The following is a 128,525-nucleotide window of genomic DNA, read 5'->3' on the forward strand; positions in this document are numbered from 1 at the left end:
CTGACTTGTTAACTGTACATGTACTTTGTGCCAAGCCCTGGTCAGTAAATTACATGTGTTATTTCATTTAACCCTTAAAACAACCTTCGAAGGCAAATACTTTTATTTCTATGTTACAAATGAGGAAAATGAGCCACAGAGAGTTTAAGTAAATTTCCTAGTCTTACTTATTAACCACAGAGGCTAAAGCCAGATCCGACTGACTCCAAAATGCCTGCTTTTAATCATCGTGCTATATGTCTTTCCTCAATCCCCTGTCATACCCAACAAATGATTATATTTGAAAATTCCCATGACTTTTGTGTGTTAAACAAATAATAGCATAAATTGGAATGCTGGCAAATCTACTGCTTATGACCTTCTGAATAGATTTCTTATTTCAATTAACATTTTTTTTTTTTTTTTTGGCTTTTCATAAAACACCACGAAGTACTTTTAAGGACAAAAGGAACAAACATTTTCATGTCGTCTTACGTAATGATGGGCAATTTAGACCTAATCCTTTTAGCCCAGAGATGGAAGACTGACACTCTAAACAAAGCTCATTGTGTTCTTTTGTGCTGCCATAACAAGGTATTTAAAGGATGAAGTTCTGCCTGGCAGATGGACTTCTTGGCATAACTATACATGCATCACAGAAATTGTTTTGTTTCAGAGGATTCAAACAGTGTGCCTGACATTTCTCAGAAGATATTTGTACTTGTAAATATGGTAACTTGTTAGGTAGGGGTGTTAAGGAACAATAACGGAGGCTTTAAAATCTCCTGTTTGGCCTGTTTTTATTGTCCTGTTTATAACTTTGCATGATATGTAAAAAGTGCATTTACTGAAACTGATTCAACCTAACCAAACACTCACACTCGAGGTCCTGAGTTGCTGTGTTAAAATTCCAACCACCCAAAGCTTGGGAGATGTGCGGAAACTAAGCAGATGTAGGGGCCACATGTGTGTGCACGGGGGGACAGGTGGGCTGAGCTCTCAGTGGACAGTGAGCATCAACAGCCAGCCACGAGAGTGACCTTTTTGGACATTCAGCCCAACTGAGCCTTCAGAGAACTGCAGCCCTGGCCAACATTTGACAACAACTGCATGAGAGACTCCAAGCAGAATCTACCCAGCTGAGCCCTTCCGCAGATTCCTGTCAGACAAAATCATGAGCAAAATCAAATGAATGTTGTTTACATAAGTAGGTTTTAGGGAGCTGTACTATGTAGCAAAAGTTAGATTTTGTTACCTGGAAGTTGGGTGCTACCAGGACCAGTGAGCACTAAAGTGGCATCAGTGAAGGCCTTAAGGAGAGTGAGTGAAACGTTACTGGGGGCTGAAGATAGAAGGCCTTGGATATGCAGTGCTGGAAGCTTCTGTCACTGCAGAAGACAGAACTGCCCCTAGTGAACGGGTTGATCTGATGAGGATATTTCTAGGCTAAACGTTCAAAGTGACAGCTAAGGTCTTCTAGCTGCTATCATAAAAATAAAGAGATGAATGAAAATAGAAATTATTCCATTTTCAAGCAGTATGTAGAACAAATAAAAATTGTCCTTGCTTTGCTAGGTTTAAAAAGAAAACAAAAAAAATAAAATCAATTCTCATCCCTAGTCTCTCCCAAAGGAAGACTCTCAAAAGTTAAAAAAAAAAAGAGCCTCAGGGCAAAGAGCAAATTCAGGGTGCTGTCTGGAAACATGATCTTTTACGGTAAACATGAAGCAAGCTGTATAACTATAAAATCCTTTCTTCAGACGTAGAAAGATTTCAGGTGATATCTCAGAGAATCTTTCAAAAGCCTTGGATGGATTTTTAGGACATGCCTCACAGAACCTCTATTTCTAATTGAACAACAGCCCTTCTAAGAACCTTAAGCAGTCTCATAGGGAACCCAAAGTAGAAATCTGAGATCAAATTTTCAGTTCTTGTTCAGGGACACACTGCTCAAGACTGAATTTTAAGCAAAAGGCAAGGTATCATACTATTATATAAGCCAAAACCAAACCAAGTCTCAAATGAGGATTTTTTTTTTTAGGAGTTTATCTCAACAGACTCTAAAGTATAACATTCTGTCTGGAAGGGGAAGTGTGTTCATGGCCACTGTGACTTTGCCTGACCAAAGGCCCCTACCACGCTGCATTTGTTGACAGAGTGCCCCAGGGGCAGGACATCTACTGTTGAATCTGTTATCAGCAAGCTTTGGAACTACCATCAGAAGCTGCTAACCTCTTAACCATACAACTAGTTTACATTCTCAGGCAGTCCAATTTTAGGGAACAGACAGTGGGACTGTGAGTTCGAAAAGAGCATATTGTGTTGTGGTAGTGGCAGGTATCAGAGGCAGAGATGTGAAGGAGATTAAAAGAAAATTTATAAGCTTGACATTAGGAGGTACACATGATCTCAGTCCCGCCAGAGCTTCACCTGTGACGAAATACTTGACCGTGTTGACAAGTGTACTTGAAAATGTTGGAAGCTGCAGAGACTCGAACATCTGCTCCCCTACCATGCACCAACAAGACAGAGAAAAGTTCCCTGGAAATGTGTTAATACTAGAGTCTTTTGCAATCAGCTGTATGACAAAGTGCTATTGAAGAGTTTGAAAACTCAGGTTCAGTCAAAGCATGTTATTACAAGAGCAACATACAGTAAGGTGTTATTGGAGAAGCATTAGAATGGAAGATCTAAATTCTCCCTGTTAGCAAAGATTTACTCTGGAAGAAAGGTGATAGATGCTGTTTTTATGAAATCCAACCAAAGGGCAGACTTGAACTGGAGGCCTCACTGGAGACATGGGGAGTTACAGTTGATGATGCTGGTATAACAGCCTTCCCAGTAAAATCAACTTCCCTACAAGTAAGGTCCCAAGGAGTGGTCTCCAACTTCCAGTTCTGGTCTGATACTCAGAAAACCTAATGAGAGGCTGTGTCATTTAACTTAATGTATGAAGTCTGAGCTCAGAGAGAACAGCTGGGACCATCCACTTTTAACCCAGGAGTTACTCATTTACCTGGTGCATTTTTCAATGTCTAGAGTTGCCAGGTGAAAGTATCTTCCTCCATCCTTTAAAAAATTTGCTTACAGGAAAGATGGGTATTTCCAAGCAAACAACACTTGCTATAGGACTTTCCTTAAGCCATCCAGAAACTAACAGCAGGAAACAAGGAGAAAACTAATCCCTACAAGCAAAATTGCCCAGTAGATATTCTGGCTCCTCCTTCTTATAGGAGGCAGAGATTATGCATGTAAGGGCTGAAAAGAGCAGAAGCTGATGTTCCTTCCTTGTATGTAGGAATCATTAACCTGAAAGTCAGCCTTGATTCTGATAGTGGAAAAGATGACAGAGGGTGCTAGTGGGAATTTTTTTTTTTTTTTCAGACCCATATTCTCTAAAGCTGTGATCTTCAGGCTGCAGGGACAACTGTATGACGCCCAGAAAGCCACATGCCACAGAAATGTCTGCTGGTGCAGGAAGACTTCCTGGTTGGGCTGGGGCAGTGGTGGTGTTGGCGTGAGTGACTAGCACTGTGTAAGGTGAGTGTGAGAAACCTTCCTAGTATCCAAGTGGCAGGGCAGAGTCAAAGATAAATAGCTCAGGTGCCAACTCAAATCCTCAAAGGAGAAAAAAAGGAGTTATTTGGGCTCACAGAAGAGTCTGAATCTTGGGAGCCAAAAATGAATTCAGTCCTGTCTTTTCATCCATACCTCAGGATGCTGTATTTGATGCTGCTGTGCACCACCAATGTTCGCTTCTAGAACCAACTTCTCTACACTGATTGGAATTTGGATGCTGATAGTCCACAGCTGCATCCTTTAGGCATTGCCCCTGGCTCTAGAAAGCTGCCTTACCCACAATGCTGGCCTCTTCCTGGGCTGCAGCACACGTTCAGTGTCTGGGTCATGCAGAGTTCAAAGGCTTGTCTTGCTTACTTCATTTCAAGACATCTCTAAAGGGCCAGTCCACCTTCCCAAGTGGATTTGTGGAATCCACTGAGGCTGTACTTCTAATTCACAAATCACCTTCCCTTTTCACATGTCCTTGGTTAGTGATAATCCTCATAACCAATTAAATATTTTGCTGCTAAAACTCAGTGCAAAGACACTTTGCTACATGCTACAAAAAGCAAAATTATGAACTGGTCTCTGACTTCAAAGAGTGTAACTTACAGAAATGATAAATGACTACAAAGTATCTTACGAGGCTGTATGGCCTAAGTGTGAAGGTGCTGAGTCATTCAGTCATCAAACTTTAAACACCTGTAGGTACAACAGGCTGGTTCCAAATTGGAAAAGGGGTACATCAAGGCTGTATATTGTCACCCTGCTTATTTAACTTATATGCAGAGTACATCATGAGAAACACTGGACTGGAAGAAACACAAGCTGGAATCAAGATTGCTGGGAGAAATATCAATAACCTCAGATATGCAGATGACACCACCCTTATGGCAGAAAGTGAAGAGGAACTAAAAAGCCTCTTATGAAAGTGAAAGAGGAGAGTGAAAAAGTTGGCTTAAAGCTCAACATTCAGAAAACGAAGATCATGGCATCTGGTCCCATCACTTCATGGGAAATAGATGGGGAACAGTGGAAACAGTGTCAGACTTTATTTTTGGGGGCTCCAAAATCACTGCAGATGGTGACTGCAGCCATGAAATTCAAAGACACTTACTCCTTGGAAGGAAAGTTATGACCAACCTAGATAAGCATATTCAAAAGCAGAGACATTACTTTGCCAGCAAAGGTCTGTCTAGTCAAGGCTGTGGTTTTTCCTGTGGTCATGTATGGATGTGAGAGTTGGACTGTGAAGAAGGCTGAGTGCCGGAGAATTGATGCTTTTGAACTGTGGTGTTGGAGAAGACTCTTGAGAGTCCCTTGGACTGCAAGGAGATCCAACCAGTCCATTCTGAAGATCAGCCCTGGGATTTCTTTGAAGGGAATGATGCTGAAGCTGAAACTCCAGTACTTTGGCCACCTCATGCAAAGAGTTGACTCATTGGAAAAGACTCTGATACTGGGAGGCATTGAGGGCAGGAGGAGAAGGGGACGACAGAGGATGAGATGGCTGGATGGCATCACTGACTCGATGGACGTGAGTCTGAGTGAACTCCAGGAGTCTGTGATGGACAGGGAGGCCTGGCGTGCTGCAATTCATGGGGTCGCAAAGAGTCGGACACGACTGAGCGACTGAACTGAACTGAGGTACTTTGTACAGCCGCATGAAGGTCATTAAGCAGTGGGCCCTGCTGCTAAGGATTTCAGTGGGTTCAGGGGAAGAAAGTTTATTTATTGGCTGCACTGGATCCTTATTGCTGTGCGTGGACTTTCTCTAGTTGTGGAGAGCAGGGGCCACACTCTAGTTCTGGTGTGCAGGCTTCTCGTTGCACCGGCTTCTCTGTTGCGGGGGCTTTAGGGCATGCGGGCTTTAGTAGCTGCTGCACGTGTGCTCAGGAGTTGCGGCTCATGGGCTCCAGAGCGCAGGCGTACTTGCGGGGCACTGGCTTAGCTGTTCTGGTGGCATGTAGGATCTTCCCCAACCAGGGATGAAACGGTGTCCCTTGCATCGCAAGGCTAATTCTTAATCACTGGACCACCAGGCTGGTGCTTCCCTCCTGCCCCTTTATGCCCTAGCCCTTTGTGAAATAATTAATTACCTTTTCTGATCCAACTCAAGTTCTTTTTCTGCAGCGAGGATGTACATAAAAACAAATCGATACTCCATGAGGAAACTTCCCAGAGAAACTACATAAGGCTCCATTGTTGAAGGAGCAGCATAAAGGCAGGGAGTGGAAGGACGGTTCCTCACAATTGTTTCTAATAGGGTCTTTTAAAATTAGCAGCAAGAGAGAGTATTTAACAAGAAATCAGAGTCGAAAGTGAGAAGAAGCCTGAAGACAAAGGTAAGGAATTCTGGTTTTGTTTAGTAAGAAATATAAAGGCTGTTTCTAGTTTATCTCCTCTACTTATTTTAAGCTGTATTGTCTAGTTTCACGTCTCTATTTCATGTCCTGCCTTGTTTGTTGACAGTATCGTGATCGCATTCTAGACATCTTCATTTTATGACTCATCTTCATTCCACTTAATTTGTCTCTGTCCTTGGCCATGTTTGTCATCTCGTTTGAAGAAATAATAAGCTGCTGTTGTTTTAAACTACTTGGTTTTGGGGTGGAACTGATACATAATTTGGACTCTTGCCCAAAAGCTTCACTCAGGGTGACCTTGAAAGACAGCAGTGAGAGTCTCACCATTAGCAGAGGTTTGCATGTGTGGGTGATTATCTGTTTTGTGTCAGAAGAGAAGTAGATTGTAAGATTACTCATGGGCTCATTAGCAGTGACATGGTTTGGCTAGCTGTTCAGGGGCTTGGAAGGATAAAGAGTGAGAAAAAGAGGTTTGAAGAAGAGGCATGTGAATTGACATACAAACATGGGCATGAAGTATGAATATCTTTGTTTCGCATCCAAGTATCCACCAGAGGGGACTTCCATGGGATCCAGTGGCTAAGACCCCATGTTCCCAATGCAAGGGGCCCAGGTTCAATCCCTGGTCAGGGAACTAGATCCCATCTGTCACAACTAAGAATGCAACCAATTAAATATCCCACAAGCTGCAACTAAGACAGCTGAAACAGCAAATAATTAATACATATTTTTTAATGCCGACAGAGAGAAACCACTGCAGAAGGGACACTAAATAACCATGTAGGAGAACTTAGCCAGTCTTTGTTGAAAGTTACTGCAGTGTTGCACAGAGGGTTTATACAGGAGAAGCTATAGAGACAGGCTACATTGCATGAGCCCAGCAACGTGTACCGCCACTCACCAGGGCCGACCAATCATTTAACCAGCCAGCAGCAAGACTAATCCTTCCCTCTAGTATGGCCCCATGCCTTAAGGGGACCAACTAGACAAAGTTGGTTACACTGTGTCCATGAAATTTCGAGAGGAAGAAATTTTAGTTTGAGTTATGTTCTCTATGTGATTGCCTTTCCTGCTCATTAGGCTCATTGGCTGCACCATTATCCAAGAGCAAACAAAATGTTTGATCTACCAATATGTGATCCTACATAAATTGCATTGGACCAAGCTGTGCACTTTAAAGCAAATGAGGTGTGACAGTAGGCACCTAACCATGAGGTTCCCTGGTCTTTCGCATTTTACCACTTGGATTCTGCCAGCCTGATAGAGTGATAGAATGGCTTTTTGAAGGTATACACCAAAGGTGGGAAGTTGGAAGTTATACTGTGCGAGAATGTGGTGTATACCTTCATCCTCCAGAATAAAGAGCACACCCTGTATCATCAACTGTTATGTGATACTGTGTTCCCCAAGGGAACTACATGGGTCTGGGAACTACGGGTTACAAGGAGAAGGGTCTGTGCTTATTATCACTTCCAGTGACCCATTTGGGATATTTGTTCTTCCCATCCCCACAGTCCTGTAAAGGGTTAATGGACTTGATTCCCAGGGGAATTCCTGGGCCTTCCTCCACAGGAGTCCCATTAAACTTCAGCTATGACTGTCACATGGTTACTTTTGGTTCTTTGTGCCAGTAAGCAAAAAAAGGATCTATAGTTCCGACAGGGGTTATTGACTCTGACCAAGAGTCACACACAACGGAGCACCTGAACAACACCAATAATCAGAAGGTAGGACCACTGTTACATATTATATAATGTTGTTGTTTGGTTACTCAGTCGTGTCCAACTCTTGCAACACCATGGACTGGAGCCTGCCATGTGCCTCTGTCCATGGGATTTCCCAGGCAAGAATACTTCCTTCTCCAGGGGATCTTCCCAACCCAGGGATCAAACCCACATCTCCTGCATTGCAGGCAGGTTCTTTACCATCTGATCCACCAGGGAAGCCCTAAGTTACATAGTAGGATCAGGGAAAAGTGGGTTTGGCACCCAAGTGATCTGCTTAGGAAAGGAGGTGAAGGGAAGTGGGCTCTTGGTATTCCTCTAACCAATTTTAATGGTAAATGCACTTGTGCAGAAGCGATATCCTGAGAAGGGCACAGCAACTATGAGCCCACGTCCGCCTCAGGAAATGGGGACTGGGTCATCCCACCAGGTAAATGCTGGAGACCAGCTGACTACCCAGTGGCAGTCAAGGGTGGGTGGATTCTAGTATATGAAGTTAAGAGATGAGGGAGACTATAAATATCAGTTTATGGTCTTGAATATAGTTGTAGGGCTGAGGGCAGGGGAGGAGGGAGAAAGGAAGAAGAAGGCTGACACTGTAGCTTGTCCCACTAAATTTCTAAAAGTTTTCCCTGGAAAGGAGGTGAGTTGCATTCCTGGAGAAGTTGTTCCCTTGTTGAGGGAATATACGACATGAAGCAAGTGGAACTAAATGACGTAGGAAGGATTGTAGTGGATGCGTTTGGACACCTCCTAGATTCCCCTTCCTGGTTAAGGCTTCATGGTCCCCTGTGCTGTTGGATGCTGATTACTTACAGGTGCATCCAGCTCTGGGAATTGCCCTCAGCTGAAGGAAACTGCCTTGCTCAAGTCTCTGCTCTCCAGTTCCTGCTGCTGCTGCTGCTGCTGCTAAGTTGCTTCAGTCATGTCCGACTCTGTGCAACCCCAGAGATGGCAGCCCACCAGGCTCCCCCGTCCCTGGGATTCTCCAGGCAAGAACACTGGAGTGGGTTGCCATTTCCTTCTCCAATGCATGAAAGTGAAAAGTGAAAGTGAAGTCGCTCAGTTGTGTCTGACTCCTAGCGACCCCATGGACTGCAACCCACCAGGCCCCTCCATCCATGGGATTTTCCAGGCAAGAGTACTGGAGTGGGGTGCCATTGCCTTCTCTACCTCAGTTCCTGGTGTGGGGGCACAACAATCAGCAGCCATATATGATGACTGATTGTTGTGGGAGCACATTCCTTAATGTGGGACGTTCTAATTCTGTTGTAGGATCATCTTAGTCTTGAAGGATCGCTGTGGCAGTGGCTGAGGCTGCTGTTTTAACCATTTCAAATCCTACCTCTGCACAATTCACTTCCCTTGCAAAGAGCACTTCTGTTTTCAAGAGCACTTCTGCTAAACCTCCTGCATGCAAATTCTGGGGGAATTTTACCTAGGAGAGTACTGTATATTTATAAACCTAACCTTCTAAGAAAGGCAGATCCTGATACCTCCTTTATTCCGATAACCTCCCTAAGGGGTGTTTATGTATCGAGTGCTAAGGGCAGGAGATCCTTATATTTTACACAAAATAAGAATTCAAAATTCACAGAAAGCAGTTTCATAGAGAGGGAACAAAGACCACGTGAGAAAGTGAATGAAAGGTGAGGAGACCTGGTGAACACGGGAGGAGTAGATTTCTTGTTGAAACTAGTGAAGGAACATTTTGTTTTGTGAAGGGAAGATTGAGTTTTGCATCCAGGTTGACAAGAAGGGAAGAGTGTAGTATCTGTGGTCCCTCCTTGGGATTTCTACAGGCCTTTGAAACTAGAAGGATTCCGTGTTGGCTCAGAGGGTAAAGTGTCTACCTGCAATGCAGGAGACCTGGGCTCGACTCCTGGGCTGGCAAGATCCCCTGGAGAAGGAAATGGCCACCCACTCCAGTACTCTTGCCTCGAAAATTCCATGGATGGAGGAGCCTGGTGGGCTACAGTCCATGGGGTCACCAAGAGTAGGACATGACTGAGCGACTTCACTTCACTTTGAAACTGGAACTTTGAGGGGCAGAAAAATCCATGCCACTTATCAGATTATAAAATCATACACTAGGTGTATCAAGTCGTAGTCTTTAGAGTTGAATTTTTTTTTTCACCCTAGTATCTCTTCCTAAATGTATGCAAAAAATCATCTGGTGCTGTTATTGTGATTTATCAGCATTGGGGTCATACTGACTTTGCTTTCTCTCACAGGGTACATCTACTATGTCTAGAAGTCTCAGTGACTCTACCTTCAAAATATATACAAAATTCAGGAAGTTCCTCAGGCAAAAAGGAATTATGAGACCAACCATAAGCCTGTATCTACATCAAGAAGTGAAGAGTATGGGAAATAGACTAAGGCAAGGTAGTGTGCAGTTTTTCACATTTTAATTCCTCTAAGAGATAGCTGTCTGTTTTTTAACGGGGTATAGTTGCTTTACAATGCTGCGTTAGTTTCTACTATACAATAACATGAATCAGATATATGGATACATATATCCCCTCCTTGTTTCTTGAGTTAGGATTGTATTGCTGTAAACTTCCCTCTTAGAACCGCTTTTGTTGTATCCCATAGGTTTTGGGTCACTGTGTTTTCATTGTCATTTGTTTCTGTGTATTTTTTTTTTAATTTCCTCTTTGATTTCTTCAGTGATCTCTTGGTTATTTAGTACTGTATTTTTTTGTTTATGATTTTTACAGGTTTTTTTTTTTTTTTTTTTTTTGTAATTGATTCCTAATCTCATAGTGTTGTGGTTGGAAAAGATGCTTGATTCAATTTCAAATTTCTTAAATTTGCCAAGGCTTGATTTGTGACTCAAGATGTGATCTGTCCTGGAGAATGTTCTTGTGCACTTGAAAAGTATATTCTGCTGTTTTCAGATGGAATGTCCTATAAATATCAGTTAAGTTTATCTGGTTTAGTGTGTCATGTTAAAGCTTATGTTTCTTTATTAATGTTCTCTCTAGATGATCTGTCCATTGGTATAAGTAGGGTATTAAAGTCCCCCACTATTACTGTGTTACTGTTGATTTATGCTTTCATGGCTATTAGCACTTGCTTTATGTATTGAGGTGCTGCTATGTTGGTTACATAAATATTTTAAATTGTTGTATCTTCTTCATGGATTGATCCCTTGATCATTATGTAGTGTCCTTCCTTGTCTCTTGTGATAGTCCTTGTTCTGAGGTCTATTTTTATCTGATATGAGTGTTGCTACTCTAGCTTTCATTTGATTTCCATTTGCAAGGAATACCTTTTTCCATCCCCTCAGTCTGTGGGTGTCCCAAGGTCTGAGGTGGCTCTCTTATAGACAGCATATACGAGGCTCTTGTTTTTGCATGCATTCTGTGTCTTTTGGCTTCCATTACCTCTCTGACCTCATCTCTTGGTTCTAGCCCCTCACTCATTCCGTTCAGCTACACAGCCTCCTTCCTTGCTTTCAGCTCATCAAACAGACTCCTGCTTTGTGCCTATCCACTGACTGACCCTCTGGCTATAACAATCTCTCCTCTGAAAGTCACCTGGTTAATGCCTTCGCCTCCTTTAAAGCTTTGCTTAAATATGCTTTTCTCAATGAGGGCTATCCTGACCATCCCCTGACCAATAACCACTTGCCTCTGTCATTCCCATACCTCCAAACTTGCTGTATTTTTTTATATAGCATTTATCACTTTCTATTAGATCATTTTTACCATCTGTATCCTCCCACTAGAATAAAGGCTCCTGGAAGACAGTGATTTTTGTTTCATCCTGGTGTTCTGTGTTTTGTTTTTCCTGGTATATCACAAACAGCCAAAACAGGGCATAATGTGCCAGTCACTAAATAAGTACTCACAGTATTGAGGAAAGGAGATGAGGGGGAGGGATGAATACAGTGAGGTGGGAAGAGGAGGGGAGAAGATCAAAGGGAAGAGAAATTTTTGCAATATAATTTTGCTAATATTTAATGATAGATACTATATTTGAAGTTTTGTTGCAGTGGACACCAGACTTCTTATTATAGAATATATGATTACTTTCACATGGCACCCCACTCCAGTACTCCTGCCTGGAAAATCCCATGGACGGAGGAGCCTGGTGGGCTGCAGTCCATGGGGTCGCTAAGAGTCAGACACGACTGAGCAACTTCACTTTCACTTTTCACTTTCATGCATTGGAGAAGGAAATGGCAACCCACTCCAGTGTTCTTGCCTGGAGAATCCCAGGGACTGGGGAGCCTGGTGGGCTGCCATCTTTGGGGTCGCACAGAGTCGGACACGACTGAAGCGACTTAGCAGCAGCAGCATATATGTGATAGAAGTTTCTATTGCAATTTTCATATTTCTCCCTAATTTTCTATAGTATTTCATAAATTTTCTGACCTAGGTCTAGCATTTATATGGGGATGGGGGTTGCCCCATGTATGTCTCCATGTTCTAGAAGTTACCTGTCAATGTATACATGCATATTTAGTCTTAGGAAGGGATCTATATTCTGAAAGGGGTTTGTGTCTCAAAGTTTACAATGTTCATTAGCTGTTCATAAGAAAATTTAGAGATTAAGATGGTATGCCTTAGAATCACACTGATTGTGACTCCTGGTTCTGCCTTTTACTAGCTGTGTAGTTTTGAGCGTGTGATTTAACATTCTGAGCCTTTGTTCCCTTTAGAAAATGGGTTGCTAAAACTAACCTTGTTGGTTCTTTGTAAGCACAAAAGAGATGATACATGTACAAGGCATGGCAGAGTACTAAAGTGACAGTTATTACAATGACTAATATTTATAAAATCCCATTTAAAATTGATTATTTAAAACTCAAAATGGCATTTCATTTCAAAATGTTATCCATACTGGATGAATTAATTCCCAGACTATATTAGAAAACAGAAAGTTAATATAAATTACATTCTATACCTAGATTGACTGTATAAAATTGTTTTCATAAAATATAATTGATCTCCATGGAGGTTGGGGAAGTATCTTTCTTCATTTACTTACTCATTCACTGAACTTACTCATTCACAATTTTCCATCATCTTCTTTTTGGCAGGTACTAGGTGTGTATAGCGGAGAAGGCAATGACACCCCACTCCAGTACTCTTGCCTGGAAAATCCCATGGATGGGGGAGCCTGGTGGGTTGCAGTCCATGGGGTCGCTAAGAGTCGGACATGACTGAGTGACTTCACTTTCACTTTTCACTTTCATGCATTGGAGAAGGAAATGGCAACCCACTCTAGTGTTCTTGCCTGGAGAATCCCAGGGACGGGGGAGCCTGGTGGGCTGCCGTCTATGGGGTCGCACAGAGTCGGACACGACTGAAGCGACTTAGCAGCAGCAGCAGCAGGTGTGTATAGGGGGCTTCCAGATGGTGCTGGTAGTAAAGAACCCACCTGCCAAAGCAGGCAGACGTAAAAGACGCAGGTTGGATTCCTGGATAAGGAAGATCCTCTGAGGAAATGGCAATCCACTCCAGTGTTCTTGCCTGGAGAATCCCATGGACAGAGGGGCCTGGCAGGCTTCAGCCCATAGGCCACAAAGAGTCGAACATGACTAAAGCAACTTAGCATGTATGCACTATGGAATCTAGGTTCTGAAGTTCATGGTTCTTCTTAGATTTTAATTGGAGCTACACTTTATTCTTGAAACTCCTCCAGAGTTTTCCATTTCTTAAGGTTTGCCCACAAATTGGTTTAGTTATTAAACCTAGCAAAAACGATTGACTTTGAGACAAGATTAGGTTTTGATTAGGTTCTGATTTCCTTAAAAGGGCCAAATTGGCAGTTTTTCATTGGCTTCGCTTTCCAGACAATAATAAACTAGCATACTATTTAAGTCTGCCTCAAAAATGGAATGCCATATACAAGTATGTGTTTATCAGTGTGGGAAGGGATTTTGCTTATTCTTACAGTCTCAATCCAGTTGAAACTGTATTAGAATGCTGTTGGGATGCCCATCAGCATTTCATAATCTCTCAGCCACCTCATGTTTTTCTGTCTAAAGCATAGCACTCTTTCTTCTTTCAGATTTTGAAAATTTAATTCTGAATCACTTCACTGGCTCCATGAAGAAGTTAAACAAAGCTGTATTCAGCTTTTCATTATCTTTCAATTAATTATGATACTCCAAACATGTTAAGCGTGAGAATTTAAACTGTCAAATTTGCCTTCTGGGATGCTTTTCTTTCACAAATTAGTGTTTCTCTGAAGCTTCCCATAAAAATAATGATACTGACATTCTCAACAAACAAAGCAGCTGCTGTTCTTTCAACAGGAGTTGAAAATAGCTCTGCTGTTCTTTGAGCTAGGAGATATAATTTTATATCCATAATTACATCACAGGCTGTATTTAAAAAAATATTTAAAAACTGGCATCTGTGTCCTGCAGATGATGAAACTTAGGCTCCCTTGTTGAAGTGTATATACTTTGTCAATGATTTTTTTTTCTTTTTAATTCACAGAAACTTAGTTGGCCAGATATAAATAATGAATTTTTAGGCAGTTACTAATTTTTTTTCCAAGCAATTCTTTGGAAATGGAAGCCGTACCCCTCTGTACCACTTGTCCAGTCTCTTACTGTCTGCTGACACAGCTGCCATTGATACCGTGTGGACAGAGCTTCATCTCCATACAACAGTTGCAAAATCAACAGATAATGTTCACTAGAGGTTTTTGGTCTGTGTATGCAAAGCTCTATGCTGTGTATTACACAGATAGAAAACATAGACATGGCATCTATCCTCAAGGAGTTTGTAAGCAAATAAGGGAGAAGAGACATTGATATAAATATCTAAGTTGTTAAGGAAGAAATGTCCCCTTAAAGATCCATTGTAACATAGAAAACGGAAGTACAATCCAAGGTGATGTTTAAGAGGCTCACAAAAGAAGAATCCTCCATATTTTTTGCTACTATTTTATTTCATTTAGTCCTGTTCCCATTTCCTGCACTCCTCCCCCCTCTCCTGCATCTCCCATGAATAAATGTAGGCGCCAAGCCTCAAGATTTACTTTTCTCATGGAATATGCTTCACATAGGTTCCTTGTCTGAGGCTCTTTCTATGCTTATCATAAAATAAGTTATCCAGCTCAAATACAGATATATGCCTTATTCCTCTCAAAGTGTCATGCATGCTTGATCTCATTTAGTATTAACAGCAGGGCATCAGTAGAGATTGATGTATTTACTACAAGAGGCAATTGAGACACACAGAGACTCTTATCTAGTATTTCACACATTCCATTACTTTTGAGGCTGACATTAGAATATGGTTTCTGGAAGCTCTGCCCAAAGGAATTCTTTATTAGGTTTTGATGTAGTTTACAATGATAATTAGCAATTTGTAGTAATCCTAGGAGAGCTAACCTTACCACAGAGATCGCCCCTCCACCCTACCAGAGGCCAAAAAGTTTAGGGATACAAGGTATCGTGACCCAGTTATTCAGGGTGAGGAAGTAATGGTTGGATGCCCTCAGGACCCTGTTCCCAGCCATGAGCTAGGAACACAGAACTGATATTGGAAAAGCCAATGGTGTATACAATTTGGATCCTTTTATCTAGGTTCCAGTTCTTTCTTTATATCTTTTTTTTTTTTTTTTTTTTTTTTTTTCGGTCTCACAGATTATGTGACTTTCCCCAAGTAGTTAACTGACAAAGTACACTTTGGCTTCCAATTCTGAGCCTCACTTCCACTTCAGATCTCATCTTTCTTTTCTGTTTTCCCATGCTCAGACAGTCCATTATTCCCTCCTGATGCCTCACCACACTGTAGGCCCTTAGAAAAACAAGCTGGGTCAGTGCTGACAGAGAAAGAATATTAAATGCTACAGCACAAGCGCTCTTTCAGACTTTGTTTACTTTTCACATCCTGTGTTCACCTCTGACTGTGAAGGGCAACCATGTCATCAACCAAAAATAATATGTCAAGCTCTAGCCCTGTTCCAGGAACTGTCTAATACATCATCTCTTTCATGTCTAGAGAAAATACCTACTGAATCACTGGGACATCCTTCTGCCTTGATATGTTTCTCCAATCTGTGTAGCTTTGTACTTTTCAATAGAGAAATCTCTACTTAAGATAATAAAATGGAAAAAATAAACTTCAAACAACCTTGCATATTCATAAAACATAAGTATTCATAAAACAGCCAAGATATTAGATGTTAATACCTTTAATGGATTCATACAGTGAAATTTTCTTCAAAGCACCCTAAAGAACAATAGTGAACAAGATCCTAAACTCTCAACTAAGCATTAAATGAATACACATATTCAAAGCAAGAGTAGGTAAAAGAGTGTTTTCATAAAATCCCAAGTCCCAGTCAATTATATTAATACCAAAGCTTTCATAATAAAGGAGTTCTTAGTCAACGTAAGTTTTCATTAAAAAAAAAAAAAAAGGATAACAAAACAAGCAATAACATCACGCCTTATTTACCTCTAAAGTTATAGTTGAAGATGACTCCATTAGCCAGTAAGTTATTTCCAAATCAAGTTTGTTCTTGTAGATGTCACTACAGCAGATGATTCTTCATTACAGTGAATCCAGAAGAAATCCAAAATTCTACATTAAACAACAAAACAAAAAGTCACAGTTGAGAGGAGCGGCTTTGTTTCTTAAACTTTTTCAGTTTGTGCTACGAGGCTAATTTTTTTTTTTTTTTAAATTAAGAGTAGATTCGTCTACATGGCATTGTTGGCAATAACTTCTCAGAGAAAAAGGTCAAAATTCCCTGAGTCCTTTAGTTTTTATTCTTTTGAAATATTCCCTCTAACCAATTGAGTTAGTCCATATTGAATAATCTGGTTCTTTTGTAATATAAATGCCATTGGCATTTATCTGTGAAATGTTTCCAAGAATAGAGTTGGCCTTTCCTCCTTAAAGTAGTATCTCTTCAGGATTCCAGTAGGCCAAACTCAAGATTTCCCACATCCCTAAATGCCACTCTGTTACCACCTCTTAGATATAGCTTGCTAAACTTTCTGCCAAGATTCGCTCAGGAAGTTTGCAAAGAGATAAAAACTTTGAGAATGGCAAAAGACAAAGAAAAAGTCACTGAAAACACAAATGTTTCAGCCACTCCTTTTCAGTTATAACAAAAATGTGCTGATGTTATTCCCATTATCAGTGTTTCCTTTGATTACAATTTAATAGTGTGATGATCCACAGGGCAAGAACAGTGTTGATGGGTTTCTATTAATTCAGTCCTTAATGCTATGCCAGCATTGGCACTTAATATATACTTTTAGATAATACCCACTATAATTGAATGGAGTCAAACACATTGTAAATTAAGAGAGAAATAAGCAAGTTCCATTTAATTTGCTTTTCCAAATGTAGAAATTGAATTACAGAGTATGTATGAGTCATGATTACACATGGATTCCAAGTCTCCCTTCTAAGATGTCCCCAACTCAGAGCCACTTTGTGCGGAAAATATTTTTGCCTGGTCTTTTCAGAACTGCTTCCGCACAACGCCTCAATCAGTGGAGCATGCTGCCAGTACCTTGCTATTTCCTTCTGTGACCACTCTCCTTACTCTTCACTCTCTTTCGTCTCTTTAATTCATCCTTATCATCTCTAGAGAATGCAGTTAATAATCTTAAAGTATTTAATGTGTCCCATCTTTGAGCACTAACAGTCGTGTCTATACAACATAATATAGTAATTGTATACCATGTTCTACTTCACTTGTGTGGACTTAATCTCCCCTTTAGATGAAGTGTTTTAAGGCAGAGTCTACATCTTATCATTTTTATTATCCCCTCAGTGCTTGTCCCAGTGATGGACACATAGGGAAACAAATACATCTCCCAAGTTCCCATACCCTGCAGTGCTCTGGACCTCCTCTGGACGGCCCTGCTTCTCTAAACTGTGCTGAACAAGGATCATGGCAAATCAATGTTCAAAAGATCTGGAGACATGCAGAGGTTTTGAAATCCCTAAAATTACATAAAAGTTAACTAAAATTACATAAAGTAGGTAGCCGAATATTCCAGCTGGGCATCTAGCTAGAATTAGTCCCCACTTTGAGCATTCAGCATGTTGTCTATACTAGTTCCTTTGCTTCAGGGGTAGCTGTTATAGCAAGTGTTGATCAGAAAATAGAAGATCATGCTGCTTTTCAGAAGTATAAAGTGCTCTGGAGAAAAGAGAACAGGTGAAATCTTATTATTATTTTTAAATGTTTGACTGACTTAAGGATAAAGAACAGAACTCTGGAAATAATGCAGAAGACACATAGGGGAAAAAAGTGTTTTAAAGAACTCATGAATTGAGTGAATCAGAAGTAACTAAAAATGAATTGACAATGCTGGAGAAAACTTTGAACTTTTTGGGAAGCACTGTAACTCAAACATTAGTAGAACTACATATTGATCTTAACCTTTTCACAAATGGAAATGATGTTCAGCGGAGAAGGCAATGGCACCCCACTCTAGTACTCTTGCCTGGAAAATCCCATGGACGGAGGAGCCTGGTGGGCTGCAGTCCGTGGGATTGCTAAGAGTCGGACATGACTGAGCGACTTCACTTTCACTTTTCACTTTCATGCATTGGAGAAGGAAATGGCAACCCACTCCAGTGTTCTTGCCTGGAGAATCCCAGGGACGGGGGAGCCTGGTGGGCTGCCATCTATGGGGTCGCACAGAGTCGGACACGACTGAAGCAACTTAGCAGCAACTGGAAATGATGTTCAGATGTGTGAGTAGTGAAGCAGGGAGAGAGTGAGGGAAATAAATTTGTAAAAGATGATTTTTTTATGTAGTATTTGATTTATAGTAAAATTATAATCTTCAAGGATCTCTGGAAGAAGACTGGTTGATTTATAAAATTGTATTTATTTTAATATTGAATTAGAGAATTGTATTTATTCAAAAGCTTCACATTGCATCCAAGAGCATAGTTAGGACCAGGCTGTCCACAAATAGCTTTTTAAAGGAGTAGGACTGATTTGTGATTTGCAATTATTAGTCTATCATGAAGACTACTGAACTGTTTTATTGTTGGAGTAAAAAGTCTAGTTTCTTTATTTTAGTCTTTCATCTTACCATATTCATATACTTGGTAAATCCAACTATAGATTTATGGCAGTAGAACTAGAATTTAATTAAGCAGGGTTTGCTGGTCATCAGACTCTAGTTCACTTGAGTCTATTAGATCTTGAATCTGTTAGTTTAGTGTGTGTAAACTTGGATAACTTCTCAATACATCATTTTCTCATCAGTAAACTGAGTTGCTAATAATTTGTACCACACAGGATTGTTGTAAAGATTAAGTAAATGAAAACATGCAAAACACTAAGTGTGAGTCAGCTAAAAAGCAGATATTAGATTAATATTAGTTGCTTTTATTCCTGTGGTAGTACAGGTACCAAATCTTAAACTATGCTTTTAGAAAATGTCTTAGGGAAATGTTTCAAAATCTGACAATCAGCACTAGAGAACCATTGTTTCAAAGATTCTGTGACATACACATTATAGAAATTTACTTTGAGCTTTTTTGAAAAAACAGTAGTGGATTTCCAGGAATTAAAGTAGACATACTACAATGTTGATCATTATTGGGTAGTTTTCAAACTTTATAATGTTTTGCTCATAATGTATTTCGAGCAAATTATTTTTTTCTGTGTGTTAGAGCTTGCCATGATTTCGGCCACTCTTCTAAAATAACACTTTAATGCTGTATATATGGATCTGGAACCACGGGCTTTATTGCCTTTCTCACAATACTTTCAGTGTATTCACCAAACAAGTTGGTATAAAATTCCAGTTATTTCTCTTAGATTATATTATTTTTTAACATTATTTGTAAGTTAAATATGCAAAAAAATATAATACTGGTAGAACGGAGAGGTGAAAAGAACATTAGACTGAGTTTTTATAGCTCTAGATTCTAGTCCTGAGTTTGCCACTAATAAACCACATGTGTTTGGGACTTCCCTGGTGGTCCAGTGGTTAAGAGTGCATGCTCCCATTGCAGGAAGCATGAGTTCCATCCCTGGTTGGAAAACAGATCCTATAAAACAGATCCTATTGGCTAAAAAAGAGGGGAAAAAAAACACAATACATACATTTGGCAAATATATTTATAAAATAACATTAACAACTAACATTTACTCAGTTTTTAGTCTTTATGTGCCAGATACTCTATTATGCTCTTTGCTTTATTCACTTTTACAACTTCTTACTGTTGTTAAGAAGGGTCTGAGGTTTTACCCAACTTCGAAGCTAATGACTGTGCCTGCCACAATTGCATCATTGTTTGTGAAAGATGAGACTCCTTGGTCAGAGACCAAGGTCCTTCTTTGGAGTTCTTTGAGGGCCAGGTAATGCCAACACATGCCATAGGTTATGTTAAAGGAGAGGAATCCTGAGATTAGGAAACCCAAATCTTTATCCTGAAGAGTAAGCATAACTCACCATTGCTCCACAGGGAGACATTAGCTTCATTTGCTGGACAGTAAGCAAACCTGTCCTTTGCTCTGGAGGCAGATGCTATCTCTGTCTTGCAAGGCTGTGATCCACATAAACAGCTTGGAAAAACTATTCAGAGCAAAAGCAGTTAGCATTTCTGCCTGAAACAATAGGCAGAAACATGAGAAACCTATGGAGAATTTACCAACACTCATAATATACTATAGATATATGGAAGATACTATAATTAAGAAGCTAAGGAAGTGAGAGGCTAAGTAAATTTCCCCAAGACTTGTGCAAAACTGGATTCAAACCCAGTCAATTCCAAGAGCCTGGGATCTTCACCAGTATAATCAATTGATATTCTCTTGAATGTAAACACTTCTTTAAATAAATAGCAACATGCAAGTGTAAGTTCTTAGTGCCCTCATCCTGCACCTCACTTTACTCATCTATAAAGTGGGCGGTGGAGAGAGGCCTTGGGTTAGAGGTTCTCTTTGAGAGACTTTTAGATTTACTATGTCATGATTCTAACGTTTCTCTCTTAAAACGAAAAGACAGCATGTGTAAGTGGATGTGATGCAGACTGGAAACACAGAAAAGAAAACAAGAGCATCTGTTTCATTGTTGGTGTACCTTTATAAATCTTTATCAGGATCTTTGCATTCCTTAATTAAGTTTTATGAGATTCGTTAGAAAAATGAGTGTTCAATTACTACTTAGGGTATTTCTGGCCTTTCTAATTATAGCTTATGGCTGGAGTAAGCAGATACTTTATTTTCCAACTACCCCATCATAAAACTTCCTTTTTCTATAATATGAGTGAGAATATTATCTAAGAATAAAGTGAGGGCGGTCTTCAAGTTGCTCATGCCTGGCATGTTACCAGGGAAGCATGTCCTGGACAGTGCATTACCAAAGAAGGGAAGGAAAAGGAAAGAAACTGTAATAACATTAGTGAGATAGTCAGGCTGAGAGCACTCTTCACATCCAGAGAAGCTAAAGAGATGTTTTTCTTGAGTTGGAATCTGGCTTGAAAACTATATTTAGATATCAACTGACAGAGCATCATATCAGACACTTTATCTTATCATCATGAGCTAGATTGTGGTCACATGCTGCCCATTTCCTGAAGTCTGTTGAAACCTCATTTTCTTGCTAGAGAAATCCCTCTGGCAACCTTCACAAGATGATGCTTCTTAGGACTCTATCCTTGACCCCTATCTTCTGTCATTCTAGCAAATTTCTTTAGTGTGCCTCATCCCTGGGCTTCAAGGACCATTTATATGCTAATGAACCAAATATCTCTAAATATGGTTCACCATGCTCTCTCCTGAGCTCCTGATTCATGCAATCAACTTTTTATTTGACATCTCTACTTGAGTATATCAAGGGTATTTCAAGCTCTGCTTGTCCAAAATGGAACACTGCAAATCCCCTTTTTCTACTTAAATAGTCTCCATACTACTTTAGGGCATCATCATCCACTCAGTTCAGAGAAGGCAATGGCACCGCACTCCAGTACTCTTGCCTGGAAAATCCCATGGACGGAGGGGCCTAGTGGGCTGCAGTCCATAGGGTCGCTAAGAGTCAGACACGACTGAGCGACTTCACTTTCACTTTTCACTTTCATGCGTTGGAGAAGGAAATGGCAACCCACTCTAGTGTTCTTGCCTGGAGAATCCCAGGGACGGGGGAGCCTGATGGGCTGCCATCTATGGGGTCGCACAGAGTCGGACACGACTGAAGCAACTTAGCAGCATCCACTCAGTTTCCTAAGCCAAAAACCTAGGCATCTTTTACTTTACTCCTGATATCCAATTAATTACCATGTCCTATTAATACTCAGAGAAGGAAATGGCGACCCATTCCAGGTTTCCTGCCTGGGAAATCCCATCCACAGAGGAACTTGGCGGGCTGCAGTCCATGGGGTTGCAGAGTCAGACATGACTTCGTGACTAAACAACAATTAATACTCATTCCTAAAGTTCTACATGTCCACCAACAATATCTTTGTAGAAACATGTATAATATCATGTATGAAACGAGTTGCCAGTCCAGGTTCTTTGTAGAAACATGTATAATATCATGTATGAAACGAGTTGCCAGTCCAGGTTCAATGCACAATACTGGATGCTTGGGGCTGGTGCACTGGGACGACCCAGAGGGATGGTATGGGGAGGGAGGAGGGAGGAGGGTTCAGGATGGGGAACACATGTATACCTGTGGTGGATTCATTTCGATATTTGGCAAAACTAATACAGTATTGTAAAGTTTAAAAATAAAATAAAATTAAAAAAAAAAGAAATTACTATTAATTTTAATCTTGACCATTATATCATTCCTTAACTGGTCTCCTGTAGCCAGAATTATCTCTATAAAATGCATACCAGATCATGCAAACCTTCTGCATAAAACCTCTCAGGGGTTTCCTAGCTACCTCTTGGAAAAAGTCTGAATTCCTAATATGATTTACAAAGCCTCCATAATATTGACTAATTATCTTTATTTAGCATTAGTAGTCTATTTTCAGACCATGACTCCACAGACTCCAGGCTCTGTCTTCCTGTCCTTCACAGATTGTTCCTCTTACCTTGGACATCATTTCCGTTGCCTTTCCTACGCACCCTACTCAGCTTAAACTGTATACTGGAGCGTCTTCTCTGACCCCTAGATCACTATAGGTTCCCATAGGGCCTTGAGTTTCCTGTATCATTATTGCGTGCTTAGTCGTGTCTGACTCTTAGTGACCCCATGGGCTGTAGCCTGCCAGGCTCCTCTGTCTGTGGGATTTTTAAGGCAAGAATACTGGAATGGGTTTCCATTTCCTCTTCCAGGGGATCTTCCTGACCCAGGGATCGAACCCATGTCTCCTGCATTGCAAGTGGATTCTTTACGCTGAGCCATTTGGGGAAGCCCTCTATCATTAATACTTTTTTCAATTTATAATAATTGTGTATAGCAGTGCTTCTGTCTCACTGGACTTGAAGCCTGAGCCGACAGTGACAATGCTTGAACCCCAAACATCCGGCCTTGAACATGGCACTTATTAAGAACCTAATAAATCCTTATGAATAAATAAAGAATCTGCCCAGATGCTTCGAGCAGGAAACTTGCCAGTTATCAGTGAAGCAGCATTCAGCTCTTTGTCATTGAAGTTCTGGGGTTAATTCCTGGATCTCTTTCCCAATATACACATGGTAGAGCCGAGACAATTTCTTGGATCAGGGTTCAAAGTGCCTGCTTTGATTTCTTAGAAAAGTCCAGATTTAACAGCAAACATTAAGACAGTTCAGAATTAGTCTTCAGAATAAAAAAAATAGGCAATGTCAGACTTTTCGTGTGTATATTATATATTACATGTCTTTCACATTTGAAAATTGGAATTTTATAAAGCATTTAAATGTAAGAGCAATTAAAATTGTCTCATCTTTCCTTTTTATCCTCTGTTTAAAAAGTATCTCTCCTTAGGTGAATAGCAGGACTATTATTTGTTCCTTATCAACTAGGAATTTATAGCAGGGTGTATAAGTACATTCCACAACCTCCAAGTATAGTCAGTGTCTTGAATGCCATCAAGTGTATATCATCAAAGCATATTTTGGGTTAAAGAGCAATAGAAAAAAAGGATATTCTTCCAAAATCACAGCAAATTTAAATTATAGAACTCCAAAACAAAACTTATGAAAAGTCTCCTCCCTATTCTTAACCCATTTACCCCAGGGACACCTCTGTGATGTGTAGGGTGGGTGCTATTCTTGTGGGTTCTAAGCATTGCAGTGGGTTGCTAGGGAAAGAAATAGTCTTTGATTTCCTTCTGCAAATTGGAAAATGTAGGTAGAATAGGGGAAGAAAACTGGGTCATACAGTTTCTTTTCTCTACTCTACCACTGACCACAGACTATGTTTTATGTGCTTGCTTCAGTGATAAATAACCATGAAGTGGCTGAGAGGAACCTTGGTCTTTCATGCCACAATAATAAAAAATTTAAATGATTGCAAAATTGATATCAATATCAATACATAAGGAATTATGACTCCTTCCTTGAACTCCATCAACAAAGTAACATGATTATAACTCGAATGAGTATACTTTCAGATTTGCTTAGGACAGTCCTTATTTGGCTTGCTGTCCTGGGCTAATTATTAATGACACTTTCACTCTCAAAAAAATGTCTTTGCAATATAAATTGTTATGTGGTTTTCCTAAAAATTATGGGCATTTAGCAACACACGAACTTCCTAAGTTTTTTTTTTTTAATTCTTTTTTTTTTTCTTTTTGAAAGCCTACTATGTGCCAGTTGTGGTGGCTGTTTTTCATTTGCAACCTATTTTTCACAACAAATTTACAGATAGATAATGTTGCTCTTTTAAAAGATAGGAAATTATAGTGTAGAAATATTAAGGCATTGCTTATGGCTTCTCAGGTGGCTCAGACGGTAAACAATCGCCTGCAGTGCGGGAGACCCAGGTTTGATCCCTAGGTTGGGAAGATCCCCTGAAGAAGGGAATGGCACCCCATTCCAGTTTTCTTGCCTGGAGAATTACATGGACAGAGATGCTTGATGGGATATAGTCCCTGGATCGCAGAGTCACACATGACTGAGTGACTAACACTTTCACTTAACACTGTGGCCACACAGCTAATACATGACAGCTACAATTTCAACTTCTTCCAGGCTATTAAAAAACCCTTCTCTTTAAATCACATTATATGCAGCTTCAGAATTGAGCCTTAAAAACATACACCCCTCCACCCACAATAAATAGATAAAACATACAGACTGAAGCAGCAAGCAGTTCAGAGTGGCAAAATCAAGATAGAGTTTAGTTTGCTCTTGGGTGGGTGATGAAGTGTGACCAACTCAACCACAGACACTGGCCTAGATCATAAATTCTAACACAGTTCCATTGTCCCAGATATATTTTCAGACCCCTGTATATACACCTTGGAGGCACTATTGATTGAGAAAACACTACTCCAGGCAAACTTTGACTTTTGGTTTCTCACATGGCGCTGAAACAGAACGGAACTCCTCCCCTGCCTACTGCCCACTGCTACCAGTCTTTCCCACACCCTAGATAAGCAGAAAGATAATAAAGCCCTCAAATAGAAGTTTCCCGATTATGAGTCATGACTTACTCAGCCTTTGTTACAGAGAACCTGAAAGCCTCTGAAACACAGTGTTGGTTTTGGCAGTCTTAACTCCCTGTGCTATTATCAAGAAATGAATTACTTGACTAATTTGCTTGAAATTACCTCTGTAATAAGTATATTAAGAGCAGCGTATGTTAAAGAGGTTGGTATTTAATACTATATGTGCGAGTATATACTCATTTCTTTGAACAATGTTTCACAACTAATAGTTCCTAAATAAAGATCTGTTATATTAAGTTTAGCTAAAAGTACTAATAAAAAGTAAGATCATTATAGAGTTCTTACTATGAACCAAACATTATATTCAGAACTTTATGGGCATTATCTTTGTTTCTCTGTCTCTGTTATATATGCAGATAGACACAGATATCTAAATATATATAAATTTATATATATTTATATGTATATATCTGTATTTTTTGCATGATTTGTTATAAAAATAAACATTTAATTTATCCTTAAATTAAGTAAAACATGAAAATAACCACATACATCACCATGGCTTCCTTAACAATTAGTTATTACTTTTGATAAATACCTTGTAGAAATAATTTCTGGGACAGATAAGTAGCATATATTATACAGGAGTATGTATTATAGAGATCAAAAATATATTATTATACTCATTTAAACTGGATTAAGCAACATACGTTATTTACAGCTGTAGTATAGATGCTGTTTTTATCTGCAAAGCATAGATAATAATATTACCTAATTATTAGGGTTGCCAAGTAGATAAGGCATGTGAAAGCTTTTGCCATATCTCAGGCATTTTATAAATTAATTCCATCATGTTTATAATTACAATGAGACTTTTATTTAGGAGAAAAACCTTGTCCAGTATTATGTGTTAAAGGCAGTGTTTAAAAATACATACACTTATTTTCTTTGTGAATATTGTTAAAGTGTTATTAATATGTAAACTTAAAGTATTAGCTATAAGATTAAGTTGGGAAGGTAAAATTGTATAGTCTACAATTTTCCAAAGATAAATTATGAAGATTTCTCTTGAAAGAAGGCTTTTTGATGTCTGTTTTTTGTGCTTTGAACCAAAACGATGGGAAGGAAGGTAAAATACAAAATCCTCTTCCTCCTCTTTTTTTGATACAAAGATCCTGTATTTTATTATGTTATTCTTTCAAAGAGAACTCAATTCAAAATCAGCATAGAAAGAAAATAGATTTAAACCTTTCTTCACCTTGCTGGGAATGCAGACACCAAAGTAAAATTCTCTTCCTGCATCTAGAGACTACAGTTCCAGCAGTTTCAGGGTAATCCTTGATTAATCTTAGAGGTATGCTTCTTCCTTTTAAAAAAAAAACAACTTTTTATTTTGTATTGAAGTATAGCCAATTAACAATGTTCTGGTAGTTTCAGGTGAACAGCAAAAGGACTCAGCCATACATATACATGTATCCATCCTCCCCCAAACTCCCCTCCCATCCAGGCTGCCTCATGTGCTATACAGTTGGCCCTTGTTGGTTATCCAATTTAAATATAGCAAGGTACACATATCCATCCCAAACTCCCTAACTATCTCTTCTCCCCATCCTTCCCCTGGGAACCATAAGTTCGTTCTCTGGAAGCCTGCTTCTTGATTATGACTGGTTCAGGAGCATAAGTGTGTTAGTTGATCAGTCATGTCCAACTTTTTGCCACCTCACAGACTGTAGCCTGCCAGGCTTCTCTGTCCATAATTTTATTATAAATTTATATCTCATTAGGAGGATGAGGTGAAGTTTAGTGAAAGTCACTCAGTCGTGTCCGACTCTTTGCAACCCCATGGACTATACAGTCCATGGAATTCTCCAGGCCAGAATACTGGGTAGCCTTTCCCTTCTCCAGGGGATCTTCCCAACCCAGGGATCGAACCCAGGTCTCCCACATTGCAGGTGGATTCTTTACCAACTGAGCCACAAGGGAAGCCCCATTAGGAGGATAACACTATAATTGATCATTTAGAAAGTCCTCTGAAAAAATAGCTCTCAGAAACAATGTTATTTTTAAATGTACTCAACAAGTATTTATTAATATTATTTATTTTTGATGCAAATATTAATTTTTTATGTAAAACACATGAACACACCTACCATTCTCTAGTAAAACTAGAAAAAAATTGGATAGTAATAGATTTGTTGCAGTATTTATCCTTTGGATAAGGGAACTATGGTTTGTGTTTTTCATTCTGTATTTTAAAAGCATATATTTATGTTATTATCTAATAAAATTGTACTTCTTTTATTATTTTTTAAGCTGAAGTATAGTTGATTTACAATGTTTTAGCAAAGCGATCCATATATATATATATATATATATATGCAGATGTATGTATATATATGTGGATATATATTTTTTCTTTTTCAAATACTTTTCCATTATAGATTATCACAATGTACTGAATATAGTACTATGCTATACAGTAGGTCCTTGTTTATCTATTTCATATACATTAGTGTGTATCTGTTAATCCCTAATTCCCAGTTTATCCCTTTCCCATTTCCCCTTTGGTAACCATAAATTTGTTTGCTATGTCTGTGGGTCTCTTTCTGTTTTGTAAATAAACTCATTTGTATAATGTTTTTAGATTCCACATATACGTGGAAGTATATGCAGACTCCACAAATATCATATGGTATTTGTCTTTCTCTGACTTACTTCACTCAGTATGACAATCTCTAGGTGCATTCATGTTGCTGCAAATGGCATTATTTCATATTTTCTTGTGGCTGAGTAATATGCCATTGTGTGTGTCTGTGTGTGTATGTGTGTGTCTGTGTGTATACCACATCTTCTGTTTCCATTCATCTATCAATGGACATTTAGGCTGCTTCCATGTCTTGGCTATTGCAAATAGTGCTTCAGTGAACATTGGTGTGCATGTATCTTTTCAAGTTAGAGTTTTCTCTGGATATATGCCCAGAAGTGGGATTGCAGGATCATATGGTAACACTATTTTTAATTTTTTAAGGCACATCCAAACTGTGCTCCATAGTAGCTGTACCAATTTACATTCCTAAAAGTAGTGTAGGAGAGTTCCGTTTCCTCCACACCCTCTCCAGCATTTACTATTTGTAGACTTTTTACTGATGGCCATTCTGATGAGTGTGAGGTGGTACCTCATTGCAGTTTTGATTTGCATTTCTCTAATAATTAGTTTCAACCCTGAATATTCATTGAAAAGACTATTCCTGAAGCTCCAATACTTTGGCCACCTGATGCAAAGAGCCAACTCATTGGAAAAGATTCTGGTGCTAGGAAAGATTGAAGGCAAAAGGAGAAGGAAGCGGCAGAGGATAGATGGTTAGATAGCATCAATGTCTCAATGGACATGAATTTTTTTAGCAAACTCCAGGAGATAGTGGAGGACAGAGGAGCCTGGCATGCTCTGGTCCATGGAATCACAAAGAGTCTGACACAACTTAGTGACTGAACAACAGCAAATATAATAATTAGCAATATTGAGTATCTTTTCATGTGCCTGATGGCCATCTGTATATATTCTTGGGAAAAATGTTCTATTTTGATCTTCCCATTTTTTTATTGAGTTGTTTGTTGTTTTGATATTGAGCTGTATAAGCCGTTCATATATTTTAGAAATTAAGCCATTTTCAATTGTATCTTTCAAAAATATTTTCTCCCATTCCACAGGTTGTCTTTTTGTTTGGTTTATGGTTTCCTTTGTTGTGCAACAGCTTTTAAGTTTTATTAGGTCCCATTTGTTTATTTTTGTTTTTATTTTCATTATTCTAGGAGACAGATCCAAAATGCCTGCCTGTATTTTCCTCTAGGAGTTTTATAGTATCTGACATTAAATTTAGGTATTTAATCCATTTTGAATTTATTTTTATATATGGTGTTAGAGAATGTTCTAATATTATTCTTTAACATATAGCTGTCCAGTCTTCCCAGCACCACTTATTGAAGACACTGTCTTTTCTCCATTGTATATTCTTTCCTCCTTTGTCATAGATTAATAAACCTTAAGTACATGGGTTTATTTCTGGGCTTTTTATCCCATTCCATTGATCTATATGTCTGCTTTTGTGCCATGCTGTTTTGATTACTGTAGCTTTGTGGTACAGCCTGAAATCAGGGAGCATGAGTCTTTTCTCTCTGTCCTTCTTTCTCAAGATTGTTCTGGCTATTTGGCATCTTTTGTGTTTACATGCAAATTTTAAAAAATTGTTCTATTTCTCTGAAAAATGCCACTGGTAATTTGATAGTGATTGCATTAAATCTGTACATTGCCTTGGGTAGCATGGTCATTTTAACAATCTTGATTCTTCCAATCCAAGAACATGGCGTATTTTTCTATCTGTTTATGTAGTCTTCAGTTTCTTTCATCAGCATATTATAGCTTTCAGAGTACAGGTCTTTTGCTTCCTTGCTGTTGTTCAGTTGCTAAGTCATGTCCAACTATTTGTGAGCCCATGGACTGCACCACACCAGGCTTCCCTGTCCTTCACTATCTCCATGAGTTTGCTTAAACTCATGTCCATTGAGTCAGTGATGCCATCCAACCATCTCATTCTCTGTCACTCCCTTCTCCTCTTGCCCTCAATCTTTCCCACCATCAGGGTCTTTTCCAATGAGTCAGCTCTTTGCATCAGGTGGCCAAAGTTTTGGAGCTTCAGTTTCAGCATCAGTCCTTCCAAAATCAGGATTGATTTCCTTTAGGATTGACTGGTTTGATTTCCTTGCAGTTCAAGGGACTCTGAAGAGTCCTTTCTAGCACTGTGGTTCAAAAGCATCAGTTCTTTGGTGCTCAGCCTTCTTTATGGTCCGATGCTTGCATCCATACATGACTATTGGAAAAACCATATCTTTGACTATTCAGACCTTTGGCAAGAAAGTGATGTCTCTGCTTTTTATACACTGTCTAGGTTTATCATAGCTTTTCTTCCAAGGAGCAAGTGTCTTTTAATTTTGTGGATGCAGTGATTTTGGAGCCCAAGAAAATGAAATCTGTCACTCTTTCCACATTTGTCCCATCTATTTGCCATGAAGTGATGGGACCAGATGCCATGATCTTAGTTTTTTGAATGTTGAGTTTTAAGCCAGCTTTTTTTTTTCCCACTCTCCTCTTTCACCTTCATCAAGAGCCTCTTTAGTTCCTCTTCTCTTTCTGCAATTAGGGTGGTGTCATCTGCATATCTGAGGTTTTTGATATTTCTCCTGGCAATCTTGATTCTAGCTTGAGCCTCATCCATCCCAGCATTTTGCGTGATGTATTCTGAAACTTATATAAGCAGGGTGACAAAATACAGCCTTTAAGTACTCATTTCCCAATTTTGAACCAGTCCATTGTTCCATGTCTGGTTCTAACTATTGCTTCTTGACCTGCATACAGGTTTCTCAGGAGGCAGATAAGGTGGTCTGGTATTTCCACCTCTTTCAGAATTTTCCAGTTTGTTGTGATCCACACAGCCAAAGGCTTTAGCGTAGTCAATGAAGCAGATTTTTTTTTTTTTCGGGGGGGGGAATTCCCTTGCTTTTTCTATGATCAACCAGATGTTGGCAATTTAATCTCTGTTTCCTCTGCCTTTTCTAAATCTAGCTTGTACATCTGGAAGTTCTCAGTTCACATATTGTTGAAGCCTAGGTTGAAAGCTTTTGAACATTGCCTTGCTAGCATGTGAAATGAGTGCAATTGTGTGGTAGTTTGAACATTCTTTGGCATTACTCTTCTTTGGGTTTAGAATGAAAACTGACCTTTTCCAGTCCTGTGGTCACTGCTGAGTTTTCCAAATTGGCTGGCATATTGAGTTTAGCACTTTAACAGCATCCTATTTTAGGATTAGAAATAGCTAGAATTCCATCACCTCCACTAGCTTTGGTCATAGTAGTACTTCCTAAGGCCCACTTGACTTCACTCCTTATGTAGGTTTATTCCTGGGTGTTTTATTTTTTTTGATACAGTGGTACAAATTGTACTTCCAAAAAGGACATGGACTTCCCTGGTGGCTTTAGAAGGTAAAGAATCCACCTGCAATGAAGGAGACCTGGGTTCGATCCCTTGGTTGGAAAGATTCCTTGGAGAAGAAAATGGCAACCCACTCCTGTTTTCTTGCCTGGGAAATCCCACGGACAGAGGAACCAGGCGGGCTACAGTCCATGGGGTCTCAAAAGAGTTGGACACGACCTAACAACTAAACAACAATAACAAAAAAGCACATATACAAAGCCCTTCTCTTTTGAGGCAATGCAGAGTTCCAGATAATCTCAGAGAGTCCACGTTTCATTTTCCACTTGTAATGTAGTGGCTAATCAATCCTATATTGCATAACACTCAGTTCCCCTATTGTAAATTTCTTTTTGTCCTTATAACCAGATTGGGTCACAGTTCAAATTTTCAGGACTCTAGGCTTCAAGGTAGAAAATCAGTTGTGGATGCTATAGGGCAGATCATAAGGACTCAAACCTACATCCAGTGAACAGATGCTAATATGAACCAGTCCATCCTGCACAGGAGTCCTTTTGGCTTTAGTCTGGAAATGCACAGGAGGGAAGCCGACTAAGTATTTGAGGTTCCATATCTCAGGAAGAGTCTTAACCCAGGAAACCAGTCTAAAGTCTCTCTCTCACATATTTTCACTCATCAAAAACTGCATTCTCTAGGCTAGATTTACTAGTGTTAAGAGTTACACACTCATGAACCATGATGGTGAGCAGTCATAAACCAAAAGTGTAGTAGACAGCACATTGCAGCTAATAAGCAGAAGGTACATACATTCTAACCACTTTTTAACTGCCTTGATGGTTTGCCATCATTCATTTTCTTCCTGTATTTCTATTTCCATTGTAAACTGAAGAAAGGAGGTGAAGTATGCTGCTGCTGCTGCTGCTGCTGCTAAGTCGCTTCAGTGTTGTCTGACTCTTAGCAACCCCATGGACTGTAGCCTACCAGGCTCCTCCATCCATGGGATTTTCCAGGCAAGAGTACTGGAGTGGGTTGCCATTGCTTTTTCCAGGTGAAGTATGACAGGCAGTTTATTTAGCACAGTTCTCATGAGCTTGACTTGTAATTAAACAGTCATAGGTCTGAATCCCATTTACCACTACAGAAACATATGACCTTACAGACACATAACCCTCAAATCTACCTCCCCAGGCTATTGTAAAGGGTAACTAAAATAATAGCTGTACAATGCTTAACTCAATGTCTGATACAGAGGAAACCTTCAGGAAAGGCCAATACCTAATAATATTGTTGTTCTCTTTCTTGATACTTCCTTCATTTGTCTATAGTCTCTGTTTTTACTACACAATGGACTCTAAGCTGCAAATGCCATTGAGGTAAAACCCTGCAACTATACTTGCTTTCTTATGGTTGTAATGAAGGAACAAGCAAAATAAAAGAGCATGTAATAGTTTCTAGATTGTGAAGTTTTAGTGTTTTCAGAAATGCCAGGCTCCTAGAGAATAAATTGTTCAGTCAGTGAGTCCATGTCCAATTCTTTGCAATCCCATGGACTGTAGCATGCCAGGCTTCCCTGTCCTTCACTATCTCCTGGAGTTTGCTCAAACTCAACCACTGAATCAGTGATGCCATCCAACCATCTTATCTGCTATTGCCCCCTTCTCCTCCTGACCTAAACCCCGTGAACAGAACAAAAAGGCAGAGAATAAATAGCTGAAAGGTAATTGGTGTATTTGGCAAACTGTTACTTAGTGGTCTGCAGCTCCTTGGGCAAGTTGGCCACAGGAGACAAGAGGGCTTAGTTCTGATTGTCAATAGTAAGGCACTGAGCTTAATAGTTCCCTTATAGTAACAATGAAACTCCTAAGAGCCACCAAATCCTTGCTTTCCCTCTGACACCCGCTGTGATTCAAGTTGACTTGAAGCTCCATTTATCTCATCTCAGAATGCAAGGGAAACATTCTGCGCAAATGCCCTGGCCAAATTCAAGCCCTCCTCTTTCCATGCCTCAAGTCTATATCAGAGGCAGCTAGATGCCAGACTCCCCTTGGACTGGGAACTGACTAGGTTCCACAAGGACACTGCAAACTTTGGGCAGCCAGGATCAGGCCAAACTTAACCACCCCTCTCCAGGCCTTACTGTACTTTATCACCATCCTTCCTTTTTTTAAACTCTCAGCTTCTCAACTGTGCAAAAACTAGGAAAGCGAAAGCCCAGGCCACGTGGTTAGATACCATCTTACTCCATATAGTCACTCCATATCCAGAACCTCTGAAAGGAAGTATGGCATTGAAGGACAGTGCTTCAGTATGTATCACTGAAAGAAAAAAAAAAAAACATAGATACTAAGTATAGTCAACCCCTTAGTTGAATCCTTGGATATGGAATTTGCAGATTTGGAGGGCCAACTGTACTGCATCATTTTATATAAGAAACTTAAAAATCCTTGGATGTTTGTGTCCCTAGGGGACCCTGGAATCAAACTGCCCTGGATATGGAGGGGCGATCATCAGTTCATTTCAATCTCTCAGTGGTGTCCAACTCTGCAACCCCATGGACTGCAGCACACCAGGCTTCCCTGTCCATCTCCAAATCCTGGAGCTTATACAAACTCATGTCCATAGAGTCTGTGACCCATCCAGCCATCTCATCCTCTGTCATCCGCTTCTCTTCCTGCCTTCAATCTTTCCCAGCATCAGGGTCTTTTCCAATAAGTCAGTTCTTCACATCAGGTGGCCAAAGAATTGGAGTTTCAGCTTTAGCATCAGTCCTTCCAATGACAATTCAGAAATGATTTCCTTTAGGATTGGCTGGTTGGATCTCCTTGCAGTCCAAGGGACTCTAAAAGAGTCTTCTCCAACACCACATTTCAAAAGCATCAATTCTTCATTGCTCAGCTTTCTTTATAGTCCATAATATGCTGTCTAGATTGGTCATAGCTTTTCTTCCAAGGAGCAAGCATCTTTTAATTTCATGTCTGCAGTCACCATCTGCAGAGATTTTGGAGACCAAAAAAAAAATGAAGTCTCTCACTGTTTCCATTGTTTTCCCATTTATTTGCCAGGAAAGGATGGGACCAGATGCTATGATCTTAGTTTTCTGAATGTTGAGCTTTAAGCCAACTTTTTCCCTCTGCTCTTTCACTTTCATCAAGGGCTCTTTAGTTCTTCTTCACTTTCTGCCATAAGGGTCGTGTCATCTGCATATCTGAGATTATTGATATTTCTCCCAGCAATCTTGATTCCAGCTTGTGCTTCATTCAGCCCAGCATTTCACATGATGTACTCTTCATATAAGTTAAATAAGCAGGGTGACAATATATAGCCTTGACGTACTCCTTTCCCAATTTGGAACCAGTCTGTTGTTCCATGACCAGTTCTAACTGTTGCTTCTTGACATGCATGCAGATTTCTCAGGAGGCAGGTCAGGTGGTCCGGTATTCCAATCTCTTTAATAATTTTCCATAGTTTGTTGTGATCCACACAGTCAAAGGCTTTGAGTAGTCAATAGAGCAGAAGTAGATGTTTTTCTGGAATTCTCTTGCTTTTTGGTAATCTAGTGGATGTTGGCAATTTTATGTCTGGTTCCTCTGCCTTTTCTAAAACCAGCTTGAACGTCTGGAAGTTCATGGTTCACATACTGTTGAAGTCTGGCTTGGAGGATTTTCCGCATTACTTTGCTAGCGTGTGAGATGAGTGCAATTGTGCGCTAGTTTGAGCATTCTTTGGTGTTGCCTTTCTTTGGGATTGAAATGAAAGCTGACCTTTTCCAGTCCTGTGGCCACTGCTGAGTTTTCCAAATTTGCTGGCATATTGAGAGCAGCACTTTCACAGCATCATCTTTCAGGATTTGGAATAGCTCAACTGAAATTCCATCACCTCCACTAGCTTTGTTCATAGTGAATGCTTTCTAAGGCCCACTTGACTTCACATTCCAGGATGTCTGGCTCTAGGTCAGTGATCACACCATCGTGATTATCTGGGTCATGAAGATCTTTTTTGTACAGTTCTTCTGTGTATTCTTGCCATCTCTTCTTAATATCTTGTGCTTCTGTTAGGTCGATACCATTTCTGGGTGCAGCAGACCTGGTCTGCATAAACCCTCTTGGAGGAGGTCACCATTAACTCCACCATACAGCAACCAGAACTTAACACAGAACTGGGGAAACAGACTCTTGGAGGGCACAAACAAAACCTTGTGTGCACCAGGACCTGGGAGAAAGGAACAGTAACCCCACAAGAGACTGACTCAGACTTTCCCATGAGTGTCCAGGAATCTTGGGCAGAGGCAAGGGTCAGTGGTGGCCTGCTGCAGGGTTGGGGACACTGAGTGCAGCAGTGTGCACAGGACCTTTTGAAGGAGGTTGTCATTATCTTCATTACCTCCACCATAGTTTGGCATCAGGTCCAACAACAGGGAGGGAACGCAACCCTGCCCATCAACAGGAAATTGGATTAAAGATTTACTGAGCATGGCTCTGCCCAACAGAACAAGACCCTGTTTCCCCCTCAGTCAGTCTCTCCCATCAGCAAGCTTCCATAAGCTTCTTATCCTTAGCCATCAGAGGGACAATCATAGTTTGTTACAGAAAAGGGGCACAGAAGAGGTTTGCAAACAACAGACTTTCCATAACGCAGTTATATTTCTTCTCTGCTAGGCTTATTTGCAATATCAATAAGGCCTTGAAGGCAGTTTTGGAAATAGATCAAGTCATAGAGCTGAAATGATCTAAACAACTGATGCATCTATTTAAAAAACTTCACGGGATCCAAAAGGACAATACTTGCAAGGTTAACAAGGATACTTTGCTAATTAGGGTCTTCTCTCCTCTGCCAGAATACCTTGTCATAAAACCTCAACTATGCCAATTGTCTAAGGCTTAGAATTATCACTTCATCTGTTATGTGATCTGTAGAATATCAAGGTTTTCAGACCCCTTTTGTCAGTGAGGTTAAGTACAGAATCCTCAGTTTTCCTGTGAGGTTTAAAAATTAAAAAGCATTATTCACTTCCTGTTCAGGCGCTATTAAAAAAATAACATCTGAATGCTTTCCCCAGCCCTTACTTTTCCTTTTTGTGTGCTACATTCTGTTGTTAATTAACAATAAGAATGATCACTAGGGGAAATCTTTGATGGATTCATTTTTTGATAAAAATAACTTGGTACTATTAAAACTTGTACAGAATCAGAGATTTGGAGTTTATTAGATGTAGTAGCAGGTCTTAAGCTTCTAATTCAATCCAAGATTAATCCTAAAACACTCTGTATTATATCATACAACTAAAATTATTATTTTTATTCAGGTTTTTAAAAATACAAGGATTCAGCAGAGGTAAAAAGCATCAATAAAGGATTAATTTAATTATAAATACCTTTACTGATTATAAAATTACCATATACCTAGTCTCTTCCATTGACCATCCCTCAAGGATTTCACTAGGTTAGAGGGGAAATTAGGATGGAGAATTATAGGGAAAGCATTCTGGAAATATGCTAAAGGAAACAGCAGACACACTAAAATAAGATGAGCATTTGATCAACAGATGACTTATTTCTGAAAAGACAGTTTGCCTTTGAAAATATTTATAATGAATGCAGTCCAAATCCTTGCCATTGTTAATGATTTCAACATGTTCTAGGCTGGAAGACCAGTTTAATTATTTCACAAATCAAAGAAGGGAGGCTTCCAGCACAGGACCCATCAAGAATAGCTCTTCATAACAATTGCCAAATCCTTGTATACCCAAGTTCCATGTTGTTATGAGTCGAATTGTATTCTTTCCCCAAATTCATACATTGGAGTCCTGATCACTATATTTCAGAACGTGACCTTATTTGGAGATAAAGATGTTGCAGGTGTAATTAGTTAAGATGAAGTCACGCTGGAGTAGGTTGGGGCCCTGAAATGACTGGCATCTTTACAAAAATTCAGTATGACTGGTGCCCTTATAAAAAGAAGAAAGTTGACCTCAGAGACAGGCATGCAGCGGAATAGCATGTGAAGACTGGAGGTATACAGCCATAAGCTAAGGAACTGCTTGAAGGTAGGAGAAAGGGCTGCAACAGATTATTCCCTAGCCCCATAGCAGGAGCATGGTCCTGCTGACACTTCGATTTCAGACATCTGGTCTCCAGAACTGTGAGGCAGTAAACTTCCCTTGTTCTAAGCCACCTCATTTGTGATGCTTTGTTACAGCAGCCCTAGGTATTGATTTTTTTTTAACTCCTCTAAATTTTGCTTCCCTTCTCAAACAACACAAAAATGTCCAACAGGGTAAGGAAAGAATCATGAAGCAGAAGCACCGTGACCATGACCAGATACACTTCTCATTCACTCCACTATCTTACCTCTAATCCTCCAACGTACCCAGACTCCATGCCATTGTGGCACGGTGGTGACTTCCACAAGAATACTACTTTCTGCCTTTCTTAGCTCAGGCTCTCAAAAGAGGGAAAGCACAGCCAGCCTTCCAGGCAAGCCCCATTGGCTACCTGCCTCTAATAAGTCAGGCCCTCATCATAACTTTTCCTGTCTTAGTTGGAAGGTTATGTTTCTCCTTTTAGATGGGACTGAGTCCCTTACCCTAGTGACTGCCCCTACCTTTTAAGCAAAAAGGCTTACATTCTCTCAACAAAAATAAAAGACTTTCTTTATGTTGACTTATGAAATAAACTGCGCTCCCTCGATACATATATATACTCCCACACAAACACTATAGCAAACTTTCTAGTGCTTTGGAGTCTGATTGGTGGTCTAGAAGATGTTGAAAAAGTGGTATGTGAATGGGCTAGCACAAATTTTTGAAGAATAATGTATTTGAAAAGACTGACATATAGCATATGCATAGTAAATACAGAGAGAAGAACAGAAAGTAAAAGATAATTTTCTTTTTTGTGCACTCAGCAGGAACTCCGTTCCTTGTTGAGTGAGAGTATTGAAACTACAGCATAATTAGTATGTGTGCCGTCTAGTTTAGATGTGCTGGAATGTGACCAGAACTGCAGTTACAGATTGGGCCAGCTTTTGTAAAAACCTCTTTGTTTCTCTTGCTCTCAAACACATTGTAAATTCATTAAATGGCCCAAGGCTTTGCTGCTGATTCTCACACTTTTGTAAGAGCTTATAAAGGGAGTGTTTGGGGCCAAGGCTTCTAAGTAGGACTCAGGTGTGGGAGCAAATGGTACTGATGATTAATCCTCCTCTAAAGTGATAAAATCCCTTATTGGACACAGCAACCCGATGACCGGGTCACACTGGAAATCAGCCTAGGCTCTAAGCACACAGCTAACATGGATCTTTGGGGATGTTGACAAACTCAAGGCCAAGAGCAAGCCTGTGACTCAGTCAAAAAGAAACCCAGGGCAGGAGACATCTGACCGTGCCCAGTATGCTTGCCAAGACTGCTTTCTGCTGATGATCAGTTCCTCTCAGCTCTGGGCATCTGGAAATGTGTAATGTGGTTGAGTGATACTGCATTAAGTAGAAGACAAAAAATCATATAAAAGTCAAATCTACAGATAATCAAAAGGGTACATTTTGGACAATACTTTTGATATTCTCTACTTTTACTTTATATCCTGTAAAAAAGTTTTTTTTCATCCAATGAGAGATTGGCAGAGAGGAGTGAAGGGGAGAGAAGCAAAAGAAATGAAGAATTTGCAAACTGGCTGAGTTGATGTTGAACTATTAAATGCATTGAAAATATATACATTTCAGGAAGAGTTTTACTGTGGAAAAACCCTAAATATAGAAACCTTATCTTTAGTATTTAGCATTTTAGAAATGCTACTTTAGCATCTTCTGCTTTAAGTATAATTAACACAGCATTATAATTCAACTATAATTCCATAAAAAATAAATTTTAAAAAAGTTTTTTAAAAGCTCTAATCTATTGTATATTGTCACCCTGCTTATTTAACTTATATGCAGAGTACATCATGAGAAACACTGGACTGGAAGAAACACAAGATAGAATCAAGATTGCCAGGAGAAATATCAATAACCTCAGATATGCAGATGACACCACCCTTATGGCAGAATGCAGAAGGCAATGGCACCCCACTCCAGTACTCTTGCCTGGAAAATCCCATGGACGGAGGAGCCTAGTAGGCTGCAGTCCATGGGGTCGCTAAGAGTCCGACACGACTGAGCGACTTCACTTTCACTTTTCTCTTTCATGCACTGGAGAAGGAAATGGCAACCCACTCCAGTGTTCTTGCCTGGAGAATCCCAGGGATGGCAGAGCCTGGTGGGCTGCCATCTATGGGGTCGCACAGAGTTTGACATGACTGAAGTGACTTAACTTAGCTTAGCTTAGCTTATGGCAGAAAGTGAAGAGGAACTAAAAAGCCTCTTGATGAAAGTGAAAGTGGAGAGTGAAAAAGTTGGCTTAAAGCTCAACATTCAGAAAACAAAGATCATGGCATCCGGTCCTATCACTTCATGGGAAATAGATGGGGAAACAGTGGAAACAGTGTCAAACTTTATTTTTCTGGGCTCCAAAATCGCTGCAGATGGTGACTACAGCCATGAAATTAAAAGATGCTTACTCCTTGGAAGGAAAGTTATGACCAACCTAGATAGCATATTCAAAAGCAGAGACATTACTTTGCCAACAAGGGTCCTTCTAGTCAAGGTTATGGTTTTTCCTGTGGTCATGTATGGATGTGAGAGTTGCACTGTGAAGAAGGCTGAGTGCCGAAGAATTGATGCTTTTGAACTGTGGTTTTGGAGAAGACTCTTGAGAGTCCCTTGGACTGCAAGGAGATCCAACCAGTCCATTCTGAAGGAGATCAGCCCTGGGATTTCTTTGGAGGGAATGAAGCTAAAGCTGAAACTTCAGTACTTTGGCCACCTCATGTGAAGAGCTGACTCATTGGAAAAGACCCTGATGCTGGGAGGGATTGGGGTCAGGAGGAGAAGGGGACGACAGAGGATGAGATGGCTGGATGGCATCACTGACTCAACGGACGTGAGTCTGAGTGAACTCCGGGAGTTTGTGATGGACAGGGAGGCCTGGTGTGCTGCGATTCATGGGGTGGCAAAGAGTCGGACCTGACTGAGTGACTGAACTGAACTGAACTGAATCTGCTCCCTGGTTGCCAGCTAGTTAGTTAATAATGTGAAGGAAACCTGAAAAAATTTCAAGTGTGTGATAAAAGTGTTGTTTTTATGATATAAATATCTTCTAAAATTAAAGTAATAGAGTTTCCCAATTCATTCCATTTAAAAAGGAAAACAGTGGCGTGTTCCTATTGAAACAATTCCTATACTTTCACATCTAAAAATAATTATTTAAAAACTTTTGGTAAGATCTAGATGATCATTGATATTGATCAATGATCAGTGTCATTGTGAACATTGTGGAACACTTATCTCATTATTTCTCCTAAAAACATTAGAAATTCACTACCATTCTGAAACTCTGTTCAACACATTTTTAAAATACTTTGTTTTAAAATGGTTTTAAAGAAAAATTGCAAAAATGGTACAGAATGTTCCCATATACTCCATTATTCAGTTTCCCCTATTATTAACGTCTAACATTAATATGGTACATTTGTTACAATTAATGAACCAATATGGACACATTATTATTACCTAGTAAAGTCCATACCTTATTCAGATTTCTTTAGTTTTTACCTGATGTCTTTTTTTCTGTTTTAAGGTCCCATCCGAAATACCATGTTTTAATTAGTCATTCTATTTCTTTAGGCTCCTCTTGTCTGTGACAGTTTCTCAGACTTTCCTTGTTTTGATGACCTTGACAGTTTTGAGGAATACTAGTCAGATATTGTGTAGAATGTCCTCAACTAGGGTTTGACTGGTGTTTGTCTCATGAGTGCTGTTGCTGCTAAGCTGCTTAGTCACTTCAATCATGTCCGACTCTGTGCAACCCCATAGACAGCAGCCCACCAGGCTCCGCCGTCCCTGGGATTCTCCAGGCAAGAACACTGGAGTGGGTTGCCATTTCCTTCTCCAATACATGAAAGTGAAAAGTGAAAGTGAAGTCGCTCAGTCGTGTCCGACCCTCAGCGACCCCATGGACTGCAGCCTACCAGGCTCCTCCATCCATGGGATTTTCCAGGTAGACTGGGCTTATAATTGTGGGGAGGAAGACCACCAAGATAAAGTGCCATTTTCATCATATCACATCAAGAATGTATACTATCAACATCGTAGTCTGCTGAAATCACTCTTGATGTTGGCCTGGGTCACTGGCTGAGATGGTGTTCGTCAGGTGTCTCTCCCTGCTTTCTTTCTGTCATGTACTCTTTGGAAATATTCTATTTTTTTATATTACTTCAACTTTTGAGGGATATTTGGTTGGTTCCAGTTTGGGGCAATTATGAGTAAAGCTTCTCCAAATAGTTGCATGTGGATTTTTAGGTGGATGTACATTTTCAGATCAGCTGAATAAATATCTTGGAGCATAATTGCTGGAATGTATGGTAAACTGTTTAACTTTGTAAGAATTTGCCTTCCAAAATGACTGAGTCATTTTGTATTTCTACCAACCATCAATGAGAACTCCTTTTTCATTGATTTCAGTATCAATTAGTATTGTTAGTTTTTTGGATCTTTAATCATTCTAGTACATTGGTAGTAGAATCTTGTTACTGTTTCCTTTTTAATTACCTAGTGAAAAATGATGTTGAGTATCCTTTCATATGCTTGTCTGCCATTATATGTTTTCTTGGGTCCCCCAACATATTTTTAAATACTTAATTTTATTGTTGAAGTTGGATCAAAATATTATATAGTTTTTCTATTTACATATTAGATATTCTCACCCAAGAAAGTTTCCTAAAATTTCTGGTGTTGAATTACATAGAGAATATCCCCCATACATTACCAATCGTGACATTATTTGTAGAAGGGGTCTATTTTGTTTAGTAAGTTATTTTATCTGCATCCTATATAATAATCTTCAATGTTTGTGCAGTTAAAAACTTCCTCTTTCCACAAGCAAGAAGAAAGAGCCCAATAGCATATATTACCTAACAGTGAAGGAGAGGACCAGCACACACCCTCAGTAGCCACATTGTCGTGTCTGTGTCCTTGGACAAGTCACTGTGCTGTGTGAGGCCTCTGCATCCTCACCTGTGAATAATGGGGTGATTGTAGATGACCAAGGGTTTCTGCTAACAGTCTAGTTTTGTCCTGTATTTTCCTCTAAAGTCTCAGGCACTGAGCAGAGTCTCATTAACACAGTATTCTTTTCTTTGGCTGCCTTCCTCCTAATATTGCCACATTAAAGCTCCTTTGTTTAGTTGTTAGTACCTTTTTCAGGCCACTCCTTTAAGTACAACATGTAATTTTGTTGGCCTTTATTATCTGGAGATTACTTTGTTAATTTGCTGTGTTTTAATTTTTTCATATCTAATTAGGAAGAACTCTCTTTGTTTGAGAGTAATTAAATTTTATCAAGGCAAATTAAGGACAAGCTTATGGCCTTATAGCTTATGTAAAAATCATCCTAGACTGCTTACTAAAATCTAAATTAAATCCCTTTTTATTTCTTCACTGGGAAGACTTTGTGAACAGAATTTGTGTTCTTGATTAATTTTAGCTTTTAGCTTTTTTACTCTCTTTATAAGGGACAGATTTTAGAAGTCAAAATATTAAGCCTGAAATATAACAAATCTCCAAAAGGTCTTACTCAGGATATATTTGATAAACTCTCTTCCTTGTTGCTGAATGTATCCTGTTGCCTTGAAAGAAAGAAATACACCTACCTCTATAGGGAGCAATTTTCTCTTCAGGGAGTATTTTACTCATTCAAGTTCACCATGGGTCAGGTTAAGAGCAGCACTAGTATAATTCATATTTCTACCCACAGACATCCTTAACTGCTTCAGGAAGTGGGATGAATTAGAAAGAATATACACATTAGGCACAGTATATGCCACACAGCAACCACCTGCATGGGTTGCCATTGTGTTTAAGCCACACAGATTGGCCTGTGAGTCATCAGATCGAAGTACCAGCAGAGGCTTGCACTCAAAGTCTGCACAGTTTACTAGCAGAGGATATATCTGAGAGCTTTTGAAAGTTCAAGTAACTCAAGTGATAGGTAATAGGAAAGCAGCATTTTTTCCTCCAAGAATAATATATTCCAAATCAGAAAAATAAAACTTTCCCTAATGAGCAACTGTATTTGTTTTTCACTCTTACACTGATCTCAAAGCACAGGTCTCAATCCAGGGGCTTGAAGGTGTTCATTGCTTCCCCTAACACATTTGTCATTTATCAGTAGAAAATTGACCTCACTCTGGATGGCCAGACTTATATTCATGGCCTTGTGGAGCTATGAAATTAGATGCATGTTTATCATTGAATTAGGAAAAAGAAGCATCCATGGGTTTTGCATAAAGGCTTAGGAGGTCTTATCCCCAAATGAAATGCACGAGTGATGCCACAAGCATGTCCCAACAAACATCTCAAGGTGGCTTTACGAGGTGGAATGCTGTCTCATCTGCCTACTCTGGGTGGGCCCTAAAACTCCAACAGTTGTAGCAGATCCAGATACTGTCAGATGTCATGATACCTGGAACAGTTTTAGATTGGAACTTTATGAATATGACAAATTTAAAACTAAGAAATAACTATGTATGTAGATTACTACAGAGTTAACTTACACGAGAGCAACTGCAAAAGGTCTTGAATAGGATTATGAGTTCCCTTATTTAGTAAGGAATTAATTTTTTTAACAAATATAACATCCTTATATACTTTTTGGGTCTAAATTTCTAAGTTGTTTTATACATTTTAAAACTATCTAGATTCTACTGATTCTCTTTTGTGTGTTTAAGTTGTTCTTTTCCTGGAAAAAATAATATAACTTTCTTTAAGGACCTACCATATTTGCAGGACTGTTCTAAATTCTTTATGTGTACTAACTCAGGTTTCTTTCTTCTCTCAGGGCCTCTATTTTCCAGGACATTTTCTGAGTTAGTCTATAACTGATTGGTGTCAGACTGTAGAAGCTGTCTTATCAAGAAAGAGTTTGGTTTCCCACAGTCTTCCTTACTGAAGTGGGTTGTGAGTTAGCGATTGTCCAGGAATGGCTACTCTGCTTGTGTGGCTTTGAAATCAGGGTATTTCTTTGATTATATACTGCATGCTGACCTCAGAAATGAACTTCTAAAAGGTAACTTCTAGAATAGGATAAAATTGGAATAGCTTTGCCCACTGCCCACAAACATGGAAAAAAATATATACCCCCTCTATGAAAGGTCAATAATAGATTAATAGAGCTCTGTGAGAAAAATCAAGATTGCCACTGCAGAATATTACAATTGTAATCTGTTGCCAGCTACTCATGGTTTATTTTGTGCTCATTATTGTACAGGGTATATATGTACTTTGATACCTGATTTAGCTATGATATCTAACTGGTTCGTTTTTCACTTCCCATTTCTCAGATGCATTTTGCATAGACAGGATTCTGGATAATAGTTTCGCCCAGTCTCTTACTGTAAACCACACTATTGATGTGTAGTAGTTTACTGTCTTTGGAAGGATTCTGTGCTTGACAATAGGGCTCTCAATTTATAATCTGTGTATCCTCTGTAGCACCTAGTTCAGAAATAATGTAATTATTATTTTTAAATTATTAACATTTGAGTCTACTAGTCTAAATGCTTTATATCCTTTATCTTCTTAATCCTCACAGCACTCCTGTGAGGTAGGTACTGTTCTTAATCCAATTTGACATATGATCAAAGTCTGATTTGATCATGTTAAATAATTCAACCATTTAGAGTTTAAAAGCAGGTCTGCTGATTCTGGAATCTGGTCTTCACCGTCATCATCGTGTCTTACACATAGTGTTCATGCTAACAAAACAAAACATGATGATTCACTTGTTAGATGAAGGTAAATCTTAACATTCTCTCTCATGGTCATGTAAAATGATTAAGGAGGAAAATGGAGAAAAGCAAAAGAAATCCTTGGTCTTCAGCCCTGGGGGAGCTCTTACAGGTTTTCCAGGGTGGATATAAACACAGCTGAGCAGTTGAAAGTACTGCTTTTAGCCGAGAGAATGTGGTTTGAGTTTCAGCACCTATCATACTGGCTTATATTAAGAAGACACTCGGTAAGACATTGACCTAAATCCAAATGTGTTCACCAGAACAGCTAGCCTTGGTTTGAAGGGAAATGTAACAGAATTACCTAACCTTAGTATTATCATTTTATGGTTTGCAATCTACTTTTGGAACCCCAATAAATATTGCTTGTGGAATAGCTAACGGTAATGCCACCAAGCCACTCATACCCCATGGTTTTAGAGGTGCTACTGTGTTACCAAATAGCTCACCATCCTTTTACTTCTGCAGTCTTCACTATAGTCCATCCTATAGATAAGACAGGTATTATTATTCAGTTTAGGAACAAACACTAATCTGTTTAGTAGTTTAGAAATTGATTCTAATAGTTTTGAAAATTGCCAAGTAAGAGGGGCATCAACTAGTTTGCACTGCACTTTGTTCTGGGAGAATTAACTTCAGTGAGCCTTTTAAATCTTGCAGATGCAGATATAGATGCAGATAGATTTTCAGAAAGCTCTGGGCTATAAAAATCTACCCCAAATGCTGCTATTTCCAATGGATATGTTGAGCTCTATTTAATTTTATAATTTTATATTTGGGGATTCCATAATGCTATAAACCCAATTCTATCATTGGGATTTTTAGCAAAACTCTACCCCCTCCCCCACACACACACTCCCAGTCTTTATTTAGACCTCCTTAAAATCAAGAATACCGTATTCTTGGAAGGTTTGTGTCTTTTTTGTCTAGCTAGTTATTCACAGGATTCTGGGAGCTGAGGCAAGACTACGACAGCGGGAGTTACATGTCTCATACTTCCTCTCCCCTCTTCCCCCAGTGTGAATTAAGCTGTGACCGGAAACTGACCTGGGGTTTATGCTCTGCTGCCTGGACTGATAGGTTGGTAACCCGAATATGTGCTAGCTAAGACAGAAAAATCCGGATATTGAGAAATAGAGGGAAAAATTGTGATGATCTCTTCTAGGCTTTTGTGGTCAAATTACACACAAGTGGGGGCTGGATGGATAGGTGGGGTCTAATCTCAAGGAAACATTTAGTATTACTGACTATCATCCTGGCTTCAGTAAAACAAGTCTGACTTCACTTAAAACAGAAACAAGGAAGACTCCCAGTAGTTGGACTTAGGCTGGAGTTTGGAAGTGCTTGAGGATTCTTAGTTGTAGGGTTGAACTGGTCTCCATGAAGCCAGAAGCTGGGGGAGCTGGTCAGGGCCTCTGCAGTCCAGCTGGGTTTGTGGGTCCTAAAAGTAACCAGCACTGATCACAGCTATTGGTTACTCTGGATGAGACTGCAGGTCTTCAGAGTCCATCCTAAAGTCACTGACTGGTGTCAGTTGTGCTGAGAAGAATTAGTGAGGGCCGAGCCTTCCCTGGAGCAGGAGAAGGAGGTATCAGTGGGATCACCTCTCTCAGACCCAGTATCTTAGGAGCTGGCAGGATGAAAAAGGAGAGTCGCATACCCACACCTGAATAGTTAATCATTGCGAATCAAGCTGCCTAATTGTCTAGAATATGACCTGTCATCCTACCTTGCCAAGTCTATCGTTCTCTTCATAACAACCTGGAAGACCAGTTCAAATTTAGACTTCTCTTCCCTCTCCTCTGGCTGCTGCCCACAACCCATCCCCTTCTCTTCCCATGATGGCTCTGTCCCATATGAGGTGGGGTCTTACTCACCCATATGTGGATATCCCAAGCCAATCTCCAAACAGCCACCCTTAAATGTTCCTTGAGCCTGTAGGGTATGCCATCCTCTGTTCATGCTTCAGGACAAAGGGCCCAGGATGGAAGCCTGAAGTTATTCTGGGCAGGATATTCTGGCGTCTCTGGGACCCAGAGCATAGTCCAGAAAAGGGCAGGTAGGCCCAGTGGCAGAACACGGGGTAGGATGTGGCTGGAGGAAGATCAAAACAGGCACCCTGCCCAGTTCTAAGAGCAGGATGCCAGTAAAGGACAGTTTTCCAAAATGGCTACATTGTATGTGTAAGTAGCAGCAAATCAACAGTGGGATGGACAGAGAGCAAGAGAGCAAGAGAGAGGAGAGGGAGAGCAGAACAGAAGAAAGCTAAAAGGATCCTGCTAGAGATCACGAGACCCCTGAGTAACTCTCAGAAATAGGTGGAGTGGAGTGATACTGAGAGGTGCTCACTGTAAGCAAATCCGCCACAGGAAGCTTCAACTGTGGAATTATAATTTGGAAATAAAAGAGTGTATCAGCTGAGATAGATTGACTCGAAGGATTCGATTTGATCAACAGAGTGCCTGAACAACGATTGATGGAGGTTCATGACATTGTGGACTTCCCTGGTGGCTCAGATGGTAAAGCATCTGCCTGCAATGCAGGAGACCCAGGTTCGATCCCTGGGTTGGGAAGATCCTCTAGAGAAGGAAATGGCAACCCACTCCAGTACTCTTGCCTGGATAATCCCATGGACAGAGGAGCATTGTAGGCTACAGTCCATGGGGTCACAAAGAGTCGGACATGACTGAGCGACTTCATATAACATCGTACAGGAGGCCATCCCCAAGAAAAATAAATGTAAAATTGTTGTCTGAGGAGGCCTTACAGATAGCTGAAAAGAAGAGAAGTGAAAGGCAAAGAAGAGGAAGGATATACCCATCTGAATGGAGAGTTCCAAAGAATAGCAAGGAGAGATAAGAAAGCCTTCTTAAGTGATCAGTGCAAAGAAATAGAGAAAAACAATAGAATAGGAAAGACTAGAGATCTCGTCAAGAAAATCAGAGACAGCAACAGAATATTTCTTGCAAAAATGGGCACAATAAGGGACAGAAATTGTATACACCTAACAGAAGATATAAATCATTATTGATAGTTATTGTAACATGTGGTTGTCCTGGGACTGTTAGAGCTGAAAAAGGCATTAACATCTAGTCTGATACTCTCTTTTTATGGTCAGGAAATAGAAGTTCAGAGGCATTAAGTGACTTGCTGAATGCCTTGCAGTGAGTTGGACAGAACCCTAAACACTTGTTTTCCAAATTCTTATTCTGGTTTTTGTTTGCTCATTTGTTTTCACAAGCATTTTTAGGAGTTTATAATATGAATTCAATTTGCCAATTCTGAAAATTTTAATTTGTAATTTTCTCTGTATTATCATTTTTAACCTTCCTGTTCCAACAGTGAAACCCAACATTCACTAAACACTGAATTATAAGTTCTCAACTAAACATTCAGATACTGAAAAATTCTATATACAAATGGAATACCACTTTTCATAGGTAAATGAGAAGTAATTTTGCTATTATCAGAAGACTGATGAAATCAAGAATATTTTTAAATGAACAGTTTTTAGGCTTTAAAAGAAAATCTTTATTACTATTATATTTATAGCCATATAATTGTGCTATGAATACATTCGTGCTTCCCAGGTGGTGCTAATGGTAAAGAACCCACCTGCCAATACAGGAGACATAAGAGACAAGGGTTCGATCCCTGGGTCAGGAAGACCCCCTGGAGTAGGAAATGGCAACCCACTCCAGTATTCTTGCCTGAAAAATCCTGTGGACAGAGGAGCCCAGCAGGCTACAGTCCATGGGGTTGCAAAAGTCAGACAGGACTGAGAAACTAAGCATGTACGTAATCTGTAAAGCAAGGTATAAAGTGTGGCAAATTTTACTTAACCTCATTGAAGGAATGCCAGTTTCCCTACTTCCAACAGTAATACACTTGAATAGAATGGCCTATTGACCACAGAGTGGAAGACTAACATACAGTGACTAAACAATGCACTAGATTAAATAGTGAATTAATATCCATCAGTAGTTTAGCCTTGATTTCCAAGTATGCTGCACTTCTACCACACCATTATCAGGCAATAATTGCTGTGTCAGAGAAAGCAGTGGGGATGATCCATACTTCTTTCCATTCTCAAGGGTGAATATGCCATACGGAATTTAATAAGGGACAAAAGGGTTAAGTTCAGAAGAAAACAGTTCATCAAAAAAAAAAAAAAAAAAAAAAGGATATGCGAAGGACCACACACATTTTCAAAGTAGCATCTGGTTTATTAGTCAATGTTGCTCAGGCATGATATCAGAATTCTTTCATGCCAAGAGCCAGAAAACTCAAAGGTAACATTAAGAGCCAGCTGCTAAATTCAGGTTATTATATGCCTGATAGCAGGAGCAGTAGAATAATTAAGTGGTTTCACTGCCAACCCATCGACCAGACCACTTCTCTACATGTCTGTCTATCCACTTGCTGTATACTGTGTGTAATTGTGTACGCTTTTGTATGACAAATGTGTGACATTCAAGTATTTAGTCAGTTTTAACCTTGAAGATAATGACAAAACATCAGTTATGCGTACATCTTTAAAATTTTGGTTGAACCAATTGGGTAATATCCAAAGCAATTTTTCATGAAGTTGCCATATTTTTCTGTTTAGAAATGTTTGCAATTTGTCTCTGCTGGGAAAATAACACAACACTATATTTCTGTGGATATGTGTGCCATGTTCTGGAGATGTTAATATCCCAAAATAATTGCAAGACAGTATAAGAACAATACAGTGTCCTGACACTTTAGTCAGAAACAGTATAGAGATATGTGGTCTGAAGTTTTAGAGAAATCACAGTCCTAAAATACCACTTATTTGGCTTAATTGTAGGCATTGAAGAGGATCTCTGTGTAAAGTAGTGGACAGTTGGAATTAGAAAAAAACTTAAGCCAGAAGCCTTTTAACTTGCTGAGAAAAGACATATATTAGGTTGTTAACTCCCAACCTGAATTTCCCACCACAAAATCTATACCTGCCCACAGGTCCTCCCGTCTGCCTTCAACTTGGCTGCTGTCACAGTGGGAGAAAGACCACCCTTCCTATCTCCAGCCAGCTTCACCCATGTGCCCAGTGAACCCTGTTCCCAGTCTCCTCCTGCGAAACTTGGCAGTAGTGATCGTCTCCTCTCTCCACTCCAAATTCTCACACTCATTCCCTTCAAACAATTCTTCCCATCAGCTTTCCTTTTGACACATTGAAACGTGCCTAAGTCATGTTTATTTTCAAACACACAGCCGCACACACACACACACAGCACCCCCCCCACACACACACAGTCACACACACACACAGCATTCTCTTGTCTTAATCTCTTTCACAGCCAAACTTTGTGAACCCTGTTTTCTCAGTTTTTCTCATTCCCTGTTCACTGGCTTCCTTTTAGGAAATATATTAAAATATTTCAAATCTGTCCATGTTTCCCAAGCTGTTCCAGTCTGAATCCCACTCTGCCTAAATTACTCTTGCTGGGGCAACCAATGACCTTCGTGTTGCTAATACCAATGGCTGTGTTCAACCTGTATCTTATTTGCCATCTCACTGTTCCCAAAGAGTTGGACAGGACCGTGCGACTAAGCTGCACGCAATTCAGCACAACTGACTGGTAGCCTCCTCCCCAGATGAATGTCCCCCTCTTCTCCTGTTGCTTTTCCATCTTCTCCACCTTTCCTTCCCCGTCTCCTTTAGCCTCTGTTATCCTCCTCTACACATGTATAATTATTTTTAAAATTTTTATTGAAATAGAGTTGATTTACCATCAACTGTAGTTTCAGATGTACAGCAAAGTGACTCAGTTATACTTATCTATTCTTTCTTAGATTCTTTTCCATTATAGTTTACAAAATACTGAATATAGTTCTCTCTGTGCTATACAGGGTCTTTGCTGTTTATCACTTATATATATATATATATTTATTTATTTAATAATTTAGGTGCACTGGGTCTTTTTTTTTTTTTAGTTGTAGCATGTGGAGTATTTTTTTTAAAATTTTTTTTAGTGTAGCATCCAAAATGAACTCCTAATTGCAGCATGAGGGATCCGGTCCATGTTGTTGCAAATGGCATCGTTTCATTCTTTCTTATGGCTGAGTAATATCCCATCTTGTATAGATGCCACATCTCCTTCATCTGTTCTTCTGCTGATGGACACTTAGGTTATTTCTGTGTCTTGGCTCTTGCGAATAGTGCTGCAGTGAACACTTGGAGAAGGAAATGGCAACCCACTCCAGTATTCTTGCCCGGAGAATCCTGTGGATGGAGGAGCCTGGTGGGCTGCTGTCCATAGGGTCGCACAGAGTCGGAAACAACTGAAGCGACTTGGCATGCATGCATGCATGAACACTGGGATGCATGTATCTTTTCAAATTTTAGTTTTCTCTGGCTGTATGCCCAGAAATGGGATTGCAGAATCCTATAGTAACTCTACATTAGTTTTTTTAAGGAACCTCCATACTGTTCTCCATAGTGGCTATACCAATTTACATTCCCACCAACAGTGTAAGAGGGTTCCCTTTTCTCCACACCCTCTCCAGCATTCATTGTTTTCTACTCGTGTTTAAGCAGGGGAACTTCTCGGCAAACTGCATGAAGCATTCATTTTTTGTCTTTCATAGCTCCCACATCCTTGGCAATCTCAAGCTCTTCTATGAGTCACATACCCCTTGTGCACAGACAACTCCCAGCATATATACCAGCCCAAACCAACATTCTGAAATCCGGAACCTTATATCCAATTGACACTTCACCATCTCTACTTGGATATGGCACAGACAACTGAAACTCAACATGTCTAAGTCTGAACTCATTTTTCCACCCAACCCTTCTTTCTGCCAGTGTTTCCTTTTGAAAAGTGCATCACATACTCCTTGTTGCTTGTGCCAGAAATCGGGGAACAAGGTTGAACAAAAACACAGACAACAGCAAACCAATTGTTCAAGGTTTATTTAGTGGGTGTATTAGTCTTCTAGGGCCACCATAACAAATTACCACAAACTTGGTGGCTTAAAACAACAGAAATGTATATTCTCATAGATCTGGAAGTAAGATGTCTGAAATCAAGGTGTCAGCAAGGTCACGCTCCCTTTGAAAGCTTCAGGTGGTTAGGGATTGAGTTGCCTCTTCTGCCTCTTCCAGCTCCTGGTGGCCCCAGGCGTTCCTTGGCCGGTGGCTGTGTAACTAGTTCTACTTCTGTCTTCACATGGTCCTCCCCTTTGTCTCTTATAAGGACACCAGTCGTTGGATTTAGGGCCCACTCTAAATTCAGGGTGATTCACCTCCAGATCATTAACTAATTACATCTGCAAAAACCCTGTTTCCAAAGAAAGTCACATTCTGAAGTTTGGAGTGGACATGAATTTCTGGGGACACTATTAAACTTACTACCAGAGAAGTGGAGAGGAACAAATTTCATAACTCTAAAGATGTAGATAGGAACATATTCACTTATTAATTCACTTCCACTGGCCAAAGCAAGAAAATGTTTTAGGGGAAAATAACAAAATCTCTTCACTTTTCTCCAGTTTTCGTTCTCCTCAGCCATTTTTGTTTTCCCGTGCTCCAAAAACTTAATCATTTTTTATTTTGGTAAATGAGAAAATACTTAAATTCTTATAATAAACAGAAAAACCAATGTATTCCATTAAACAGTGTTAGGCCTAGTTGGTTTTAAGATTTTAACTGGATCAAAGGGTTAATTTTCAGCTGACTGCTCTGAAACAGGTTCCGAGTGTTGTTCAGTCACTAAGGAGGAGAAACCTGTGCTAATGCAGGATTTTTGTTTTTCCGTCTCCACTCATGGGCACTGGATACTTCAGCACTGAATAGTGGGCTGTGTTTGCACTTTGCTAAGTTACCCAGTGGAGTTGTAAAGCCTTTGAAAGACCAGCATTCTGACACCTGCCCTGCTGGTCCTTCCAGGAACCTTGTCTCTCTGAAGTTATCCTTTTGACACTGCCTTCCCCTCATTCTCTACATCCAATCAAGTCCACTGCTTCTGCCTTCTAAATACCTCTCCAATGCATCCACTCCTCTCCACTTTCACTGCTGCAACCCGAGTCCAGGCACCGTTTTTGTCTGCTTGAACCACCTCAATAGCTTCCTAACTGATCACTCCTGATACATCTTTCACAAAGAAACAGCAGAAACTTTTCTAAATGCGAGCTTGATCATTCCACTCATGTTTCAGTACCATCCCATTCCTTTATTTTAGAGGCTGAACTCTTTACCAAAACCCTCATGGCACACTGCTTCTGGACCCTACAACTCTGTAGCTTCATCTCTTAGTTCACATGTTCTACAGAACCATGTTCCTTGATGGAGTCAGTCTCTCTCTAACACACCTCAGGGCCTTCACACATGCTATTCCCTTTGCCTGGTATATTTCTTAAGAATTTAAAAGCATGGGCTTTGTACTGCATTAGAGATCCTATTCTATTTATGAGCTCTATGACCTTTTGTCAATCTTTGAAATTCTGTAAGCCTCACTTTCTGCATTTTAAAAAAAAAATGTGAATGAAAGTAACATTCTCAAAGTTGGTGTAGGGTTCAAATATGAAAATGAATTAAATTTTTCCAAGTTACATAGTACTATATAAATCCTAGTTATAATTAGTACCATTTTGCTAATAGCACTATCCAGTTGAAGACCTTGAATCTCACTTTAAAGTACGACTTAAGGACAATGTTAACTTGACAGATTTGTATCAATATGTAAGTGCTTGCTGAAGGCTTTTTAAAAAAAATTAAAATTGATTGTGTTCTACATATGTGCCTATTATAATGATTCGTCAAGCATGCATTTTTCAAGCCTTTTTGGGGACAAGTTCCAAATTAGCAGAACCCAAATTAAAGTTTTATGTCATATAAGGGAAAATGAGGTGATTTCCTATACAGTTTTTTGTGCAATAGGGTGACCGATTTATTTTATCTTGGTTGGCCTGAGATTTTGGAGTCTCAGCACCAAAAGTTTCACATTCCAAGGACTCCCACCCAGGTCTCCTGCATTGCAGGCAGACGCTTTACCATCTGAGCCACCAGGGAAGCCCAGTTAATCACCCCAGTGTACCACTAATGTTCTTGATGTTCCTTCCACCTGCAAGAAAATCCTTTCTGTGCCTCAGCCAAGACTCCCATTCCTTCCTGATTGTATATTCAGGGGTTGCCTAACACACGTGAAAATGGTAGAGTCAGGGGAGGGATAATACTGCCTGACTTGGTCTCTTTCAAAGCCCTGACAATGCGAGTGATGCTAGCGGCTGAAGAGTCTAACCTTGGAGAGTTGTGAGCAAATGATGTGATCTGATAGCAAACCCTAGGTTCTGTAGCAACTACAGGGGCCAAGATGGCATCCTATTCTGTGGAAGCAAATACTCAGGGTGAGGAATGGGGACTTCCCCACTCCTAGGGATACATGGGAATTCTCCCAGGGATTCTTGCAACTGAGCAGGCCAGGCTTGTCAGCTATAACTCTTTCAAGTCTTGGTTACCCCATAGATGTTAAGCAGTGCAAATTAAGGCTATGTTGTACTCACTCGTTCTGCTGGGTACTGCTATGCTACCCACTGGGGGAGAGAGAAATGGGCTTAAGAAAGGGGAAGGACCGCTCATGCCACAAAATCACCATCCTAAAGTTCGGCCCCAGAAGATGGCAAAAGGCAAGGTTCACTGTCCCAGTGGCCATCAGGAGAGCTGGGGCAGAAGCCTGCCATGGAGGTCCTTAGGGGAAAGACAGTCTCCCGCCAGTGCCACACTCATGCATGAGTCTTCATGCCCTGCCTGTCCAGAAAGCAAGACATCTATAACTCTAGTGCTCAGTCTTCTCAGTTCTCTTCACAGCCATCTACTAGGTACTTACTATCACTTTTGAAACCCAGAATCACCATTTTTCCAGCTCCTGCCCTTTCCCAATGGCTTCCCTCTCCTGGGTGGCATCTCCTCTTTGATAAAATGTTTTCTCCCCTTATAGGCTTCCCTGCTGGCTCAGATGGTAAAGAATCTGCCTACAATGCAGGAAACCCGGGTTTGATCCCTGGGTCAGGAAGATCCCCTGGAGAAGGGACCCCAGTATTCTTGCCTGGAGAGTCCCATGACACAGGAGTCTGGTGGGCTACAGTCCATGGGATCACAAAGAGTTGGACACGACTGAGTGACCAACACTTTCACTTTTTCACTCTTTTCTCCCTTTACATTTGCCCTTTTAAGAGAAGCCATCCATGTCAGTGATTGGCTTGTGATTTCCTGTCTCCATTCATATTATGACCACTTCATCTCCTAAAGAAAAGAAAGCGGCCTTCAGTGCACTCTCTGGCTAAGTGCCCCTTTGGGTAGGGCTCACATTATATCTTAAGTAAATTATTGATAGAAAAACTGGAAGCATGGCTATAACGAAAACATCAGAACAAATCCCAGGTTTTTGTAACAGAAGGACTGACGTATTATTTTTGTTTGTTTGTTTGTTTTGTAGTCAAAGAATGGGATTTTTTTGTTCTTTCTGATCATGAACACCCTGGGTTGAGATCCAAGTACTAATTTTCTTTACAGTGAAATACGCTAAGAGGATTCAGTAGTGTCCTAGAAAGGGCTGTGGAGCCATTGACTTAAACACTAGGACACCACTGTCCTGGAGTCTTATGCTTTGTCAGGACTTAGCAATTAGTCTGATGCTATCTGTGGCTGCTGGCTGCTTGTTTGCCTTAATCCACAGTTTAGGCCATCCTTTTGTTTATTTTGGTTCCTTTAAAAAGGCCCTCTTTGTGGTCTTGGGCACTGTAAGTAGATGGAGTGAAACCAGGAGTTAATGTGTAAAGTTTTTCATCTTGAGAGAGTTTTTTTTCAGACTAACTCTGGGTCACATGTGTGTGGAATTGAGTTTTTGTTTGGACAGAATGCTTCAGCTTGGAGAGGAAGAACAGGAAGTGGTACATTCCAGCCCCCAGGCAGCAGCTTCTGCTTGTCAAGCCTTTGTGGACAATAAGGTCACAGACATTTAGTAAGGGTGGCTCTGGGAAGTAATTTACAAATTATGCTAAGAACAACAACAACAAAAAGCTTTCTTATTAAACTAAGAATGATATGAGCACGCTGCAGAATCAAGGTTGTAAAATGAGTTTCCTCCAATCCAAGTATCAGGAGACTTCGCCAATTAAAGAGAGACACTTCAAGTGGGAGGGAAACCAAGGACAGAATTGAAATCATCCTCCAGGCAAATTAGTGTCTCCTGGGCAAGAACTTGGAGGAGGAGAAAGTGGGCTGTGAAAGTGGGCAGCCAGCAGACAGAAGCAGAACACCGCTTTTAAGTTTCAGCCATGAAGCAACCATGGCGGGCAAAAGTGGCTATCAGAAAGTTTGTGCTTTCTAAATAAGGAAGCAGACAAAGAAGCCAAAAGACACGGCTGCAGCTATTACAGATGTAACCTGACAAATACATTCAGGTTAGAGAAAACGACTGACACCCTCTGGACTTTCCTGAAGCCTGGGATTCACAATTTCTTGGTATTAAGAAATCGTTTCCTGTTTGTTTTAGTCCATCTCTGAGGAGTTCATTCTTCTACTGGCGGGGACACCCTAAATGGGCTAAATCATGGATTGCTGTTCTCATGAGCCCTGACCCCTTTCCTGAATTTAGAAAAGGCAGTGCCAGCACTGGAGAGGAGACTCAGATACCATCTAGTGTCATGATGATGAGTTTGTGGTTAATTTAGCATGGCCCAGTTTCTCACATGGGCCAGATTATATAACCAGATTGTCAGTATCTTCCAAGAAAAGGGATGGTAGATAATGTACTTTCTCACTGTAAGCATACTTCATCATTCTAAAGTTCCATAAAGAATCTGCATATAGCTGAATTGTACAACTAACCAGGCCAAAAAAATCTTTCACAGGGTAAAAATGGAAGCTGTCAAGTTTATTACAAAGCACAACTGCTTGGGAAATTAATGAACTCTTATTAATGTTCTTTAAAAAAAAAAAAGGAGAAGAAGAGATAAATCTGTCAAATGAGACTGTTTAAAGACTGAAAATTGCCCAGCTTGCCCTCATTGTGCTCAAAAGATGGTAGCCTGTTCTTTCAGGCACACAATCTCCATCTAGCCTCCCAGCACGTTGCTTTATTATTAGTAATGCCATTTGTGTTTGAGCTAGGAGGAAATCCAATGTCAAATGAAAGGGGTTTCTCCTTTTTATGAATTAGCCTTTCTTTTGCCATGCCATCAAAAAGTGAGTACACTACTAATTTCCCAAATCTTTTCCAGGCTGGCAGTGAATAATTCAAGTAAATCACTGGATGCCTTTATCTCCGAGTGACTCATGCTACTGAGAGCCAGCTTTATGAGTCTGAAACCCAGCTAAGTTCTCACTGCTCCTTTGTCTTCTTACATAGCACAGCTAGGTTTAAGTGAATTCAAAAGTTGTTCTTGAACTATACAACTTGTTATTATTATATCCTGTAAAATTTTATCTGCCTGCTTGGTTGGATCTAAGTATTTTGCTGATATGATATCTTCTTGACAATCTGAAATGTAATCTTGACACAATTCTGAAAAGTTGTGACATATTATGGTATGTCCCCGTACTAAAGAACATCTGTTTTATTTTTTAAAGGAAACAACAAAGCTCAGTTCTCATATTCTCTGATTTTTTTTAAAGATTATATATAATATTTAGGAGAGTGCAGTTAATCACATTTTAATCTAATATTTTAGAAGATAATCTTACATACTCAAAGATGAACTTGCAAAAATAGCAAAGAAGGGATTCAGCCGTATGTCTTAACTGAAGTAACAAAATCCAAAACACTTTCTCAAACATGGGAAAAACATCTCTGCCCTTATAAAAGAAAAAAAATAGAATTTCATATTGAAACTGTGTGTCTCCTTTTATTAGAAAGATTTAAGGATTTGGAACCTACAGGTTGAAATTCCTAATTAGCAATATTTGTCTCTGAATCAAGGCTTACTTCCTCTGAGTTACATTCTGAAGAGGTAAGGATCCTGCAGTCTTCAAAAATCTTACAGAATTTTCCAATGGTTTGAAGAGAAATGTCAGTTTTAAGTGGTTTTCCTCATGTTTGATAAAATCATATTTCGTGAGTAAGCAAGCAGTGTGAAGTTAGTACCCCTCCAATCCTTTCATTTTGAAGATCAAAATCAAGTTCAACTGAAGAGCCAAACGATAAGCACTATCAGCTTGTTAAGCTGTCATCACAAACTAAGGACTAACTAATCAAAATAGGCTATGTGACCCATGAAAGAAGAGTATTCCTGATCCTTCCTTCTGAATAAAGATACTGAGTAGCTTGTATCTTAAATAACAAGTAGCAAATACTGCTGCTACTGCTGCTAAGTCGCTTCAGTCGTGTCCGACTCTGTGCGACCCCATAGACGGCAGCCCACCAGGCTCCTCCGTCCCTGGGATTCTCCAGGCAAGAACACTGGAGTGGGTTGCCATTTCCTTCTCCAATGCATGGAAGTGAAAAGTGAAAGAGAAGTCCCTCTGTCGTGTCTGACTCCTAGCGACCCCATGGACTGCAGCCTACCAGCCTCCTCCGTCCATGGGATTTTTCAGGCAAGAGTATTGGAGTGGGGTGCCGTTGCCTTCTCCAGCAAATGCTAATACTTAATTACTGTTGGCATTTGTCAAGTTCTGGCATTTGAGACTCTGATAGTAATAAATGTACTCATCACTCAAGAATTTGAAATGACACATCCACCACTTTCAATACATAGCTTATTAAAGCTAAAAACATGCAAAATAGCTATAAGAGTCAAGTTAAAAAACTATATCTGAGCAAACAGAACAAGGAGTTTTAGAGAACTTAAGCTGAGACAAAAACAGACAGATGGTTCATCAAAGTGCAGGTACTTACCAATTGTAAAACCTCAAAATGGTTACTTATGCCCTCTGAGCTTGGTTTTCACATATTAAAAATTGGATAGTGGATCTTACTTCAGGATGTTATTGTACATGCTAAGTAAGAGAACATATTTAAAGCATTTACTACATTCTTGACATATAGCAGGCATTTAAGTTGCTAGAAGAACTCTCTTACATAACCCCTATATTGTTGTTAATGAGAACTTCATCGTCATGGTGAACATTTTCAAACTAAGTATCCTTATGAAAGAGAAGTAAATTGCCTCTGGTAATACAGTGATTCCGATAGGAGGGCTAATGAAAAGTCCTTGTGATTGGCATTACATCATTCAAAGATCTCCAGAAACAAGATGATGGTGCTTGTGAAATCTTTTGTGCTACTATTTCCTATTAGGGCTATAAAACCAGGAATTCACTGTCCTGCCTTTCTCTATCTTCTTTGTATATTCTCTTCTGCCTCTTCTCTGTCTTCTTTGTATAAACAAGATTTTAATGACCTACATTAACCGTATTAGTATTGGGGGCAGCACAAGATTAAACAGATGCACTAATGAGAAAGAAAAAAATAACATGAGATGACAACATTTTAGTCACTGAGGTTCTTCAAAACAGGATGTTCTTTCCACACCACCTCTTCCTCTCATTCACGGAGGATGACGAGTTACAGTACTTCGGTGCCTGGCAACTTATCATCCCAGAAGGAACTTGGCATCCCAGAGATGTGTGTCGCACTTGTTCTCCTTGTGATCCTCCTCCCTGCCAGGGGTTTCCAGGGTGCTGACAGAGAACATACAACTTTCTCCCAAAGTATAGCTTAAAGTCTCCATGAGAAGGAAGAGTCAAAACTTAGAAGAATTATTATTATAAAGTTTCATTAAAGGAGCTGTAATTGTTAAAGCATCTTAAGCAGACAGCACGTGGAAAGAAATCACAAAGCACTGAAAGCTCTAGCAACGGTAAATCAAGGGATACTGGTACCTAAGAGCCTTAGACAAGACAAACTTCAGTATCCAGTCAATACTTGGCCTTTAGTCGCTTTTCTTAGTAGCTATTATGTGCAAGGTATTAAAGAAGCCGCATGGAATACGTTAGTATGGAACTGTCTTTAGAGTCTATGGTGGTGGATACAGACTCAGTAAAGATTCCTGATTTTGTAATACAGTAAAACACAGTCACATTTGTGGACCTAGTGTTATAGGATCACCGAGGGAGAGGGGCATAACGTTACTTGGGAGGAATTAGAGAAGAATTCCTGGTAGTTGTAGCACTGAATCTGAGTCTTAAAGGAGTTAGCCACTGGTAACAAGGGAAGGAAAGGTCATTCTGAGAATGAAAGCCCATATGAAAAAGTCTTAGAGGTTCAGTGCATGTGCAGGAAACAAAAACTAGTAGATTTGGAAACTTAAAGAGTATGGCAGAGGGTGGGGAGCAGGATGCAGCTTGTGGAGGATATTATTTTCATATTAAGAATCTTTTTTCGAAATTGATGTATGGTTGATTTACAATGTCGTGTTAGTTTTAGGTGTGTGGCAAAGTGATTCTGTTTTGTAAATATGTGCTATGCTTAGTCTCTCAGTCGTGTCCAGCTCTTGAGATCCATTGGACTATAGCCTGCCATGTTTCTCTGCCCATGGGATGTTTCAGATAAGAGTATTAGAGTAGGTTGTCATTTCCTCCTCCAGGGGATCTTCCTGACCTAGGGTCAAACCCGTGTCTCCTGTGTCTTCTGCATTGCAGACAGATTCTTTTCCCTTATAGTTTATTATAAATATTGAGTATAGTTCTCTTTGCTATACAGTAGGTCCTTGTTGGTTATCTATTTTTTATATAGTAGTGTGTGTATGTTAATACCAAACTCCTAATTTATCCCTCCCTGCCCCTTTCCCCAGTGGTAATCAAAAGTTGGTTTTCTATGTCTGTGAATCTATCTCTGTGTTGTATATATGTCCATTTTTTATCATTTTTTTCTAGATTACACATATAAGTGATATCATATGGTATGTCTTTCTCTGTTGACTAACTTCACTTAGTTTAATAATCTCTAGGTCCATCCATGTTGCTGCAAATGGCATTATTTCCTTCTTATTTATGGCTAATGTTCCATTGTGTATATATATACATCACATCTTCTTTACCCATTCATTGCTGATGGACGCCTAGATTGATTCCATGTCTTGGCTATCATGAATAGTGGTGCAGTGAACACTGGGGTGCATGTACCTTATTGAACTATGGTTTTCTCTGGATATGTGCCCAGGAGTGGGATTGCTGGATCATATGGTAAGTCTATTTTTAGTTTTTTGAGGAAACTTCATACTGTTTTCCATAGTGACTGTACTGATTTACATTCCTACCAACAGTGTAGGAAGGTTCCCTTTTCTCCACACCCTCTCCAGCAGGTAATAGTATTTGTAGACTTTTGATCATGGCCATTCTGACTGGTGTGAAGTGGTACCTCATTGTAGTTTTGATTTGCATGTCTCTAATAATTAGCAATGTTGAGCATCTTTTCATGTTCTTATTGGACATCTGTATGTCTTTTTTGGAGAAATTTTCTGTTTAGATCTTCTGCCTATTTTTTGATTGGGTTGTTTTGTTTTAATATTGAGCTGTATAAGCTATTTGTATATTTTTCAAATTAAGCCTTGATGGTTGCATCATTTGCAAATATTTCCTCCCATTTCATAGGTTGTCTTTTTGTTTTATTTATGGTTTCCTTTGTTGTGCAAAAACTTTTAAGTTTAATTAGGACCCATGCATTTATTTTTGCTTTTGTTTCCATTACTCTAGTGGATAGATCCAAAAAAAATATTGATGGAAGTTATGTCAGAGTGTTCTGCCTATGTTTTCTTCTAGGAGTTTTACAGTGTCCAACCTTACATTTAGGTCTTTAGTCCATTTTAAATTTATTTTTGTATATGGTGTAGGAGAATGTTCTAATTTCATTCTTTTATATGTAGTTTTCCAGTCTTCCCAGCACCACTTATTAAGAGACAACTCTTCTCCATTGTATATTCTTGCTTCCTTTGTCACAGATGAATTGACTATTTGTTTATTTTTGTTTTTATTTCCTCTCCTAGAGGAAAACATGGGCACAACAGTCTTTGACATTAATCACAGCAATCCATCTCCCAGAGTAATGGAAGTGTTTTCACATTAAGAATCTTAAATGTTAACCTATGAGGCCTATAGAATAGTGTAGATGATGAAGAGTTGAGAGATTTAAGCAAGGGAATAACGTAGATCAAATTTGCATTTTACTTCAGATAAGATTTACTGTGCTTCAAATAGTATTGTGGATGATAGATTTGAGAAGGAGTAACAATTAGTGGAAGAAAGAACAAATAAAAAGCTGTTGCCTTAATCCAAGCAAGAGATGGTAAAGACCACAACTAAGGTCAAGATAGGAATGGAGAAAAGGGATTTATTCAAGAAATATTTGCATGCAAATCTAGCCAGTCTAAACATCTGAGAGGGTAAGGAATGTAAAGTGAAATTTTAGATTTCTAATTTGGATAAATGGTGAAGATACTAAAGGAAAGAGAATATGCGAAGAGGAGCCAATGCAAAAGAAAAAACAAAAATTCAACACAGTCAATTCTGTTTGAGAGGCCAATGAGCTATGTAGGTGGTAAGAACAAATAGGAAACTGCATGTGGAAATTCAAAACTTGAATGAGAGTTAAGACTGGAGATAGATACAGGAGTCATTAGCAGATAGGTACATGTTGGACTGTGAAGAAAGCTGAGCACTGAAGAATTGATGCTTTTGAACTGTGATGTTGGAGAAGACTCTTGAGAATCCCTTGGACTGCAAGGAGATCCAACCAGTCCATTCTAAAGGAGATCAGCCCTGGGATTTCTTTGGAAGGAATGATGCTAAAGCTGAAACTCCAGTACTTTGGCCATCTCATGTGAAGAGTTGACTCACTGGAAAAGACTCTGATGCTAGAAGGGATTGGGGGCAAAAGGAGAAGGGGACGACAGAGGATGAGATGGCTGGATGGCATCACCGACTCGATGGACGTGAGTTTGAGTGAACTCCGGGAGTTTGTGATGGACAGGGAGGCCTGGTGTACTGCGATTCATGGGGTCGCAAAGAGTCGGACACAACTGAGTGACTGAACTGAACGGAACATGTTCAATCAGAATGGGGAATTTTACTCAGGTGACTCTTATGAGAAAAGCAACTTGCAAAAGACATAACCCAGGGCTATGGCAACATTTATTGCGTGGGTGGAGGAAGATGTGCCAGAAAGAGGATGGTCAAAAAGATACAGGGATAGCTAGAACGATACAGCTTCATGGATCTTATAGAAGAGAGCTTCAACAAGTAAAGAATAACAGCACCAAATGTAGCAGGGGCTCAGCAAGATAAGGACTGACAGCATCCACTGGATTTAGTCATCAGTAAGATGTCAGGGACACTGAGGAGATGAGAGTATCAGAGTGATGGTAGAGCACGGCAGAATGGAGAGGCTGAGAAATCAATGGGAAGGAAGCAAGTGGAGAAATTTCATCACAGGACTATAAATCTATCATGGCACTGTAGGAAAACTGATAGGACAGTGAGTGCATATTTGACTACTGTTTGTTAGAAAAAAAACAAAGATTTACTTAATCACGTTCATAGATTGAAAGGAACACAGAAAGATCCATTTTCTTTGATAAATAACATTAAGTGTTAGTTGCTCAGTTATGTCCAACTCTTTGCAACCCCAGGGACTGTAGCCCACCAGGCTCCTCTGTCCATGGGATTCTCCAGGCAAGATGACTAGAGTGGGTTGCCATTCCCTTCTCCAGGAAATAACATCAAAGAGATCATAGGTTAATAAAAACTGAAAGAATTCAAAAATTCATTTAAAACTGTTATTTCTTCCCCACTAAATCTTTCATCTATATGCCTAGCAACCCTCAACTTGGCCTGATTGTACTTTTCCTGACTTTTGCAGCCAACATTTCTGCTGGCATTGCTAATAAGTCATGAATGCAAGTAACATAATGGAGAAGGAAATAGGAGGCGGGAAACAAGGCCCTGAAAAATTCAGCCTGGAAAATCACCTTCTGAAGGGGTCCAGGTTGGCTGGTCAGACACTGAGTAATGCCAAGTTGTCTTGACTGCTCTGAAATGTATCCAAAGTACAATCTCAAATGCTAAACACTGCAGAACCCCCCAAAAGCCATATGCTATAAAGTATGGGCTTGGTCCACTTAAAAAGGTTATTATTTTCCCGAGAGAGACTATGGTGTCTGTAAGTGGTGGCATGAAAGCAAAGCAATTACTTAATTATCTTACTTCCCAGCAGAAGATGACATCTAACCATTACTGTTTGACTGCATACCTTTCAGTATCATCCCTTCTCTGTGAACACCCAGGGGTGGTGAAATCAAAGGTGTTCTGAGAACACTCCTGGGCGTGTTGTACTGACTTTGGCAAGCCCGGGAGCTCTGCCTAGTTTCAGGTGGCAGACTTTCCGATTATTATTGTGATGGGAGTACCGGGGCAAAAGCAATGCCGAAAGGAAAACTCACTTTTGCTGCTTTTGGGTTATTTCACATGTTTTGCATAATAACTGGAAAATGAACCCCAAGAACTTCTTATATTTCTGACTCAGCCTTGAAGTGAAAAAAATTTTTATTGAATTTATTTTTTACAAGCTGACTTAAATTCTTTTGGGAGGAAAGGTAGAATATCCATAAACTTAAAAAAAAACAACAACAAGAATGCTCAGTTGTGGACACAGAAGTCAATCAGTGGCAAATTCAATGACAAATCAAAATACAATGAACAAACTGGGGCGAATATACAACATAAGGCTAGAAAGTTATGTTTTCCTGGTGGTTTCCAGCAGGGAGTGTCAGTACTTAGATCTCTTCTTTGATTTTGAAAGTTCAAAAGATTGAAAGTGGTGAAAATGAGGAGACCTATACCAAAACATATTCCTTGCCATCTATGGGGTCGCACAGAGTCAGCCATGACTGAAGCGACTTAGCAACAGCAGCAGCAGCATGAGCATCAATAATGAACCTTAATAGTTTCCTTACCTATTAAACTTCTACCCAAGTTTATCAATATTTAACCAGGTGTGCCAGCCTAATGCCTCCCCACAAAAGTCTGCTCAACTATTGCTTAGACACCCTAATATAGCCTAAAATTACTCATGATTTCTAGGAAATCATGATTTACATATAAATCAGCAACTTCTCTTCACTCAAAACCATTAAGGCAACTAAGAAAAGCCTCCAGCTGAACCTGCTGAGAAAGTTTTTTCCTAGACTCTGGTCTAAGTTAAGGTGGATACTCCATCTCTCCTGGCATCCACTTGTTTCACAGCTGACAGTGGTAGCTGAGATCCTGAATAGCTCAATGAAACATTGGACAATTGTTAAAGGTTTCAAAAGCTCAGCCCTGGGAATTTAATGTTTGCTGTTTCTAAGTTCTAGGAGGATGCTGCAGCTTCTAATGTTTAGCGTTAGACCTACTTTGTTAAAAGTCAAAGGAACTAAAACACTGAGTTTCACAAGTCACAGTCATCTTGGTTTATAGCTCAAAAAAAAAAAAAAAAAAAACTAATTGATAAAAGACTCTTACTCCTTGGAAGAAAAGTTATGACCAACCTAGATAGCATATTCAAAGGCAGAGACATTACTTTGCCAACAAAGGTCCGTCTAGTCAATGCTATGGTTTTTCCAGTGGTCATGTATGGATGTGAGAGTTGGACTGTGAAGAAAGCTGAGTGCCAAAGAATTGATGCTTTTGAACTGTGGTGTTGGAGAAGACTCTTGAGAGTCCCTTGGACTGCAAGGAGATCCAACCAGTCCATTCTAAAGGAGATCAGGCCTGGGTGTTCATTGGAAGGACTGATACTAAAGCTGAAACTCCAGTACTTTGGCCACCTCATGTGAAGAGTTGACTCATTGGAAAAGACTCTGATGCTGGGAGGGATTGGGGGCAGGAGGAGAAGGGCACGACAGAGGATGAGATGGCTGGATGGCATCACCAACTCGATGGACATGAGTCTGAGTGAACTCCGGGAGTTGGTGATGGACAGGGAGGCCTGGTGTGCTGTGATTCATGGGGTCACAAAGAGTCGGACATGACTGAGCAACTGAACTGAGGAAAAAATAATTACATATCAAAACTGTATTGCTTATTGACACAGTGAAAAATAGGAGTCCTGGATTCCTCATACCTCATTTATCTCTTTTCTAGAAAACTGTAAAATATGTCCAAGATAACAAAAGAATTAAGTCTAAAATTTATAGCACTTAAGCTTAAATTTTATATATGACTTGTAATATTAAAAAAACAAAAAACAAAAAAACCCTATCTTTTCCAGTACTGAGATGACAAGTTTTGGAAATCTGGGGACATTTTTCTCTGTTGGTACATGCTGCTGCTAAGTCACTTCAGTCGTGTCCGACTCTGTGCGATCCCATAGACGGCAGCCCACCAGGCTCTGCCGTCCCTGGGATTCTCCAGGCAAGAACACTGGAGTGGGTTGCCATTTCCTTCTCCAATGCATGAAAGTGAAAAGTGAAAGTGAAGTCGCTCAGTTGTGTCTGACCCTCAGCGACTCCATGAACTGCAGCCTTCCAGGCTCCTCTGTCCATGGGATTTTCCAGGCGAGAGTACTGGAGTGGGGTGCCATTGCCTAGATGCTAAATTAAAACATTTTAAAATTACAGAATTAAAATAGAAGTGTCCTTGCCTAAAGTCAGAGAGCACTAGAAAATAACAGACCATTATTCATGGAAGTTTTCGTTGGGAAGGTGAGAAGTGTGGAACATTCTTATGATCGCCCTTTCTTTGAAGTGAAGGAAAGAATACATCTTCAACTGACTACCTGGGGGAAAAAAGAGAAAATGCCATATTAGGAAAAAAAAAAATCTAAGTTGATATTCCTAACTTTTATTAAGGGTCTATATATTGTGCTAAATGCATTGCGTATACCAATGCACCAGTGCCGATAGCTTATATGTTAAAGAATTAATAGACCACGCCACACACATGCACACACACACACACACCCCTCATTGCAGCATGTAACAGTCCTGCCAAATCATTCTAATATCTATTTGCTCCCACTGTAATGAACACCCTTGTTCCTTCTCTCCTCCAAGCTACTAGCCCGTCCTTATTCCTCCACGGCTACAGTGACGCCTCTCCTCCCACTTCCAAGTCCTCAAATCAAACTCATGACTATAATTTCCCTGACCAAGAGACTGAAGTAGTATGGGAGAGAATATATAGTTGGCTGAATATGTAGGGGTTTTTTAAGCACTCAGAGCAAATTAAATGACACCTAACAGAAGGGAAAATCTGGTCTTTGTTCACACTATTATTTTCAAAAATGTAAAATTTCAGTAAGTTGCCAAATCATACAATGACTAACCAATGAGAAGCCAATAAAATATGACAGATCCTATGAGACTGGGTTGGAGAAGGCAATGGCACCCCCTCCAGTACTCTTGCCTGGAAAATCCCATGGACGGAGGAGCCTGGTGGGCTGCAGTCCATGGGGTCGCTAAGAGTTGGACATGACTGAGAGACTTCACTTTCACTTTTCACTTTCATGCATTGGAGAAGGAAATGGCAACCCACTCCAGTGTTCTTGCCTGGAGAATCCCAGGGACGGCAGAGCCTGGTGGGCTGCCGTCTATGGGGTTGCACAGAGTCGGACACGACTGAAGTGACTTAGCATAGCATATGAGACTGGGTAACAGTGAAAGCCTGAGGGACTTGTAGGTGTGTGCTTAAAGATCTCTTACCATCAACCACCTATGCCTATCATTAAAGATCACCTCAGATACTCACAACATTGAAGAGCTGTTTTTTTTTAACTTCTTTATTATTTGAAAAATACACTATATTCTTCCATACTGAAAAGTAGAAGGAGCTATAAAAGTAAAACCCAAAACGTTCAATGTCTTCCCTGAACATTCTATTTAATATTTGTATAAAGCCGTTTTTAATATAAGAAGGCCTATTGATGCCTTAGAGAAATAGGATGCCTACAACAATCTTAGGATTTTGATTTTGAGCACAAAATTTCACTGTCTCTAGAGAGATTAAAAAAAAAAAAAAAGCTTTTGACTTTGTGGATCACAATAAACTGGAAAATTCTGAAGAAGATGGTAATACCAGACCGCCTGACCTGCCTCTTGAGAAACCTGTATGCAGGTCAGGAAGCAACAGTTAGAACTGGACATGGAACAACAGACTGGTTCCAAATAGGAAAAGGAGTATGTCAAGACTGTATATTGTCACTCTGTTTATTTAACTTATATGCAGAGTACATCATAAGAAACATTGGGCTGGATGAAGCACAAGCTGGAATCAAGATTGATGGGAGAAATAGCAATAACTTCAGATATGCAGATGATACCACCCTTATGGCAGAAAGTGAAGAACTACTAACAAGCCTCTTGATGAAAGTGAAAGAGGAGAGTGAAAATGTTGGCATAAAGCTCAACATTCGGAAAATGAAGATTATGGCATATGGTCCCATCATTTTATGGGAAATAGATGGGGAAACAGTGGACACAGTGGCTGACTTTATTTTTTTGGGCTCCAAAATCACTGCAGATGGTGATTGCAGCCATGGAATTAAAAGACGCTTACTCCTTGGAAGGAAAGTTACAACCAACCTAGACAGCATATTAAAACGCAGAGACATTACTTTGTCCACAAAGGTCCATCTAGTCAAGGCTATGGTTTTTCCAGTGGTCATGTATGGTTGTGAGAATTGGACTATAAATAAAGCTGGGTGCCAAAGAATTGATGCTTTTGAACTGTGGTGTTGGAGAAGACTCTTGAGAGTCCCTTGGACTGCAAGGAGATCCAACTAGTCTATCCTAAAGGAGATCAGTCCTGGGTGTCCATTGGAAGGACTGATGTTGAAGCTGAAACTCCAATACTTTGGCCACCTGATGCGAAGAGCTGACTCATTGGAAAAGACCCTGATGTTGGGAAAGATTGAGGGCAGGAGGAGAAGGGGACAACAGAGGATGAGATAGTTGGATGGCATCACTGACTCGATGGATGTGAGTCTGAGTGAACTCTGGGAGTTGGTGATGGACAGGGAGGCCTGGTGTGCTGCGATTCATGGGGTCGCAAAGAGTCAGACACGACTGAGCGACTAAACAGAACTGAACTGAGCTAGTGGGTTTAAAAACAAGAAGATATTTTTATTTTCCTGCCTTAGAAACTATAGAGGGATAGATAATGACCTTGTTTATTCCTTCTCATAGAAAGTAAGAAATTTTATTTAATTCTATTAATCCTTAATTATCTCATCCTTAAATAGTGATATTTATATCTTCTCCCTCTGCTAAACACTTAGAATCAATTGATAACCAGTTGAAAATGTGTCATGATATATCTTTTAGAGACAGAAAGCCTATGGCTCATTTCTAAAAGATCATACCTCTTTATTTACCTCTTCTTCCTTTTGGGTGGGCCCAGCTTCCTTAAAAACATCAGAAGAAAGGCATTAGTTGAATAATCAAGGCAATATAAAAACACCTAATTCCTGCCCTTCCCATTAAGTTGTGACTCATTCTCCAAGTGTGGTTGCTGCCTCTGGAAGTTAAGTATCACGTGCAGATTGCTCCCTTAGGGAGCAAATCCAGTATCTTCAACACGAGTGTATAAATAGTATAATTACAGCATTCTTTATGTCACACCACAGACACTGCAAAGCTATTCACATTATTTATTGCAAAGCTATGGCATTATTAGCTACAATTAGAAAGTAAAACTAACACTAGTTTAAAATATCATTTCCTGGTAAATCCAGATTTTTCAATAGAAGAAAATGATAGAAGGGAGAAGGGATGAGTTTGAGAGGAAAACTAATAAAGTTATCACTTAGTGAAAGGCTTTGATTGTTTTTGTTGTTTAGTCACTCAATCGTGTCCAACTCTTTGTGACCCCATGGACTGTAGCCCACCAGGCTCTTCTGTCCCTGGGATTCTCCAGGCAAGAATACTGGAGTGGGTAGTCATTTCCTTCTCCAGGGAATTTTCCTGAACCAGGGACTGAACCCACATCTCCTGCATTGGAAGGTGATTCTTTACCACTGGCCACCAGGGAAGACCAAAAATGAAGTATAAAGATGCAAAAGGAAATGACAGAAACACTGAAAATGACAAGAAATGGGTCCTTGGGAATTCCCTGGTGGTCCAGTGGTAAGATTCTGTGTTTCCAATGCAACGTGGGTTTGACCCCTGATTGGGGAATTAAGATCCTGTATGCCCTTCAGTGAGGCCAAACATAAAATAAATTTAAAAATTGTTAAACAATTTTTTTTTTTAAGGAAAGAAATAGGTCTTTATGAAAGACACAGTGCTTGGCTTCCCAGGTGGCACTAGTGGTAAAGAACCTGCCTGCCAGTGCAGGAGACAGAAGAGTCATGGGTTTGATCCCTGAGTCGGGGAGATCCCCTGGAGAAGGGCATGGCAACCCACTCCAGTGTTCTTGCCTGGAGAATCCCATGGACAGAGGAGCCTGATGGGCTACAAGCCATGGGGTCACAGAGTCGGACACAACTGAGTGACTTTCACTTTCACTTTTTCAGGCAAAAATTCCACGCAGGCATTGACTTGACTTGTTGACATTTGGATGAACCATTTGCTGCCATGTCTGAGTGCCTTACTTGATTTCCTCCCCAGATCAGAACACTGTCTCCACGGGCCCTGTGTGGCATCACCAGTGAGACATATGGACCAGGCTGGTCGGTGTCCTGAGTTGGGGGTCGGTGCAGGGGTGGGGATCTGCATCTCTGCCCCACACAGGCTCACACCTTCCCTCTCCTGTGTGTGCTTGCTATGCCCCCTTAAAATTGATGACAGGCAGCGAATCCACAGGGCACCTCCTTTGCAGAGCAGCTCAGAGTAAAGCAAACAACTAGGGAAGATATGGGTTTCAAAGTGCGGAGGCCTGTCTCTGTCCTCGCCTCCCACAGGGAAGCTGAAACCAAACCCAGTGCCTTGACGTTCCTGGGGGACACAAGCCTTGTAGTGCACTGTTGCCCAGCTCACTGGCTTCGTGTGTGTATGTGTGTGGGGGGGGGGTTCCAGGCCAAGCCCCTGAGACCTCAACCCCTTTTCTGCAGGCCCCTGGCACGCTGTGACCCCAAAGCCAGGAGGCCTAGTCCTGGCAGACAGCAGAGGTCACTATTGAAAAGATCTTGCCTGTCGGTGACTCTAATCTTTAATAGCTTTTAAGGGGCTTGGCCCTCTCGTTCATCTCTGTCTCCCTGGCTTGAGGGGAAAATGCTGCAATTGTTTTCCTTACAATGTCAAGGCCCTGCTTGCTGTCTTCCCCTTTTGATCAGCCACACTCAGTACACACTGAACTTTCTCCTCTGCCCTCAAAGTCCCAAGTTGCCAAGCCAATGTCTGCAAAGTAGTAGTACAGGGCATGCAATTTTAGCCACCAAAGCCATAGGAATGGACTATCTCAAGTTCTGCATTCTATTTCACACATTCTACAGGGATGGGGGAGCCTGGTGGGCTGCCGTCTATGGGGTCACACAGAGTCGGACACAACTGAAGCAACTTAGCAGCAGCAGCACATTCTACTTAGACACAGACATATGATAGTCTCCTATGCATATTTTTCAGGATGCTCCCCACCCTATATAGTCCTCAGAAAATCCTGCCCATGTATTTAAAAATTCATTACTTAAACCAGTGACACTGCCCCCCACCCTTTAATCAGCCATCACCCTCAAGTTAGCGATTCTGTATCCAAAGCCAGACTTCTGATATGAAGAAAGCTGTTTAAAGACTTTGATTCACATATAATAAAAATTGTGGAGAAAAGATGAAAGACCCTTTAAAAATGTCATTCTGGAAGTTTCCTTAATAGTATCCTTCCCACCTCAATCTTGCCCAGTGTTGGTTTATAAACACCAAGTTAAAATCCTTGCTCGCATGAAAAAGCTTTTAATCCTCTTCATGATCTTCTGAAAGGCCATGCTGAAACCCTAACCGCTGTGGGCCCAATACTATGCCCTTGACCGTCCAACCCACGCAGAGTAGATCAGTCTTTGAGAGCACAAGCAAACAAAGCAGGGAAAAGAGATACAAGTGCCCCACCTCAATTAGGCAAACTAGATCTTGTAGCTCTTCGAATTTTTTTTCTTGATCATTTGCATAATTGCAGTTCTTTTCTGAGTCACCTTGCCAGTGGAGACTTGGCGGCCAGCCCTGTAAATTGCTTTCATATAAATCTAAAAATCAAGAAGTAAAACACGTTGTTCCAATTAGCCAAAATCCAAGCCAGTTCACTGTTGGACGCAAACAGGACTTTCTAAAGACAGATAAAATCAGCGCTGATCACTTTCATATTCAACCCCTAAAGATAAGTTTGGTTTACTGTCCTCCTTCCAGCCGAGAGGGAAATAAAGCCTTAATATTCTCATTCAGGGTCACCGGCTGGGTTGTCCTGTCGTGGAGGTTGCAAAATAGACTGAGGTTGGGGCAGGTGGTGAAAGATGAAGGGAACAAAGCTTCCTTACTGTTACCCAGTCAGTCCCTGCCCACCAATAGGAGGCCTGGAGAGGACAGAGACGCAAAACTCACCTCCATGAGGGTAAAGGACAGACGTGCTGGAGAGAGGTGTGTATGCTGGCTGGCAAAGCACACTCTGATGTATATGTTAGTGATTGCTCGACTTGTTTACACTCATTTATGCTGCTGCTCTTTGTTCTTGAGTGAAGATAGCTCATCCAGCAGAGCAAATCTTTGTTTCTTATGAGCTCATCTGCTGCTGCAGTCTGCGGCCACACCTGTAATGATAATTATGGCCCACTGCTTGAGATGCTGTAATCCTTTCTAGTGAAACCAATTGTGAGTTCACAAACAGAAGTTACTTAGCAAAGAGAGAATGCCTGAATTGATGGAATCAGCTTCATTAGTCCTTTTTATCAGTTACTCTGGCTGTTTTTAGCCTTCATTAAGATTCAGGTGATTAATATTTTTTAGTAACATGAAGGAATCTTTACATTTTTCAAGGGAACTTTGATGTTAACAAACTATAACTGGGACACTCTGGGCAAGCATAATGAAGCAGTGTTTTCTAAAGAAAATAGCCTGATACTGAGAGAGAAAAGAATTGGTAAATTTGCACCTCAGATATTAAATTAAAGGAAAGAGAATCCATGTAGAATCACTGGAAGTAAACGCCTAAGAGATGGTGTCAGTAAATCATTATGTGTTGACTGTTTTGATCTTTCTTATGAAATGGGTATATGTTTCAACACTAATAGACTCCAGTATGTTGCTAAAATAATTCTGCAGCATGAATAATAGTCCACCATTAAGTCAGAGCTGCCAGATGGTTTTTCAAATTCTCTGTAATTAAAATGAAAAAATTTTAACACAGAACTTTTTTGTTTCAATTATACTGATTCTTAAGGACATGCAGGCCTTGTTCTAAAGTAACAGAGTTCCTTTTTTTTTTTTTTTCCCTTTCTGAAGAGGCATTGTTTCTGCTTGATATAATGTTCTCTACTAGATACTCAATAAGAAAAGGAATTTGTGATTATGGGCCTGTTTGCAGTTAAAATCTCTCTTTTTTTTTTTTTCATACTCAAAATAAGAGGAGTGGGTTTTTTAATCCAAGTACAGCAGATAAAACTTTTTTTTTTTCCTTTACAAGGTTTCATTTCTAAAATCTGAGCCCAAATATTACAGCCTTCAATTGGTCTATTGTATTTTAGACAGACAAAGGATTTAGTCAACTGCAGTGGCATTTCAGCTTTTTAATCCTGTTGCAAATTACTGGATGTACCATGAGATTTTTCTCTGGTGTATCAAATAAAATTCAACTTGAGAAAATAGAAGAGATGAAATGGAAACAAGTAAGGACATGTCTAGGACAATGATAATGAATTCGTTTTATGAGGTCCGTATTCATCTATGAAAAAATGTTTTTGGATAGAATGAGTGTGTTTTACAAAATATATATTCGTGAAGGAAAAAACTGCTTTTAGTAAGAAGGAACCCCAGAGTTTTACAACTAGCAATCAGCGTTGCCTCAAACAGTGGTTCTCAAAGTGCGGTCCCTGGATGGGAAGCACCAGCATCACTTGGGAAAGTATAAGAAATGCACTTTTTCAGGACACACCAGTGACCTGCCTATTCAGAAACTCTGGGGCTGGAGCCCTGCCGTCTGTATTCTAACATGCCCTTCAAGTGATTCTGTTGCCCACTCAGGGTTGGGAACCACTGCCTTAGACAAGTGCAGCGGCTTCCTATTCAACCTACTTACCTCCAGACTTCCTTCCCCAAAATTATTCTCCATGCTGTTGCCAGGATGCCCCTCAAAACTACTCATCAATCCTGCCAGCCCCTTCTTTAAAACTCTTTCCCAGTTCCGCATTGCTCTTGGACAGATTATTCATGGTATTCAAAGTTCTTTACCCACTGGTTCTGGGTTAGCTCTGCAGCTCCATCTCTCCCCACTTCCCCTGATCACTCCACTCCTCCCACACCTGCCCATGTCCACACAGAGGCACACACCTCCACAACCTACCCACCCACAAAGTTTCAGTCATTCTGATCTCCTTCAGTTCTGCAGGTACACTACGGGCTCCTTGTCACCCGTGGGCTCTGGCCGTTGTTCCTTCCTCCTGAAATGCACCTTGCCCCTGCCTTGTCGCCCACTTTTTCCTGCCTTTCTATATCTAGATCACTTGTTTTCATCCTTCAAGGGCTTGTGTTGATTCTTACTTATCCCCTCCAGGAAGCTTTGCCTGAACACTCCCACCCATGCCTCAGCTGGGTTCCTTTAACAGGTGTTACCACAGAATGTTCTATATACTTCTATCATTGCACTCACCACCCAGAATTACTCATTTGTCTTTTTTCCCCCTGACTATAAACTTCTAGATGGGAAGGGTTCGGATATCCCAACATCTAGCACAGGACTTGGTTTATAATAAGCATTTAATAAATCTGTCTTGAATGAATGAATGTTTTCTTTGGTACAAAGATGAACAGAATTGGGTCCAGAGAGGTCAAGAGGCCTGACACATCTACTTCATTGGCATTAACACCCTGATCCCCATTAATAATGGCTCAGTGTTCTTGTCATTAAATCATACTGTTTTTCAGACCCTAAGAAAACTCACCCCAATTATTCTTTTTTAGCTGCTCTACTCTAGAGAGAGAACTGGGATTCAGCAGTCTTTGGGACTCAATTTGTAACAGTTTTACTCACTAGATTATGATTTTGTGGTAAGATATTCTAGGGAAGGTGATACCAGGAATCCTGACTAATCACTTAGTATTCAGTTCAGTTCAGTTCAGTCACTCAGTCCTGTCCGACTCTTTGCGACCCCTTGAATTGCATCACTTAGTATATTACCTCCAAATTCTCTAGCACACACAGGCCATCTATTGGCTGCAACACACAGGATTCCTCAGATCTTTGCAAGATTCCAGTGCTCTTCGACTTGAAAGATCCTATAAGATAGCTAAACCGGGAAAGTCACCTCATGTAGTGGGTGAGAATATGGGCTCTGGCTGAGACTGGTGACTCCGCTCTCGCCCCCACCCCATGCTAACTACTGTGACATGTGCGCTTCGGTTCCCTCATCTACAAAGTACAGGAGAAGCTGCTCTTAGCATATGGCACCGGTGTGGAGACTAAAGGAAGGTGATTAATTGAATGCATTTAGCACAGTGGAATGTAGAAAGTGTTTGAGAAATATGAGCAAAATTAAAATTGATAAGATGTTGGGAAATGTAGTGACTAGTTTCAGCAGAGACCAGACTTATGGAAAAGTAGAAATGCAAGTTAATATCGACTTTAGGCTAAAGTTTAACTAAAGGAGAGGGCATTGTTTCTTATATGTGTTATTTTGAAATTTTTTGTCTAGCAAAGGAGATACTATGATAAAAGTCAGATCCCTAAAGTTCAGCATTAACATAATGGCACCATTTTTTTTCCACTTTATTGAAGTATAATTGACATATAAAATAGTAAGATGCTTAAAGTGCACATTGTGCCAATTTGATATATATGTACGTTGTGAAAAGATTCCCACCACCGAGTTAATTAACACAGCCATCCCATATTTAACCTTTATTTGTTGAAGAACAATAACATTCTACCCTCTTAGGAAATTTCAATTATATGCAGTGTTATCAACTGTAGTTGCCATACTTTACATTAGATTCTTCGACTTTATTTGTCTTACAGGTAAACATCTGAATCTTTTTACCAACCTCTCCTTATTTCCCCCAGCGCCCTCCAGGTACCCTGGAAACCACTTTTCTGTTTCTGTGAGTTAGATTTTGTTTTAATTTAACATATTAGTGATACCATGCAGTCAGTATGTGTAAACTTTCCTTGTCTTTCATTTAGCATAATGTGTTTCACTTAGCATAATGCCCTCATAGTGGCACTTTAATGTAAATTGTTTGTTAAAGGCAAAATGTTTCAGCATTTAAAAATTTTCTCCCTTTTTTCATTTGCCAAGATTGAACACACTATTAAGATCATGGAATTAAGACAACCACAGTATTTTTGTTTTTCAGAGTACAAGTGCTGTGCACAGGTTTGAGTGTAAAAGAATATGGTAGACTAGTCCAATTAAGATTCTAATTCTTCCTGCTTTCAAATCATGGTCAGCTCATAATCTTACTCTGTACCTTTTAGAATAATCTAAGCATTAAAGCCTCTCTTGAATTCAGTGGGAACACTATGCCCAGCCAGGCTTCATGGAGTACAGTAAGAAAAGAGACAGTCCTACAGTGAAGAATGGAATTTTCAGTTGTTCTTAGATGATGGCATTAGGAAGGATTCAAAGAAGGGATTCAATGAATTAGGCCTGTAAGAATGAGTTGCAACTGGCCCTTGGATAGAGAGGCCCTTGTTAGAGCTGACACTCTGCTTTTATATTCTCCAGTGACTTCTGAAAGATAGTGTATACACTGCTTCAGAAGGATCAGGAAATTCACTGGTTTCATTAAGATGTTAATGTGTCAGTAGACATGCTCACTGCATAATTAAAAAGAATCCAAACCCCTTTCTATTAATGAACAGATGGCCAATTTAATTACAAAATTGTTAAGCATTTGTTGACTGTGCCTTAATTCTTGATGCAGTACTAGGGCTTAGATGATCAAATACATACTCTTTATCGAGTCTGTATTTTAAGATAGAAAAATCTGGCTTCAGCACTTACTAGCTGGGAAATGTTACTTAACCTCTCTAGCTTTCTGATGTGTTGAATGGAAATCTGTAAAACTGTACATTGTCCTTAGGTCTGAGAGTTAAATGAGATCATCTCTGTGAAGAGGGAAGCATAGTACCTGACTGATAGGGCTCAGCAAACATTAGCTATTATAATACAAACCCATTGTTTCAAATCTATCATTGGAGGTTAAAAATGTGGAACGAACACACACACACCCAACACACACACAACACACAACAGACACACAACACACACACAACAGACACACACACCCTGCCTGTCCCAATTAAAATTTCAGTGGAAGCTCAGAACAAGAGGCTGACATGATGGGGGCTATAGTTCCGTTTCTCCTGGAAGTTCCATGACACATTTTGCACCCCAATATGCTTGCACTCAGCTGAGATGGGGCAATAATATTCTGGAAGCTAATCAGCCCTTCAGAGAAGAATGATTGATCTTTGTGACTTTTCTGTCTTTCACTTGAGGGCCTCAAGAACACACCTTAGCCCCCCATCTCCTCACTCTCCTGGTCTGACCTACTCTACCTTTCTCTTTCCCTCTCACACCTGATCATGCTCAGCACTCTCTCCAGATCTGTGTTTTTGCTCTTCTCCCACCAGCTTTCCAAGTCCCCACCTCTTCTTCTCATGTTTTCCCTTCCATCTTCCTCCCCTTCCACTGCCAGCACCTCATTCTAAGAAGCAGTGCCTATAAAGTCTTTGAAGAAAGCTCAGCTATGTGTATTATGTCTCATGCACACAGAAAACTGGTTTGACTGATTAATTGGTCATTGGTGCAGTCATTGGCTGATGGAGAGCTAGAGAGGAGAAAAAAGAGGGTTTACTTCAGCTCTCCATGGAATAGGGGCCGTAAGATTAGTGACATGTCTGAAATTAATTCAGAAGGATAACAACAGATTGAAATAGACTTGTTCATTCTGTTCTGCAATTTGAGATAAATGAGTCTTCCTTGGTGCCCAAAGAGGATACTGTTCTACAACAAATTTGTACAGCAGATTCCCCTGCAGGGTTTTATAGACTGGAAATGAGAATCATTTAAGAAGGTATTGGATATGCTGTGACTGGTGAACGTGAACGTGAAGTCGCTCAGTCGTGTCTGACTCTTTGCGACCCACCAGGGTCCTCTGTCCATGGGATTTTCCAGGCAATAGTACTGGAGTGGATTGCCATTTCCTTCTCCAAGGACCTTCCCAACCCAGGGATCGAACCCGGGTCTCCCGCATCATAGACAGACGCTTTACCGTCTGAGCCACCAGGGAAGCTGTGACTGGTAGATCATATTAAATTCACCTTCTTTGACCAACCTCTATGCTGATCTCAGGGTGAAATGATAAATTACCTTTTCTTCAGAACCCTATTTTCTACTCTGGAAATACATGGAGCCCTGGATTTTTCATTTCATGCATCTATCCAAAAATGTAAAATATTGTGAGTCCAGAGTTATAGAATGAAAATGTGACTTCAGATAGACTAGTGAAAGGATAGAGGGTAAAGACTGAGATGTGTAATCTGTTATTGTTGTGATTACCCTGTAGAAATCATTTGACCTGTCTCATATCAAAATGCCGCAGGCTTCACTTCACCTCTGAAAGTCATGACTGATGGGTTGTTTGGTCACATTTTCTCAACTTCAGAAGAAAATTTCAAAATTTTCTTCATTCTGTTATATGAAAGTGAAAAGTGAAAGTGAAGTCGCTCAGTCGTGTCCGACTCTTCGCGACCCCATGGACTGCAGCCCACCAGGCTCCTCCATCCATGGGATTTGCCAGGCAAGAGTACTGGAGTGGGGTGCCGTTTCCTTGGATGACTGCAAAACAGCAGCGTGCACCAATGTAACCAGTGATGGCATGACCCCTAAGCTGCCAGCAGCCATGGCTGGCAGCATTTTCATGGCTGGCACACCCACAGGGAGGTGCCTCCTCACATGCTGTGCGGTGAAGGTTTCTCTTACCTGTGCATTCAAACACCTCGGGTCAGAGCAGGGTCTCACCATGCCTTTTACTTTTCAATCGTCACTTTTGAAGTCAGCCTTGCTAATGTACAGTCCTAAAGAAAACTCTAGAGTCAGTATTCAGGAAGCTAGTTGAGGTCTTGAGTTTTTGCTTTTGTTTTCTTCTTTAGACTCAGTTATGCTAGACAATTATGTTCATGGCATAGAGGAAAGAAGAATTAGGAATTTAGCCAATTACTAAAATTAGTTGCTGTTTTAATTGGATGCATGTATTTATTAGACATCAGAAATCTCTATCAATTGCAATTTCCCCCCATTAGAAAGTATCAAATTTGACATATTTTTTAAAATCACAAATGTCTTATTTAGATTCCTGGCTTTTTCTCCCATAATGAATTAACTATAGTTTTCGGATTTTTTTTTATGGGAGGGGGTTGATTTGTGAGTATAGAACAAACAGACCATCAGAAACTTTTAAAACTTTACAAACCATGCATAAAATAGACATGGGAAGGAACTTTAAGCTTTACTGGATTTATTCAGCGGCTTCCACGGCTTCCCCCAAGGAACTAAGATACAGGTGTGACTATGTTTATTTGAAAGAAGCAAAATTATGTTAAATAGATACTTTTTATCTTTTAGGAATCATAGAGTTAGACGTGATACTTTTTTCCTTATATGGATTTAATTGATACTGCTATAAAGTCCCTTTGTATAAAGATGCAAATAAAATCACAAAATGTAATGAGAGAAAACAAGATTTATAAGTGTGTCCAGAGAAAAAGGATCGTCCCTCCCTCTCAGGAAAAAACAACTCCTTCAAATGAAACATGAACCATGCCATGGTCAACTGATTAGAACTGAATCTAGGAAGGCAGTGAGGCAAGATAACGGACTCTGGAGGGCAACACCTCATTTTTGTCTCTACATTTTCCTGCCTATAGAGAAGTATAAACCACCCCAGAGATAGGGGAAGGCTTTGAAGAGCTGCAGCAACCTACTTTATAGACTTAGCATCTGAATTCAGAATCATGAAGTATAGCACACTGCTATGCCTGGCTTTGCAAATTTGATCAAACTTTTAAGTAAAAGTAGAGAGATAGGAAAAGACAAGTGGCTTAAAGATAGCTGTAATATTGGTAGATTCTTGATCAGAACCTAAATTCAGAATTAAAATATTTATTTTTCAAATGCCTGGGGCAGTGGGGCCAACAAAAAGCCTCCTCAGAAAAAAATGATGAGGTTCATTGTTCCCACAGTTATTCAACATCCAGCATATGAAGAGCTCAGAGAGGTGGCCGACCGTGGCAGTCGTTTCAACAGTAATACAAAGAAGCCAAATTTAGTGCTGTGTCTGAGGTCCCATAACCCAGTCTAGGAATGTGTTATTTCTTTTTCGATTCTTTTCCCCAAATGATTGTGGGGTTGATTTCAGTTGGCTTCTAGATCACCTTTCCAGCTCCTGTGTCCTCCTGGGCTTCCTTACAAGGGCACATCTGGGGTTCTCACCTGTGAATACCACGTATCTTCCTATTTTAAGATTGTGTGGTTGATGTTAGTGCTACCCTAAAGAAAAGTGGATCAAGTTTCGAAGCAGGAAGAACTAATCCATATCTGTTTTGTTACGTGTATTCTTTCCTGATTGCCAGGACGACAACTAGTGATTCTGATAAATTACGTATAAAACTAACACCAAACCAAATGAAACCAAAACCAGTACATTGATACTTTCTGATTATAAGTTTGATGTGAGAGAGCTAGGCCTGATGTCTTCTCCTCTATGAGTGTGCTTTAGTGGCAGTCTCTTAAGGGAACTTTGAGAGACTGTACCTGAACCCAAAGAAATGTTTAAAAGGCTGGGAATTCCAGGCTCTCTTTGGCATGTGATAAAGGTGTTTCAGAGCAGGTGAGTCTTTTATCCAATTTCATGTGTAAATATTTAGGTAGCTCCTTACCCATTCATAAATAAATTTATTATCTGACATTTTACAAAGCCATGTGAAAATCTCTAAACAAAGTTTTGATAAATATGCAAAGAGCTGATTTATCAAAGTTGAAATTAAAAGGTACCTCTGAGGTTCTATAGAGTTATGATCCCTAGTCAGTTTCTGAAGATGGCCTTGTCTGGAAGTTTTACACCCTTCTTACCCCTGCAGAGCTGTATAAGGAACAAATACATTAGGGCTGTTTCATTCCTATCATTTCAATAGGTGTATTGAAATTTCATTCCTATCATTTCAATAGGTATATTTGAAACTCAGTGGCCTGCCAAGACTGAGAACAATTAGTTCTCAGGTAATTTTATCTGATGTAACACATCATTAAAGAGAATGTATTCCATCCATTATCTTTGTTTTTGTATCAATTCTTTCTTCTTCCCAGCTCCCAAGGAGAAATAACATGGAGTCTTAAGTACTGAACATAATATTTGAGGTTCTCTTTACATCCAGTGAAGCATGGTCTTTGAGAATTCTCAACCCTGGTACTATACAAACTGTCTGAACTAAATGGATCTTGCCCCGTGTGATTTTTCACAATGCTTCCATTGATAAACTAAGATGTCAGCCACCAAAGCAAAGGTGGTGGTGACGTCATTGCTGATACAGTTCCACCAAATCACACACTCTAGGGAGGCAAGAAAAGTCAAAGTTGCAACATGCTGATGAAAGAAAGCATTGCAGCAGTGATAAGGAGACCAGAGAAAGCACTCGGATGCCAGCTGCTGAGCAGAAAGAGAAATCTATGCAACTACACTACTAGCCCTGTACAAATCCAAGCAAAAAATGTGACGGCGTGTTTTGGGAAGAAAGTGTTGCTTTAATAAAAGGCGAAAGTGCTAAGAAGTGAAATTTCAAATTCTACCACGTGACCTGGCAGGCAAAAGAAAGCTATTCTATTATAGTCATTCTGCAGTGCTCAAAATTTAAACTCAGGATATTGTCATCTTTATCAGCAATAAGGTATATGGCAGTAAACATATTAAAATTCCCCTAACTAAGGAACCTTCTGTCCTTCGCATCTGTCTGAATGGGTTTCAGAGTCTCAGAAAAGTGAGGAGATTTCCAGAAGCACACATCTCTGAATACAATAAGTTCTCTTTATTTTAACACTTAGATTCCTGAGCACAGGGGAGGGCAGTCTATGATAATTTGACCAGAAGTTGTCAGAAAATACAAAGAGCTTTAAGGAGTGGCAGATTCAGAGGGGCCAGTGAGTCCAGTATGGAAAGAGGGACACTCCCAAGCACATTGAGTACTTGAGGCTCCAGGACAGCTCTTCTTAACTTGGAAACGGGCGGTTATCATCACAGTGCTACCAGAGTGTATTAAAAAAATCCAAAGACTTTTAAAATTCATAAAATCCAACAAATATTAATTGGATGTCCCCTGTACCATGATAAGGAATACATAGCCTCTGCCCAGAAGTTGCTCATTTATAGCCGAGGAGACATACAAACAGGCAGCATAGCACAGACTGGAGCCATGACTAAACTTAGAACTTGGGGTGACAGAGAATAGGCGTCTTTGTTAGGAATGGCTTCCCCAAGGTGATGGAGCTTAAACCAGGGCTAGAAGGTGTGTCTAAGTTAGGTGAAGGAGGAAGCGGGTAGGAGGGCATACAAATAGAGGAGAAACAATCTGTATACGTGTGTAAAAGCAAAAAGGATATGACAACTTTGGGGAAAATGAAAGTTCAGAATTTGCAGGAATGTAGGGGACACCAGGGCTTCCCTGGGAGGTCAGCAGTAAAGGACCCGCCTGCCAATGCAGGAGACTAGGTTTCTGACCCTGGGTTGGGAAGATCTCCCAGAGAAAGAAATGGCAACCCACTCCAGTACTCTTGCCTGGGAAATCCTGTGGACAGAGGAGCTTGGTAGGCTACAGACCGTGAGGTCACAAAAAAGTCGAATGCAATGTAGTGACTAAACAATAGCAATAGGGGACACCAGGAAAGTGGCAAGTGAGATAAAGCTACAGATATAGGCAGGGACCAGTTCATGAATTCTTTTTCTATCTTCTTTTGTTTCTGTATAGAATTTGCTTGGCCTTGAAGGAACTAAATGTCTTAAAAATCAGACTTTGGTATATATAGTTTACTTTAACATAAAAATACCCCCAATTATAGAATTGATTGTAAATTTTCATAAAAATCATACTCAGTTCACTTCAGTCGCTCAGTCATGTCCAACTCTTTGTGACCCCAGGGACTGCAGAACAACAGGCTTCCCTGTCTATCCAACTCCCAGAGCTTTCTCAAACTCATGTCCATCAAGTTGGTGATGCCATCCAACCATCTCATCCTCTGTCATCCCCTTCTCCTCCTGCCTTCAATTTTTCCCAGCACCAGGGTCTTTTCCAGTGAGTCAGTTCTTCACATCAGGTGGCCAAAGTATTGGAGTTTTAGCTTCAGCATCAGTTCTTCCAATGAATATTCAGGACTGATTTCCTTTAGGACTGACTAGTTGGATCTCCTTGCAGTCCAAGGGACTCTCAAGAGTCTTCTCCAACACCACAGTTCAAAAGCATCAATTCTTCGGCACTCAGCTTTCTTTATGGTCCAACTCTCACATCCATACATGACAATTGGAAAAACCATAGCATTGACTAGACGGATCTTTGTTGGCAAAGTAATGTCTCTGCTTTTTAATATGCTGGCTAGTTTGGCCATAACTTTCCTTCCAAGGAGTAAGCATCTTTTAATTTCATGGCTGCAATCACCATCTGCAGTGATTTTGGAGCCCCCCAAAATAGAGTCTTTCACTGTTTCCATTGTTTCCCCATTTGCCATGAAGTGATGGGACTGGATGCCATGATCTTAGTTTTCTGAATGTTGAGATTTAAGCCAACTTTTTCACTCTCCTCTTTCACTTTCATCCAGAGCATCTTTAGTTCCTCTTTGCTTTCTGCCATAAGGGTGGTGCCATCTGCATATCTGAGGTTATTGATATTTCTCCCAACAGTCTTGTTTCCAGTTTGTGCTTTATCCTGCCCAGCGTTTCTCATGATGTTACTCTGCATATCATTTAAATAAGCATGTGACAATATACAGCCTTGACTTACTCCTTTCCCGATTTGGAACCAGTCTGTTGTTCCATGTCCAGTTCTGTTGCTTCTTGACCTGCATACAGGTTTCTCAAGAGGCAGATCAGGTGGTCTGGTATTCCCATCTCTTTCAGAATTTTTCACAATCTGTTGTGATCCACACAGTCTTCACCTATTTCTCAGTAATTTGTCATTAAAGATCAAAAACAATAACAAAAAATGGCAAAGCTTTCATCATGACTGATTCCAGGAGTAGGTACGTTTGAGGTTGTGTTAGAAAGGCCCCTTGTTCAGAAGTATATCGCATGGCATCTCATTGGTGTAGTGCCTGTCAGCAAAGCTCAGTTCCTCACCTTCTTCAGGTCAGTGCTCAAACGCCATCCTGATAGTGAAGGTTCCCGTGAAAACTAGCAATGCCTGCTCTCCCCAGACCTGCCCCCTTCGTACTTCCCTTCTCTGTTTCAGTTTCTCCACAGCGACTTATAAACTTTTATACACTTTGTTTGTGTATCTCTTTATCCTCTGTTTCCCATAAACTGTACAAAAGCAGAGATTTCTTGTTGTTTGCTGCTGCATCCCCAGGGTATACAGTGCTACCTGTTATATAGTAATTATTCAATATATTTTAATGTAATTGGATGCAATAGTTTTGAATATGCAGACAGAGCCTTATACATACAAGGACATCTAATCTATGACCAAGTTGGCAACACAGGTTAGCAGGGAAAGGATGAATGATGCAGTGAAGTCATTTTATTACCTTTGAAAGTGAAAATTGCTCAGTCATGTCTGACTCTTTGCAACCCCATGGACTATATAGTCCATGGAATTCTCTAGGCCAGAATACTGGAGTGGGTAGCCTTTCCCTCCTCCAGGAGATCTTCCCAACCCAGGGATTGAACCCAGGTCTCCCACATTGCAGGTGGATTCTTAACTAGCTGAGCCACCAGAGAAGCCCAAGAATACTGGAGTGGGTAGCTTATCCCTTCTCCAGAGAATCTTCCCAACCCAGGAATTGAACCAGGGTCTCCTGCACTTGCAGGCGGATTCTTTACCAACTGAACTATCAGGGAAGCCCTTACTCCCTTTACCCAGCTTCTCTTTTTCCTAAAGTAGCCTAGCATTGGAAGAGCTGAATCCCTACAAATTAAATTTTTTTTCGTCTCTGATCCTATAGATTATTCCCTTAATATCAATAAGACACAAAGCTATAGAACAAAGTGGGGCAATTATCCATACAAATTTTAAAATGTATTTCTTCCATGTGTGTGTGAGTCACTCAGTCATGTCCAACTCTTTGTGACCCCATGGACTATAGCCTGCCAGGCTCCTCTGTCCATGGGATTCTCCAGGCAAGAATACTGGAATGGGTTGCCATTCCCTTCTCCAGGGGATCTTTCTGACCCAGGGATCGAACCCTGGTCTCTCGAATTGCAGACAGATTCTCTTCCTTACATCATACCTAAAACTTAATTCGAAGTGGATTGAGGACTTGGAAGTGAAAATTTTAGAATTAAAACAAAATAATAGAATTTATTTTGAAATTCCAGATAAGGAAGAATTTCTTAAGCAAGACAGGAAAACTACAAATTATAAAGGATCAGATTAGTAACTTTGACTGTATTAAGATTAAGAGCATCTATCCATAATTTATTCAGTTCAGATCAGTTACTCAGTCATAGTCAACAAAAGGTCCAAAATGCAGTACTTGGGTGCAATCTCAAAAATGACAGGATGATCTTTGTTCATTTCCAAGGCAAACCATTTAATATCACAGTAACCCAAGTCTATGCCCCAACCACTAATGCCATAGAAGCTGAAGTTGAACGTTTCTATGAAGACCTACAAGACCTTCTAGAACTAATACCCCCCAAAAGATGTCTCTTCCATCATAGGGGACTGGAATGCAAAAGTAGGAAGTAAAGAGATACCTGGAATAAAAGGCAAATTTGGTCTTGGACTACAAAATAAAGCAGGGCAAAGGTTAACAGAGTTTTGCCAAGAGAATGCACTGGTCATAGCAAACACCCTCTTCCAACAACACAAGAGAAGACTCTACACATGGACATCACCAGATGGTCAATACCGAAATCAGATTGATTATATTCTTTGCAGCTGAAGATGGAGAAGTTCTATATGGTCAGCAAAAACAAGACTGGGAGCTGACTGTGGCTCAGATCATTAACTCCTTATTGCAAAATTCAGACTTAAAGAAAGTAGGGAAAACCACTAGACCATTCAGGTATGACCTAAATCAATTCCCTTATGATTATACAGTGGAAGTGACGAATAGATTCAAGGGATTAGATCTGATAGAGTGCCTGAAGAACTATGGACAGAGATTTATGACATTGTACAGGAGGCAGTGATCAAGATCATCCCCCAGAAAAAGAAATGCAAGAAGACAAAATGGTTTTCTAAGGAGCCTTATAGATAGCTGAGAAAAGAAGAGAAGTGAAAGGCAAAGGAGAAAAGGAAGGATATACCCATCTAAATGGAGAGCTCCAAAGAATAGCAAGGAGAGATAAGAAAGACTTCCTCAGTGATCAATGCAAAAAAAAAAAAACAAAAACAAAAAAAAAAAACAATAGAATAGGAAAGACTAGAGATCTCTTCAAGAAAATTAGAGATACCAAGGGAACATTTCATTCAAAGAGGGGCACAATAAAGGACAGAAACAGTATGGACCTAACAGAAGCAGAAGATGTTAAGAAGAGGTGGCAAGAAAACGCAGAAGAACTATACAAAAAAGATCTTCATGACCCAGAGATGGTGTGATCACTCACCTAGAGCCGGACATCCTGGAGTCCGAAGTCAAGTGCGCCTTAGGAAGCATCTCTATGAACAAAGCTAGTGGAGGTGATAGAATTCCATCTGAGCTATTTCAAGTCCCAAAAGATGATGCTGTTAAAGTGCTGCATTCATAATGTATACCTTTTTTTTTAAAAAGGAAAAGTTCAAGTCACAAACTGACAGAAGATATTTATATGCATATAACCAACAGAGGATTAAAATCAAGAATATTTAAAGAAAATCTACAGTGAATAGAAAAAGATGAATATGGCAATATGAAAGTGTACAAAAAAAAAATAAGTGAGTAACATTGTTATAAATCAAAGACATGCAAATTAAAACTACAAGAAAATAACCATGCTTTACTTTTCAGTTTGGCCACACTTTTTCAAAGTTGGAAAATATCAAGTCTTGGTGAGTTTGGAGTAACAGAGCTCTCATCCATTGTTTGTGGGTGGGTAATTGGTACAACTACTTAGGGAAAAAAAAAAAAAAGCCTTCTGACCCAGAAGTGTTCTTCTTGGCTAGATAACTTAGAAAAACTGTTGCACATGTATATCTAAAGACACATACAGGAATGCAGGATAGAAATTTTGCCTGCACCAACAAAATGCTGGAAGCAATTCAAACATACATTAATTATAGAATGGAGAAATGAATTTTACTAAAGTCACACACTGGAAAACTCTACCACAGTGCAAGGGAAGACCCACACTTCATATGTCAGCCTGCATGAACCTTAGAAACACAGCGCTGAATGAAGGAAGGAAATCACAGAAGAGAACATGTGACTCTGTTAAAATAATGTTCAAATCCAGGCACACTTAAGTAGTAATTTCTCTAGATATGTAGCAGAGTGATCCAAAAAAGCAATGAATTGTTAATGAGAATGAATTTAACGGTGTAATTGTTACCCCTGGCTGAGGGAAGCTGTATGGCCATAAGGGGGCAAGGGCTAACCTTTTTCTTTGAGGATTAAAACAAATTCTTAAATTCTCTTCCCTTGGCAAAACTTCTCTATATGAAATATTAAAACAAAGCAAAAAGATATGGCTTAGCTTGAGATTTCTGAGATTTTTGTAACGTGCCCTCCACCATGTAGCGTGCCCACCCTCTTCTCAATTCAACTTTCTAAACATGGTAGGCGTTACTGTTCTCCCCATGAGGGGGCTCAGTTAACTCATGGTTCCAGTGTGTTCAAAGTCAGAAATGACTTTGCTCCCCTTCAAAGTTGTAATTATGTAATACTTGCTTGTAAAGGAAATTGATGTGATCATGTCTGGCTAGCAGGAAATTAAGCAGATAAGTGGTCAGACCATTACACGCAAGCTCTAATGGACTGGCAGCTGGATACCTGGCTCCCTGTATCACAAGCCTCTGTTTTGCCGCACAGACTCTGGATTTTGTCTTAGTACTATTTTCATATCATCACCACATATCATTTTAATTACTGTAAAATATTTAAATTATGATAAAATATTAAAATAACTATTAAAAAGGAAAGAAAGCTTTTGCACAACTTCAAATGTGGAGCTTCTATTTATTGGCCAAAAGGTGCTAAATAACTGGAACAAAGAAATTTAAACCACAGCAACAACACCTAAAATGATTTTTAAAGTATTATTAGGAATATTCTATTAACTGCAGCCCAGATTTATAGCCATTAATTCTTGTAGAAGGAAGTATTGTCTCCCCTTTCTGTATTTGAAAAGGGAAAAAAATTCAGTCCATAAAAGCACTAGAATCGTCATTAAAGCTTCTTATGACTTAGGGAGTACAATTTTCATTTCTTCAAGTCATGGAAAATTTCAGTAGATAGTTTGTACTGCGATGAACATAAATACAAACATAAATCACTACTCTACTGTTATCCTTCAGATATCAAAAAATAAAAGACAACAACCTCCCCCTAACCACATGAATCTTAGCATACCGTTGCTGTATTTAGGTTTGGGGAGTTAAAATTCCTATTTTGGATTCACAAAAGAGATGCCTAAAAGGATTTTGAGAGGCAAACCCTACAATGAGATGAACTCCAAAAAAAATTGTTTTCAGCTTCTTTGCCAGTAATTGTGAGATCTTGAATACATATTTTTATATTGGGGGACTCTGTTTCCTTGTCTAGGCTCTCTCTCAAGGTTGCTTCTATTTTAATACTCTATGCTAAATTTCATAGTCTGTCTTTAAACTAAAAGACATACTATTTAAGGATGTAACACACGTATTTTGCAGGGGCAGGAATGGCTGTACGGTGAACCGTTAGAGGGTTCACCCTGCAATACTGGCTTTTTAGGATGTCTTATGCCCAGAAACTCATGTAGAGTAGGTGCTTCACAGCTGTGTTCAATAAATGAGTGAACGAATGGAGGAATAGTTTAAACTCAGTGAAGCTACCAAATCTTGTCATTTGACTGAAAATTCCGTGATTTTTTAAAATTCATTAAAATATTGTAGCAGATTCTATGCATGAGTTTTAAATTATGTGATTTTTCTTGGGAAATTTTTTTTAACTCTTTACCTATCCAGGCCTCCCGTGGCCTACCCACAAACCAGCAATCTAAAGAAATGGAGTTTCGAGACAGTTGAAAGAACGTGATTAGAAAGCAGATATTTACTTATCACATTAGCATTTTATTGGCCAACTGACATGCCTTCTACCCACTCACTAAACAATCGTGGGCATGTTAATTCTCCATCTTGGGTCTCTGACTCTTTGAAAACTGGAAATAATGATGTTGACCTATTTTTGAGGAGGAAACGGCTAACAAGGCATAAAGATCAAAATTCAACCCTGAGCCTCTGGAAGGCTAATCTGTAACGCCAATCAGTGAAAGTTATTTACTGGGTTGTTTTCCTTTGGGGAAAACGTCTGGAAATGAAACAGCACCCATTATGAAATTTGGGTTTTTTCCTTCCACAGTTGCCAAAGTTTGTTTGTTTGGATTGTTGTTTGTTGTGGGTTTTTTCCCCTTCTAATTTTCTGACAGAGTTTTGGAAGTCAGATCATTATTCTTGTGGGGTATCTTTTGGGTAGCAGGTCAAGATTTTGTTCATGATTCATCAAAAGAAGTAATGAGGAGGTGACTAGAAGTCCAGGGGCAGGTTCTTTGTGAAAAAAATCTAGTCCTGAATCTCCTTTTGTTTTTTTTTCCTGTCAGTTGAGACCGTGTATTTCTGGATGGTTGCTAAATTTTGGATAGGCACTTTTAAAAGACATTATCACAAAGTTATGAAAATATTTTATCAAAAAAGATCTGATCTTTATAGAAAGATCATACCTAGTTTTTATGAAACTAGTTTCTCCTTCCTTACAGGTTTTACTGACCATGGTAGTTAATCTGAACATCTGCTAAGGCCACTTGCCTTGTGCAATAATAACTTATCAAATAGCAGGGCTGTAAAAGAGTGACAATCACCCATACACAGTACGCCATATGGCCCAATTCAGTACTAATACAGGGGACGCCACAAGCTTGGTAAACAGCAGGCATGATGTGGCCTGTGTTAACAAGAGTGGGTTTTCTATCTGTCTAGCCATGGAAATACAGTCATATAATGATAAATTTTGGCCCCACAGAGATGAAGCTAATATCATTAGCCATTTATTGCAAAGGAACTTAAATCTTTTCAGATTAAACTCATGATGGATTTTAATCATTCAGTTAATGTTGGTAAGTGATTATGCCTCAAGCCATTATGGTAATGATCATTATTAGCGAGAGTCTGTTTTTACAATGTTCCTAATGTTTAAAATTAATCTAGAAGCCAAAAGCCATTAAATCATTTCACCTGCAGCAGGGTTTAAAAGACATTTTTCACATAACTGCGATTTAAAAAAACAAAGCTAAGAAGGCAATGGAAAAATACACAAGAAAATCAACGTATTAACTACAGCGCCACCGTGTGACCAAACTCTAAATTTCCATATAGAAGTAAAAGCAAACACACCAAGGAAAAGAAGTATGTGTAAAACAAACCATGGAGAAAAAACCTCAGATGGATGCTGGTTGTTGACCTGTAATGTAAGAAGAAAAAGTACACTTGAGGGATGTAAAAAAGTTGACCATTACATATAAGATGGTGTCAGCTCCCAGCATGAAGAATTAAGTGTGAATGAAAATTACTGTACAAAATGTTTAAAGCAAGTCTTCTATAATTTGAGAAATCTGTTATCCTCTCTGGGTGTCAGTTTTCACACCTACAAAGTTTTAAGAATCAGACTAGATGATTTCTTAGTCATTTACCAGGCCAGGAGTCCTATGGCAAGAATCACTTCCAGGCATGTGGCTCAACAAATTTTATGCAAAAATATGCATGAAAATTCTTATACAGAATGAAATTGTAATCTAATAGTCTAATTAATGCGGAGGAGGCGATGGCACCCCACTCCAGTACTCTTGCCTAGAAAATCCCATGGACAGAGGAGCCTGATGGGCTGCAGTCCACGGGGTCGCGAAGAGTCGGACACGACTAGGCAACTTCACTTTCACTTTTCACTTTCATGCATTGGAGAAGGAAATGGCAACCCACTCCAGTGTTCTTGCCTGGAGAATCCCAGGAACGGGGGAGTCTGGCGGGCTGCCATCTATGGGGTCGCACAGAGTCGGACACGACTGAAGCGACTTAGCTGCAGCAGCAGCAGCAGTCTAATTAATGACATATATAAATTGAAGTAAATCACTAAAGGTATTACAGAAAAAAATAGAAAATAGAGATATCGCCTAACTCCAGAAAAAAATAATTTAGAAATAACTTATATCAGTAATGTTTAAAACATTTGTACATTCATGTATCAAGTATATCTTGATTTCCAATGATGTGCCAGGCATGGTACTTGGTTTTAGGGATTATAACATATTTAGAAATTATTCTCCCAGTAGGGAGAGTAACAATGACAGAAGGAACTCAGAACTATGTGAGGCTAAGGGAGACATGGGTTGAAAAAGAACAAAAGATTAGATCAGTTTCTAAGAAATATGTGAAGCCAATCTATAGACTAAAGTATCTGACCCCACTCATATGAGCTATCCCTGGAAATGCTGTTTGCATTCTTAGGCCAAGCATCATAAACTGAAGACCAATCAACCAAACAAAAATGACTAAGGGAATGACTAATGGGAGAAAGTTAAGAGGAGCTAAATATAAAGGAACTGACTATATAGACTGACTAAACCAGGTCTCAAAATAGAACGCTGATGAGGGTGTTATTGTTTTATAGGGCAGACAGTGATAACCGTGGAAGTGAGCAGCAACAGGAAGTAGGAAGAGGAAAATTTAGACAGTATCAGAAAAATAAAGCTTCCTGTTAGAGAAGATTATTAGCCTAATCCCATCCCTCAAGGGGAATGTTAGACTCTCCACTTGCTGATCTGGGGGGCGCCCACTAACTGGGGCTCTGGAGTGTGTATTTTTAGTTTTCCAGGACAATGAACTGGACACCTCGCAGCCTTTCCTTTACACTCTGCCAATGGTAAGAAGAGGAGTGGGAAATCAAGAGGAGGAGGGGTCAAGGCAAAGCAGATGTGTTCCTAATATAATGTAGACATGGATTTTGGAGTTTTTCAAAATTACAAACTACCCAACGAAACCATTTCGCCCCCTTCACTTGCTGTTTCTCTCCCATTGGTTTGAATCAAGGAGGTCAACAGGCCCAAATTTCTACTTCCCTGGAGACAATTGAATTCCAGTTCTTAATGCCTTGAGTGACTTCACTTTCACTACCATGCATTGGAGAAGGAAATGGCAACCCACTCCAGTGTTCTTGCCTGGAGAATCCCAGGGACGGGGAGCCTGGTGGGCTGCCGTCTCTGGGGTCGCACAGAGTCCGACACGACTGAAGTGACTTAGCAGCAGCAGCAGCAGACATAAGACAGGAAATGTGGTTTGAAAGAAGTCACACTTGCCGTGTAGAACAATTGAAATTCCTTGTTCTCTTCCTCCTGTCCTGACCTAATGCAGAAAAAGTCACCTGGCCAAGGTGAGTTAGTTTAGGAGCGCTCAGTCTGTCTGACTTCCTCTGACTTGTCTGCCTCCTCATGCTCCATGACAATGACCTCCAGGGAATCAGACTGTCCTCAAATCTTGTTGGACAAACTCTCAATCAGCCCATGCTCGCCTCTGATCAGACCATGCCAGAGAGACACAGAGCATTAATTATCTTCTGTTGCCATTTTAAAGGGCAGGAAACAGAAAAGCTCTGTTGTTTCAGCAGCTGCCCTTTGGGTTCTGTAAGGAGGCACCCATGCTTGGCTGCTGTTCCAGTGTAGGGGCTGGAGCCCGGCGTGTTATTCTCATAACTTCTGCCTTGTGGTTTGGACCTTGGCTCTTTTGGTTACTTATGTGACTTCCGACTTTAACCGTTTGCTTTGTTCCTAGATTGACGAGTGGCTACACTGTTTCTGGTTTTCTGGCATTTATTTTCCTACACGTAGGCTTTGACCTTGATGTTGATTTATAGAACTTTGTACTAATCTTTGTTTGGATTTATGGGGTAATTTTTAAAATATTGTTTTAGGCTTAATCTGCTCAGTTGTGCTGGGACAAAAACTCTTTTTAGTTTTCACACCTGTACCTAAGTATTTATCACGAGAAAACCTGCTTTTGTTTTGCCATTCTATGTACAAAGGACTCATTGCAGTAACAGTGATACTCTGCTGAAGTGATAAATGATCATTTAATCCATACATTTGCTATTAGTTGTTGTATTACAGTACTCACTTTTGCAGGTAAGGGGCTTTTTTTTTTTTTTTCCTTTTACTGATTGTGCTCCCCCCCCCACCCCCCCAAAGTATTAAGGTAGTGGAATATTTTGGTTTGTTTTAATATGAGTGGTTAGAAGTATAATGTTCTAGAATAATTGTATAACTGATATATCCAATTGGTTTACTAGGGCATTACTCATCATAACTTATTATGTATACTCTATAATTTTCTTGCATAAGTAAATTATTATTTCTTTTAAGCACAGCTGGCACTTATATTTCTCCACCCTCCATAATTTAGAAATCTTGATCAACAGACAGGTAAATAGATGGTCTTTGTTGATGGGTTATAATTAAAGTACCAAACACTTACTTATGTCAGAAAATAGGCTGCCTTAAAATATACCTATGAATGCGCCTCAAGAGGACCCATGTGACTTCAGTAGCAGAAAGTACTTATAATAGAAAATTGCAATTCTAAACTATGGTGAAGTACAAATACTAAGGCTCCAACACTTGCAAAAACGATGACACAACTTACAGAGATTCTCTGATTTATAGAAATATCAATCATTCCCCCTTCTTGTTCTCAGCTGCTCCCAGAGAGCAAGTTAACAAGAAGAGCATCAGTTACCATATCTGCCTAATTTCTCCTTGGTAATCTGCTAGAATTGTCAGAGCATATGACTAGGGTATGGAAGACATAGTGACTTAGTATATCTTAATATATGCTAAACCATACATTCTCCCCTACCCAATATTTGTGACATAGGCTTCCAGGCCACGTGAATTTTGGAATTCTATCTAATACAACCATTTTGCACCCAAGGTATGAACCATAAATCAGAGGTCAACCTAATCACTTGGAACTTCATGGAACCAAAAAAACAAACAAAAAATACCCCATCTCTAAATCATCATGCTATGCTTTTTTATGATTCAGCAATAGGTAATAATTAGATATCAAAAAATTTGTAAATAACAGATCCTAAATCTGAATCTTAGAACCTTAGACATTTTAGAAAATAGATTTTAATATATCTATTTAACAGTTTGCTAGTTATATCAGTTTAAATACATGCAATTACCATTTTTATAGATTATAAAGGTCAGATGTTAGCCACTTCATAAGGTTTAACTACATAAAATCAGAGGATAATAAGAAATTTCATTGAACACAGTTATGTGCTAGACATTCTATTAGACACATATTTTTTTATCATATTAGAGCTTCACAAAACGCTGCAAGGTAGATAGTTATTATTCCCATTTATAGAGGAGAAATGATGTGATTTGACAAAGCTGATTTTGCTATTAGGTTGTGGTTTAAACTGTGTCCTTTCCACTGTGCTGTGCTGCTCCCTTAGATTATTTCTAGGGAACAGCTCCACTTCTAGTCAATGAATTCTCTCAAAAACACCCCTAAAGTTTAGTCAAGTAGTCTCTTGTTAGACCCTCCAATGTTCAACCCTTCACTGAACACTCACTACCTTTCAGTTCAGTTCAGTTGCTCAGTCGTGTCTGACTCTTTGCAACCCCATTGGACTGCAGCACGCTAGGCCTTCCTGTCCATCACCAACTCCCGGAGTTCACTCACACTCTTGTGCATTGAGCCGGTGATGCCATCCAGCCATCTCATCCTCTGTTGTCCCCTTCTCCTCCTGCCCTCAATCCCTCCCAGCATCAGGGTCTTTTCCAATGAGTTAACTCTTCGCATGAGGTGACCAAAGTACTGGAGTTTCAGCTTCAGCATCAGTCCTTCCAATGAACACCCAGGACTGATCTCCTTTAGGATGGACTGGTTGGACCTCCTTGCAGTCCACGGGACTCTCAAGAGTCTTCTCCAACACCACAGTTCAAAAGCATCAATTCTTCAGTGCTCAGCTTTCTTTATAGTCCTACCCTCACATCCATACATGACTGCTGGAAAAACCACAGCCTTGACTAGATGGACCTTTGTTGGCAAAGTAATGTCTCTGTTTTTTAATATGCTATCTAGGTTGGTCATAACTTTCCTTCCAAGGAGTAAGTGTCTTTTAATTTCATGGCTGCAGTCACCATCTGCATCAGTTTTGAAGCCCCCCCCAAAATAAAATCAGCCATTGTTTCCACTGTTTCCCCATCTATCTGCCATGAAGTGATGGAACCAGATGCCATGATCTTAGTTTTCTGAATGTTGAGCTTTAAGCCAACATTTTCACTCTCCTCTTTCACTTTCATCAAGAGACTTTTTAATTCCTCTTCACATTCTGCCATAAGAGTGGTGTCATTTGCATATCTGAGGTTATTGATATTTCTCCCAGCAATCTTGATTCCAGCTTGTGCTTCCTCCAGCCCAGCATTTCTCATGATGTACTCTGTATATAAGTTAAATAAGCAGGGTGACAATATACAGCCTTGATGTACTCCTTTTCCTATTTGGAGCCAGTCTGTTGTTCCATGTCCAGTTCTAACTGTTGCTTCCTGACCTGCATACAGGTTTCTCAAGAAGCAGGTCAGGTGGTCTGGTATTCCCATCTCTTTCAGAATTTTCCACAGTTTATTGTGATCCACACAGTCAAAGGCTTTGGCATAGTCAATAAAGCAGAAATAGATGTTTATCTGGAACTCTTGCTTTTTCCATGATCCAGCAGATGTTGGCAATTTGATCTCTGGTTCCTCTGCCTTTTCTAAAACCAGCTTGAACATCTGGAAGTTCATGGTTCACGTATTGCTGAAGCCTGGCTTGGAGAATTTTGAGCATTACTTTATTAGCATGTGAGATGAGTGCAAGTGTGCGGTAGTTTGAACATTCACTCTTTGGCATTGCCTTTCTTTGGGATTGGAATGAAAACTGACCTTTTCCAGTCCTGTGGCCACTGCTGAGTTTTCCAGATTTGCTGGCATATTGAGTGCAGCACTTTCACAGCATCATCTTTTAGGATTTGAAATAGCTCCACTGGAATTCCATCACCTCCATTAGTTTTGTTTGTAGTGATGCTTCCTAAGGCCCACTTGACTTCACATTCCAGGATGTCTACCTCTGGATACAACCAACTCCAATTTTGTGTGTTTGTCATGAAATTTTTATTTCTATTGTCAAAATCTGCCTGCCTGTAACCTCTTTTTCTTCCTGTTTCTGCACCCTGGGCCAACCCAGGACACGTCTAATTGCTCATACAAACAGCAGTCTTCAAAATCTTCACCTTGATGGAGAGGAGACCATCCTTCAGGATGCATTCAGTGCATTAAATCAGAACCGGCTTAATGGTGCTATTTTCTGAACAGGAAGAATACCTGGAACCAGAGACTGGAATAGGATTGGCTTTCCAGCCCTTTCAGTGACTAGGGATTTTGTGCTTCCCACAGCTATAAACTCTACAAGGGTAGAGGTACTGGTCCCCAGAGAGAGAATACTCTGCAGGGAACAATGAAAGGGTTCCACTGAATCTACTACAAGCTATGGGTGTTGCGGGGCCACCATGGAGCAGCAGGCCAAAAGAAAAGTGACCATAGCAGGTCATGGCAGGGTAATTTACCTTGATCAACAGGAGGACAGATAGAGGGCTGCTTTTACACAGTAGCATCAGAGAAACATAAGTGTGGAACCCCGTGATCCCCACTGATACCTCCTTGCCCCACTGAAATGAAATGGGTAACGTGTGTAGCAACTTGGTCTGAAAAACATATGATTGTTGAAGCCTGAGACATTTAAGGAATAAAGATTCAGGTAACACACTAGGTAAGGCACTTAGACATTTCACAGTGGTAGCTGAGAGTGAGGGGGATTTAGGATGCATAATGGAGGGTACCAGTTACAGCCCTGAGACCAACTGCAGTGATGAGAACTCTCATTCATCCCATTAATTTACCTGTAAATGTCCCCTCATGAAGAGAGGCCCATGGGAACCATGGAGGAACTTTGCCTAAACCTAATTGGAGAAATGGATTTGTGCAGTACAGGTAGACAGGGGCGGCGAGGGGCGCTGTGGTGGGGCAGATCTCCTGCTGTGGGGAGCATGGCTGACTGCTTGGCCCAGCTCCTCGCCTCTGCACCATTTCCACGTTCACACTGAGGCCAGACTCCATAGGGTGCTCTCAGCCGACGACTGAGGACAGTGCAGCCCAGCCGATTCTTACCAGACACAGAGTTTTTAGGACTTATCATTTGAGTTTTGAAATTCCCCAGGTTCTCAAGCATGGCTAAGACTTTCCTAGAAATACTTTTTTTTTAAAGAATTTATTGAAATATCATTGATTTATAATTTTGAGTTCATTTACAGCAAAGTGATTCAGTTCTGCTGCGGCTGCTGCTTAGTTCCTTGTCATGTCTGACTCTATGCGACCCCATGGACTGCAGCCCACCAGATTCCTCTGTCCATGGGATTCTCCATGCAAGAGTACTGGAGTTGGTTACCATTCCCTTCTCCAGGGGATCTTCCTGACTCAGGGATCGAACCTGGGTCTCCTGCATTGCAGGCCAATTCTTTACCACTGAGCTACCAGGGGAGCCCAACTTAGTTATATATGTGTGTGTGTGTGTGTGTATACTTATCCATTATAAGTTATTACAAGATATTGAATATAGTTCCCGGTGCTATGCAGTAGGTCCTTGATAGATTTGATACACAGTAGTGTGTATATTCATGGGGTCGCAAAGAGTCGGACATGACTGAGCGACTGAACTGAACTGAACTGAACTGAGTGTGTATATTTTAATCCCAAACTCCTAATTTATCCCCCCTCTCCTTTTCTTCTTTGGTAACTGTAAGTTTGTTTTCTATGTCTGTGAGGAGAAGGGGACGACAGAGGATGAGATGGCTGGATGGCATCCCTAACTCGATGGACGTGAGTCTGGGTGAACTCCGGGAGTTGGTGATGGACAGGGAGGCCTGGCGTGCTGTGATTCATGGGGTTGCAAAGAGTTGGACACGACTGAGCAACTGAACTGAACTGAACTGAGTCTGTTTCTGTTTTGTAAATAAGTTCATTTGTACCATTTTTTTAGATTCCACATATAAGCCACATCAGAACTGCATTCCAATCTGAGACTCTTTCTACCCAGTCCCCCTTCCTCCCCCATCCTTCACAGGCCTCAGACCTGCATCATAGTCTGATGCTCTCTCCCCCCACTCCTGCTCCCTCCCCTGCATCCTTCACAGGTTTTTCACGGAATAACTCTTTTGCCTTCTAATCTTACCTTGGTGACCACTTCTCAGAAGACCTGAGCTAACATAGAAACCAGGATCGCTGCAGCATCGCTCACCATCATCTCTGACCAGATTCGAGCAGCATCGCAGCGTTTTCACCAATGCTAGTGCTCGGCCCCTTTCCACCAGTTATGGGAACCGTAGATCCTTCTCCAGAGGGAACCAGGAACTCATTTTCCATGTAACATCCTCCTGGCCTAAGGGAGTTCAGAGTGGGAGATGGAAGATGATTAAATAGTTAAGTTGGTTTTACATCTGGCTTTTAAGCCTGAGTAAGTTCTTTGTATCCATAATCTGTATCAGCTATGCCCATCCTCTTCTATCACCTAGCTTGTAGGTCATCAATAAATATTTCTTGTACTTTTTCTCATACCACCAGCTAAGAGCTTCAACGTACTCGAGGTAGTATGTGCCAGGCAATTGCAATGCCTTCATTTTCTCTTCCACAGGAGAACAGCAGATTCCTGTATTGTGCTCAGGCGACTTCTTTCCAGTGTGTCTTCTCATTCTGGAGCCTCTCCCGAGGTACACTTGCTCTTTTCCACATGTAAAGCATACAGTGTATAGAGTGAGAGCAGACTGCTTCAATCCTGGTTCTGATACCTATTCTGAAAACAGACCCATTGGTTAACCCCAGCCTAGTCTCCTCATTGCTAAATGGAAGTGATGCTATCTCCCTCAGGTGCTTGTTAAAAGTATAAAGTAGAATTACAAAAATTGTAAAAGAATATGTAAATATTAGTCATCATTATTTTTTACTTCCTCCCCATTGAAACAGGTCCTAAACCACAGACTTCCCAGTTTGACTAGATGAAGATCAGTTTCCTCAATTCTTTGTTCTCCACTCTGAACATGAATTTACTCTCATTCTCTATATGATTGTAAGTACAATACTGCACACCTATTTGGAAACAACCAAAACTGCTTGACTGTTCTTCTGTTTTCTATCTGAATTAGTGTTTTCTAATCTTTCAAAGGGAAAACACCCAAAATGAATAATTATTTTGACATATATCTAACCCAGTGACCAACACAATTAAGCTCATAATGCATACTTAAAATGATAATCATGGTAAGTTGTATTGAGGTAAAAATATTTACTGTCCCTTCCTGGTGGGTCTTTCCAGTGAAGCCCCTCCGAGTGACAGGATTGTATTCCCTAACCAGAGACATATGTCTTGGCCACATGACTCGCTTTGTCCAATGATATGTTATTAGAAATGATGCAATGGCACCCCACTCCAGTACTCTTGCCTGGAAAATCCCATAGATGGAGGAGCCTGGTAGGCTGCAGTCCATGGGGTCGCTAAGAGTCGGACACGACTGAGCGACTTCACTTTTACTTTTCACTTTCATGCATTGGAGAAGGAAACGGCAACCCACTCCAGTGTTCTTGCCTGGAGAATCCCAGGGACGGGGGAGCCTGGTGGGCTGCTGTCTATGGGGTCGCACAGAGTCAGACACGACTGAAGTGACTCAGCATCAGCAGCAGCAAGCCACTTCCAGGAAGAAACTTTAAGAACCATCGTATGGTCCACCATTGCTCTCATTAACTTGAAAAAGCCAGTGTTTCACATAGAGGCTTCTCCTTCATCTTAGATACCCAGTATAGAGAACCCATGACAGATATAGCTTGTGAAAGAGAAATAAACGTTCAGTTTTGCGCTGCAAAAGCACTTGATTATTCTTAGAGCCCATGGCACCCCACTCCAGTACTCTTGCCTGGAAACTCCCATGGACGGAGGAGCCTGGTGGGCTGCAGTCCGTGAGGTCGCTAAGAGTCGGACACGAGTGACCGACTTCACTTTCACTTTTCACTTTCATGCATTGGAGAAGGAAATGGCAACCCACTCCAGTGTTCTTGCCTGGAGAATCCCACGGACAGTGGAGCCTGGTGGGCTGCTGTCTATGGGATCGCACAGAGTCGGACATGACTGAAGTGACTTAGCAGCAGCAGCAGCAAGCCCACCTAAGCTAGCATAGTGTCTAAGCGCACCATTCAATTTCAGTGTGTGTATCAGTGTACAAATGGGTATGCAAGAAAGAGCATGTATATTTTCTGTATATTAACTGGACCCCTTTCTTTGAGGTAAAAGCTTTTGGAAACCAAATTTAAGAAACCTTAGGGCTATTTGTGCTTCTCACTTTGCTGTGTACTCCTCTCTGCTTACAACCCACATAGGCTGAGACTGTTGCTGGAGTAAATGTATGGGGAGGACTGGAAAATATAAGTGGAAAACAAATCTCAAATTATTATTTAGCCATACTCTTTACAAAGTAATATAATGTGAGAAGAGAATGCAGGGTGTACTGAATCAGATCAGTGTGATATTTTGCTTATCATGAACAATTCTCTTTCATTAAAATCCTAGGAATTTTCAGTTTACTACTGTAGACATACTTAAAAAGAACAAACATGGTATTCTTAGATTTTTGCTCTACTTTATTTTTAAAAACTAAAATATGCTTGTGATTTTCTTTGTCCTACAATTCTATACAAAAAGAAACTAGAATGAAACATATGGATGCAAAAAAAGTTTCATTTGTTGCCAGATACCTTCTCTACATAACATCTGGACCTATAGAACATCTGCACAGCTTTTCATCTGGATGTTTGGCGAATACAGAGATAATATTTCCTTTCTAAATCTAATTCTTACACAGTGTTATTCTCATAGCATATTTGTTAATGCTTCTAATATCCTATTATTTTATCAAATAAAATATGGATACAATTTTGGAGCATGAATTGTTTGCTGTTGTGGTGTCTGCCCGCGTACAAGCTCTGATCGTTAAAAAGGAAATATTTTTGGTGAATTCTTTCTCCACAGCCATCAATCTATTTCAAGAGAGATTAACAATAGAATGTATCAAAGCACTCCCTTCATGTGTGGTGGTCTCTATTGTGCATGCCCTTGATGGGAAATGAGAGAATTCTATTCTTTGGCCAGATGCTGATATCATCCTAGGACATCTGCATGGATGTCTGCATGGCACTTAGGGTAAAGGGGAAAATCTGATTGTGCCCTTGAGGGTATGGAACATGGAGACAAGCATCATAATCATCCTTTGCAGAAACTCCAAGGGACTCAGTTACATGTTTTTCCCTTGTCAACATCTGTCAAGAACCACATGTCAATTACTACTCCATCTTTTCTCAAGTAATAAAGGAACAGAGAACTCCCCAATGAACAGTCTTTATCTTTCCAACAATCCATCCAAGGCCTCTGCTTTTGGATGAAACCTTCATAAATTTGTTGTCATTTTCTACTTACAGGGATCTTGGCAGAGAAAGAGGCCTGAATGGAAGGGAAAGATGTTACTTTTAGTACAGAAAACATATATGAGTGTCTGTTTCAGAGTATTTAATAAAAAGAAAGGCAGGGTAAATTTAACTGAGCTATTTCACCTTCTCTGGAGCCATCCTGGTGTTTTACTGATAAGATCACCTAATAGCTGATTTCTGTTCAGGCTCATTCTTTTATGTTTGTGCAGTTTTATCTTTCATTTTTCATCTGGTGTATTGGCTTGTACAGGCATGTGTACGTGTACACATGCCCCTTAGCTAGCAAAAACCTCTTCTAAAGCAGTGAAGACGTATGTGGTGGCGCCCGTCTGTGTGCCTAGGCTGAGACCTACAGCACCTGTGCTTCAAGATAGGCGGGATGAGAACTAAGACACTATTGATGTATGCCTTGGGTAATTTCATCTTCTTTCAAGAGACAGCCAAAAAATAATGTACTGAGGTCTTATTTTAGCAGAATCTTTTTTATATAATTTTAATCTGTTGAACAGCATTAAATCATCGTTTTCCCTAGATCCCAAATGTACCATTTGTCAAGGCTTTTTGACACAAATCAACAGAAAGGCTCCATATTTCAGCTCAGACCTGTGGATAAGCATCTGAAAATAGGTGAGCACAGAAGTTGAGAACTGACTTGTAAAGAGATGTCAGTAAATTGCCAAAGTCCCTCTGGTAAGAAAATGGTTAGAAAGAATTACCAAATTTCACTATGAGTAGCTTAAGATTACCTGAGGGCTCATGATCTGTGGTAAGTTTTCCACCTTGCTTTTTCTCCCATGTAAATTCTATAGGTTATGATTTCTCTGCACTTAGTCAGTTGACCAATGTAAACCCCTACATGAAAAGGGGGGGAGGGGGGCGGGCGGATTTCTTAACCAGAAATAGTTAACTGATAAAAACTTACAAATCAAAATACACACCAAAATTGCAGAGAGCCTATGAGAGCACAGAATTAGTACATGCAAAGAATTCTGAATTAAGGAAATGAAAAGTCATAGGAGGCAGTGAGTCTTACAGCTTTAGAACTAAAACCTAAGTTTGAACACCTACCCCAGTACTTACTATCTTTGTGATCTTAGGCAAGTCAGGACCTTTCTTGAGAGTCAGTTTCTTAATATATGATATGGAAATGATCATCCCTATTTCACAGTAGTTTGGTAAAGGGAAATGCATCGGATAATATACATACAGCTGTTAGTATAGTGCCACACAAATTAAGGACTCAGTACTGGCTAGTGTTCTTATAATGTAATAACAGAAAGGATTTCTGGAGAAGATGGTTTTGATCTGCATAAAAATTTATCCATAGATCTGAGTCATGAGATAGGTTGATTTCATTTGCCCCTGAATCTCCAGGGACAATTCAGTTTTTTCTTGTTCCCAGTTAGGTTATGAACTAGTATTGCTTTGTATTAATAAAAGTGATGTGGTCATTTTGCATAAATGTGTCTGAGGCACAGGCTGTGATGCATTTCAAAGACTATGTGTACCCCTTCTCTTGAACATACAGTTAGGGGCTTTCCCTGGTGGCTCAGATGGTAAAGAATCTGCCTGCAATGCAGGAGACTATGGTTCAACCCCTGGGTCAGGAAGATCCCCTGGAGAAGGGCATGGTGACCCACTCCAGTATTCTTGCCTGAAGAATTCCGTGGACAGAGGAGCCTGGCAGGCTACAGTCCAAAGGGTCACAAAGAGCTGGATATGACTGAGGGACTAAGATTTTCACTTAGCCCTGAGACTGAATTCTGGCTAGTGAAATGTTGGCCAAATAAGCATTGCTTCTAAGCCTGACTCATAAAAAGCTCCCACCTCTAATATCCCACATGATTTTCCCTTCCAGTTGGTTGGACCAGGTTCCCACAGGGTGACCCTTGGGATCCATGTGTTAAAGATAGTGGATTCACAGATGGAAGGGGATTGGATCCCAAAACAGCACTATAGGAGTGCTACCCAACCAGGAACTGCTTCACTGGATTGTAACATGAAGTTGTTCAGTTGCTCAGTGGTGTCCAACTCTGCAACTCGGGCTTCCCTGTCCTTCACTATCTCCCAGAGTTTGTTCAAGCTCATATCCATTGAGTCAGTGATGCCATACCATCTCATCCTCTGTCTCCCCCTTCTCTTCCTGCCCTCAATCTTTCTCAGCATCAGAGACTTTTCCAGTGAGTTGGCTCTTCACATCCGGTGGCCAAAGTATTGGAGCTTCAGCTTCAGCATCAGTCCTTTCAGTGAATATTCAGGGTTGATTTCCTTTAGGGCTGACTGGTTTGATCTCCTTGCAGTCTAAAGGATTCTCAAGAGTCTTCTCCAGCAAAATTCAAAGGCATCAATTCTTCGGCGTTCAGCCTTCTTTATGGTCTAACTCTCACATCTATACTTGACTACTGGAAAAACCATAGCTTTGACTAGACTGACCCTTTTTCAGCAAAGTGATGTCTCTGCTTTTTAATATGCTGTCTAGGTTTGTCATAGCTTTTCTTCCAAGGAACAAGGGTCTGAATTTCATGGCTGCAGTTACCATCTGCAGTGATTTTGGAGCCCAAGAAAATCAAGTCTAGCACTGTTTCCATTTTCTCCCCCATCTATTTGCCATGAAGTGATGGGACCAGATGCCATAATCCTAGTTTTCTGAATATTGAGTTTTAAGCCAGCTTTTTCATCCTCCTCTTTCACCTTCATCAAGAGGTTCTTTAGTTCCTCTTCACTTCCTGCCATAAGGGTGGTGTCATCTGCATATCTGAGGTTATTGATATTTCTCCTGGCAATCTTGATTCCAGCTTGTGCTTCATCCAGCCCAGCATTTCTCATGATGTACTCTGCATATAAGTTAAGTAAGCAGGGTGACGATATACAGTCTTTCCCAATTTGGAACCAGTCCCTTGTTCCATGTCCAGTTCTAACTATTGCTTCCTGAACTGCATACAGGTTTCTCAGGAGGCAGGTAAGCTGGTCTGGTATTCCCATCTCCAAGAATTTTCCAATTTGTTGTGATCCACACAGTCAGGCTTTAGTGTAGTCAACGAAGCACAGGTAGATGTTTTTCTGCAATTTCCTTGCTTTCTCTATGATCCAATGGATGTTGGCAGTTTGATCCTAGTTCCTCTGCCTTATCTAAATCCAGCTTGAACATCTGGAATCTCTTGGTTCACATACTGTTGAAGCCGAGCTTGAAGGATTTTGAGCATTACCTCGTTAGCACATGAAATGAGCTTAATTGTGTGGTAGTTTGAGCATTCTTTGGCATTGCCCTTCATTGGGATTGGAATGCAAACTGAACTTTTCCAGTCCTGTGACCACTGCTGAGTTTTCCCAATTTGCTGGCATGTTGAAAGCAACACTTTAATAGCATCAGTAACATGAGCTAGAAATACTTTTTTTATATTAAGCCACTGATAGTTCAGCATTTTTGTATGATAGCTGGTACTGTTATCTTAACTAATAGTTTTAATGGTATTCTTGTTATAGCCCTGCATCATCTATTTTTCACTCTCCCCACTATCCAGCCTTCTTTTTCACAAAAGTAAACCTAATCACATTTTATTTCATTCATTATCTCCCTCCTCAATCGTGCATTCTTCTCTCTACTGTGTCTCCCCTAAGACCATGAAATCCTATACCTTGTCTCCTGAAGAGCTGCGAAGATTCTTTCCTGTGAGCTTTCCCCAACTGAGTGGAGATAGAGACATTGCCTTTCCTCTCCATTTTTATTACAATTTCCATTCTTTTTCACTTATAACAGGGTCTCTGGATGTAGGAGATGCTTACTTTCCTGGAAAATGGTGGATTATTCATTTAAAAAAATATTTATTTATTTATTTGGCTGCACCAGGTCTTAACTGCAGCACGTGGGATCTTTAGTTGCAGTGTGTAGGATCTGGTCCCCTGATCAGGGATCAAACCCAGGCCCCCTGCATCATGAGTGTAGAGTTTTAGCCACTGGACCACCAGGGAAGTCCCAGTGGTGGATTATTCTTAAATGGTTAAAAAAAAATTAAAAATTTAAGTAACAACTATGATGTGTGTGTGTGTGTTCAGTTTATCTGATGCTTTGTGATCCTGTGGACTGTAGCCTGCCCGGCTCCTCTGTCCATGGGATTTCCCAAGCAAGAAATACTGGAGCCACGTTGTCATTTCCTTCTCCGGGGAATCTTCTCAACCCAGGGATCAAACTCACATCCGTCGAGTCTCCTGCATTAGCAGGCAGATTCTTTACCTGGGAAGCCGCATTGTACACACAAAGCACTATGTAAGTATTTTATGTCGTTGAATTGTAACATCCTCATAATAAAGCTATCCAGTAGGTATGGTTCTGATCTCCATTGTGCAGATGGAAAACCAACACCTGCGGCACTCGGCAGCTTGCCAAAGTCATCCAGCTGGTTTACGGCAGAGACAAAATATGAAGCTGGAGCCTGTACTCTTTTGATTGTGACCTCCATGGCTTCTCAACATGTGGTCAGAGACACCAAATCATTTTACAGTGTACCTGAAAGTGTACAGAAATGTTACAGAGAAAAGAATATAAAAGCACTTGTTCGTGAGATAGACCAAAAGTCCCAGGTTGCATATTAGCCATTGGTGGTCGTGGCTTAGTCGCTAAGTCGTGTCTGACTCTTTGCGACCCCATGGTCTGTAGCCTGCCAGGCTCCTCCATCTGTCGGATTCTCCATGTGGGAATACTGGAGTGGGTTGCTATTTCCTGCTCCAGGGGATGTTCCCAACCCAGGAGTCAAACCTGGGTCTCCGGCATTGCAGGCAGATTCTTTACCAACTGAGCTATGACGAAAGCCTCATATTAGCCATTAGCCTATAGCAATTAGTTACATTATTTCCCACATACACTTTTATAAAAATTCTTATTCAATAGGGTGTAACATCCTCTTGTCTGTAGGGACAGACACTCTGCTTCAGAGGAGAAGCAGCAACCCATTCTGATCATCAGTTAGCTCTTTTCTGTGTGACCCATTAACTCCATTCTCCAGTGCTGAAAGCATTCCATGCTTTTTCAGCTAGAAGCCTCCTGGCACTGCCAACTATTTCATGGTGATATGCTTACTTATAATTTAGAAACAAAACCCACTCAAAAAACATCAGCATGAAGGCTAACATGCACTAGGCATTTATACTGTGCCAAGCAGTATGCTGATTACTTTACAATATACTACATTTAATCCTTCCAGTAACCCTGTGTGATTGGAATTATTTTATCCCTACTTTTAAAAATGAGAAAATTGAAGCAAAGATACTGGGTAGCCTACAGATCACACAGTAAGGAAGTAATATCACTCAACTTTGAACCCAGAGAATCTGGCACCAGAGCCTGCCTTCCCAACAATACCATGGAGCACAGTCTCCAGACACCTGGTCTGCAGGAGGCACCTGGAACAGCCAACACCTGAACAGTGGATGCCAACCTGGAGAACATTTTGTATTAAGCTGTGAGTGTCATGGACTCTCCTCTTTGTCACTGGACAGCACTTCTGAGTTATGCTGGCGGTGAGAAACCCCAAACTTGATGGAAGCGTTGAAAAGGGTGTAGCTCAACTCAGTGCTTATATGGGCTTCTCGAGTGGCTCAGACAGTAGAGAATTGGCCTGCAGTGCAGGAGACCTGGGTTTGATTCCTGGGTCGGGAAGATCCCCTGGAGAAGGGAATGGCTACCTGCTCCAGTATTCTTGCCTGGAGAATTCCACGGACAGAGGAGTTTGGCAGGCTACAGTCCATGGGGTCACAAAGAGCTGGACACAACTGAAGTGTCTTAGCATGCACACACAATGCATATATATTTTTGAGGGAGTATTTGTTTTTACAGTATATTTCATTTTTAACTAATTCTTCAAAGTTACTGAATCTGAGTTTTTTTTTTTTTAATTGAAGTAGTAGATTTATAACATTTCAGGTGTACAGCAAAGTGATTCAGTTATACAAATACATATACCTGTTCTTTTTCAAAGTATTTTCCATTGTAGGTTTTTATAAGATATTGAATATAGTTTCCTGTGCTACACAGTAGGACCGTGTTATCTATTTTATATATAGCAATATATATCTGCTAATCCCAAATTCTAATTTATCCCTCTCCCTGCCACCCCACTGCTTTCCCCTTTGGTAACTATAAGTTTCTTTTCTATGCTTGTGAATCTGTTTTCATTTTGCAGCAGAAGTTTATTTGTATTTTTTTTTCAATTCCACATGTAAGTGATATCATATGACATTTGTCTTTGTCTGACTTCATGCAATAATCTCTAGGTCCATCCATGTTGCTGAAAATTCTTTCTTATGGCTAATATTCCATTTTATATATATGTGTGTATATATATATATGTGTATACATATATATATACCTAACAGAAGCAGAAGATACTAAGAAGAGATGGCAAGAATACACAGAAGAACTGTACAAAAAAGATCTTCACGACCCAGATAATCATGATGGTGTGATCACTGACCTAGAGCCAGACATCCTGGAATGTGAAGTCAAGTGGGCCTTAGAAAGCATCACTGTGAACAAAGCTGGTGGAGGTGATGGAATTCCAGTTGAGCTATTCCAAATCCTGAAAGATGATGCTGTGAAAGTGCTGCACTCAATATGCCAGCAAATTTGGAAAACTCAGCAGTGGCCACAGGACTGGAAAAGGTCAGTTTTCATTCCAATCCCAAAGAAAGGCAATGCCAAAGAATGCTCAAACTACCGCACAATTGCACTCATCTCACACGCTAATAAAGTAATGCTCAAAATTCTCCAAGCCAGGCTTCAGCAATATATGAACCGTGAACTTCCAGATGTTCAAGCTGGTTTTAGAAAAGGCAGAGGAACCAGAGATCAAATTGCCAAAATCCGCTGGATCATGGAAAAAGCAAGAGAGTTCCAGAAAAACATCTATTTCTGCTTTATTGACTATGCCAAAGCCTTTGACCGTGTGGATCACAAGAAACTGTGGAAAATTCTGAAAGAGATGGGAATACCAGACCACCTGACCTGCCTCTTGAGAAATTTGTATGCAGGTCAGGAAGCAACCGTTAGAACTGGACATGGAACAACTGGTTCCAAATAGGAAAAGGAGTACGTCAAGGCTGTATATTGTCACCCTGTTTATTTAACTTATATGCAGGGTACGTTATGAGAAATGCTGGACTGGAAGAAACACAAGCTGGAATCAAGATTGCCGGGAGAAATATGAATAACCTCAGATATGCAGATGACACCACCCTTATGGCAGAAAGTGAAGAGGAACTCAAAAGCCTCTTGATCAAAGTGAAAGAGGAGAGTGAAAAAGTTGGCTTAAAGCTCAACATTCAGAAAACTAAGATCATGGTATCCGGTTCCATCACTTCATGGGAAATAGATGGGGAAACAGTGGAAACAGTGTCAGACTTTATTTTTGGGGGGTCCAAAATCACTGCAGATGGTGACTGCAGCCATGAAATTAAAAGACGCTTACTCCTTGGAAGGAAAGTTATGACCAACCTAGATAACATATTCAAAAGCAGAGAGATTACTTTGCCAACAAAGGTTCGTCTAGTCAAGGCTATGGTTTTTCCTGTGGTCATGTATGGATGTGAGAGTTGGACTGTGAAGAAGGCTGAGCGCCGAAGAATTGATGCTTTTGAACTGTGGTGTTGGAGAAGACTCTTGAGAGTCCCTTGGACTGCAAGGAGATCCAACCAGTCCATTCTGAAGGAGATCAGCCCTGGGATTTCTTTGGAAGGAATGATGCTAAAGCTGAAACTCCAGTACTTTGGCCACCTCATGTGAAGAGTTGACTCATTGGAAAAGACCCTGATGCTGGGAGGGATTGGGGGCAGGAGGAGAAGGGCACGACAGAGGATGAGATGGCTGGATGGCATCACTGACTCAATGGACGTGAGTCTCAGTGAACTCCGGGAGTTGGTGATGGACAGGGAGGCCTGGCGTGCTGTGATTCATGGGGTTGCAGAGTCAGACACGACTGAGCGACTGATCTGATCTCATCTGATCTGATATGGAAACAACATGGAAGCAACCTAAATGTCCATCAACAGGTGAATGGATAAAGAAGACATGCCATATATATATATATATATATATATATATATATAGTAGATAGAATGCACATATTTTAAGAGATATAATTTATTATAGCTTTCTCAGAGAAACAAATACTTCAAGGGCACTAAGCTGGGGTGGGTGTATATGAATTGATCTTTATACTCTGTTTCTACAAACACACAACAGGGAACAACTTCTCCATGAGTTTCACTTGCTAGCTGGCTTCTTTTATCTGGGGAAGAAGCACTGTAGCTCCAGAATACAGACATGACACTTATGAACCCTTTTCCTAGAAATATTCTAAGGGGCATTATACTGGATCAAAAAAGAAATGAGGCTAGAAAGTATCGTGACATGTTTTTCAAGGTTTTTAGGCCCTAAAGAGCACACACACTAGAATCTCAAAGAAATTAAGTATATGATTATGTAGGTTAATGTACATGTCTTCTTTTCTAATATAGATATGCAACTTCATTTTTAGTCTGGCTATTCACTCAAAATCTATGCTTTACTTTGTTTTTGACCTATGCTTTTCTAGGTCTTTGGAAGATCAAATAATCACCTTCACTGTCATTTCTGGCATCCCAGGACTTGTGTGTGACCAGTGATTGTCACAAAGTTACCATGATTTATAATCGGTTTAGCAAAATCCATGATATAAATACATCAACAATGCATATTTCTTGGAATACTGCTCCTATGTAGATATTCACTTCCAAGCCAGCTTATCATTCTGGAAGCAGTTTGGGGTCCAGATCTCTTCGTGGGTTTATTGCTGCAGCTATTCTCTCATTCAATTGTAAAATCAATGTACAGGTGCTTTTTCCTTAATGCAACATGTATATCTGTGAAAAAAGAAAAGCTTATTCAAATCTGCAAAATCACACACTGAACATAATAGGGAGTATATATATATACACATATACATATATATATATATACACACACACATATATATTTATGCTACTTGGCTTATGAAGCTTCCTCTTCATTAGGGCCAGGCCAGTTCCAATTAATACCAAGATTTTTATGTACATAATAGTATACATAAAATTTGTAGTTTCAGGCCATTGGTTGTAAACAAAAAACTTAAAAAAGTTTTTTTAAACTTAAGATTTTTAAATTTCAGTTTGAAATGCATGGTTTATAAAATTAGATTCTTTGATTATAGCCTTTCTTTTTTAAACTAACTAATTTTGCTGGGTAAAGTTAAATCCCTAGGCTCAATTGTGATGATTCATTGGTACAATTGCTGCTGAATGGTTTGAGGGCCTACAGTGTCATGACTTTTATTGTCTTTGTTTTCAAAAACAAAACATAATAGGGTTTATAGGGAAATTATTATCAGAATCATGCCACTCAAAACAAGCAATTTCCACTCAAAATATACAAAACTTTATAATGGTGAGCTAACAGAATGGTATTTCTAATAAAAATACAGCACAGCTTTAAAAATCGATTATATAGCTAATAAAGAAGTACTATCTTATAAATAGGTCCTTGCATTAGAAAAACACATAAAATGACAAAAGCATCTAAAGGAGCTTATAGAAGAGCTGGGGAGGAGCTTATAGAAGAGCTGGGGCTGCTGAGTAATGGAGACGAGGGCCAAGAGCACAAAGGTCAGGGAGGAACACGCCGTGAGCACCTCTGGGAGAGCAGGAGGCCAGATGGCGCTGGGAGGACGGAGGGCGGGGTGAGCTGGCACAGGGCGGTCTAGCCCAAGACATCCAGCTGTTCTAGTGTACTTTGCATTCAGCTGCTGTTACACAGCAGTATAAAGCATGGACATGCTGGGGAAAGATCATAAGTGAACCAATACGACCTCCAAGCAAATGTCATTCCTCAACCCCAGTTATGTAGGAGCTGAGTCACACTGCAGAACACACAAGAAAGCAGAAACACTGTCAGGAACAACAGGAACGATGATTCTGGAAGCTATTACTGCTGCTGCTACTGCTAAGTCACTTCAGTCGTGTCCAACTCTGTTCAACCCCCTAGATGGCAGCCCACCAGGCTCCCCCGTCCCTGGGATTCTCCAGGCAAGAACACTAGAGTGGGTTGCCATTTCCTTCTCCAATGCATGAAAGTGAAAAGTGAAAGTGAAGTCGCTCAGTCGTGTCCGACTCTTTGCGACCCCATGGACTGCAGCCTACCAGGCTCCTCCATCCATGGGATTTTCCAGGCAAGAGTACTGGAGTGGGGTGCCATTGCCTTCTCTGCTGGAAGCTCTTGATTATGTACAAAACCAATTATTATTAAATAGTTAAAACAGAGGCAAAAGAGATAGTGATTAATTTTACTTAGAGGATATATCAGTTAATTCTGTAAAGTGCATTATATTGACTGTGAGCCCATAAATGCTTATAGAAATATAAACAATGATAGGTATAATTAATGAAAACTATATATATGAAAAAATTATAGAGAAAAAGCATATACCCCCAAATATCTTGCTTTTCTACCGACTTTAGTCCAGTCATCATTTAAAATCATCATGTGTACTAAAGCTTCTGTGTATGCTATTATTTCTGTACTGCAGTGTCAAACTTTAGAAACTTGACCACTAAACTTCGTATAATACATTTTTCTAACGAACATTGATAAGACTTCATACTTATTCCCATTCTCCAGAAGTTTCTATTAAGTTGGTGATAATATTCAATTGTACTCAATTCCAGCTTAATGTTGATTTTAATATTCAGTCATTTGACATCTTTGATACCCTTGTCCTCAATGAAGAAAATGATGATTTCTGACAAATTTATTATGAATAACATAACATAATTTAACTGCTGTAAAGTTATGTTGTCTAATATGGTAGCCGCTAACCACATGAGAATATTCAAAATGATTTAAATAAGAGTAAAAATGTAGTTCCGTCACATGCAAGTGCTCAAGAGCCCACAGGGGACTGTTGGCTAGTGTGCTGAAAAGCACAGTTGTAGAATATTCCCACCATCAGAAAGCTCAACAGCAGAGCCGTTATTCTGTTGACCTACACAGCTCTGCCAAATTTCTGAAAAAGCACAATAGTTCAAGAGTTAGTGACCCTTTAGAAAGTGTTAGCAAACCTTTAGCCTTCTTCTCCCTTTCCTCCATAGTGCTAAGTGTTGGAAGAGCCCTCTCTCCTGGTTTTGCCTTGGGTGCTGGGGAGAGAGAGCCCGCTCGGGCACCCTCAGACACCATGGGCCAAGTTTTGCAGTTGCTGACAGGACCCTGTCCATGTCTTTGGCTCTATGGCTTCAGGATGCTGCAGCCATCTTCCAACAGCCAGTATCTCCATTTCTGTGTCCAAGCCTTTTTTTCTGAAGGTGTTGTGAGATATTCTGCCTGGACCCCTGGCAGGTGCCAAGAAATTAACACCCAGTAAAAGGCATCTTCGGAGAAGGCAACGGCACCCCACTCCAGTACTCTTGCCTGGAAAATCCCATGGACGGAGGACCCTGGTGGGCCGCAGTCCATGGGGTCCCTAAGAGTCAGACACGACTGAGCGACTTCACTTTCACTTTTCACTTTCATGCATTGGAGAAGGAAATGGCAACCCCCTCCAATGTTCTTGCCTGGAGAATCCCAGGGACGGGCGAGCCTGGTGGGCTGCCGTCTATGGGGTCACACAGAGTCAGACATGACTGAATTGACTTAGCAGCAGCAGCAGCAGCAGCAGCAAAAGGCATCTTCTACTAACATGGTTAAAAGTTAGTATAAAATGACTCTGGCAGTCCCATTCCTTAGGCGAGCTGTGTGTTTGGAAGCATCTTCTAGAGTGCCTCACGGTGCTGGCTGGTCCCCTGTGCTGACCACCTTTCCTCTCCTGCGTCACTTTCCATAGCTCTCCTCTGTTTGATTGCACTTCCAAATAAGCCTCTTGCTCTCAATATCCAGACAATATAAGACAATATCCACTTGGTGAGGTAAAAGGGATAACCAGAAAGGAGGCTCACGATACTAAAGATAACCAATGTTTGTATGTCATTAAATTGTGAATTCCTTGAGAGCAAGGATTGTGTCTTGGGAATTTTCTGTTCCACTGTCTAGCACATACAAGGCACTCATTAGTAGTATGGCATGCAGTGTTTCACACATATTGCTTCTTTGGTATCCCAACAATCCTATTCAGTAGCTATTGCTGCTATTTCTCAGCTAAGCAAATTAAAGATCAAATGAGCTAAATGAACTGCCCAAAGTCAAACAGTGAGTAGTCATGTTCAGCCTAGAACCAGGGCTTTAGACACTAGGCCCCATGCTCGTCCTCCCGGTAGCTAGCTGGTGCTGATGTGCTGGTCACTGTTGACCGCTGACTTGCCTGCTGGCCTCTCAGCAGACCTCAGCTATGCGCATGCCGTGCGCTGTGCTCCAAGCGCTGCCTGACTGAACAGAGTGAAGCATGTTATTTATTTCTGCTCCTGTTCAGTGGGCTAAGTGTATGTTACTAACTTCTCACAGTAGTTTATTATCAGAGAGAGTGGCTCTTGTCTCAAAGGCTTGATCCTAGGACAAAATGCACAGAAGACAATAGTGAATTTCTTGCTCTACCCTCTCATCTCTGCAAGTCCCAATCCCTGTCAGACTCGCCCTCAGAAGACTCAAGGCCCTACCTGACTGTATTTTGTTCTGGGCTTCCCTGCCCAGGCAGTGCCAGGATTCTGGAACCATCAAGAAAGGAAGAGGAACTTCTGAACCTCCAAGCATCACTCCAGATTTTGCCCTTGCCCTCCATCCCCACCCTTCTGCTCTCTGAATTTTTTTGCTCAGACTATTATTAATATTTTAAATTCTCTAAGTTTCCATATCCTGATCTATAGAATATAGATGATAATGAAAGTACCCATTTATTTAAAGAGTACCCCAAAGTACCCATAGGTTATGAGGATGAAATGAGACAGTCCACATAAAAGCAGGCAGTCAGTCAGTTCAGTCACTCAGTTGTGTCCAACTCTTTGCAGCTCCATGGACTGCAGCACGCCAGGCCTCCCTGTCCATCACCAACTCCCGGAGTTTACTCAAACGCATCTCCATTGAGTCAGTGATGCCATCCAACCATCTCATCCTCTGTTGTCCCCTTCTCCCCCCACCTTCAATCTTTCCCAGCATCTGGGTCTTTTCCAATGAGTCAGTTCTTTGCATCGGGTGGCCAAAGTATTGGAGCTTCAACTTCAGCATCAGTCCTTCCAATGAATATTCAGGACCGATTTCCTTTAGGATGGACTGGTTGGATCTCCCTGCAATCCAAGGGACTCTCAAGAGTGTTCTCCAATACCACAGTTCAAAAGCATCAATTCTTCAGTGCCCAGCTTTCTTTACAGTCCAACTCTCACATCCATACACTCAGCACACTGTAGCCACATAATTACTATTAGATACTGTTATTGGACATATATTCTATATGGCCCACCCTTCCCCTCCCCTCTATATGCCTAGTTTGAACCTCAAGGAATCCAAGCCTGTCACTAATGAGGTGGCCTGGGCCCCCATATATCGAGAAATTGAATTTAGATTAATATGTTATCTCAAGATTAACAGGAACTTTGGGACTCACAATTCCGTAACGGAAAGACATGCATTTTTAATGAGAGCAGTCTAGGAAGAAAGCCCATTTGCAAGCAGGGTGCCACAAGATGGTAGAAACCATTTGCCTCCACATAGAAGCCAAGCTGTTTATCTCCCAGTTATTTGCAAGACTGTGCTAAATGCTCAGTGTCGGTTAAACAGCACATCCTGTGTGTGAAGGTGGCAGATACATTCTGATAAACACGTATATGCATGTTTTCCTGACCAAACCCTGCCAAAAGAGAGGGTGGGGCTTCTCCAAATTGAATGATTAAAGGCTGAGGGTATTTTAAAAATAAAAGTCATCTTGTAAGCTATTTTATTCCTCCTTATTGCGCTTATGTATTAGTCACTTCAGTCATGTTTGACTCTATGTGACCCCATGGACTGACTGTAGCCCACCAGGCTGCTCTGTCCATGGGGATTCTCTAGGTAGGAATACTGGAGAGGGTGGCCATTCCTTTCTCCAGGGGATCTTCCCCACCCGGGGATCGAACCCGACTCTCCTGCATTGCAGGCGGATTCTTTAACATCTGAGCCACCAGTGAAGCCCATTATTATGCTTAGCCATGGATAAAATATTGATTTCTTATTTACAACCTTTTCTTTTTAAAGTATAAATAACGTCTATAATACTACATTTCCTATCCAAAAAAAATTGGGATACAAAGACTAATCAAATTTTTTTTAATTTTTATATTTATGCTGTAACCGTCACTGTTACAAATGCGTAAGAATTCAATTCCACTTGGCTGTACCTTTAATAAAGCACTTAATGGAGAACATAAACACTTGACATGAAATTGGAAAAGCCCCAGAAGATCTAGGCACCGAGGTGGAAAACAGCAAGTGTTGCTGCCTTAATTTCCCTTTCCAGGCTTTACCACAATAAAGCTCATCCTCCAGCTCACAGATACTTTCAAACTGGAATGATTTCAAAGGAGAAATGGCCACTGTCTTTCCTGTATCCTGAGATGAACTATAATTCTCAGGAAGACAAGAATTTAGGCATACAATCAGAGTTGGTAGAAAAAAAAAAAAATTAAGCTTTCTATTGCCAAACAAGATGGAGTCAGTCATACTCCCTAGAAAAGTGTCCGGGACAGAAGCTCTCCTTTCAGTCTCCTTGGTTTTATGGTCTTTTAATAAGCTGTCCTGAAGATGGCGCCTCATGCTTAGCTATGTTACAGCCTGCATCATTTTGTGATTCCCTCTGAAACCACGTCCCTAACAGCTACACAGATTCACAGAAAGATCTGTAGGGAATGCTACCTTGAAATGATATTCCTAAAGTATGAAGATTAATCTAAATCACTCAAGGAATAATCTGATTAGATCATCTTTAAATTTTCAGTTAGGAAGAGGAGTTACAGGAAAAAAAATACAGCAAGTGCTATTTGGGTTACATGAATAGCCTGTCCCGAAAACTAAAATCCATCTGTGACCTTGCTCCTTCTCTTTTGTCCTCTGTTTGCACTCAGTGGTACCACCATCTATCCCATTGCCAGAGCCAGAAACTTGAATGACATCTTTGATCCTTGTCTCCACTATAAATCTCACCATCAGCAATGCCTCATCCAATCAACCACCCAGTCCTATCTATACTAGTCCATAAATGTCTCTCAAGCATGTGCTGTCTCTCCATTCCTTCTATCACCAGCGAAGTACCATCCCCTTCTCCCTGTGCCCCTGCGATAGAGTGTTTGCCATTTCCCTTCTCTCATTCCACTCTCCATCCTTCACCTAGAGTCATCTTTCCAAAGACAGGCTCAATCATGTCATCTCCCTGTTTACAATATTCCATAGCTGAGTGCTATGGAATTCCGAGTGCTGTCAGCTTCCCTGGTGGCTCAGCGATAAAGAATCTGTCTTCAATGGTGAAATGCAGGAGACTCGGGTTCAATACCTGGGTTGGGAAGATCCACTAGAGGAAGAAATGGCTACCCACTCCCATATTCTTGCCTGGAGAATCCCCATGGACAGAGAAGCCTGGCAGGCTACAGTCCAAAGGGTCACAAAGGGCCAGACATGACCGAGCACACAACACTGGTGCTCTCAGGTCAAATCCAAGCTTTTCTAATAATTTAGTTGCCCCTGCCAGTGCCCATCTTCCTGGGCTTCATCTTGCAGCACTGTTGCATTTGTTCTTTTGGCCTCGTCATAATAGATTCCTTCTCAGTTTCTGACCTGTTCACCTCAGGGCTTTTTATTCCTACAGCTGCTGCTGCGCCCCAAGCAACAGCTGCAGCTCACCCCTCTACACACCCCGAGAATCACCACCTCCATCCATCTACTTCCGACTTATCCTGTTGGTTTCAGTATAAAGCACCCTTTCCTCATGGAAGAGACCCATCCAGTAGATTAGGATCCAGCAATCTATGATTCCATAGTGCCCTGTTCTTTCTTGCCTTTCATAGTCATCTCATTTTATTATCTTCATCTGTGTATTTTTCCCTTGCTAGAGGATAAACTGAGAAAGCAGGAAGAGTGCCCGTCCCTAAGCAGCATTCTCACAGTGACCTATGAGGTCTTTGGTCCTCTGCCTCTATCACCTGATCTCCTGTCCTGACCACCTGTGGGTCTCCCTCATTTCTTTGCTTCTGCCTCCTTGTTTATTCCTCTAACCTGCTTTCTCCAGCTTGGTCTCTTTGCTGCTCCTCTGACTTTGCAGGCATGATCCTGCCTCGAGGCCTTTGCACTTGCTACTACCTTCACCTAGGATGCACTTCCTCCAGCTTCTTTGTGGTTCTCTCCCTCACCTGCTTTAGATTTTTATTCTATTTATCTATTCTAAATAAAATCTATTTAGATATTTATGAGAAAGGCCATATTCTCAGTGGAGTCTTCTCTGACCACCCAATTTATCACACACACCCCCAACATTCCAGTCCCTCTCCCGACTCTATTGTTCTCCCTAGCTCTTGTCGCTGTCTAGTATACTTTCATGCTTTGTTATCCATGACTCTCCTCTAGGATGTAAGCTCCCTGAAAGCAGGGACTTTGGTCTCTCTGGTTGCATCTCCAGCACCTAGGGCTGTGCCTAGCACAGAGTGGTCAATGGAACTTTTCATCTTAGTCTCACCTTCATGATTTCATAAACTAAGTCTTTTCACTGTCTTGGCACTAAGTCATTCTAATTTATGAATGGGAAGAATTTTATCCTCACCCCGGAAGTCTTCCCTCTTCCTGATTACTTTAGCTTCCTATTTTCGGAACTAGTATGTCTTTTTGGTGGGAGATGAAATCAGAACTAAAAACAAATCTTACCAAGAAAACATAAAAGTGGAAACTTGCTGATGTCTTTCAAGTTTCAGCTGTTCCCAAATAATAGTTTCCTGAAAACTAGAACATTTAGTGTGAGTCTTGTTAAAAGTGTCTCCTCCTGAATAGCTCCCAGAGTGATGGCTCCTTATCTTTCTGTTAATTGATGAGACACTCAGAGAAAAACATTGGTTCCCTCACATCGCTGGGGCACATGCTGAAGATTTTTATGTGGAAACCCATGGATTTGCCTGGCTGTCCAACCAGTCTGATTATTTGGGTCAAAATGTGAGGTTTCTAAAGCCAAACCAGCTGTGCAGTTAGATGGAATCCAACTTCCTAAGCAGGAAATGGCAAAGAAAAATCAGATTAAATGACTGCAATATGGATACATAGTCCTTTTGTAAAATTTCAGGCCCTTGAAGTGATCAGCAACTCCAGGGGAAAACAGCACTCGTTCTCACAATATGTAAGGCTGATTCATGGCTAATGATTTATCACGGATGTTTGATTTGTCTTCCATTTTCAGAGTTATAAGATGAGCAAACAGATGCTCACCACCCTCTAATTTCAAGGGAATATCATATTGCAACTGCAATTTAGCACAGTTTCTATCAGAACATGTGAAATATCATTACAGAAGAAACTGAGAATGATCATTTATAATACAAAATAGGAGTGAAAAAAATTTCTTACCCCAAAATTTGAATTTTTGATGAAGTTTCTAGTTAATTAAAGCCAAGGAAAAGGAGAAAGTCTGATACTATATTTGATTGAGAATGTGAGCACATGACTTGAAAAAGCAGCTCATGTTATTTCACCATTACAAGATAGCAGAAGACTTGCCCACGAAAAGGAAGTCTGCAGGTACAATGAGAAATGGGAACTGAAGAGGCTGCTATTTCGTTAGGCATTCTCACAAAGGGGAGGATTTGGGTGACAATTTAACCGTAAATGGTCAAGATAAAAGTTGAGGAGAGAAGCAAGAGAAGAGCAGTCATCTACTGAATATTCCTGGAGTGAATGCTTCAACAGAGAAGAAAATGCAAGTCTCCATGGTGATTTAATTAAAATAGGCTTGTAGATCAGCAGAAATGGAGGCAAGAGAGAAAGAGAGAAAAGACAACTTACAGAAAAATTTCCCGTAATGAGGAGAGAGCAGAGGTATGGTCAGGGTTCAGAAGAAAGAATGAAAAAAGTGACCAAAGCATGAATAAAGTTACAAAAACTAGGCTGTGTATCTTCTTTTCCAAAAGACTGATCATCACAACTTGTTAAAAGGGTTATATTTTCAAAGATTTCTCAAATTAACAGAAAGATGAAGACCAAGCATAATGGAATAGACCTTCTGGAGTAGAAGAATTATCTAAGATTCAAGAGGAGTTTCTGCTCAACAGAAGCCAAAATGATAAAACTAGGATGATGCCTGATAATATGGAAATCTATAGCCATTCCTATCTGGTCTTGGAAGTGATTACTGGATACCTTGATGATAAAAAATAGTATATATTGAGTCCCAGACTAGGTTCAAAGGAAAATTGGAAGGAAATGGCAATCCTGAAAAAAACCCAAACAAACCAAAAATACCTACCTGGTCCCATGTTAGAAAAGCTCTCCCTTATATTGAAACGATTAAAAAAAATTTTTTTTAATCCATGAAGAAACCTAAAATGAAACACTCTGATCCACTTCTACCAAGTAGAGTCCAAAAGTATGAACAAATAGAAGCTGACTCTCAAAATATGTTCCACTGAATGATGTTGTCTGGTTATATAGACTGGAAATGTCAGTATTTAACAAAATTAAGTAGATTTTGTTACTATTAGGAGAAGTCCTTGGGCATCCCTATACATCATTCTTACCAGCTGTGCCAACATTGCAAGACCCTTTCCTTTCCTGATCATTCCTTTCCTTTCCTTTCCTGATCATTCCTTTCCTTTCCTGATCATTCCTTTCCTTTCATGATCATTCCTTTTCTGGGCCATTTGTCATGGTGGTATTACAGTGAGCAGCTTTGCAGCACAGTCTCAAGGAAGGTCAAGTCTCCCTCTGGGAATAGACTTGCCAGAAAAAGGGTAGACTCCCCAAGTTCTTAGGTGAGTTCCTCAGCTGCAACACGCATTCACAGGTGTGCAGCATCACCTGGGTCCTCTCTGCATTTCCTTGTGGGTTTGGGGGGATAAAGGGAACAAAGGCAAACATACTGCTCGTGCTACTTGCTGTAATAAAGGTCTTCCTCTCTGACCCAGGAATCTCGGGATCTCCCAGCATCCATAAAAAGAGAATAAGCTATCTTGTTAGTTGGGAAGTAAGATAAAATCCCTGACACTTACTGTAGGATTTCTTAGGATCTTTATTCTGTTAAAGTCACTGTGACCCTCCAAGGAGATAGCATGGCACAAATCATCTCCCAAACTTACATGATCATGCAAATTCATTCTCCTATTTAACAATGAAAAGAACTAAGATTTTGTGCCATGCACAAATAAGGACACTGATGCAGGTCTTGATGACCTATACAGGACGCAGACCCTGATCACTCTTTTCCTGACTCATTTGTCACGGTTGTGTTGCAGAGAGCAACTTGCAGCAGGCAGCCTCAAGGAAGGAGGAAGTCTCCCTCTGGGACAGGAGCAAACTTGCTGGAGAAGAGCTGGATTCCCCAAGCTCAGGGGAGAATTCCTTGGCTGCAGAAAGATTTGCCTCCCAAATGCATCTCTTTCAATGGCCTGCGGAGCTACCCACAATTCCCACCATTTCAATTATCACTTTGGTAGAACGCGTTTTTTCCAGAATGTTCCTATTAAAATGCTAAAGTGTTACCTGGAGGTGTGAGACATGAATGTATTAAGGCTTTAACTTAGATGAATATCTTAACATGGAGGAGATTTGAAGAGGGAGTTGGGCTGATGGGACCTGGAAGGTGACCTATGGGTTAGAAAAGGCCTTAAAATTGTGTCTGGACAAAAAGAGGCAAAACAGGAGTACTGTACTCTGTTGCCTTCCCATCCCTTGCCCAAATAGAGTACTTTGCGCCAGTATTTATGTTTTAAATGAATTATCTAAATACTGATCTTGCCCCCTTTCTTCTTCTCTCTCAAATTTCTTCTTTTCCCTTTTGAACTCTAAATTTGTCAGCCTCACCAAATGAGTAGGTAAAAATGTGAATATTACTTTTTAAAAATTTTATTCATTGATTTTATTTTGGCTGTGCTGGGTCTTCAGTGCTGCTCAGGTTTTTCTCTAGCTGCGGCCAGCAGGAGCTATTCTTGTTGCAATGTGTGGGCTTCTCTTTGCAGTGACTTCTCATGCTGTGGAGCATGGGCTTTAGGGCTTGGGGGCTTCAGAGGTTGCAGCACGTGGGCTCAGTAGTTGCAACTCCCAGGCTCTAGGGCACAGGCTCCATAGTTGTGGCACACACAGGCTCAACTAAGTTGTGGAGCTTAGTTGCTCCACAGCATATGGGATCTTCCCAGATCAGGGATTGAACCCATGTCTCCTGCATTGGCAGGTGGATTCTTTACCACTAAGCCACCAGGGAAGCCCCTGCATATTAGCATTTTTTTAGAGGAGGTTAGAGTCGGTAACCTAATGGCACCCCACTCCAGTACTATTGCCTGGAAAATCCCATGGACGGAGGAACCTGGTAGGCTGCAGTCCATGGGGTTTCGAAGAGTTGGACACGACTGAATGACTTCACTTTCACTTTTCACTTTCATGCATTGGAGAAGGAAATGGCAACCCACTCCAGTGTTCTTGCCTGGAGAATCCCAGGGACGGGGGAGTCTGGTGGGCTGCCGTCTATGGGGTCGCACAGAGTCGGACACGACTGAAGTGACTTAGCAGTAGCAGAGTCAGTATCATTTGGGGGGACAGGTGAGGAATTTATAGACTATCAGGCAGATATTTTCAAAACAAACTCTTCATCCCTGAGGACATTTTTCGAGGCCCTAAAACACGATGAACAGAAGGATGAGCCTTTAGCCTTATCCTTCCCCGTCCTGTTGAATGCCAGTCTTGCTAGCCTGATGTCCTTAGTCATTTTGTTTGCTTTATGTGTTTTTGTTTTTTTAAGCAAGAAACTGGAAATTTTATAGTAGGTAGGGCTCAATAATTCTTTCAATTATAACAGTTTCTGCTTGAAAACCATGCATATTCTAATGCTTTTACTTGAGTCACAACTTTCTAGAAGCTGTTTATCACAGTGATTTAACTTGTACATGATTTTGCTTTGCTCGCATCACCATTTGGGGAAAGTTATTCAGAGAGAATGAACTAGGAGCTTCCTTCTGTATTTGCTTTCTTTAAAAAAAAAGAAAAGAAAAATGGTTGTGTGACCTTGGCACTCAGGGTGTTGTGCGACAGGAAACTGAGATTTTCCATGAAAAGAAGTCTCTCCCTGTGGTGTTTCTGGCATGTTCCACATGCCTCAGGTTTTATGCTACGTCAAAGACGGGCACCATGTTATCCTACCATGGCATTTCGAATATCACCGTGGCAGATGGGCTATTACAAGAGAAATGTAAAACGTTCCAGAACTGCCAATTAAATTTCTTCGTGTTTTATAACTAGATCTAACATAAATATAGTCTCTCTGAAAGAAAATATTCTTGGATCAACCAACTCTCAGTTCTTGGGTCGTAGTCAGAGGTCATTCTCAGTCAGAGGAAACCTCTGAGCAGTGAGCAGGAAAGCTTGACCTGACTCTGACCATGTTGTATAAAGGGCAGGGTTGTTTGGGTCTGATGAATTCTAAAGCCCCAGGACACATGAGCCACCTTTCAACATAATCATCTTCGGGATTCAAAGTTCATGGTCAAAGTTCAAACACGATGAGAAATAAATACAGCTGCATACAGACCCTGTGGTTCTTAAAAACAAAATTTCCAAGCAAATTGTGAAAGAGAAGACTGCTTGCAGGATATTGTCATTTCTGATTACAGATGGGACATCCCTTTGGCTCCTTACGATTCACGTTACAACAATACTAGTCCTTCCAGGGATTTCACAGAATTTTCTGGCCCAGGGAGGTCCTTTGCGTTCAAGATCATCAGTGTATAGGCATTGAACCTAAGATATCACCCACTGACAAATTATCGCCAAAAAATACGAATATTTTCTGTTCACTTGTTAAAGTCTCCAGATAATTCTTATTGAAAGTTTTCTGGGAATCCAGTGGTTAGGTCTTTGTGCTTCCTTTGCCGGGGGCCCGGGTTCAGTCCTTGCTCGGGGAACTAAGATCCCATAAGCCACATGGTGCCACCAAAAAATAAAAAATTTTTTTCATTCCATTGAAATAGATGGAGCAAAATATTTTAGCAGTGGGCAGTTTTTTTGTCACTTCGTTTCATTTTCTTTGGGCTTCTCTTGTGGCACAGCTGGTAAAGAATTCACCTGCAATGCAGGAGACCTGGGTTCGATCCCTGGGTTGGGAAGATCCCCTGGAGAAGGAAAGACAACCCTCTCCAGTATTCTGTCCTGGAGAATTCCATGGACTGTATAGTCCATGGGGTCGCAAGGAGTCAGACATGACTGAACAACTTTCACATCACTTCACTTCATTGTCTTTAAAGAGGGGAAAATGCATTTTTAGTTTATGCAGAATTAAGAGTTAATAGTAAAAACAGGAGTTGCTTTTCCAATGCCACTAAAATTACACTTCTATAACATAGCATCCCTTATGTTTAGGGCCAGTGAACACTTTTAATAACCCCTTCTTCAGGTGCCCAAGGTTCCTGGAATGCTCTGAGTGACTGTAGATACCTTGTTTATTCAGAAAATTTCTTTAGGTTCGGTCTGGTCTCCTTTTTCGATGCTTCTTACTCCTTTCTGGCTGCCTCCAGCGTATCCTGAGCCTTCCTGGCTTTGATTACGCTCCATCTTAGTTGCTGTGGATACCCTTCTCCTAACCTCTAGGACCATCTCATTGTAGAGCCTGCTCTGCCCAGACGCATGGGAGCAGCCCTCATCAATGACTGACAGAAACCAGTAAAGGAAACAGCGTTAAATACTTACAATTCTATGTGTTGATTCAGTTCAGTTCAGTTCAGTCGCTCAGTCGTGTCCGACTCTTTGCGACCCCATGAATCACAGCACACCAGGCCTCCATGTCCATCACCAACTCCCAGAGTTCACTCAGACTCACGTCCATTGAGTCAGTGATGCCATCCAGCCATCTCATCCTCTGTTATCCCCTTCTCCTCCTGCTCCCAATCCTTCCCAGCATCAGAGTCTTTTCCAATGAGTCAACTCTTCGCATGAAATGGCCAAAGTACTGGAGTTTCAGCTTTAGCATCATTCCTTCCAAAGAAATCCCAGGGCTGATCTCCTTCAGAATGGACTGGTTGGATCTCCTTGCAGTCCAAGGGACTCTCAAGAGTCTTCTCCAACACCATAGTTCAAAAGCATCAATTCTTCGGCACTCAGCCTTCTTCACAGTCCAACTCTCACATCCATACATGACCACAGGAAAAACCATAGCCTTGACTAGACAGACCTTTTTAGGCAAAGTAATGTCTCTGCTTTTCAATATGCTGTCTAGGCTGGTCATAACTTTTCTTCCAAGGAGTAAACGTCTTTTAATTTCATGGCTGAAGTCACTATCTGCAGTGATTTTGCAGCTCCCAAAAATAAAGTCTGACACTGTTTCCACTGTTTCCCCATCTATTTCCCATGAAGTGATGGGACCAGATGCCATGATCTTAGTTTTCTGAATGATGAGCTTTAAGCCAGCTTTTTCACTCTCCTCTTTCACTTTCACCAAGAGGCTTTTTAGTTCCTCTTCACTTTCTGCCATAAGAGTGGTGTCATCTGCATATCTGAGGTTATTGATATTTCTCCCAGCAATCTTGATTTCAGCTTGTGCTTCTTCCAGTCCAGCGTTTCTCATGATGTACTCTGCATATAATTTAAAGAAGCAGGGTGACAACATACAGCCTTGACATATTCCTTTTCCTATTTGGAACCAGTCTGTTGTTCCATTGGAGAAGGAAACGGCAACCCACTCCAGTATTCATGCCTGGAAAATCCCATGGACCGAGGAGCCTGGTGGGCTACAATCCATGGGGTCGGAAAGAGTTGGACACGACTGAGCAACTTCTGTGTGTGTATGTTGTTCCATGTCCAGTTCTAACTGTTGCTTCCTGACCTGCATACAGGTTTCTCAAGAAGCAGGTCAGGTGGTCTGGTATTCCCATCTCTTGAAGAATTTTCCACAGTTTATTGTGATCCACACAGTCAAAGGCTTTGGCATATGCAATAAAGCAGAAATAGATGTTTTTCTGGAACTCTCTTGCTTTTTCCATGATCCAGTGGATGTTGGCAATTTGATCTCTGGTTCCTCTGCCTTTCCTAAAACCAGCTTGAACATCTGGAAGTTCACGGTTCTCGTATTGCTGAAGCCTGGCTTGAAGAATTTTGAGCATTACTTTTCTAGCATGTGAGATGAGTGCAATTGTGCTGTAGTTTGAGCATTTTTTGGCATTGCTTTTCTTTGGGATTGGAATGAAAACTGACCTTTTCCAGTCCTGTGGCCACTGCTGAGTTTTCCAAATTTACTGGCATATTGAGTGCAACACTTTCGCAGCATCATCTTTTAGGATTTGAAATAGCTCAACTGGAATTCCATCACTTCCACTAGCTTTGTTCATAGTGATGCTTTTAAGGCCCACTTGACTTCACATTCCAGGATGTCTGCCTCTAGGTGAGTGATCACACCATCGTGATTATCTAGGTCGTGAAGATCTTTTTTGTATAGTTCTTCTGTGTATTCTTGCCACCTCTTCTTAATATCTTCTGCTTCTGTTAGGTCCATACCATTTCTGTCCTTTATCGAGCCCATCTTTGCATGAAATGTTCCCTTGGTATCTCTAATTTTCTTGAAGAGATCTCTAGTCTTTTCCATTCTGTTGTTTTCTTCTATTTCTTTGCATTGATCGCTGAGGAAGGTTTTCTTATCTCTTCTTGCTATTCTTTGGAACTCTGCATTCAGATGCTTATATCTTTCCTTTTCTCCTTTGCTTTTCACTTCTCTTCTTATCACAGCTATTTGTAAGGCCTCCCCAGACAGCCATTTTGCTTTTTTGCATTTCTTTTCCATGGGAATGGTCTTGATCCCTGTCTCCTGTACAATGTCACGAACCTCAGTCCATAGTTCATCAGGCACTCTATTAGATCTAGTCCCTTAAATCTATTTCTCACTTCCACTCTATAATCATAAGGGATTTGATTTAGGTCATACCTGAATGGTCTAGTGGTTTTCCCTACTTTCTTCAATTTAAGTCTGAATTCGGCAATAAGGAGTTCATGATCTGAGCCACAGTCAGCTCCTGGTCTAGTTTTTGTTGACTGTATAGAACTTCTCCATCTTTGGCTGCAAAGAATGTAATCAATCTGAATTCAGTGTTGACCATCTGGTGATGTCCATGTGTAGAGTCTTCTCTTGTGTTGTTGGAAGAGGGTGTTTGCTATGACCAGTGCATTTTCTTGGCAAAACTCTATTAGTCTTTGCCCTGCTTCATTCTGTATTCCAAGGCCAAATTTGCCTGTTACTCCAGGTGTTTCTTGACTTCCTACTTTTGCATTCCAGTCCCCTATAATGCAAAGGACATCTTTTTTGGCTGTTAGTTCTAGAAGGTCTTGTAGGTCTTCATAGAACTGTTCAGCTTCTTCAGTGTTACTGGTTGGGACATAGACTTGGATTACTGTGATACTGAATGGTTTGCCTTGGAAACGAACAGAGATCATTTTTTCGTTTTTGAGATCACATCCAAGTACTGCATTTCGGACTCTTTTGTTGACCATGATGGCTACTCCATTTCTTCTAAGGGATTCCTGCCCGCAGTAGTAGATATAATGGTCATATGAGTTAAATTCACCCATTCCAGTCCATTTGAGTTCGCTGATTCCTAGAATGTCAACGTTCACTCTTGCCATCTCTTGTTTGACCACTTCCAATTTGCCTTGAGTCATGGACCTGACATTCCAGGTTCCTATGCAATATTGCTCTTTACAACATCGGACCTTGCTTCTGTCACCAGTCACATCCACAACTGGGTATTGTTTTTGCTTTGATTCTATCCCTTCATTCTTTCTGGAGTTATTTCTCCACTGATCTCCAGTAGCATATTGGGCACCTACTGACCTAGGGAGTTCCTCTTTCAGTATCCTATCATTTTGCCTTTTCATACTGTTCATGGGGTTCTCAAGGCAAGAATACTGAAGTGGTTTGCCATTCCCTTCTCCAGTGGACCACATTCTGTCAGACCTCTGTGTTGATTATACCTTAGTAAAGCTGAGGTGTGTGTGTGGAGCGGGGGGGAGGGGGGGTGGGTGCGTGAAAAGAATTTTGTGTATACACACCCCAGCTCCCAGCTCCCTCGCAGTCAGTGGAATAACTCTGAGGTCTGTGTTCTACAACAGCTTCATGATTTCTCTAGCGGTTTTAAGCCCCAGTTTCCTACAGTAGTAATTCCCTGAAATTACTGTATTCACTGCCTTCATTTTCCTGTATTACTTCACCATTTCCCTACTTGTGTTTTCTGAGATAACTTCCCAAAAATCTACTTGGTTTTTGTCCCAGGGCCTGCTCTTGGGGGACCTTCAT

The 128,525-nt window shown here is 40.5% G+C and overlaps 1 long non-coding RNA gene and 1 other non-coding gene across 3 annotated transcripts; both read left to right on the plus strand.

The window, feature by feature from the left end:
• Positions 1 to 5,094: 5,094 nt before the first annotated feature.
• On the plus strand, positions 5,095 to 101,502 carry LOC102404904. Of its 2 annotated transcripts, none has more exons than XR_006546768.2 (5): positions 5,095 to 5,885; positions 9,865 to 10,018; positions 99,227 to 99,302; positions 99,556 to 99,658; positions 101,282 to 101,502. It is a non-coding gene; the product is annotated as an uncharacterized LOC102404904 (long non-coding RNA). The 2 variants fall into 2 exon arrangements; XR_006546762.2 differs by having other exon boundaries at positions 101,331 to 101,502.
• Positions 47,499 to 47,570, plus strand: TRNAC-GCA. Its single transcript has one exon. It is a non-coding gene; the product is annotated as a tRNA-Cys (tRNA).
• Positions 101,503 to 128,525: the final 27,023 nt, after the last annotated feature.

This window comes from Bubalus bubalis, chromosome 2 (genome assembly GCF_019923935.1).
Source record: "Bubalus bubalis isolate 160015118507 breed Murrah chromosome 2, NDDB_SH_1, whole genome shotgun sequence".
NCBI classification, from domain to species: Eukaryota; Metazoa; Chordata; class Mammalia; order Artiodactyla; family Bovidae; genus Bubalus; species Bubalus bubalis.